Raw genomic sequence first — 144,179 nt, 5'->3', positions numbered from 1 at the left:
TGCATGGGGCTCTGATCCTTGCCCCCTGGCTCACTATGTTAGTAGAGAGTAACTTCCTTCCCCCAGTGAAAGGGTCTTGAATGAAACCTCCTTGCCTGTTTGTCTCCATCTGGTGCAGGTTTTCTTTGACAAGACTAAGGATGGGACAGTATCACATGTGTCAAATGATGACTTAGTTACTCTTCTATTCACAATGTGCCCTGTAAGGAGAATTCCTAATTTTCTTGTTGCATTTCTGCCTTTTCTTATGGTCTGCAGCGCTTTTTTTTTTTTAAATTACCCAGACTTGGGTCTTTCCACAGTATCACTTCATACATCAATCAAGTGACCACATATGTATGTCTGGTTCTGCACTCTTTTCTGTATTTCAAACATGGGGGACCATATGCCACACTATAGTATTCTTAGTTATTCAAAACTTGTAGGATGTGCTGTATGTTACTGGCAGTTTGTTCAATTGCTCTTCTTTCATTTTAATGTGAGTTTTAGAATTAACATGCAAATTTATATGAAGACTCATTTGCTGAATTCTTAATAAGTTTGCACTGAATGTATAGGTCAACTTGAGGAATTTTTACAGGCTTAAATACTCTACCTTCCAACTCATATAATTACTTTCAAGGATTTTAACTTGTCAGTGAAGTGTTTTAATTTTTCTGCATAGTTACACTAAAGGCATTTTTGTATGCTGTATCTTAGGCATTTGATGTTTTGATCTTAAATAATATTTAAACATTTTTATGTTATAATCACAATTAACAGAATATATAGATACGTCTTACAAATGGGCCTTATAAACATTGACTGCCTAGATCCCTTATTTTTATTTTTTCTAAATTTATTCATATTTTGATTCTGTTATGTATATGACCACACTACTTTGAAATAAGTTTTGTTTCATTTCTCTGTTTTCAATACACACACACATACACACACACACACACACACACACACACACACACACACACACGGGGACACACACACACACGGACACCTTTAGTGCCAGTGACTGAGATCTCCAGTACAATAGCAAAGAGACTTAACTGGAAAGGGGCTGGAGAGGTGGCTCAGTGGTTGTGAGCATGGGCTGCTCCTGCAGGGGGGACGGGTGCAGCACCCGCATGGCTGCTCAAAGCATGCTGTATCTGCAGTTCCAAGGGATCCAATACCCTCTCCTGGCCTCCACAGGCACTACATGTATGTGGTACACATGTATATATATATATATATATGAAACAGTAATAGACATAAAATAAACACACATTTAAAAGAGAAATAAAAAAGACATTTCTACCATTTTTTGAAATCAGAAATGTTAGCTAGTTCTACAGCCAGTGTATTTGCTCTTGTTTTGTCTTGGCTATTTTTATAGGAATCTGAACCGTGCTGAGGGGTTTCTGCCCTCACCTGCCTATCTGCTAAGAGGTTTTAATAACAATTAGTTGGAAGACAGATTTTTTTCTTGGTAAGAGCTTGTCTCTTGTCAGATTTCTTTTGATTTTGACTTATAAATGTTAAGATTGTAGCTGTAAGTCTGAAGGGTGTAGAAAGCCCATTCTCCTGGCTGACCTTGAACCCTACTCTTACATTCTTAATATTTTGAACCCCCTGGAAGTTGTACCCAGTCTCTTAACCATTTTGTTTCAGCTCTCCTCTGGTCTTTTTAGAACCATGGCTTACCACTCTTACCACTGAAAACATATCACTAGAGGGCAAGCATGTTGCCGACCTTATACACACGATAGTATGGTTTCCTCTTCTGGCATCTTGACTCCTTCAAACCTTAGTCACCCTGCTCATTCTGCAACATCTTGAGAAGAGTTTGAAATAAAGTGTAATTCCCTGGGAGTTTAAGACCTTAAGCAAATTCCACCACTGTATTTAATGGACAATTATAAATGTGTTCAATTCAAATGTCTTAACGGAACTCACACAGTAAATCCCCAGAGACCAAGGCTTTCTCCTTTTCTCAAGAATGTTATTATCCATTGTGAGCAGAGAAGCAATAAGGAAATGTATTATGTGCAAAACAGCATTGCAAGCATACATGAGGGGAGGGAGTCACCCTGCTGGGTATACCTGTTGAGATATGCAATTATTACAATTACATTTCTTTGTATGCTGGACAGTAACGGTTGCCTAGCTCAGTGGATGTCATGAGTATGCGACATAAACACCCCAAGAACTAATCCCAAATCTTACAAAAAATAAATTACGTGTTCATAAACAAACTGGCCAAGTAGAACTTAATGTTTGAGTGGTAAGAAATCTCTCAGACTGGTGAGACAGCCCAGTTGGTAAATAGACTTGTTATGCAAGTCTGGCAGCCTCAGTTGGATCCCCTAAACCTACAAAAGGGGGAAGAAAAGAACTGACTCCCCATAGTTGTCTTCTGGCCTCCACATGTGTGCCTCATCCCCTACATCATGATATGATATGCATATATGCACACACATACACACACACACACACACACACACACACACACACACACACACACACACACACACCAAAATCTAACAATGGTTATATAAGCATCAAAAGGGAAAAAAACCATTCATGTGTGGGCTGAAATTTTACATTTTGGGGAATATTGATTGGTTTTAAAATGGCCTTGTAAATTCTAGCACTTAAAAATTGGTGTTGGACTAAAAAACATATATATATATATATGAGCATACACACACACACACACACACACACACACACACACACACACACACACACACCCAAACCCTCAAAATAAAATGTTTCCTTGAATTAAATTAGAAGAAAAACAAGACTAGCACCAGCTTTCATATTTCTGTATGGGAAATGCCATTTTACTAATCTTTGCATTATCCTCACTTGACTCTCCAACTCATTCAAAACAATGAATCATTAGCACACATACACACCCCAAACTCCTAGAAATTTTACAAAAAAATTTAAACCTATGTTGTATGACTCTACTTAATTTTGGCCATTTTGCTACATTCCTTCAAATTTTCTGAACTACACAGGGAAAGAAGAAGAGAGGGGGAGAGGCAGCCGTAATGAAGAAGGGAGCCAATTGGAGAAGGAGTAGGGAGGGAAAATGGGAGCCCATGGGAGAAAGAGTGGGGAGGGAGAATGGGGAGCCAATGGGAGGAGTGGGAAGGGAGAATGGGGAACCAATGAGAGAAGGCATGGGGAGGGCAAATGAGGGATGAAAATTACTAAAATTCATTTTATAAAAATATGAAACTGTCAAAGAAAAGCTGGAAAATTTACTTAAATATGATCTGAAAGTTATTAGCTTGAGAAAGTAGGATTATTATTATTACTGTTGTCTCTTAGTCATTGTGTATTTTATTATAAATAACATCTTCATTTTGAAAAATTTCAATAAAGCACAAATAAAGAAAAATTGAAAACAAAACAACAAAAAACACAGCCTCTTTTCATGAGGATAGACTTTATTGATTTCAGCGCAAATCCATCAATTGGTAGACAAATGCTGTTTGTTCTTATCAGGCATCTTTCCCAGATGTCCAGCAGCTGTCTGCATCAGCTCTGTCAGGCCTCCATTTCTCCCCTCGTCCTTCTTCATCACTGCACTCCTACAAAGTCTAAGTTTCCCAGAGCACTGAGGCTTTCTGTGATCCGGCTCCATCTAGCACAGTCAGTCCACACCTGTGCTGTTTCTCCCAGCTGCCTGCACTGTTAGCCCTCCTCTCATCAACTCCAACACGCTGTTCAGGATCTGGTTATGTGACTTTCTTTGTGACAACCAGTAAGCCATCTACTGTTATTGTCATCCCTTCCATAGTGAGCTGTCCATACAGCAATGTAGTATTTATGATGAATATGCATTGAACATCCAGTATATCAGGGCTTTTGGCATTGTTGAACCTTTGGTAGTGGTACTAATTTCTTCATTGCTGGTTTGATGAGGAAACCGAGGTTTGGAAGAGAGCTACAACTCACTCGGGCAATGCTCCCATGAACTGCGTATCAGCGACTTAATGCAGACAGCTCAATTTCAGAGCTTCTGATTTTATTTACTAGGCAATTTGAGGAGGCAGCAAAACCAAAACTTTGTCTCACCAAATAACCTCAATCTGAGACCACCATCATGGTAGGTGCTATGTTAGGAAATGTTCCTGCATTTTTCGAGTAGATAATCTTCTCTGCATTTCTTTATCATGTTTGCACACGCATGGGATGGAGAGATCCACCAACTTGAGACCTACATGACATCATCTGGGCTCCTCCCTGAATCTGCAAGAAGGGGCCTTGTCTCAGATGCCCCTTGGATTGGGGCCTGGCTTCCCCTAGACCTTCTCTCCATATTTGCTTCTAGGAGTAGGATAGTTTCTGGTGACTCTTTGCATTCTACAGAAAATTTCATAGAAGATGTCCAACAAAATGAACAAGTATTTCTGGAAAAAATTAATTAGGAGAATTTAATTTAAATGGGAATAATGAAATATAGTGTCCATGACCCTAATCAATTTAGCCTCTCCATGTCCAAATAGCACTAAATTATAACCTAATAATGCTTTCTTGAGGTATAAAGAAGTAGAGTACCACTAATATTTAGTGTATCGGAACACTGGATGTAAAAATATCATTTAGGTTGGCTTTAGAAAAGAATCTTCCAGACCTTCTGGTTTATCCCTTGGTGTTGTTCCCGTTCCTTTGTTCTTCAATCCCACAGTTCACTAGTCTCCCCACTCTAGTATTGGACCACTCTTTTCTATTTTCTATTTTCATCGCTTGTTTTCTATTTTCTTCCAAGTAGCCATAAACCTCCCAGCTCCTGCCTCCATCTCCACCAGGGAGTTTCCACCAGGTTTCCATATAGGCCTCCAGGCATCTTCATTGCTAAGGAGTTCCATCATGATACACAGGTGAGATGTCAGGGGCCTATGAAGATTGTTCCAACAGGTGCATAGGTTAACATGTGTGCTATCTTCTCCATGAGTAAAGGATAGCTGAAAAAAGAGGCAGAGGCCAAATACAAAGGGAGCTCAAAAATAGCTGATCTCATGCTGGGGAGATGGCTCATGGGGTAATTGCAGTGTATGTAACTATCATGTCTGAGTACTTATCTGTTTATCTTTATCTGCCTATCAGATGTTTATCTAGCTTTCTATCATCTACCTATATATCTATACATGTATATATCTATGTTTTAATATATATGCCTTATATATCCATCTATGATCTCTCATCTACCTAATAATCATCTTTATATCTGCTATCTATCATCTATCTACTTTCCTATTATCTATCTATCTATCTATCTATCTATCTATCTATCTATCTATCTATCTATTTATCTATCTATCATCTATTGTCATACTTATCTACATTTCTATCACCTATCTATGTATCTATGTTTTAATATATCTGTATTTCTCTCTCTCTCTCTCTCTCTATACACACACACACACACACACACACACACACACACATATATTTTTTTTTTCTGGTACCTGAATGTATACATGAATACATGTATCTTTATATTATTGGTTTATTATATATCATCTTTATCTTTATATCATCTATATATATTAATATATGCATTGATCTATCATTTATCTATATATTAATATGTGTTATGTATCTGTCTATTATCATCTACCTATTTATGTATTTTTAATCTATGTATGCATCTATGTTACTGTCACCCATTTTTCTACCATCTATACTTATGAAAATTAACCTCAGCCGGTTTGGAAGATTCTGAGTCAGTGAAGGAATGATGAAGTACAACACAATTTGTTTTTCTCTGTGAATAGTTTAAAATCAAACGGAGAATTAAATGGATTTCTCCTCCTTTAGAACCATAGCAACAGAACTTCCCCGTGGCTCCGAAATATTTAAAAAGAACAATAGAAAAGAACTGAAATCCCAAGGGCTTGCACAGCGAGCACCATGCAGTTAAGAGCTGTTTCTGTGTCATTGTGCAGATCCCCCATGGCCCAGAAAAGAAACTTCTTAATTAGATTTCAATGGCGCTTGTTTGCCAAGGTGTGCTGTTATAGGATAGCTAGTGGCTGGGCGGCTAAGCATTTGTTCTAGCTCTTGTCTTCTCTCTGTGGTATTCTGCTGAGTTCTGATTCTCTCTTGTGACTTCGCAGCTTCTTCTGACAACAGGTTACGTCACTCTACCCCTGTCAAATGTGGACCATGATGGATGTCCAGGGATGAGGCCAAATTAGTTCAACAGGTGGCAAGGCACCCAGGGGAGAAGCCTGCTCCGTGCGGGTATGCTAATACATTCTCAAAGCATCATTATCATTCTGCAGTTCAAAAATAATTGAATTTGCATATCCCCGATGTTTAAGAATTGATTTCCTAAATGAGGAAATCTGGGGTATAATGACCATGTGCCTATGCTCCAATACACATTATTTCAGGATCCGGGGAATCTTCAGAGACTAAATTGCACAATCCTCTTTGCATAGATGGACTTTTTCATGTTATCTCAGGAAAGCTGTGGGCACTGTTTCCCCTCCTAATCAAATGGAATCATTCTCTGTTCTAAACATAGGATCAGAAGTGCCTTGGAGGCTGCTGGGAGGCTAAATAATTAGCTACCTGGATGCCTAGAGAGAAAGTGTAGAGGGTTTTAGAGACTCTGCACAAATGGACTGGGACATTATGCAAAATTAGTTTTGCTTAGACTTTAATTTATCTAATTTAATATAATTATGAGGAAAGCAAACTGTGGGCAGTTAGGAGCAAGAAATCAGGAGCATGCGCAGAGGAGGTTGGCATGGAAACTCAGACAGATGTAATGACAATCAGGTGCGACTGAACTTGGGGTCTTCTCTTTTTATTTTTACTTTAAAAATATTGTCTTTATTATCATATATTAATTATGCATAATGAGGAGTTTCATTATGACATTTTCATACATGTATATATTTTGATCATGTTCCCCTCCTGTTACTCTCTCTTGTCCCCCTCCATTAATCCTCAACCTCTTCCCAACTGGCCTTTTGTGTCTGTGTGTGTGTGTGTGTGTGTGTGTGTGTGTGTGTGTGTGTGTGTATGTGTGTGTTCCACTGAGTTTCACTAGGATTGTTTATAGGAGCATGTATGAGAATTTGATATTGTACATGTAGAACTTATCTCATGGCTACCTGGATGAGGTTTTAGTTCTGTCTTTGTTAATCATTGAATCAACTTTAAAAGATCAAAGTCTAGGGACTCAAGTTTATTAGCATGGAAAGTTAGTAGACTTATCCAGTGTTTTCAAATAAATCAACCTTTGATTCTTTTTTTTTTCTTTTCCATGACAGGGTTTCTCTGTATAGCTTTGGTGCCTGTCCTGGATCTCGCTCTGTAGCCCAGGCTGGCCTCTAACTCATAGAGATCCACTCGGCTCTGCCTCCCGAGTTCTGGGATTAAAGTCGTGTGCTACCACTGCCCTGTAAAAACATGTAGGCCAGGCTCCAACTCGTGATCCTCCTGCCTCTGCCTCCTTCAGCAAATCCTACTGGTGTGTGCCACCACAACTGGCCAACCTTTGATTTTTTTTTTTTTTTTTGGTTTTTTTCGAGACAGGGTTTCTCTGTGTAGTTTTGGTGCCTGTCCTGGATCTTGCTCTGTAGACCGGGCTGGCCTCGAACTCACAAAGATCCGCCTGGCTCTGCCTCCCGAATGCTGGGATTAAAGGCGTGCGCCGCCATCACCACCCGGCCAACCTTTGATTCTTAATGAATTTATTTGAAGGCTCCAGCTACATGCGGAAACTCACAAAAATGGAACCCTGAGGCAAGAAGACATGGGACAGAAGACAAATATGGAGGGACAGATATTGGGGAGGATATTATACACAACTCTTGCAGTTCCTCTCCAGTTCTGGTCCAACTGACTTAGTGGCAACAAAAAGCATACTGAGGTCTGATGACTTTACATTGATTTGAGAATCTAAATCATAGGTCTACATGTTATGCGAGATGAATTTTGAAGAGGATTGAAGATGATAAGAACTCAAGGAAATGATCTGGAGTTAACAGAAGGTGGGTATAATAATCTAAGCATTCAGGTTGGAGGCAGTGGAATGACATTTGAAAGAGCTTGGTGATTACTTTCCAGTTGTTCTTTACCCCAGTGAGATTGGGAATCTGTCCTCTCTCTTATGATCCACAGAACAGTGTACCAGAAATGTTGTCACCATGCTGACATCTAACTGAAGGGCTGATATTTAGCATTCATTTTATGAGCTGTACTGTGGTGGTATTGTGTTCCCCAAAATACTGTGCACCCTAATAAACTTATCTGGGGTCAGAGAACAGAACAGCCACTAGATATAGAGGCCAGAAAATAGTGGCACACACACCTTTAATCCTAGCATTCCAGAGGCAGAGATCTGCCTGGATTTCTGTGAGTTCAAGGACACACTGGAAACAGGTAGGCAAGGTTTAAACTCATGCCTTTAATCCCAGGAACTGATGGCAGAAAGCAGAAAGGTATTTAAGGTGTGAGGATGAGGAACTAGCCTGGTTAAGCTTTTAGGTTTTTGAGTAGCACAGTTCAGCTGAGAGGCATCCAGTCTGAGGAAACAGGATCACCTGAGGAATTGGCGAGGTGAAGAAGCTGTGGCTTGTTCTGCTTCTCTGATCTTCCAGCATTTACCTTAATATCTGGCTCCAGGTTTGTTTTTAGTAATATAAACTTTTAAGATTCATGCTACACTGTACTATTTTCCAAGGAGTTCAGATTGCCAGTTGGAAGGGAGGACCCATGGAAGAAGCCTGGCAGATTGGGAAAGGTGTGAAGGCTACAACTCCAAACTAAGCATGGAGGCTTCCAGAACCCAGGGAAGAAAGTGAAATCTGGGGAGTCACATAACTAATGCAATTTGTGGGGAACTCTCAGAGTGCTGAGCTCTCTGTCTGGAAATATCATAGTGTGCCACACTTAAAACATTCCCCCAAACAGCTCAACCTGTGGTGTTTCCTCAGTATTTAGTTAGATGGAAAAGGTGGCACAGGCAAGACATTACTAAAGCCTTCCTTGATCTTACTTCTTACCATAAGATACTCCCAACATTATCTCCACTGTCCTTCCACAGAACATCTAGAAAGAGGAGATAATTCTTCACCACTATGCTGGCCACTTGCTCTGCACTTTTCACTGTTAGCTTATGTCAGCCTGGCTTCTTCTGTTGCAGTTCCACTGAGGCAGGGGCTGGTGAGATGGCTGAGTGGATAAGGTTACCTGCCAGCAAGCCTGATGACCTGAGCTCGATCCCCAGGAGTTCTTATTGGAGCATTTTTATTTTCCTGCCAACCTGAAGGTCTCAGGCTTCACTTTTTCCCAGGTGATTGTGCCCATCCCTTTCAGTTGGGCACTCCTGACTGTCACCAAGTCTACCTATGACCTGAGGGAGGGCTGATCATGCCAGTCACAGAGGTTTGTTCTAAAATTTTCCATCACATCTGTGTTTGACTATCATAAAGACATTTCACAGTTAATCCTTCCAATCGACTGTTGATTTACTCTCAAAACCCATTCATCACATTTGCAGTTTTCTTCATATCTGTAGATGAACCCACATGCTCATTGTGTCAAACTAACATGCAGTCTGTGACACCACTTCTCTACTGGTCTATCTCCCTTTGCTGATGAATTTCCTATCCCTATCGTTCTCACAAAGCACAGCTGATCAATTGGCCATTCTTTTCAGTCCACTATCCAAAGCCTGTCAGGCTGATCCTTATAAAACACAATGCATTAAATGTGATTACTGTACTAAAAACCTTTTAATAGGCATCATTCATATTTTAAATAAATTTTCATCTTCCTGCTTTGATGTGCTTGTCTTTGGCCTGCTTTTGTCTCACTCTCATTATGAGTTCTGGAAACTTGTGTAGTTCCTTATCAATTATGTTGTGATCTCTGGTCTCAATTATTTTGCATTTTTAGCTTTTTTTTCTATCTAGATTATTCTTCCTTCTAATTCTCATTTAGATGTCAACTTGACTTCTCTACATCCATGGCAGAATATGTCAGAGTCATAATGTCTTATGTCTTGTCTAAGCTCTATGTATCTAAATATATTACATGAAAAATTCTCATTAGAACATTGGAAGTATATATGAAATCCCTTACAAATGACCAGAGATCATTCCTTGTTATACTCTGATGTGTTTTCCTTATTGGGCAATAGCTGAAAGTGCCACTTGCATTTCCAGAGATACACTTTACTTTGGACATGTGAACTGGAGCCCATTGACTCTCATATCCTCAGTCATTTAACTGTAACGACTCTCTGACAATTTCTATTCAGCTACATTTTGATTTCCTTTCTCTACATGGTTGAATACGAGGAACATGCTAGCTTTAGCAGGAAAACCTCTAGATCTCTGAATCATAGCCTGGAAGAGACCTGTAGAAAAGAACTACATGATAGCATTGGCTGATAGCTATGAACAGTGAGGAAAATATATAACTTGTGTGGGTTCTGCTGTGTGGTTGTGCCTGAGATTATGAAGATTTTTCCACCCCCCACCCAATGCTTCTTGCTCATGACATGAATTAGTGTGAAATTTCAATAAATTCTCTGAGATACGTGTGTCTACATATTAACATATTATATTCTGTTCTGTTTTGCATAACATAATATCTCACATAAATGCTTCCTTATCAGGTCTTCCTATTCATTCTCATTGAGCCTGTCACATTATTATCAATTTGAAACCTTTACATGTTTCCTGCTAAGCATTGACTTATTTTATTTGCTTGCTTTCATGAATTACAAGTAAAACTTCATCATGATAGATTCCTTGTCTATTGCATAGCAGGCCATGCCTGGCATATAGACCATGTTCAATAGGCATTTGTAGAATGAATGGATAGCTACAGGAGAGAAACCATATTTACAAATAGCACTCTTTCAAGTGAATGACGATTGGACTTGAAATCATTCTTTATTACCCCAAGTTGCTTACTTTACTAAGTAACATCTGAAAATGTCACCTATACTCTGAGAGGCACACATTACTTTGGATCTAGAATCAGAGCTTATTGATTCATTTAACATTAGTCACCAAACCATAAATGCCATCATGGCTATGTTGGGATAACTTGTGATTCTTTTGACTTTTATGTTTTCAATTAGCATACAAGGTATTAGATGTCATTATGGCATCATTGAATGTTGTGTCTTTGTAGATTCTCCTCCCCTGTTATCTCCTCTAATCCCTGCCTCCCACTCTGTTACCTATTCCCTAGTCTCCTTGTTACTTTCACATAACGTGTCTTTTATCTCCCCAACCGCCACTATCAAATTTTGCCTTTCTTTGGTCTCTTTTCTAGGTTCTTAGCTTTTACCTATATTTATGACATTGAATCATCTTGTCTTGCTGGTTATGTCTTCACTCATTTGACAGTTTTGATTACATCTTGATTTATACATTAATCCAAAGATTGGATAGGTCATAAGGGAATTTTTGTTTAATTTGCTTAATTAGGGAACTAGTCACATTTACTCCATTTTTAAGCCTTGTCATTTTTGTCTCCAGGTTCAATCTTGTCATTATTTAAGTCAAGAAACTGTTTGTTGTTAGTAATTTTTCTATGTTCATTTCTGTTACTGTGATAAAATACCCTCATGAAAAGCAATCCAGGAGAGAAAGGGTCCCTCCTAGCTCACAGTTCCTATCCCCACTCCAACATAGCAAGGAAATTGAGGCAGCAAGAACCTAAAATAGCTTGTTGCATCTTATCCAAAGTCAAGAGCAGAGCAAAACGAATGCATAGATAATCACTTGCTTGCGTGTACTCCAGTTTCTGCATTCTTATACAGTTCAGAACACCTTGTCTAGGGAATGGTGCTACCCATGGTTGACTAGGTCTTTCCACATCAATTAACTTAAGACAACCCCCACTAGACATAACCATTGACCAACCCAGTGTAGACAATCTCTTACTGAGACTCTCTTCTTAGGTGGTCCTAGGTTGTATTAAGTTGACAATTAAAGCCATCGTAATTATTGATTGACAGTATGCTCTATACATTACCTTCCTTTATCTCTCACATTGGGGGAGTAGGTTTTACAAATGACTACAGTTATCCTCCCTGCCAGCAGCCATGTCCTAGGTGATGTGGCTTTGTGGGCCCCCTGAAGAGGTGAAACCTATTGTTCCTCTTCTGAGTCAGATCATGTGACTTGCTTTGAGTAGTAGAATGTTGCAAAACTATGTTGTGAGAATTGTAAACATGAGCTCCAAGATGCCTCGTGTGTTTTTGATACTTTCCTAGTTTGGGGGTTAACAGTATGGTGTATTCTGATAGGACTTCCCAGGATATCTACTATTGGGGCACTTAGTAACCAACCAACCTAACAGTGGTTTATTGATATATGATGAATGCAACCAAGACCAAGAGAAGTACTCTGATGAACTTGACCCAGACAGATGATCTATAGCTATAATAAAGGGTTGTGCATTTGATATACTATGTTTTGGAGTGGTTTACTTATTAATTAGAAGTGAACCAATTTCCCAAGTTGTTGTGTATTGACTTTTGGCTTTCTCAACTCCTCTGTGCTCATCTTTTCTTCCTTCCTCCACTATGGTTATTGAAAAATAATATTATTTTAGAGTCATCCAATAGCACAAATATATGTTCCAAGTATCTCATTGAAAACAACCAATGAATAGAGAAATGTTCAAGTCTTGTTGATGCATTAAGCATAGCATGGTCCTGAAAACCTGACTAGGGTGAGGAGGGGATGAAGAAAGTACAGACGCACAGGCACACACATAATGTACTCTGTCACCAGGAGATGGCCTGATTTTAGAGTGTGGTGTTGTGTTTGGAACTCAGGTTTGACTATAGAGTCTAATAATAGCAGCCAGACAAGTAGTAGAAAGAAAAACCTTGTTATGTTTATGTTTCAGCCTATGGATAGTCAGCATCTTTGTTTGCCTCTGTGGTCATTTTCTTATAACCTCAGTAGGGGAAATAGGAAAGGAAGTGCATAAGAAGATTCCCTCCTGTAAGTTATGGTCCTCATCTGCATCAGTTCCTGCAGCTCATTTACAGGTGATACAATTAGAGCTATTGCTTCAAGTCTCCTCATCAGCATTCTTGTGACCCTGCTTCTTTCCAGGGACATGGCCATGTGGTCCTAAACACGTAAGTGTTGTTACTTCTGCAATGCAATCTTTCCTTCCAACTCAAGTGGAGAATGAGTTGTAGCATTAGAACTTCTCTCTGCCCAAAACACTTCCCTGCTCTAAACTCCTTCACATCCAGTCCACTCTGATCATGGCTACAAATCTGCAGCTATCCACTTTACTTTTGCTAGCATATTATGTAGAAACTTTCATGAATTGACTTTTTTTTTTACCTCTTAAGAAATTATTGAAAGGACTTCACAACCCCAGTATTATTGGCCAGGTTGGACAATCTTTCATTGTGGGGGACTTTGTGTATATAGAATGTTTGGCTATGCCCCACATCTTTATCACCAAATGCCTATGGCACACCTTTCCCATCTGTGACTAACCAATATGTCTCAAAATATAGCCAAATATCTCCACGGGGTCAGGGAAGCCCACAGAGTTCACACCCAGTTGATTGCTACAGGGTTATAGGTGGTTTGACGATGCACAATGATTTAGTTAAGATAGTCCTATTTTAAGCCTATTGTCCTGGCCTACTTTTTAAGCTACATGTTTGTCTGTATCATAAATTATACTCACTTTACTCATGAGGGACTCCCCATGAGATCAAAAGTACAGGTTGATAGCGGGATGGTTGTGTGCCAAGAGAAACAACTGTGTGTGAGCCATCTGTTCCTGCAAGTTTCAGCAAAGTCAGGAATTGTATGAGCCCAGGCCCCCAGGCCTCTTCAATCTGAATGAGGTGTGCTGCTGTGTGCACCTGACTTCACGGATAATATGATGCCTGTGGTGTCTCGGTTGGTTTGAATGGTCATGCGACAACAACCCAGGTCTAAGATGGTGAGGCAGGCAAGCACAGGGACATCTCAGCCACCCAGCACACTTTCCCCTTCACTTTTTTATTCTGCTTCTTCTTAGTAGTATCCCTGCTGTGGATAATAATTTGTGGTCATGCACCTCTTGATAGGAGAGATTAAAAAGTCCAGCTTAAACTGGTATTGGTGTCAGTAAAGGTCAATTTGTCCTTGAAATAACCTGACAGGAAAATAAAAGACCATTTTTCCTTGACTATTATTGTTACATACATGTTCATAAGTATATATGCATGCATATGAATGCACAAATATATAAAAATACAACGTGCTGGATCTGTTTTTGTTGTTTGTATGTCTATGGTTTCAGGGATTACTATTTTCCAGTGGACAAAAGATAAAGAGGCTTATCCCTAGGAGAGCTTGATTCTCCTTCTAGAAATCATTAGTTGCTTGTAGTTCTTTGTCTAGGATTGGGATCCTGCAAATTTTTTCCCCTTCCATGACAGTATATCTGTTTCTACTGCCATTGTTCTGGTCTTGTTTATGTAGTCATTTCTAAGACAACCTGTTTTATAGCCTAGTTCCTGGAATGCTGGCTTCTACAATCTTTCTAGTTCTTCTTCCAAGATGCTCCTGGAACCATAGATGAAGGATGATGTTGATGAATCCACTGGGGATGGGATTTCATGATCCAGCTGTAGTTTTCTGTGATGGTCTCTAGTTGATGTAAAGAGAGATAACATGAGACAGATTTTATATAGCTTTCATTGGGGTTGAAAAATACATTCTACTTTCAGTATAGAGTTAAGAGTTACTAGTACTTAAACTTGATTCACTAATGAAAGAATTTAGATACTCTGGCATTTTAATGCATAGTTGATCTGCTAGAGCTTAAGGATCTTAAATAAAATCCTTCTATTGATGCTAAATAAATAAGCAAATGAATAAACATCCTATTTGCCATCTCCTGTGTATGCATGATGAATTGTACATGTGCTTTAAGTTGTGGGATGTATGGCTAGCCCAGATAGCACAAAGATATATGTTTGGTTATCTGTCAATCAGAGTAAGAAACCATCCTATTTTACCCCTAGGGAGCATTCTTCCTTTGCCCAGACTTCTAAAAGGACCCAGAATCGAACTCAGGTTGCCAGGCTTCGCAGCAGGCAGTTTTGCTTACTGAGCCATCTCACTCGCTCTATTACTTTACAGAATCAGCAAGAAGGCTGGTGAAACAGCATTGGAAAGGAAGTAATTGGATGAGCTACTACCACAATCTCTAGCCTGGGAACCTCTACTCAGCAAGCCATACTGGAGCCTTTGCTCCTGGGCAGATGTCCCCACTGATAGAAGCACCACAGGATGATGTTTGCAGACTGCATGCACCGCTGAGTAATGCCAATTTGACTTTTAACTGCATATGGCAGTCTATGTGATCAATTTTTAGCTGGGCTTATGATTTTACAGCACCCCAGAGATTCATCTTTGGAGGTGAGAGCAGTGGGTAGATAAGATTTGGGCCACATATCTGCACTTCATGTGCTGATGGCAGGGAAGGGATGTGGGTTATATTTTCTTGACCTGATGACCTCAATTGGAGGGCTTTCTTTACACCCATCTGGAGAAACCGTCTGGGAAGCAAAATGACATGTATTCACAGCAGGAAACAGCGGGTCTCCTCTCTCCTCTTCCACCATGTAGAGTCCAACCCAGTTTCTTCTAAGGCCAGATGGAAATGGGAAGCACAGTTATCGAGCTTGGTGGCCATTTGTTACCTCTCCCTGCTTTGGGCTGTAGTGTCTTCGCTCCTCAGACTCCAGGAAGTGCCACAGTCTCAGACAGAGAAGAATGGCTTCCACACGCTGTTTGCTGACAGTTACATATTTACCATGCAGACAAATCTGATACTGCTGACTCCAAGCTCACACCTTGAGAGGAAATAGCTTCCCTTCTAGTTATCTAGTCTCCAAAGAAAATGACTGTCAAAAGCAGGCTTGGGATCAATGGTATGTACTGCCTGCATGGGGTTTGAACACTTGATTGGCCATACATCAACTCACTCTCAGCAGAATGTTTCTTCCAGAGGTTAACCCTAAAGGCAAGATGTGCATGCCTTATTTTATCTCTGATTATATACACCATTGAGGCATCTAAGGAGACAGCTCTAGCCTTAGTGAACCCAAGGGCTGATTGGCTTTAAGCATGTCTTATTTTATAATTGAATCAGAGTCAAAACAGTAGTTAAAATATACCCTTGGCTGTTGTCATGAAAACCATTACAGCAAATTAGCCCCAAATAGTTTTCTCTTGTTCCCAAGGATACAGCCACAATTGGAATTATCATCTAACCATCTTTGGTTTTATTCTGTAATTTTTTCCTAAACAAGATTTGGAAGAAAACAGTCAGGCTGTTTCTTTTCGAATGAGTCTAAGGAACATATCTGAACAGATAGTGGTCTTCTGAGAGTTTGCAAACCAAACCAGGACAGGTTATGTTGCAGTTTTTATAACTCTTCAGAAAAGCCAGGTCCTCTGAATTGCCGGGTCCTAAGACTCTTGTGCTTCTCATTTGAAATTGGGTTTCATTCCTCAAAGTGCTCTGTGACACTGTTTTAATTTCTTGGTGATAGTTAAAACCTGAATGGATCTAGGATTAACTAAGAGTCACGCAGCTGGGTGAGTCTGTGGTTTTTCCTGGAAGGATTTAGAGAGAGGGTGGAATCTTCCTTTGGTGGCCCAGATAGAAAGTGGTCCAGGGGAAAGCACTGCTGGATTCTGCCTGCTGGCCTTCACTCTTTGCTACTGTGTGCACCCACGGTGCTGCCTCTGCCATTGGCTCTATCTTTCACCGACATCAGAACCCAGCTTAAGTTGTTTAGCGTGGACTCTCAGTATCCTCTAGGTCTTCAGTGTCAGCTTAGGACTGCTGAGACATCCAGCCTCATGAACTGAACAGGTACCAGGGTCTCAGCCTCTCCAGTGTGCGGACAGTCACTGTTGAACTATCCAGCAGGTGTTGGGTAAGATAATCTAATAGATCCATTTGTCATAGATATTCATTCTACTGGTTCTGTTCCTCTAGAACTCTGGCTATTAAACTCCACAATAACCTTATGGGGATGTATGCTAGGCACTTATTCTGGTCCACTAAACATCTACTCCACCTTTTTATGGACATAGACATGTACTTCCTTTTAAAAAATGACCTTTACCTCCTCTTATTGTGTGCACTTAGATAGTAAATTAAGGTTTCCTCGCCCTAGTATGATACAAAATGAAGAACACCATTTAGAGTTAATTTTGGGGTCAATTCAAGATTTTAAATGGAACCTTAAAAATACTGAAAATTGTCAGTTCTTGGCTTTGTGGCAATGCTGTCTGAGGCTATGGTTCCTGCTGACTTGCCTACACTCTTGTATTTCCTGCGTTCCTTTGTTAGTTCTGAGAATTGTCCACTTTTTCTTCTCAGTTATAACTGAAAATAATATCAAGTGCTATCATTCTCTTTTGGGAAAATGGAGGCCCAATGAAATGAAATCTGTTGCCTAATGTTAATCAGTTAATGTTGGGACCTGGATTCAAGCTCAGAACTCCCTTGTTGCCCCTACTATTTCTTTTTTATTTAAATAATTAATGTCTTTGAGAATTTCATAAGTAGATCTGTATTTACATCATTTCCATTCCTCCTTCTGCTCCAGCTCCTCCCACTCCCTCTCTAATTCAAGATCTACACACACACACACACACACACACACACACACACACACACACACACACAGCCTGCTAAGTCCATTTGGTGTTACTCATGTATACATGTGTTTAGTGCTGACTACTTGGGGTTGGGTAACCTATCAGGAAACTCATCCCTGGAGAAAACTGATTCTTTTCTCAGCAGCCATTAGCTTTAGTTCTTCATCTAGGGATGTGATTTGTGAGACTTCACCCATCCACGTAGTCATGTCAGCTGGTATTGTCCTTGTAAAGGTCCTGTTTAGATGGCCTTTTGAGATTCCATGCAGCTTTCCTTTCGTGTGTAGAAAATACAAGCTCACTGCAGATGTCCTAGTCCTCTGACTCTTACACTCTCTCCGTCCTTCAATGTGCATTTTTTTCCCACCAGCTCTGCTCCAAATCAAGGACTGATTCCATTTTAATCAAAGGTTGGCTGCTGCAGAGAAAACCCGAATTGCTCCCATTTCCTCTTTGGGGGAATGTGGCAAGTCTTGGGTGATGTTCATTTTTGTTTTCTTGAACCCAGTAGGGGAAGTTGGCAATGATCGTCATGAACTGAGACCCACTTTTCTTCCATAACACACAAGTGTCTCTTTGTCTCTTCCCCTCAGTTTCCTTTAACATATTTTGCTTCTCCCCACGTCTTTACCCATGTAACCATCAGAAGAGAATGCAACATAAGGACATTTTAAATGCAGACCTGACAGCTGCTGAGGCTTTGGAGGAAGGCAGGGCTGGAGCTAAGTGGGAACATTCAACACTTTTACTTTTGCCTTCTTCTGCAGGGTTTTCTCTTTTCCCTCTTTTTAATTAAAAAAATTTGTTTTCATACAATATATTTGACCATGTTTTCCTCTCTCCCAATACCTCCCTCATACTCCTACCCACAAGGCTTTATGTACTTTGTCTGTCTATCTTTTACACACACACACACACACACACACACACACACACACACACACACACACACACACATCCAACAAACATGGAGTTCATTTTGTGTTGGCCAAGGACTCCTGGGCATAGCACCCATACTAAAGTATGGTTATCCACCCAGTAACACCTTATTGGAGAAAATGGATTCTTAGCTTGTTCCTGAGTTTCTTTTCCAGTTTCGGAAATTTTAAATTTATTGTGATTTTTGTTGCTAGCTTAGAGATGCAGGAATATAGCTGCTTTTGGAGGAGAACATCTCGCATCTCACATCCCTTGCTGTATCTAGTCCAACTTGGACTTCTGTCCTCCTGACAGCTGCTCTCTTCGGTTACACCAAGGGATGGAAGCAAAGGCATCAGAGAAAAACTAAGCCGGACTGGAGGCTCAGAAAGTCCTGCTTTTCCTCTGTTTCTTTCCCCTTTGTCCTTCTCTAGTCCTTAGCTCATCCTTGGCTCCCTGTTGCCCTAAACAAAACTTAGAGAGTGTTGCTATGGGTTAGGATTGTCTTAACATGGCTGAATTGTTGATTAAAACAAGTGCAAGTTTTTTTTAAACTTATATTCTTCTCTCATACATTACATCCTGACAGCAGTTTCCCCTCCATTCACCCTTCCCAGTCCCCCACCTCCCCTCTTCCACAGATTATTTCCTCTTCTGTTCCTCCTACCTATCCCCAACCCACCCCAAACAAAGAGCAGGCTTTCCAGGGATATCCTCTAAACATGGCCTAACAAGATACAATAAGATTGGACACAAGCCCTCATATCCAGGCTGGACATGGCAACTCAGAAGGAGGAAAAGGGTTCCAAGTCCAGTTGTCATTAGAGGGGTATCATCCAGCAGCTGACAGGAGCAGATGCAGGGACCCACAGCCCCAAACTAACTGTGAGTTTAAAAAACTCCCTTGTTAAAGTAGAACTGAGACATAACAACCTTAATAAGTGTTTTTGTGATTTTGGTTAGATGTGGCATCTGCATACATCTGGGGCACTAACCTGCAGTTAAGATAGTGGATTTAAATATGCCTGCAAAAGCATTTTCAAGGCCCTTAAAACAAGTTCCAAATATCCCATAACCAAGCTTTCTATCACCATGATTAATTTGAATTTTTTAAAGTAAATAAATAAAACATTTATACAAATTTAATCATATAATATGAACACTGTTAGTGAGGGACAAAGGGAGAAGTTATTTAGTGAGAAGATGGGCAATTCATCATAAACACATAACGATCTCAAGCATGCACATGTTCACCAGTGGCTCCAATAACACCAGCTAGAGATGGATTCACCCAAGAAGACCAAGAGGCCCACCCACAGTGCTTGCTGGAGCCCTAAGAAACCTCCCAATAATTAATAGAAGAACTAGACAGAAAACTCCGAGGGCTATCAATAACTGAAAAACACTATATACCAACTTCACCAGACTGACATTTGCAGAGTATTTCACATGACAAAAGCACAATGTATATTCTTCAATGTGCATATGGAAAATCCTCTAGATATCTAGAAAATGGTTCAGGTCAGTAAATAGGCATTTGAGATAATTTTTGTCTATATTCTTTTTATCATTAATGATTTCATCATGGATCAGTTCTATGAAAGACACAAACTACTGAAACACATCTAAGGAATAGATAATCTGACACAGACCTTGATGTTGTTTAGACCTAATTATTTTTAGTAAGAATACAAAATGGTAGCTTCCTTATGGCATTTCCATTTTGATGGTGATGCAAAATGGGACAGCTCCAGTGGAAAACAATTTCACATTTTTACAAAGGTAAAAAACATATTTACTACACAAAATATTTTGTTTATATACCATACAGAATTAAACACTTTCATTTGTGCAAAAACATCATGGATTTTCATTGTATAAATGAATGGCTATCACAGTATGCTTGAGAACCTCCTAAACTGAAGGTAACTCATTTCCTTGGTGGGTGGATAGCCAAATGACCTACTGAAAGAATGTTGCATAACAATTTTTAAACAATATTGTTTTAAATAATTTAAACAATGTAAATGAACCGTGTGCACATTGTGGTAAACAAAGAACTGTACTCAGAAAATTATATGCTATATAATTTATTAAATGACTAATGGCAAAGGCAGAGTCATCATGGGACAATAGGACAATGCTTCAGCTGACAGATAGCAAGGTGTAGAGAGGGAATGGTTTGAAGTGGACATTATGGGGAAAACTTGTGCTCTGCGCAAAATACTCTACCCTGAGGGCTGAGATGATTATGTAACTCTATATATTTGGGGAACACAGTATTTCACCACCACAATACCTAAGTGAGAAGAGGTGCTCCAGCAGGAGAAGAAGGGGAGAGAAAGGAGGGAAAAGAAAGAAAGGAGGGGTGAAAATGTCTGAAATGCATTATGTACATGTATGAAACTCAAACAATAAAACAAAATTTAAAACATATACATATGTAGTTAAAACTCAAATATTGCAGCAGATTTCTTTTTTTAAAACTTATTGTTTTTAGTTGTGTGGATGTGTGTATATGTGCATGGATGCAGGTGACCACAGAGGCCAGTAGAGGATGTCAGTGTCCCTGGAGCTGTAGTTACAGGTGGTTGTGAGCTGCCTGACATGTGTACTGAGAACTGAACGCTGGTCCTCTGTGAGAGTAGCCAACACTCTTACTGCTAAGCCATCTCTACAGACTCTACAGTAGATATCTTAAAAGAGAACTTTTTCTTTTGTCTTTTCGTATTTTCTTATGCTGAAGGCAGGCTTTCACCTTGTGAAACCTTAACGCAGTTTCCACCTAGTGAGCCAAGTAGAGCCAAGTATTACTTGTACATACTACGAGATTTTGCATCTCTTCTGATTACCCTCAGAAATAAGAGACAAGACCCATCAATGTGAGAATCTGAAAAACAATGTATCTTTGTTAGAGAAAGATTAACCTCCCAAGAAAAAACATGGATCACAATCACCCCTTTCAGGCTATGAGTCTAGGATGGCAAAAGAATGATAGTTTGCTCAGAGAGGCTAATTGTGCTCAGATACCAGACTCAGTGATGTACATTGCAACATAATTATCAGAATATCCAAGAATAGTGGGAGAAACTGGCTATGTAGGAGCTGCTGGCAAGAGAGCACTGAGGCTGTCAGTCCTTGCTTCTCAGTCCTGATGGGCCCATAATCTGCTTTCTGGACAGGGCTCTCTGCTTACGCATGCGTGTGTGTGTGTGTGTGTGTGTGTGTGTGTGTGTGTGTGTGTGTGTGTGTAGCTTTCAACAGGCTCAGTCCAGAAGCTAATATGCATGTTATTGCTCTGCTGGATTTCAGACCCCTTCTCATTAAGGGCACAATAGTGATTAAAAATTGTTCATCAAATATCAGGTTCCGTTGCCATGGAATCTTTCTCAGCTTCTATAATGGCAACCAGAGAGCCCAGAACCATTATTTAGATTAACTGGATTGATTTGGAATGGTAGAGTTGATGGAAAGTCAGGTCCATTGAGATGCATAGTAAGCTGAGCTGGCATCCTTCTCCTCTTGACTTTTCCCCACAAAAGGTAGTGACTACAAACACGAATGCTAAATTCTCTTTGCAAGCTGGCCAGTGCTGAGCTGTGCCTGTGCATGATGAGCTGTGCCCACTGTGAACAGTTCTGCCAGGAAAGGGAGCCAGATAAACCCAGTCTGATGCTACCAATGATGCCCTCTGAATACTGGCCAGAAAGTGTGGCATAGCCAGTAGCTGTGAACCAGCTCTGAGATGTTTTCTTTCCTAAAGTTCTAGAATGTTCCCCTTTGCTGGCTTCTGGGTTTCATGCATTTTATGACTGGGGCTCTTTCCTACCACATACCCTCTGTCCTACTCTGAAACCTACATGAAAATCCGATGTGATGTCAACATGATTTTCTGCTTTAATCCAGAGAAAGACTTCTTCCTTCTGCCCTTTGACTTGTTACTTTTCAGGAATGATGGCTGGCCTGGTTTATGATGGCTTTGTTCACATAGGCATGAATAAATGTTCCACTACAGATAGTATCCTATTTAGGGCAACTTGAATAGCTCCTGCAAATATGGTTCACAAGATGGAGACAAAGGAAGAAAAAAGTATATGAGACCTGGCACTGAGTGGGAGAGTGTCCTCTATGCCATTTCACTGACTCCCAAGTTGCTATAAAGAAGGTACAATGAGGAGCACCAGAGGCCTCCAGTAGAAGGAAATGCCTTCTTCTTTTTTTTTTTTTGTGATATATATTTTTTATTTTACAATACCATTCAGTTCTACATATCAGCCATGGGTTCCCCTATTCTCCCCCCTCCCACGCCCTCCCCTTACCCCCAGCTCACCCTCCATTCCCACCTCCTCCAGGACAAGTCCTCCCCCGAGGACTGTGATCAACTTGGTAGACTCAGTCCAGGGAGGTCCAGTCCCTTCCTCCCAGACTAAGCCAAGTGTCCCTGCATAAGTTCCTGGTTTCAAACAGCCAACTCATGGAATGAGCACAGGACTTGGTCCCACTGCCTAGATGCCTCCCAAACTGATCAAGCCAATCAACTGTCTCACCTATTCAGAGGGCCTGATCCAGCTGGGAGCCCCTTAGCCTTTGGTTCATAGTTCATGTGTTTCCATTCATTTGGCTATTTTTTTTCAATAATTGAGTAAAACTGAAATTGATTATATGCCACAGTCATCCTAGGGACCTCCATGCTATATATATAGCCTCTATGGTTCTATGGGTTGTGGTCTGATTGTTCATTTTATATCTAGAATCCACCAATGAGTGAGTACATACCATAACTGTCTTTCTGGGTTTGGGTTACCTCACTCAGGATAATTTTTTCTAGTTCCATCCATTTGCCTGCAAATTTCATGCTTTCATTGTTTTTCTCTGCTGAGTGGTACTCCATTGTGTATATGTACCACATTTTTTTCATCCATTCTTCCGTTGATGGGCATCTAGGTTGTTTCCAGGTTCTGGCTATTACAAATAGTGCTGCTATGAACATAGCTGAGCATGTATCTTTATGGTATGTATCAGCATTCTTTGGGTATATGCCCAAGAGTGGGATGGCTGGGTCTTGAGGTAGTTCGATTCCTAATTTTCTGAGAAACCGCCATACTGATTTCCACAGTGGTTGTACAAGTTTACATTCCCACCAACAGTGGAGGAGTGTTCCCTTTGCTCCACATCCTCTCCAACATTGGTTGTCATTGGTGTTTTTGATCTTAGCCATTCTAACAGGTGTAAGGTGGTATCTCAGAGTCGTTTTGATTTGCATTTCTCTGATGATTAAGGATGTTGAGCATTTCTTTAAATGTCTTTCAGCCATTTGTAGTTCTTGTTTTGTGAATTCTCTGTTTAGCTCTTTAGCCCATTTTTTAATTGGACTGTTCAGTGCTTTGATGTCTAGTTTCTTGAGTTCTTTATATATTGTGGAGATCAATCCTCTGTCAGATGTGGGGTTGGTGAAGATCTTTTCCCAATCTGTTGGGTGTCTTTTTGTCTTATTGACTGTGTCTTTTGCCCTGCAAAAGCTTCTCAGTTTCGAGAGGTCCCATTTATTAATGGTTGTGCTCAGGGTCTGTGCTGTCGGTGTTTTATTTAGGAAATGGTCTCCAGTGCCAATGCGTTCAAGAGTGCTTCCTATCTTCTTTTCTATTAAGTTTAGTGTAACTGGATTTATGTTTAGGTCTTTGATCCACTTGGACTTGAGTTTTGTGCATGGTGACAGATATGGATCTATTTGTAATCTTTTACATATTGACATCCAGTTATGCCAGCACCATTTGTTGAAGATACTTTCTTTTTTCCATTGTATAGTTTTGGCTCCTTTGTCAAAAACCAGGTGTTCATATGTGCATGGATTAATGTCAGGGTCTTCAATTCGATTCCATTGGTCCGTATGTCGGTTTTTATACCAGTACCAAGCTGTTTTTATTACTATAGCTCTATAGTAGAGTTTGAGGTCCGGGATGGTGATGCCTCCAAGGGTTGCTTTATCGTATAGGATTCTTTTAGCTATCCTGGGTCTTTTGTTTTTCCATATAAAGTTGAGTATTTTTCTTTCCAAGTCTGTGAAGAATTGTGTTGGGATTTTGATGGGGATTGCATTGAATCTGTAGATTGCTTTTGGTAAGATTGCCATTTTTACTATGTTAATCCTGCCTATCCATGAGCATGGGAGATCCTTCCATTTTCTGATATCTTCTTCAATTTCTTTCTTTAGAGATTTAAAGTTCTTATCAAAAAGGTCTTTCACTTGTTTAGTTAGTGTTATCCCAAGGTATTTTATATTATTTGTGGCTATTGTAAAGGGTGATGTTTCTCTGACTTCTTTCTCAGCCCTTTTATCATTTGTGTATAGGAGGGCTACTGATTTTTTTGAGTTGATCTTGTATCCTGCCACTTTACTGAAGGAGTTTATCAGCTGTAGAAGTTCCCTGGTAGAGTTTTTGGGGTCACTTATGTATACTATCATATCATCTGCAAATAGTGAAAGTTTGACTTCTTCCTTGCCAATTTGTATCCCTTTGATCTCCTTTTGTTGTCTTATTGCTCTAGCTAGAACTTCTAGTACTATATTGAATAAATATGGGGAGAGTGGACAGCCTTGTCTTGTTCCTGAATTTAGTGGTATCGCTTTGAGTTTCTCTCCATTTAATTTGATGTTTGCTGTTGGCTTGCTATAAATTGCTTTTATTATGTTTAGAAATGTTCCTTGTATTCCTATTCTTTCTAAGACCTTTATCATGAAGGGGTGTTGGATTTTGTCAAAGGCTTTTTCAGCATCTAGGGAGATGATCATGTGGTTTTTTTCTTTCAGTTTGTTTATATGGTGTATTACATTGACTGATTTCCGTATGTTGAACCATCCTTGCATCCCTGGGATGAATCCTACTTGGTCGTGATGGATGATTGTTTTGATGTATTCTTGGATTCGGTTTGCCAATATTTTGTTGAGTATTTTTGCATCAATGTTCATGAGGGAGATTGGTCTGTAGTTCTCTTTCTTTGTTGCATCTTTGTGTGGTTTGGGTATCAGGGTAATTGTAGCCTCATAAAAAGAGTTTGGTAGTGTTCCTTCTGTTTCTATTGTGTGGAACACTTTGAAGAGGATTGGTATTAGTTCTTCTTTGAAAGTCTGGTAGAATTCTGCACTAAAACCATCTGGTCCTGGGCTTTTTTTAGTTGGGAGACTTTTGATGACTGTTTCTATTTCTTTAGGGGTTATTGGTCTATTTAAATGGTTTATCTGGTCTTGATTTAATTTTGGTATTTGGTATTTATCCAGAAAATTGTCCAGGAAATGCCTTCTTTTTAAGAGAGATTTATTTTTATTTTATGTATGTATATGTGTGGGTGTCTGTGTGTATATATGTGAGAGATTTTACTGTCTACATCATGTTTTGTTGAAAATTACCCAATGAACAGATTAAATAGAAGATTAAAATGAAAATATCAGTGATAAAATAGAACTGAAGTCTATCATAATGACATTAAATGATAGCTTATTATAAATACTTATCATGCATTGCTATTCATAAATTCTATAAAAACATGGCAATTGTAATAAAATACATAAAATAGAAAACAGAATACTCAAAAAACATTTCTGTACAATGTCTTTTGCTGTCTAGAGTTTAGGGAAATGTTTATTCCCATGTATCACATCTGTTGATCTATAGCTTGGCACAGAAACTTCCATATCAAGTTACCTCATTACATAAATTTATTCATAGAGTATAATGGGAGAGCCAACCAGTATTATGAACAACAAGATTATTACCAGTGTGACTATGACAACACAATAATAGTATCAAATAAATAGTAATCAACAAGAAATTACAATAAATTAGTGTTTTATGATGAGATATTAGAGTTAGTGAAAAGTCTCCCTTATACCAACTATTTAAGATATCAGTGTATGCTTAAATATATATTCATCAATGAAGATGAACTACTTTATTGTATAATCAGATTTTTTCATGTGCATGTGTACCATATGTGTGCGTGTTCACAAGTGTGTGTGGGTCAGCATGTACATGTGTGCACTTGTATGTAGAGGACAGAAATTGAAACCTAGTTTCTTCTATTTCTTTCCACTTTGCTATCGAGACAGCATTTCTCACTGAATCTAGAACACACCAATTCTGGCTAGTCTAACTAGACAACTTGCCTTGTGTCTGCTTTTGTAAATTACATGCAAGGCTCCATGCCTGCTCAGCTTTTATGGTGGTTCTGGGAATCTGAACTCTGGTACTCTTGCTTGAAAAGCAAGTGCGTTATCCACTGAGCCACTTTTCCTGCCCACAGTTTGATAAAATTATATAGATAGGTTCTGAGAAGAAATACCTTTAATCAGTAGGAGGGTAAGCATTTTTCCCCTCTCTTTGCATGTTTTCAATGGAGCATCTTTTACTTAGTAGGAAAATTCATTGAACAAACAGCCTAGAGTTTCCAGTTGTCTCTGTGACCAGAGTCATCTGATGCTGTTCCTTAGTGATTGTTTCCTGCAGGAAACATGGGGACTGTTTTAGAAGGGCAGCTTTATTCTACTCTGAAGGGTCCCTGGTGGTATCTGTTCTCACAGAGAGAAAGTTTAAAGGTTTATTTCAGAAAAGCCTTTTGTCATCCATCCAGTTGGGCACTTAAATTGATTCTTGGCTTTATTTCCAGGATAGAGCAGACATTTTCCTCTGAGATTCCCCTAGTTTATACTCAGAAGCTGCTGGTCTGAGCAGATGGTCTTAGGGATATAGGCAGTAATTTGCTGCCCTGAGCTGATGCTCACTGAATATCTTCCTCTGCTGTACTCATGGCCTATCTTCCAAGCTGATCATGATCTCAGGTTATAGTGATCCCTTCCACATATCCACAGGCTCCCACAGTCATCTCCCCAAAATATCTCATATGCACTAAGTTGTATAGAACTAAGACAGAATACCTTTGCATATCTGTTGGAGATAATGTTCTGTTTTCAATAAAAGGACTTTTCTGTTTTCCATAAAATGAAAACATTCAAAGTTAGAAAAATTTATGCTTGAATTCCTTTGGTTTCTTTTTTGTTTGGTTTATTTTAGATTTGCTTATTGTATATATATATATATTTATATGAATGTCTTTCCTGCATGTATATCTGTGAACCATATGTATGCAGTACCCTCAGAAACAAGAGAGGGCCTCAGACTTCCTGAAACTGGAGTTATGGACAGTTGTGAGCTGCCATGTAGGTGCTGAGAATAGAACCTGGGTCTTCTGGAAGAGCAGTAGGCACTTATAATTGTTGACCAGTCTCTTTAGTGCTCAGCATTGTTTTCAATTACTTTACAGTAAAATTAATGTTTGATGTCCACCTGTTTCCTTTTGTTCTCATGATTTCCTTTGATCCATCTTGACCTTTCCTGATTCTCTTCTCTATTATCTTCATGATGAATCAGTTCAGTGAGGTCTTTGTTGATATGGTTGCTTTTCAAGACTGAAAGTTCTGTTTGTTTATATTTCATATCTGTGCTGGTTTAAATAAAAATGGCCCATATAGGTTCACTGGGAGTGGCACTAGGAGGTGTGGCCTTGTTAGAGGAAGTGGTCTCAGGGGCAGACTTTGAGGTTTCAGATGCTCAAGCCATGCTTGGTGTGGATCAAAATGTAGAACTCTCAGCTCCTTCTCTAGCACCATGTCTGCCTGCATGACACCATACTCCCCACCATGACAATAACGGACTAAACCTCTGAACTGTAAGTGATCCCCAGCTAAATGTGTTTTTTTTTTATAAGAGTTGCTATGGTCATGGTGTTTCTTCACAGCAATAAAACCCTAACACAATATCTTTTCTTCCCTGAGATTTTCAAAATTCTGTTTCCTTAGGGATTGATGACATTTACATAAGTATTTTTATAGTAGATGATCTGCTATAATAGATAGCACATGATCTTTGTCCAATAATCTAAGCATCTTAGTCATCTTCCTGTTGTCTGCAGGATGACTTTTCAAAATAGTTAAGGTTCTTTTTTAATTCTTCCTGTTCTTCCTACAAGCATTTTGAATCATATTCTAGACCCTTTGAGAATTACATCATGAAATTTAGTCTAATTTAAATTCTATAAAGAAAATTGTTTTGTATATGAAAATATTTTCATACATTCTTTGAGAAATTCATACATGTGTGCAATATATTTTAAGTGTATCCATTTCCCAGCACTCCACCTAACTTCTCCCAGAACCTTTACATCCCCCTCCCAATTCCACATTCTTTCTCTTAAAACAAACCAAAACAACAACAGCAAAAAAAAAAAAAAAAAAAAAACAAACAAAGGAACAAACAAAAAACACTGAGTCTAATTAGAGCTGTTCCTTTATGCTTTGGTGTTGGGCCATCCATTGATGAATAAGCGACTGATCAGGGATCACACATTTGATAAGCTGGCAACTTACCTAGTTGACTTCAAATCACAAATTTGGAACAATCTTCTGTAAGTGTAATGCCACTATTATATCCCTCTCTATAATGCCTACACAGAGCTCTTTGGATCTGTTCATATCTGTGCTCCTAGTTGCCACTTAACTAGGCTGCTCTATTAGTTGAATTTTAAACATCTTTGGGTTGTGTGTTTGTTTCTTGAGTGTGTGACAAGCACAGGAGAAAAGCAACTTAATGAAAAACGTTTTACTTGGGTTCATGATTTTAGAGATTTTAGTGCACTTAGCTAGGCTAGTTCCATTGTTTAAGTCTGAAGCAAGACAGTCCACTGTGGCATCAGGAAGGGATGTGGTGGGACTGAGAGACCTCATGGCAGCTAAGAAACAGAGAAAGATGCCCACAGGGAGGGTCCAAAGACAAGCTACCCCTTAAAACATGTCTGTGGCGACCTACTTCCTCTAACCATGCACCCACTTCCCAATACCAGCCTGATAATGCCAACAAAATCAATGATTGGATCCATTGGTTGGGGGCCAAGCCATCAACATATGAGCCTTTGGGACATCACATCAAATCTACACAGTTGGTTTTTTAAGAAGTCCTTCCTTACAGTGCAGTTTGGTGTGAGCACAAAAATTCTGAACAGCCTATTTTGCTTACCTAAATGCCTGCCTCGCCAGATCTTTCTGGGGGTTCCTAACTTGGTGACCTTCTTCTTCATTTGTCCAGCCATAAGTAGAAGCTAGAGTTAGAGCACTGTTAGGTATTCCCTGCGGCTATAGCTGCTTCTAGGACCAGGAAGCAAAAGGCTAGCGAGACAGAAAAGCACAGCAGCGGCCTGTCTCCTGGTGCTTAGATGCTCCTGTTGCAGAGGCTGTGTCCTTCCCTCATTGTCTTAGATGCTTTCTTTCCTATGCTCCCAGCCTTTTAGGCTTGAGGGTGGCACACACTATATGGTACAATAGTGCTTTGGCTGTGAGTCAGGTTCATATCTGGTAAACAGAATCACACAATGCCCTTGGTATTTGGATTTTTTTAAAGGGTATTCGTGGTGGTTTGAATAAGAATGGCCCCCATAACCACATATATTTACATGTTTATCCTCCAGTTGATGAGTCTTTTGGGTAGGATTAAGAGGTGTGGCCTTGTTGGAAGAGATTTTTGGCTTCGAGGTCTCAAAAGCCCATGCCAGGTCTAGTGTGTCTCTCTGCCTGCTGCCTGTGGATCAGGTTGCAAAGCTCTTAGTTTCTGCTCCAGTCCATGTCTGCTGCCTGCAGGCCACCATGCTCCCTACCATATTGATAATGGACTAGCCCTCTGAAACTACAAGCAAGCAATTGGGCCTGGTGTGGGTTTCTGAAAACCTCAGAGCCTATCCACAGTGACATACTTCTTCCAATAAGGCCACACCTCCTAATCCTTTCAAATAGTGACACTCCTTAGTGACCAAGCATTCAAATCTGTGAGCCTAGAGGGGGGGGCATTCTTATGCAAACATTCACAGAAACTAATACCTTTTGGGATCTGTATGACCAAAACTCTTGAGGGCACTATCTTTTCCTTATTTCATACTCTGACACAGAGGCAGAAGACCAATCTAATGGGCTTCTTACACACATCTCCTCTCTCAGAACTGCCTTTATTTAATTTAATTGAAAGATGGAAGTCAAAGATGGATAGAATTCTACAAAAGTCTTGTTAAGAGCTATGGGATAAATACTATCCTCGCCATTCAGGTTATCTGACAGATGTATATGGACTAAGGGATTTATCAAAAGGCTTCCAAACCAGCAAATACAAACAATGAGAGATTTCTTCAAATTATTCTTTTGTTTCCTTCATTTCCACACTGTTCTATGGTGTCCCTCCTGCATCCTAGGTCCTATGGTAAGGATATTCATCTCACGTGTTCTTACAGACCATGGAAGTAGATTTCTCCCAGGGATCAATAAGTCTGTTCAAATGTAAACATCTGTATATGCAGCAGACCTTTCAAATTTCATAGCATCTTTTCTTTTGTGAGATAATGGGATAATAAACAGTTACTAGGGATTTTTTGATAGAACAAATTAGAGAAGAGAAAAGGAAAATCAACTTAAGTGATTTCTTCTTCTAATACACTTTTAACCTGCACTTATATAAAAAGTCAACACAAAATCTAGTTTATCAGAGATTTAGGTCATAAGATAGGTATTCACATGCAATAGATTGCATGCAACATGGTGCAAATTTTGCATCTGTCATTCATCTTTGCTTTTCCTTATTAACTCTGTAACTTCTCAGAAGATGTAGCCTGGAGCTAGAGTGGTGTCTCAGTGATCAAGTACTCTTGCTGCTCCTGCAGAGGGCTCAAGTTCAATTCCCAGCACCCACATGGTGGCTCACAACCATCTGTAGCTACAGTTTCAGGGCATCCTCTTCTGACTTCCATAGGCACTAGGCATGCATATGGAACACAGGCATATATGCAGACATTCACATATATACAAAAAATAAAATTAAATAAATGCAAAAACAATGATAAAGCCTGTTTTGTGCTATGTAAATCCAGACTAGCTTTAGGACTTGTGTCACACAGAATGGGCTGGATGGAAAGTTGTGCCATGTCCAAGTCTAGGTCATGTGGCCTTGTGTGCTTTCAGTCTATCCCCCTAGGACCTTGTTGAAACACCATGAAAGGTCATAGGGGCTGGAGGTGAGTACTCCAAAACCAGGCCGGTGTCCATTGGATCTAGTCTGTGACTACAAATTCATGAGAGGCCCCAGGTAAAATAACCAGAACCAAGCCTGTATCTGTAGAATTGCCTATAAGCTCCCCTTACGTGTTATGTGGAGCTAATGAGTTTTCAATGCTTCATAGCTCAGGAAAATCTCACTGATATAAGAGATAAGATTAATGTTGTTTATTGGTATATCCATCCCTTCCCATGTACAGCACACACATGCACACAGAGATGGGGACAGAGAGAAAAAGAGGCAATAGATATACACACACACAGCTAGAGATAGATGGATGGATTGATAGATGGAAGAATGGATGGATAGATAGATAGATAGATAGATAGATAGAGACATAGATAGATAGATAGATAGATAGATAGATAGATAGATAGATAGATAGATAGATAGATAGATGGATAGAGATAGGTAGGTCTCAACTAAGCTGTGCTTAGAAGTCCCCTCTGTAGTCCCTGATAAATAAGTCCCTAGCTCCTTCAGAAACCTACCAGTGACTATTAGTGCCACTGTGGGGAGCACATTTGATGATCCACCCTCCACCCTTCCACCAGCCATCATTGTGATCAGAAGGCCACAGGACCCAGACCCCCATCTTTAGCATCCATTTTCCTTCTGAGAAAGAATGAAGTTAACTTACACCAAATGACTCTGTCGATACAGAGGAGAGAAATGAAGCCTGCCTTTGAGACTGCAGACACTGCTGTCTGGACTCTCATTTTATGTTCTCATCCCTAATTAGCTGTTTGGAACAGATTGTTTGCAATAAGCTCCCGAAAATTGAGTATGATTTACTCAAGGCAAACAAGGTTTGGTTGTTAACCTTTGAGTATTTAATGAGGCTACATCTTAAGGATGAACAACAGTAAACAAGCAGTCTTGTCAATAAGAATCAAGCCTATACCAGAGTCCAACATTACACTAAAGGCCAGTCTTAGGAGAAAAATAGCTTGTGCAGCATGAAGTGACAGTGGAGGAGTATTCTGGAAGAGCGTCACCTTAACTTCAGGTTTGGGGTATCTGTTGTCTGAAAGCCAATATAAAGCAAGTGGCATTCCCATTCTCCTGCAGAAGGTAATGAAAAACGGTAAGCTGAAGAAACACAAGAATAAAGGTTTCTGACCTTGAAACATGAGTTTGAGATGGGGTGGCAAGTGAGAGTTGATTCAAGTGCTTGTGCATGTGGGTGGACTCTTGCATTCTGAATCAAAGGAAGAACCTTTAGCCAATCCAACCTTGGCCACTCTTCATCTCACACTGAACCCTGCATGGGCACAGGGTTTCCTACACCTGGTAGACTCTGTTTTGTGTGGCCATATGTCCACTTTTTTTGCTGCTATGGTATCTTCTCTGCCTGGAATGACTCCCATGATGCCATCACCTGGCATATTTCTATTGCTCTTTAGATTTCCAGCCGACTTACCTCCTAACCAAGCTAGAGAGAACCTGCTGTTCAGGAACTCCTCTTAGGTATACTCTCTATCTAGGTTTCTCCGTGGACCTTGAGGTACTATGAGGCAGAATTTATATTTCTGTTCTTTGAAATCTAAAATCATGACTCTAAATTCAAATGAGGAATTGGGGTATTGGCACCCTATGAATCTGAGGATTTGTGTGTGTGTGTGTGTGTGTGTGTGTGTGTGTGTGTGTGTGTGTGTGTGTGCCAGAGCCTAGAAATTTGCACAGAAAGTATTTAGGCACTGATGCATGAGGATCAGAAAGATGATAGCTCTTAGGACATTTTTGAATGCTGATTACAAATTTAGTTTCCATGTTATCATTGGCTGACAGAGTGGGATTTTAGATTGGCTGAAAAGGCAATTGTTATTTCCCTTCTCCCCTAATACCTCTTTATATTGTGATTTTTAAGCTTCTCCCAACAAAACATCAAACCTGCCTTCACTCTTTTAATTGCAGCTGACCCCTGAACTTTTTGGGCCAACAGTACTTAATAGAAGTCATGCTATCCCAGGCCCCAACTTAAAGACCCCTTGAATCCTTTTGTTTGTCTCTTGGGACATCACTGGGATATTATGGGACATTTTGAGCCAGCATGCTGGAAGAGGAGAGGGCACATAGAAGCAGAGTCTTGCCTGGGACCAATTGAGCCTAGCTTGATCAAGCTGTTGATCACATGTGCCTGAACAAGTACAGAGGGCATCAGAGATACCATCCAGCCGAATTAAGCCCAAATTGTTCATTCACTGAGTTTTAAAATAAGCAAACATTGTTTTAAGACATCATGTTTGGAGATGACTCATGTTTATAAAAAACTAACTGATGTAAGTACAAAAACATTGATATGGTCCTACTATGGGCTGGTCCTGAAGGCTTAACTTCTTAACTATAAAAACAACCCCTTATTCCTATCCTCCTTTATCTCTGATTTTCTCTCTTCTTATTTTTGTTCTCAGAGGATATTTTGTCACTTAAATTCTTCTACCATTTCTTTCTGTAACTTTCAGTTTAATTTTTTTATAAAATTTCAAATTATTTATTTTTTCTATGTGTACATTGTCATTGAAGGCCTCAGATTAATAAGAACACAGTAGACAGATAATGTGATACACCTCCAATAAAGCCATACCTCCTAATAATTTCTAAACAGTTCTACCAACTTTGGATAAGGCATTTAAATATATGAATGTATGGGGGCCATTCTCAAGCAAACCACTGCACCTTCGGTTAATTATTTCATTGATAGTAGTTGGAAAATACACTTTTTATTATTTCAGCATTGTAAAGTTTATTGAACTTATTTCATGACTTATGGTATATCCTGTGTATAGTATATCATGGAGAATGTTTTATGAGTGCCTGAGGACCAATATTCTGCTGTTGTTGAGGGGAATGTTTTACAAGTTAGGTCTGATGAAGTATGATATAATGCAAAATCTGTATCTTATAGTAATAGTTCTTATCTTTTTTCTATCTGGAGGTTGTATTGATTATTAAAAGTGGGGCCATAAAGTCTCTAAATATTATTTTAGATTTGTCTATTACTCCTTCAGCTCTCCCCATCTAAGTGTCATACTTTGGGGTTCTTTTGATTGGTGTATGTATGCTTGAAAATTGTCCCATTTTCTTAATTAGTTGAGCAACATCGAGTGTATCTTTTGAGGTGAATTTGACCTCGTCTATTCTTATCTGACTTTGGTACAGCCATCCTCACTCTCTTAAATCTTTTCTGTTTTCACTTTCAACACATTTTTTACTTTGTTCTAAAAAATGCTTCCTGTAGGCAACTCATAGATGTATATTTTAAAAAGCCATATCACCAGTTTCTACCTTTTGTTTAGTGAGTTTAATATATTTCTTTTAAAAATAATTGCTGACAAGAAAAAAAGTCCCCCATCTTTGTTTGTTTTTCTATTTCTAGCAACAATTTTCCCCACTTTTCTTTCTCTGCTCTCCCTGAGTTTAGTTATATCTATGAAATTGTTTTGAATCTACTCTCTTCTTCTTTGGTATAAATTTTGCAATACATTTTTTTGTTTATGCTAATCGAGGGAGTTATGTTTCCTGTCCTATGCTTATAATAATCTAATTTGAATGACACCAATTTAACTTCATTAGCATGCAAAAACATGGGACCTGTCTAGCTCTACCCTCTCCCTTGTGATGTTGTTATGTCAAAAACAAATCCAAACACAGACTGTGCATTTTGTGTCCAATAATATTATAAATCATTATTTTATGTATTTGTCTTTAAAATGCGCTAGGGAATAAAAATGGAACCAAAGTATAATGGTACTTGATTTTAAAGAATTTTATTTTTAGTTTTAAAAATTGCATGTGTGTGGGGAATTTGTTCATGTGAGTGCAGCACCCACAGAGGTCAGGAGAGGGCATTAGAGCCCTTGGAGTTGTATTTTCAGATGGTTGTGGCCTGTCCCATATGGATGCTGGGAACTGAATATGGTTTTCTGTAACGGTCTCCATCTATTGCTGAGATGTTTCTTTGGTGAGGGTTGAGAACTACACTAATCTGTGGATACAAAGATAAGTATTTAGATTATAGTTAGGAATTATGCTGACTTAGTAAAGTGTCAGCTAGAAGTTCTCCTCTAGGATCCATGGAAAACTCGTTTAAACTTATGGAGGCTCCTCTGTATTCAGGTGTCATTTTGTTCTTGCTACTTTCAGGCATCTCTGCTTGATTTTGCTTTTCACATTCTGATTTAAGTATGCCTTGGTTTTGGTCTATGATATTATCATATGTTGAGTACCTTTAATTTGCAGATCCATGTGCTTTATCAAATTTGAGAAATTTATAGACATTACTGCAAATATTCTGAGTCTTTCTTTTTTTCTTTATGAATCTCCAAGTTGTATATGTTAAGTTTCATTATTTTTCACTTTTGATCTTCAGATTTGATCATGCCAGTTTTTTGCCTTTTGACTTACACCTCTGTTTTATTTTAAATAATAATTTTATTTATTTTTGAGAATTTTATATGTGCACAATGAAATGTGGTTATACCTTTCATCATATTCCCTACAAATATTCACAAACCTCCCCAATAAGGCACCCTCCAATATGAATATCCTTAAAAAATATGACCCAACAGGTACAATTAATGCTGCTTATACAGTTAAGGAGTGGGTTCTAACCAATGGAGAATGGGGAAACTCCCAGTGACCACATACTCAAAAAGAATGATTCTCCCTCTCCAACAGTCATCAACAGCCAACAGATCCCCAGGAAAAGATGGGCCCTGGAGAGCACCTCCCCAATCCATGCTGGAATGTTTACTGACATGATCTTGTGTAGATCTTGTGCAGTGAACTGCTGCTGCTCTGAGATAATTCACACAACAGCCAAGTGGAGTTGGGAACATTGCATTTCACAGTTTCCCTCCCCCCATCCTCCAGCTCTTGCATTCTTTCTGCCTCTTTTTCTGCTACATTCCCTGAGCCCTGGTGGAGGTAATATGGGTTGATAAAGATTTTAATTCCCCTTTCCTGATTCTTGATGCTCATTCTAACTTGTGAATCTCTCATTTCAAGTGTGTTTTCAGTTTCAGGGTTCTTTTCTTCCTTTATATTTACAAACATTCTCATTTATCCAGACATTATTTCCTACTCTGATTTAGTTATTTTTGCACACATTTAAGACACTTCATAAAATCTTCATTTGCTATATCAGTCGGTCTCTTGGTTCTTAATCAGTTCTTACCCTGTTAAGACTGGTCCTTCAATGAGTCATAGTCTCTGCTTCTTTGTATTTCTGTTGCTTTTTGTGCTTTTAACTGGACATTTGAACATTGTAATGTTGTAGCTTTAGAAGTCTCAGGCTACTTCTCCAATATCTTGCTATTTGGGGTTTTGGGGTGGCTTAAGTCTTTCCTTTGTTATTTTTTGACTTCATCAAAATATTTCTCACTGCTACAGATTGTGCATGCTTCACAAGTACTCAGCAACTGAGCTAAAGTATTGTACAACTGAGCTAAAGTACTTAGCAACTGTGCTATGTTTCCAGCTCTACAAAATTATCATTACAGGTACAAGCGATCACTGATGACTCTTTCTTAACCTAGTTTTAGAGTTTGACAGAGACAATCCTGAACATGAGAGTGTAAGCAAAGTAAAACACTTCTCCAAGTCCTTTTGTATCAGCTCCTTGCCAGAACATTCTTTCAGCGTTATTTAAGCTTGCTTGTGCATTAGCTAGAGGTGGGAACTTCGAGTCTTTAAAGTCTTTATTGACCATGTGAGATTGTGTAAAGTTATCTCATGGTCTTGGGCGGTCTTCATGGTTTTAAGCTTTCAGAACCACCTCTTCCATGCAACATCATTCTTACCTTTCCATCCATTCCACTGCTGGGTTGCTCACAAGCTTCACGATGTTTACAAGCAATGTCTACCACTTGTCCTTCCAGAGTGAAACCCATAGCAGCTGAATAAAGACATCTGTGACTGTCCAGGCAAATAGGCTATATCCTAGGCAAGTTCTAACACATACTCAACCATGGATGAGTAAGGGATGCCTTGCATCTCAGGAAGCATGTCCCAAAGCTCCACACTAGGACTGTGAGCTGCAGTCTTGGAGGTTGCTGCAGAGCTAGGGAGTGAGTTGGGGGAGAGAATATGAAGACATCACAGAACTTTCCTAGCATTTTAGACTGGCCTTGGGCTTTATTCAGCACTTAATGTGCTATTGTAACCGCCCGGCTGCATTCTAAAGTTATAACACATTCAGTGTTGATATTTTCTGATTGATTCCCATGTTTCTATGGAGAATTAGGAGCTTGAGCTTCCTGCCCTAACATTCATCAGTGATGTAGTGGGGCCATTTCCCCTTTATTTGTGTAATTATTGTTATTCTACGGAGTTAAGAAAAAATAATGGATTTCAGTTTGATTTCTCTGTTGTATGCCTCTTCTTACATTCTTTTAGGCACTTTGATGGATTTTTAAAATGTCTTACTGATTTGTAGGATTTTTTTCGGGTTGTTTTCATTTAACTTACTTGTTATGTATGTTACAAGTACTTTCTCCCATCTACTAATTCATTTTAACACTATGCCAGAAAGAATGGTGTGTTTTTTTGTAACTGATCAAGAACAGCCTGCTTTACAGGATTGGGAGTTTGTGCTTTGTTAAAAAGAACTTTCTCCTAAATATTTTCTAACATGCATCTAATTTTTGAGTAATTGCTTATTAAAAAGGGCTTATTATTAAATAACTAGTGTTTATATAAATGAGGTATTTGATCAAATTGCTTTAATGTCTCTATTTTTTTATTTGCTTTGTCTTCAGATTTTTTTCTTTTGTTTCTGCTTTAGTTCTTCCTGGATTCTACTGTTGCTTGCAAGGAATGGCTTGCTTCTTCACTGTGGACACGCTTACCTTGTGACATACTGGAGGGGCTAGTACAGACAGGAGCATGTGCTCTGCCTTTTCTGGATTTCACCACCACTTTGCCATTTTTTGGCTGTAGTCAGAAGTTTTTCTGTGCTCTCCTGGCACCAAGGTCCCACAGCAACTTAAAAAATTCCCGTGTCTTGCCTGGTCTTGCAACCACTCAGACCCAAGTAAACACACAGAGGCTTATATTAATTAAAACTGCTCAGCCATTAGCTCAGGCTTACTACTGACTAGCTCTTGCACTTAAACTCAGCCCATTTCTGTTAATCTATATGTTGCCACATTTTCTGTGGCTTTAGCTGTGTGCAATTACATGCTGCTCCCTGGACAGTGGGCTGGCATCTCCTGACTCAGCCTTCCTCTTCCCAGAATTCTCCTTGTCTGCTTATTCTGCCTATACTTCCTGCCTGGCTACTGGCCAATCAGTGTTTTATTAAACCAGTGTGCAAAAGCATTATCCCACAGTACTTGGCCTCTTTCTACACATGTCCTAATGGTTTCTCTCACCATAGTACAAAAGTGGTGCTAATATAACTCCACAAGAATCTCTGTGAGAGTCACTGGGGTTTGATAGATTGTATCCAGCTTCTTGTATCCTTCCCCTTTGATTTGGAGAATAACAGACACATCCCTCTTCATGCAGCTCTTTGCCTTGTGTACTGTGATCTGTAGTGTCCTATCATGCTGGATCTTTCTGTACTCCTCTCATGGACTTTTTATTTTTGATTCTCTGAAGAGAATATTTCTTGTTTATCGCTAACGATATAATTTCGTTTGCTCTGACAGAATTTTTTATGTCTTCCCCCGAGAAGGAAAAAGATATGGGCATGTGCTGTCAGAATGTTATGCTGATCTAATTTACTATGTACGTTTTTATTCTTACCACTCATTTTTATAATGGGATTTGAAGCTCCTTCAAAGATTGCAGTTGATAAAATATGATAAAAAGTACTTGAGGGAATGGGTAAATACAAATGAGTAAAAATGAAAGGAAAACAGCAAGAATTTAGTTTGGTACCCATGGGAATTCAGGGCTTTGCCAGACTTGGGGCTTAGACTTGATGAGAGACAGAAAAAGAGATTAAGGTTGCCCTGGAAGCTGACCTTCCACAGCTGAGGTGTGATTGATGGGGTTGGTTTGTGTGGAGTGAGTTTTCCTGAGAGATGTATACAAAGCTCTATTCACTCCAGATATGGTGCTGATTACAAATCATATCACAACTCCAACATAATCTGACTTGGTGCACAAGCTGAGTTTATTGGCATTAATTACAGGACGATAGGTGATGCAAAGGCAGCTGAACCTCTGAGAAGCCCACCCAATGTGGGTAATGATTCATGGAAGTTTTGTGCCTAGTGCTCCCTGCCCATCTTGCAGGCAGGTCCATCAGTGTGTCTCAGCTTAGCAGTGATCTACTGCTATACAACTGAGGAGATGCACCTTGTCAATCTTGTAGTTTTCTGAGCTCCCTCAGCCTTTGAATTTCCTTAGCTTACTGAGTCTTACTCATCTCCCTCATTCCTAAAGTAATATTTCAATTTAGAGGAAATATCTGCACAGGATTGTTGAATATTGAGCATAACCCAAGTGATAGTCTTAGAGTTTTTGGAATAATATAAATATCCTACAAGAGTGGTGATTATTGTCGCAAGAGCTTTACCTCACAAGGATGAAGTCATTGATAGCAGGTTTCTCAAAGGAGACTTTGGGAATCAATAGAAGTTTCTCTTCCAACTAAGAGTATGCAATGAGGTCTTTTATATCACCATATACTACTCTGCTGGCAAATAACATGCATGGCCATAAATGTGCAGGCATCTGTCAGTGTAGACACACTTGTCTCATAATGAGTACAGATAAACCTTTTGACATAGACCTGTTTGCCCTTTACAATAATAGATATGCTGAAAACATGTACCTTGCTTTCCTCAGATGAATTATGTGGTAATTTGAAAAAAAAATGCCCCCAAAGGGAGTGATACTATTAGGAGATGTGACCTTGTTGGAGGAAGTGTGTCACTGTGGAGACAGGCTTTGAGGTCTCATATATGCACAAGCCATGCCCAGTGTCTCAGTTCACTTCCTTTTGCCTTTGGATCAAGATGTAGAATTCTCAGCTCTCTCTCCAGCACCATGTCTACCTGTACACTGCCATATGCCCAGCTGGAATGTCCCACCATGATGATGGTGGACTAAACCACTAAATCTATAAGCTGCCACCTCAATTAAATGTTTCCTTTATAAGAGTTGCTGTGGTCATGGTATCTCTTCACAGCAATCAAAATCCTAATTAAGACAAACTCTATGTTCAAAATGATAAGACTTATTTTAAATACATAGGTATGGGTTGGTCCTGTTCAACAATGGCCAGAGAAGCTTCTACATGCAGTAGACAGCAGGAGGTACAGGGATGTACAACTGCTTTGAGTATTAATAATTACTGACTGTTTTTTGCTAAATCCTAAATTAGACATTTATACCATTCCCATACTTCATGGCTCAGGGCATATCCCTGAAGGAGGGAACAAGTGAATTCAAGACTCACAGAATGAAAAGGAGTATTGGGGGACACTGTCTTCTAGATGTGACATGACCATTGCACTCGTGGACTCACTCATTAACTCCACAAGAGCTGCATAGGCTTTAGCCAACAAGATCAACCTTCCAGTAGGCACCTCTCATCAGAAGCAGTGGGTTACATGTATACACAAAAGTAGAGCACAAGAAGGTGGGAAGAAGATGTGTTGGTGGATGTCTGGCATAGTTGGGGAACTTGAACATGGATATAATCAACATATATTTTGTACATTTATGAAGTGTCAATGAATAAATGAAAGCTTTCCAAAATAAATCAATAGGCAGGAAATGCATAATTTGGAGGTTGATACTTTATGGTTCATACACACGCTTCCACTTTGCAGCTACTCTATGGTGAAGATTCTTACATGACTTTTATTTTAGTTCTGAATCACACCTTGGCATTTCTAGCACATTTAGCCTCTCATTCCATGCTGATAATCCTATTGATTGTATCTGACAGATAACATTTGTTTACACATTGTATTCTATGTTCTCTAAGAGAAGGAAATATATTCAGATATCCTTCAGGTGATCTGGACAAAGGCCTGATTTTTACAATTTATTTTTTATGTCTGTCAGTACATCACATACATACAATGCCGGTAGAACAGAAGAGGGTGTCAGACCAGAGGGTGCCCTCTGAAACTGGGCAATAGGTGTTGTGAGCTGCCATGTGGGCACTGGAAACCAAACCTGGGTCCTTTGCAAGAGCAGCCAGTGCTCTTAACCACGGAGCCATCCATCCAGCCATGGGCAGGACTTTAATAACACCTGTGGTGAGGGATTTTCTTGCTAGATAATGACTGCTGATCACATCATCTTCCATAAACACTATAGTGAGATCATCCAGATGATTTTCTTTGCCCCAGGGCTTTTGACCAGGCCTCTTACGCAAGCAGTTGAATTTAGTTGGGCATAAGCACCAGAGGGCTGGGTGATAAAGAGAGAACAAGCAGAAAATCCACGAAGAACCTTAGAAAGGCGTGGGAAAATGCCACTATCAACTAAGGGATTAAACGACCCTTTGATTAGGAGTCATCAGTTGTAATTGGAGCTCTTTAGTTAGCCCCAGTATCACCCCTGAAAATGGAATTATTCTTTTATTTATTCATCTACAAGAGTGAGTAAAAGGAGAGGCTAATGTTTCCTTTAATGAGGTTAAGAAGAGTTAAGGGGGAAAAGAGAGGCTAAATGAAACCTTTGAAGTGGCTAATAACATAGATGTAATTCTGACCATATTCCTGTTCATTTATAGTGAAAATAACCCTGTTCAATCTCCAGTCTATTTTCAAGTGTGGCTGCGTGTTTTCAGGACTCAGTAGCTTTATCACTTATTATTTCCCCCCAAGTTCTAATCCACATCATATCCCTGAATTCTTTCTCAGTAAATGTCTATTCTGTTCTCGGCTTCTATAAATCCCACCACAGAATTGGGTTTGCGACAGATACTGCTTGAAGGAAGAAATGAGCTCAAAACTTGATTTAAGTTTCCTCAGGTAAAAACAAGGGTTTTTTGTTTGTTTGTTCTTCTTCCATAAAGACCTGTGTTGAGCAAGTGCCTACTCTTAGAGAAAGTAATTTGGACTTGAAAGTAATTGACCAGGTCTAACAGGAAGGGGCAGCAGCCCAGCCCTAAGAGGGGCGACTATTGATGAATAGTGTGAGGCTGTGAAGTAGGTTATGAAAGCTACTTACTGAATCATGGTGAGAGATCAATTTTTGGCTCAGCCCTTCTAGTACCAGTGCTTGGAAATGGATAGTTACTTCTTGAAGATGCTCCCTGCACAGGACTGATGACTCCTGTATCCACTCTGAATAGCGTGACAGGATGCAAGCAGCTCCTCTAGGAGTCAGAGATGTAGCCAGGAGTGTGGGATCTGGCAATAGAGATGTGATTCTTTGATAATTAATCACATGACTTATAAAATCAGGCCAGGATAACAACTGTGTCTCTGCCTTGTTGTGAAAGCCCCATGTGGTCCTGAAGGTCCCAGAAAAGTATTAGACAGCTAGCTGGAACACTGAAAACCCTAAAGTGGCATTTTGCCAGTATGATGTAAGAGAAAGAAACTGGGTTTGGGCCTCCATTTATGGAACCTATTAAGAATGAACAGAAACAGAAATACTGCATTCCTGCCCTGGCCATAGTCAGGCCCGCAGAACATCACAGATTCATACAACAATGTGGAACATCACAGATCCACACACTCTTGAAAAAACTCAAGTCAGAGAGAGAAAAAGAAGAGAGCAAGAATTCTTAAAACTTAGCATGGCTTGATGACACTCCTGACGATATCTCCACTCCAACAGCAGTGAAAAGAGAAAGCAGGTGCACAGGACAAGTACTCAGAAGCCTTGCCCGAATGCTCTCTACAAGAGGTATTTAGAGGGAAGATGCCAAGGAGGCCAATTATTTTGTCCAAGATAGTACAATTACACAAGAAAAAGCAAAGAATTATAAAAGTGAGAATGGAGGGCACTAAGTTTTGTTATTTGCAGAAGAGATAATTATAGACCATTGCAACTTATGAGAATTGTCTAGAAAACCATTAGAGATGAAAAAAGAGAGTTTGTAAAATTCTCTTGTTGCAAAACTTTTATCAAAATCATTAGTTTTCTTATATACTAACTGTAAACAGAAAATTTAATGGAGGAACCATCCCATTTACAGTGCCAAGAAAAAAAATCATTAAAAACCCGAAGAAGAAGTACAGAGAGTTTATGTGAAGAAAACTTTAAAACTCTTTTGAGGGTTATAAAAGCAAACTTGGAATAGTAGTCATAACTTATTCTTAGAAAGACTCAGTATCATAAAGCTGTTATTTTTCTAAATTAATCTATAAAGCCTGTGCCATCCAAATTAGAATACCAATGAGATGTTTTGGAGAAATGTTGGTGAAACATTTTCTGAGAAACACATATACAGAATTTCTATGATTCTGGCAAGTAACCATATACACTGGGTCCTCAGGATGTTTATTCACATAGTGAATGTATGGGATGTTGGTCTTTTATTCAGTGGAGAAAGTCTGAAAAATTGAAGCAGCATCTGGATAGGTGGCTCGGCAGTTAAGAGTGCTTGCTTCTCTTGCAAAGGTCCAGAGTTCAGGTCCCAGTTCCCATATTTGGTAGCTCACAAACCCCTGTAACTCCAGTTGCAAAGGAGCCTGTGACCCCTCCAGGCCACTGAGGGAACTGGTACACATGTGGCATATACACACAGAGAAAGAAACACACATACACAGTAAAAAAAACCCAAATCTTAAAAATAACAAAAAAGAAAAAAAATGAAGCAATGCTGGGGTAATTGGATTGGTGTTTGTAAAATGAAATATCCATTAAGCTTTCTCTAGTATCTTGAGTGTCAATATGAAGGGAGATATTGAGTGTGCAATGTGAAATACAAATCTGTAGAAATATTATGAGAAAACAGAGATGATAAGAAAGTTACTGAATTTATGAGAAAAATGTTGGTAAGGTCAGATAATTTATTTTCTATTGCTATGATAAACTCCATGATCAAGAGCAACTTAGTGGGGGAAAAAGGGTTTATTTGGCTTATACTTCCAAGTCTATTACTGAGGGAAGTCAGGGCAGGAACTCAAGCAGAAACTATGGAGGAATGTTGCTTACTTGCTTACTGCCTCACTCACAAGCTCATGCTCAGATAGTTCAGCTGCCTAGGGATGCTGCCCATGGTGGCCTGGGCCTTCCCATATCAATCCATGATCAGAGCAATTCCAAGATATGGTCACAAGCCAATCTGATCTGGGCAGTTCCCCAAATATGACTCCCCAAGATGACTCTGGGCTGTATTAAGTTGACAGTTAAAGTTTATTACTACAGGTAGCTATATTATTGAAAATTAGAACATGAGGGGTGAGACTATTACCCAGCAGTAGAGCACTTGTCTACTATGCACAAAGCACTGGGCTCACTCTTTAATAACATAACACAAACCAACATAACACTTTGTGTGTGTATGACAAAACAGGATGGCATGCAAAAAGCAGACTCAATTAGACAAGTTGCATAAGCCACGGCAATCTGTTTACCACTCCTGTAAAATAATTGGTAAAGAATATTTCGTTATGTGAAGCATTTACAGAAAATAAGGTATTCAAAGTGTTACTAAACAGAAAGGCCTTCCTGTCACTGCATTTCAATGAAGAAAAGTCAGCTTAGATAGCATTTATAGCCATCTAATTTTCAAAAGTGAATATAAATGGTGCATTCATTTACATGGGAGCAATTTATTGACATTAAACATGATTTTTTAATGCATATATCCTTTTACTCAAAATTGTTCTTATTGGAAGGGTGGTCTAAGGCCATTCTTGCAAAACTAAAAAATAAAACTAAAAAAGATGGAATGTAGCTTTTAGTAGACTAAATAGCCACTGAAATGGAATCTGTGGGATGCTGATAAAATAAAACACATCCTGTCTAAAAAATAAAATTCTTTACAACTTTTTAAAAAGCATGATATCTTGGTATCTGCCATTAACAACAGATCTTTAAAAATATATTTTGACACAATAAAAGCATGGAGTAGTTGCACAGGTTGACTCTATATGGATAGATAAGCACTTTGTGTGTTTGTGTTACGTTATTGTATATTTTAATTTGAAAAAAACAAAAAAATGTGTTATTCCTTTGTATGTTTCTGCAGCTATATGAGACTAAATAAATGAAAATCTAACACCTTTGAATTATAGACTATTTATTTAGGTTGTTATTTTTTGAGACAGTGTCACTATGTAGCCCAGGCTGGCCTAGAATTCACAGTCTTTCTGTCTCTTCTTCCCCAGTGCTGAGCTAGGAATCACTATGCCCTTGATATTTTTAAAATTTTATTTACTAGTTCTTCAAGAATTTTGAACCAGGTATTTTGATCATACTGGGTCACTCCCTAAACTCCTCACAGATGCAGGACCCCTTTTCTATTGAAGCTTTGTATCTTCTTTAGCACACACACACACACACACACACACACACACACACACACACACACACACTCCAAACAATCAAAATTAAACCATGGAGCCCAATTTGTGCTGCCTGTATACTCTTGGGTGTGTGGCCTTCCACTGGAGTGTGGTTGACCCAGCAGGGGCACACCCTTAAAGGAAAGTGACTCTCCCTCTCCAAGCAGCTCTCAATTGCCAATACCTTCTCTTCTAGGGAGAGGGACCTCATGTCCCCTCCCCTCCCCAAGCTGGGATTTTTGTTATCTTGAGCTTCTGTTTATTTTTGAGGCATTCTTATGTTAATAGTAAGATTGAGGGAAAAAGTGAGAAGTAGAAAGTATGAACGTCATGTATTTCATGTCTCCAAATATGCAAAGTGACCCACCACCATGATTTTTTCAGGGTGATGCATTTATTAGAGTTAATGAACCAAATATCCTACATTCTTATCTGAGTTCAGAACTTACATTCAGACTTTCTTTTGGTGTTTTATGTTCCATATTGGATATAGTGTTTTCTAATCCATTTTCTCAGCTTGTGGCTTTTATTATTATTATTATTATTATTATTATTTGGACAGAATTTTCACAGAGTAGATGTCTTTTACTTATTTTTTCACCTTCTATATAATTTATTTTAATTTATATATATGAAAATTATTTACTAACAGAGTAATAAAGAAAGAGATACAAAGATACAGGTAGAGAGTATATATGTGTATATATGTGTTTCAATCAGGTTATACAATCTTCCTGAAATAATTATTATTTCTCTATAATAAAATGTTCAAATTCTTTCTAGCTTTTTGAAATACACAGCACATTATAGTATCTTTAGACACAAAAGCAGCAGGCACTTCCTACTTATTTCAAAACTGTTGCTTTATTTCAGAAAACAAATAAGGGTTGGGGAGAGGGCTCACTGGTTAAGAGGACTTACTGCTTTTGCAGAGGACCCGGGTTCAGTTCCTAGCACCCATATTGTAGCTCACAATCTCCTGTAAGTCTAGCTTTAGAGGATCCAATAGCTTCTGTGGTCTCTTGGAGAACCTACATGCATATGGTGCATGTAATCTCAGGCAGGTACATGCACATATATACATAAAAATAAATATCTTTAAAAGATCTAAGTAAAATCTTCTGCATAGCAAAGGTTACAACCAACAGATTGAGAAGACAAGAGAAGAGGAGAGAACCACCCCCTGGACATGAGGACAATATCCAGAATTCATAACCTGTTTTTAAAATCTCAATAGCAATAAATACATGCTTCTCAGGAGGAGACATGCAAATGGCCTGCAGGTATATAAATAAATGCTGTTCCACTAATTACCAGGAAATCCAAAATAAAATGCAACGAGATGTCACCTTACCCCAGCAAGAATGGCTGTTATCAAAACAACAAAACAAAACAAAAACCAAGGATAAGGAGAGCAAGAGATCATGTGGCTGAGAGAGACTTCTTGTACTCTGTTGGTGGCAAAGTAAATTAGTACAGTTGTTGTGGAAAACAGCATGGAAGCACCATACGAGTGAAAAAATAGAACTTCGCTTAGACCCATCCACCGCATTAGTTTTTGTATGTCCAAATGAGATGATATCAGGATTTTAAAGAGACAAGCAGCATTATTGGCAATGGCCCAGAAGTAGAAACAACTGAAGTATCCATCAACTAATGAGTGTATAAAGAAGATGTGACATACACACCAATGGATGGACCTTGAAATTGTTATGATAAGTAAAATCAGCCAGGTACAGAAAGACAGATGTCACACGTGAAGTGTAGTGCATAGACCTTGAGAATAGGATGATGGTTACAGAAGGCCAGGAAGGAAAATGGGAAGGAGAGGGTGGGGAAAGGCTGGCCAATGTGCCCTAAAAAACACTGAGCATGCTTTTGTTGTTTGCAAGAAGTCACTGCTAGGAGCTGGAGACACGGCTCAGCAGTCAAGAGTGCTTGGTTGCTCTTTCAGAGGACCCTGGTTCAATTCCCAGCATCAACCTCAGGTGGGTTACAACTGTCTGCAACTCCAGTTTCAAGGGATCTGATGCCCTCTGGCATCGACAAGCATCTGCACACAGGTGTGCACATATATACATAAATTCAAAATGCAAAATTATTTTGTTAAGTTTTGCTAAAGCTAACAACAGCTAGAATTTCCATGTTATGTTACATGCCAGAAACTTCATGTATATGTGCTTACATTTGGAGTTATTTCAGTGATGAGTATAATATAGATTATTGTGATAATTTTTTGTCATATAGGTTTTCAATTGTTCCATAAACAATTTTTCAAAATATTACATTTTCTCTGAGGATTTTCTCTTCCTCTTTCTTCTAAGACCAGTAGCTGTCCTGGCTGTGTCTGTTTGGGGGCTGCTTTCCTCTCTTAGTTTGAGCAGTGTTTTCTTTCTCTAGTAAATACCACATCATCTTATTATCAGAATGTCTTGAAATCAGGTAGCATCATTCTTCTTACTTAAAAAAAAATCAGTGTCATGTTTATTGTTGTATTTACTAGAGGTGCCTTAACAGAATGCCACAGACTGGGTGATTTAGGAAGCCATGGAGAGTTATTTTTGCAGAACTCTGGAGGCTGGAAGTCCAAGACAAAGATGCTGGTAGAGTTGATGCCCCCAGATCACCTCCTAGGGTTGTAGATGGTCATGTTTTTGTTGCTTCTTTGTGTGTTTTATTTATTCATGCACACACATCCATGGCATCTCTATGTATCTTATACAGCAGGGAGATTGGATCAGTGCCCATCTCAATACCTTGTTTTCATGAAATTATCTTGTTAAGGTTCCCACCTATAAATATTGTGACATTTTGATTGTACTGAGGCTATTTCTGAGGTGCTGAGGATTATGACTTCAAACACAAATGGGGGTGGGTAAAATCATAAAAACTATACTGAGTCTATCTTTCTATGTGAAATTTTACCATTGTAAAAACAACTTACTGGGTTCTTTTTAGTTGATATTGAGCAGAATGTCGAGTTCTAATTGTGAAGTGATATCCTGAGGACATTGTCTGTCTACTCAGGGTCACAGGATTTCGCTCCATGGTTCCATCCCTTTTTGATTTCTTGTTTTGGTTTTGATTGACAGATTTGAACTGTACATATTAACAAGGCCTTGGATAACATTTCCCCACATGCATACATCACTCATGGATCCAATCTAATTTCCCTCTACCACTCCACCCTTGTCTCAACCTCTATTTTATAGGCAGCTCAACTCTTTAGCTTTTATACACAAGAGAGAGCATGCTCTTCTTATCTTTCAGAGCCTGGCTTATTTTGCTTTAATATAATGACATCCAGTTCCATCAATTTTGCAGCAAATAATAGATTTTATTTTCCTCTGTGCATGAAGAGCACTCCATAGTGTGGTTCTCACATCTTTTTTTCCCCCCGGAGCTGAGGACCAAACCCAGGGCCTTGTGCTTGCCTATCACAGAGCTAAATAAATCCCCAATCCCGGCTCTCAAATCTTATGTATTCATTTACACACTGATGGTCACATAGACTGATTACATACTTAATTATGGTGAACTTGTCACAGCAAATTAAGGATCCGAATTTAAATCTTTGGCTGTGTACCCAGATATAGAGTACCTGACTGGCATATAGACCTATCTTCCATTGATTGTTTTTGTGTGTGTGTGTGTGTGTGGGGTGTTTGGTTTTTTTTAGAAACTTCCATTTTGTTCTTCATAATGTTTGCATTTTTTTATTCCCGTCAATGGTATATAAACGTCCCTGCACTGGTCCCAGGAGTTGGCTTAGGTGGTAGAGAGCTTGTTGTGTAAGCATGAGGAGATGAGTTCTAGTCCCACATTCACATAGAAAACCAGGTGTGCCTGTAATCTCAGGGCTTGAGACACAGAGACTGGCTTGCTATCCAGCTAGTTTAGTCACTAGGTGAGCTCTGGGGTCAGTGAGAAACACCCTCAAAAACTAAGGTGTAGAGAGATTGGCAAAGGTCCTGATGTGCCCTGCTCTTCCCATGCATGTACACCAATATATGTACACACTCACAGACAAACACAATGCATGCACACTTAAATAATACTCACAAGCACATACACACAATGCATGCACATGCACATATGCACACTCATAAGTATGCACACATTCACAAGCATGCTTACATTTATAAACATGTATACCTAATGTATACACACACATGCATACCCACTCATGTACACATTCACAAACCCATATAAAAATACATGCACACATATGTCTACTCACACATGTACAAACTCAAATATTCAAATACACATGCATGCTCTCTCTCACACACACACACAAACATGCATACACATATGCACTTCCACACAATTACACACAAATAATGATGCATACACACACATAATGGGGCTTTACTTTTTGGCCTCAGATGGAATGTAGCCTTCTGTCTCTTTAGTTTTGTGTGTTCATGACTGGAAGGCCATCAGCTGCAGAGAATGAGTGACCTCTGTGGTCAGTGACACAAATGAATCAGAGAAGTTGCTGTTGGAGGCCTAAGTCACCACAGGCATTTCCTGCTTCTCACTTGAGTGTGTCCCTTCTGTTACAGCAAGACTTGAGAGATCTTTATATTTGAAGTCTAGTAACTAATTGAAAAGTAGACCAAGTTTGACACAGAAGAGGTGATTAAAGTGTGTGCATCTGTGGGTAGGTGGGTACCCAATGCATTAGTAAGACAAGTTGGACTTGGGCTTGAAAAAAATAAATTCAAAAGCTAACTTTGTTACCTACGAGACTGAACAAAGAAGTGTGCTTTCATTGGCTTATGAAACCTGCTTCTCACAGTTTGTCACAGATGACTAAAATGAATGCCTGCCTGAATAAAAAGAGGAATTATTTATATGGCTAAAAATAATCCATAAGCTACAGAATTATTTCCTGGTGAAGAAAGACCTTGTGAATTATGGTTAATTTGGAGTGTCTTGCCTATATAACCCCTTCCTTACTCTTTGAAAGAATAAGAAATACAAAGAATATGGCAGATTTAGCAGTGGTCCCAAGCTACTGGACTGATAGATGGGGCTTTCTGAAATGCAGTTTCCTGCATTTTGAAGGTAATGCAAATCTAAAGGGAATTGTAGTGGGAACTTTTTCTAGTGAAGGGAGTTGTGGCCGTGGAGAGGTAGCCTGTCTCTACAGAGTTCAGAAAATAACACTGTTGCATCAGCCATGATGCCTGAGACATCAAGGTGCACAAAGACTCTGCCTAGGAGGCCAAGCTCAGAGGAGGCCATCCCCATGTCATTTGGCATAATGTGAATATACACTGAAGTCTCCCTTATGGAAATTGAGCCTGCATAAAGCACAGACATCTATGTGAGGTGTGTCAAAGACACTGAGGAAAAACAAAATAAAATGAGGTCTCCTCACCCCAAGAAACTTACAGTCCAGCTGGAAAGCTGTATGTCAACATTTCCCAAAGAGCAGATTGTAGAGGGAAGAGTTGGGTCTCCTGCCTTCCAAACCTCCAGCTCTGAGAGCCGTAGGAAGCTTAAGTATGAAAAAAACCAAAACAAACGGAGGGGCTGGAGACATTGCTCAGTGGCTCAGTGCATAGAGTATTTGCCATCAATGTGTAGGGGCCTTAATTTTAATCTCCAGAAAACCATTTTAAAAGCTGGGAGTGACCATACTTGTCTGCAGAACCAGTGTTCCCACTGCAGATTCGAGAATCCTTAGAATTTTCAGGCCAGCCAACTTGCCATACTCATCATACAGAGAGAGACCTCACCACAATCCATTCTGCAGGTGAAGACAGAGCTCTAAAGTTCTCTTCTGACCTACACATGTCTTCCATGCATGTGAGTCCCTGTACTCCACACGAAAATGCGCACACATGCACATGTGTATACACACACACACACACACACACACACACGATACACATGCACACATACAAGATAAAAACTAATAAAAATTCTATGAGTATTTTTGTCTAATTTTTAAATGCATTATGTTTATGGTTTTATTCACATGTGTTATACTAATATATCAGCAAATATCAATAACTTGTAGTAAACATAAATTGAGAAAAAGGGTTTGTTTGGGGAGAGGGTTGTTTTATCATAGAGGAACATGTTAAAAATCATCTTAGAAATCATTGCATAAAACTGGAGTCTGTCTTATAAATCCCAGTGCTTAGCAGAGGCCTTGAGCCAGTATAGAAGCCCAGGTAAAAGTAGATAGAATTTTGGAGGCAAAGGGCTGTTGAGGTTTCCTTCCAGAAATATCAGATAAAATCATCTCAAATCTGGTGCTACAAAATTATTTTCCCAGCAGAATTATATGAAAAGCAACACTTTCAAGATGTCAGCCAAATATGCTCTCCCTCACCTGCCTTTGTTTCCCAAACTGTAAGCAGCGCTAGGCAGTGGATCATGATTTTCTTGGGGTTTCAGTGACCTTTATGCCAATGATCTTGATTCCAAAGGCAAAAATTAATCAAAGGCTTTTTTTCTTTAAGTGAGATTGCAGGCTGCCAAGGCCTCCATAAAAACTCAGCTGTTTCCTGTTGAGATCTTTTCACAGAAGATGCATTGCCAGCACCCTCTTGCTGGTAAAGGCCACACAGTATTTGGAAGACTGTGTGTGATAACCCGGGAATGAAGTGAAAAACAAACAAAATCCAGATATCCAAATCACCCTGATCCTAATTGTATTCAATGTCTGAAAGACCTCTTTTTCTCTCTGTGTAACATACTCTCTGGGCCACTTATTTATTTTTTTCTGAGAATGCACATCCTCTTCTGTAGAGCATGTCGTGTGTGTGTGTGTGTGTGTGTGTGTGTGTGTGTGTGTGTGTGTGTGTCTGCGTGTTGGGGGGAGGTGTATAATGGAGCCTGTTTGACAATGGTGGCCAAAGATCGGTTGGGGTCTTCCTCTGGTGATCTCCATCTTATTTTTTAAATAAAGCATTCCATTTTATTTGTATTTCTGTGTATGTATGTCTATATGAAAGCATGCCCCTGTGTGCAGGTTCCCATGGAGGTCAGGGAGGGTATAGGAACCACTGGATTTGGAGTCATAGGTGGTTGTGAGGCTCCTGATGTGTGTGCTGGGAACCAAACTCAGGTAGGTCTTCTGAAAGAACAGAAGGTACTCCTACCCCCTCCGTCATCTCTCCAGCCCTCATCAGTTCAGCTACAGCAGCTGGCCAAGACCCACACAACAACTGGCAAATACAATCCTTTTTTTAAAAATCCCTTTTGTAATAAATAATTTTCATTTTCTTTGTGCATCCTCTGATGTATGTGTATTCCTCTTCTCTTGTGTGCAGGGCTGTCTGTGTGCGTGCGTGTGTGTGTGTGTGTGTGTGTGTGTGTGTGTGTGTGTGTATGTGTGTGTGTGTGTATGTGTGTGTGTGATGTGGGGTGTGTGTGTGTGTGTGTGTGTGTTTTGTGTGTGTGTGTGTAGGCCAAAATGCTAGCAGATTGATGAGCTGCAGAATTTACCCATTTCTACTTCCCTAGTGCAGGGATTACAAGCATGCATCATCAAACCTGACTTTTTTTTTTTACATGTGTTCCAGAAATCGACTCAGGCCCTCTTGCTTGTACAGCAAGTATTTCACTGATTGAGTGATCTCTTCAGTCCTTGGGCTCTTGTACTTTATCCATATCATCTTGTAAGTGAGTCAGAACAGAAGTTGATCTTGCCTGCAACTAAGTGGCCCCACTAGAAATACACATGCATGTTTGCAGATATCCTTAGATCAGAAAAATGATGTAGGAACTCTTCTCCCATGCCAAAAGAGTGAGCTCCCTCTGCTTTTAGTGGCTACCTGGTGTTCAGGAATGCTGGTATAGCTGAACTGCTTCTAAGTGCACATACCACATGACTGAATACTTTGTCATAAGTATGTCATAACTATGTTCTTCTTGTGATGGGACCAGTTTTGAGTCATATGCAAATCCATGTGTTGTGCGGTGGATAGGAATTGTATCTGATACTTCAGATAATGCCTCTCAGTTAGACTCTGTGTAACTTTTCTAAACGTATTTTGTATGTTTATAACTGCAGGCATGGGGGGTTGTGAATACATGCTATGTCTAAGCTTTGCACAGGTATTGCTGTAATAGATTTCAAACTCATTTTCTACCCCCTTGCCCCAAGTTTACATGTTCTTTACACTGTATCAAATGGTCTTAGATCTTAAAGTTTAAATCCATCAGCTGGGGAGATGGCTGAGTGGGTGAAGTGTAACTGTGCAAGGGCCTGGGTTTAGATCTCCGGCACCTACACAGCAAGCTAGCCTTGGCAACATGAGTCTGCAACCCTAGCCAATGGAAGAGGAGTTGGTGATAGACAAGTCCTGGGATTCGTACCTGCATCGATCTAGCCAATACTGAGAGACCTTGTCCCCCAATAAAGAAGAATTGATCAGTGTTCCATTGTCAATCTCAGGCCTCCACACATGCCTGCACAGGTAAATACACTCACAAACATGCATACATTCCCTTCCCCTACCCCATTTTAGTCCATTCAATCTTTTTGTACTTGAAAATAAACAGAAGTTGATCACTGTACTCTATCTAGGATCCAGGGTCAAAGGGATGTCTCAGCAGATAAAGGAGTTAGATTCCCAGTACCCACATGGTAGAAAGACAACTCCCACAGGACAGGCTGTCTTCTGGCATCCACATACATATATGTGGCACATGTGCACATGCCTGTGCATGCTCAGATACACATAAATAAGATGTGATTAAAAATCTTAGAGGAAGGATCCAAAATCTTCTCACAGTCTGTGGATACTGAGGCAGGGGTTTAACTTTCTTCTCAGTATTGTCTATCCTTTGTGTCAACCTCAAACACATCTTAGCAATTGCTATAAGTGCCCTGCTTATATTTCCTGATCCATTTCTACACACGGGAGGTAGATTCTAATCACAAGCATGTGTACCTTCTGCATAAGACATTTTCTCTCTAAGCAATAGGGATGTATAAGTAAATGGATCACTCAAGAAAGTCCAGGAAACTAAGCATCTTAGGAACCCACCCTAATCCAAGAACTGATGCTCTCATGTCCTGGTCAGAGGTGAGAAGTGATGGGTCATACCCAACCTATAAGAGTTTTCTACCAACATTAAGCTGCTATTGCTCATAGCACTAACTTGCTAGAAAATTAAAAAAAAATGTTGACATCTTTCCTTCTATTATGTCATTCCACACTTCTTGTTTGTATTTTCTATAATTCTCTCTTAGACATTGTTCTATTGCTGTTAAGAGACACAATGACCATGACAATGCTTGGAAGAGAAAGGATTTAACTGGGGGCTTGCTTACAGTTTCAGAGGTTTAGTCCATTATCATCATGGTGGAGAGCATGGCTGCAGGCAGGTGCTGAGAGCCACATTCTGATCTGTAGGCAGGAGAGCAACACTGGACCTCATGTGGACTTTTGGAAGCTCAAAGCCCACCCCCAGTGACTCACCTCCTCCAACAAAGCCTCCTGCAACATTTCCTAATCCTTTCAAACAGTTCCACTTCCTGATGACTAAGCATTCAGGTTTATGGGCAGGCATATGGGAGCCATTCTTCTTCAAACTACCACACTCTCCACTGCAAAATATCATGTTCACTCTTGCTCTTAGAGTTTGCTTGAACATGGATGGATACAGATTAATATGTCAAGTTGGTTTCTGTGTATTTCTGTCTTCTGAGAGCTGATCAGATCTCATTGTTTTGGTTCTTTCACAAATGTCCTGTCTTTAGAGAATGCCTCTGTTGCTGTAGGAAGGAGCAGCTGGTTCATGCCCTAGTGAGTAGAATTTAGCTTAGCAAGGCAATCACTATAATATCACTTTCTTGATTACTTATTCCTCTTGTCCCTCTGGTAGTCTAACTGCAACAAGAACTCTTTTATTATTGATTATGGCAGAATCATTAGGGTCCAGAACAGTCCAGGGAATACAGTGTGGCTCAATAAACAAATTTTGAATGAAATTTAGAAATAGCAACTACCAACTGCAAAGATTTAGTCAATGTCCTACATTATTTTGTTTTTTTTTCTTGTAAAATATTTTTGAGAATTAAACCCTTCAATATATGTAATATCTATTCAGATACATGCTTCTAAATTAATTTGAGATAAGGCCTCATTAGGTAGCCAGGCTGGCCTGGAACTCACAGTTCTTGAGCTTTACCAAGTCAGGTTCAGGGACTACAGTTATGTGCCACATGCCTTATTTAAATGAATATTTGCCTTGTTTTATATTTTTTAATTTAAAATTATGTATTTTTGACTGGGTTTTCTAAAATGTGGACACAGTCCTTTGGTCATATTGATATTTTTGACAAGGAATGACTGCAATATACCAAATTGCATGTTAGAACTCAGCAGCATACTTTTCGATGTTTTGATTTTTAGCCATCATTAGATACCTATGAGTGTTACCTCTACTTTAAATGTCAGAAAATAGAGGTGTTTTCTATTTTGCACTACCGAAGTTTGCACTTTATAATGCTACCTGTTTGCAAGTGACAAGTGACAACAGATTTGTATACACTATACATATAGAGCTCTTAAAAACTGAGCAATAAAAAACAAAGCACTCAAGTTAGAAATGAGAAAAATGTAAGATTAGGAGGTGGAGAGATGGCTCAGCAGTTAAGAGCACTGGCTGCTCTTCTGGAGGACCCAGGTTCTATTCCCAGCACCCACCTGGTGGTTAACAATGTCTGTAACTACAGTTCCAGAGAATTTATCATCTTCTTCAGAACTCTATGGGCACCCGACATTCACAGAGTGCAGACATATAAGAAGGAAGAACATCCAAAAGCATAAAGAAAAATAGCAATACATTGCATTTCAAAAAAATAGAAGGAAGATCCACCTTACCTGGACATGTGGGAAAAAATTAAACACATGAAGAGATGTCCAAAATCACTAATAGTTAAAGAAAGTCAAGCTAAAATCCAGTACAAGATCGCTACACACTGATAACCATAGCTAACAAAATACTGGCAAGGTCCAATATGAATGAAGATGCAGAGAAATTAGGTCATTCATATATGTCTACCAATAATGTGAATGTACTGAAAGATAGTTTGGCAATTTCTTATAAAACTAAATAAACAAACAACAACAACAACAACAATACACACACACACAACAGAGACAGAGAGACAGAGGGAGTGAAAGACAGACAGGCAGACACAGACACACAGACAGATAAATGAACACAGAACATAAAAACTTTTGGAGGTGATAGATATGTTTATAACCTGGATTCTGGTGATGAGGGTCATATATAAACATATGTGTACCTAAATGTATGTAGATTTTTGGCAAACAGTTATACCTCATGAAGCCAATAAATAACCACCTACAAAAGATAACTGTGCAGATTGCAAATGACAAGTACAGCTATGCTTCTGGGTACTTATAAAAAAATGATAACTTATGTGGATATCCAGATTTGTATACACTTGCTCACTCAACTTTAACAATGGTGTCACTAACCTGAAACAAATATGAAAACTTACTAGTAGGTGAGGATCACATACATGATCATGATTAATTCACAGCATGGGATGTGAGTCTCCAATGTACAGACGTGAATGCTTGGTGCCCACACATTGACAAATTTCAAAATATCACACACTACACTTTCATTATGCAACAAATCTTAGAGACAAAAGAAATTAGGTGTTGCCAGCATTAGGGATATGGGGAGGAGGGTGTGTGTAACTATAAGGGGGTTACATTAGGGTTGCTATGGTGATGGGGCGGTTATAGATCTAGACTGTCTTGGTGATTACACAGTTATACATATATCAAAAAATGGCACAGACTCATATACACATCAGTGTTGATGTAAAATTCCCATTTTGATACTGGACCATAATCATTTAAGAGTCAACTATTTAGAAAATAGAAAACATCCAGAGAAACCTGTTTCTTAGTAACTTTCTGTGAGTCTATTATTACTTCAAAAACAGTTTTAAGTGTCTCAGTTTGTTACTGTAATAGATGTTTTATGAGAGAATTCTTTATGTAGTTGATACCAGTGTGAGGAAGTTGGTTCCAATATCCTAAATATGAGAATCTAAAAATGAATATCATTTTGTACTTGTAAAGTAAACATTTTACATTTCATATGTCAGTGTTTGTGTACCTGCATCAATATTTCTATGATAATGTATGTGTAAAATCTCTACAATGTTCTAAGTACATAGTTATATCAGGACATAAATTGTTATTTTTACTTGACAACTTGTGTACCTATACTTTCACTTTTTATTAAAACTTTTTATCATTCATTTTACATACCAACCACAGGTCCCCGTCTCATCCCTCCTCCCGCTCCCCCCCAACCCACCTGTCATCCCCTCCTCCAGAAGGGTAAGTTCTCCCATGGGGGAACAGCAAAGCCTGGTACATTCAGTTGAGGCAGGACCAAGCCCCTCCCCACTGCATCAAGGGTGAGCAAGGTGTCTGACCATAGGTAATGGGATCCAGAAAGCCAGCTCATGCATCAGGGATGGATCCTGATCACACTGCCAGGGGCCCCTCAAACAGACCCAGCTACACAACTGTCTCCCATATGCAGAGGGTCTAGTCCAGGCCTGTATGCAGAGGATCTAGCAGGTTCCACAGGTGTCAATCTAAAGTTCGTGAGTTCCTATGAGTTCAGTTCAGTTGTTGCTATAGATTTCCCCATCATGATCTTGACACCCCTTGCTCTTCTAATCCTTCTTCCCTCTCTTTGACTGGACTGTCAGAGCTCAGCCTGGTTCTTGGTTGTGGATCTCTGCATCTGCTTCCATCAGTTACTGAATGAAGGCTCTATGATGATAGAGTATTCACCAATCTGATTACCAGGGTAGGCCAGTTCAGGCACTTTCACCACTGTTGCTAGTAGTCTAATCTGAGGTCATCGTTGTTGGATTGAAATAGAAAATAGCATCCTGAGTGAGGTAATCCAGACTCAGGAAGACAAACCTGGTATGTACTCACTCATAAGTGGATACTAGATGTAAAGCAAAGGATAACCAGACTACAACCCACAGATCCAGAGAAGCGAGGAAACAAGGAGGACCATAAGAGGGATGTATGGATCACCTTGGGGAGGGAAAACAGAGAAGATCTCCATGAGTAAGCTGGGGATCAGGGGAGTAATAGAGGGTAGGGGATGACAACATGAGGGAACAGGATGGTTGAGCTGGGGGAGGGACGGAGTGGGAGAGCAATGAAAGAGATATCTTGATAGAGGGAGACATTATGGGGTAAGGGAAAAATATGGTGCTAGAGAAATTCCCAGGAATCTACACTTTCATTTATAAGTATTATTGCATCTATTATCACAAATAATTCGATAAAGCCTAAAATATTTAAAATTTGTTTTAATTTTGCAAATGTAAGTAAATTTAGATGCCTAAAACTTTAATATTCTTTTAAGAAAATAGTAAATCTTTTATTAACAGTGTCTATAAAGTAAAGTTAGTCTCTTATTTATATTTTTTAATTACATATAACATAAATTTATGATCCCAACCATTTTAAATGTGCAGTTTACAGTTAATCCTCTTAAATTACTTCTGTTGTGTTAGGTATGACATTGACTCAAGAAGTGTCGTTAAGCATATCAGACTTGGTGCTCCAAAATGGACTTAACACATTTATAGAATTAAGGAATTTTCAAAGGGGACTTTTAGGTAGAAAGATGAAAATAGCAAGAGGAGATATTCTTCCATAGACAGAGATAAATTTTCATTATCTAAAACAGGAATTCACACAAATTCAAAAGAAACAATGATTGGTTTAGTTAAGAAGCAAGAGGACTCAGGAAAGAGAATAAAAAATAAGGATTATGACTAAGCATTGCCCTGCTGTTCTCTAGAAAATTTTACATCCTTAATCATTGTGTACACTATTTGCAAAATAAAAAAAACATTTTGTGCACAGATGTATTCAGACCATTGTTCATACAATGATATATCACAGGCATCAGCTGTCATTTGTAAGTGCAATTTATTTCCCTCCTTGTTCTTCATATATTTTTCCTTTGTAAATCACTATTTAGAAAATATCATGAGGGCTGGAAAAATTATTAAGAGGTAAGACAATTCAATGTACCAGTTTCCTGAGAAATTTTGTTCCGAACTAGCTCTTCATCTACGGACTTAAAACATTAACTCAGGGTGTGGCACTCACTTTCTTCCAGATGGGGTAAGAGTGAGGTGACATGCAGAGACCTACAAGGCTTATTGCCAACTTCAAAGTGCTGTCCTCTCTTGACTTCCTTTGTCTTGCTTGGTCTCCTTCTTTGGTCCTTGCTTGTTTGGTGCAGGCCAACTGAGTATGACTTGACAAGTCAGCCTGAAGGATAATGCTAGGACAAGGAAAATAAAAGCAGTGTCTTCTCAGCGCTGGTGGTCCACTTTAGCAACCACACCCACCTTTCCTTCTTGTTTCCATCCTTGATGTGAATTCGGAAATTTGAAGAGGGCCGGAGTGTACCTTGTACTTCTTTCCTGCCCATCAGTGCCTGTGTAATTACTTATTGCCAGGATTAAATGACAAGACAGTGACTTAAGTTAAAACGATTGAAACCAGGGTTACCTAAGAGGTTTCTGATGTCTGAACTCACTGTGTGAAATCTCTAGTATACATGTGTTTCTTATGAAGCGATGCTGGAATGATTTGGGGCTGTGTCCATGGATCCCCCATCCTTTAGCTCCTCTAGGCATCTTCATGTGGTACTCACAGAGACGCTCAAATATGCCTTTGCATCCCAATGACTGGAGCAAGTTCCATGTTGTACCAGACTAAATGGATGCCATGTCACAGTTCCAAAGGGTGTAGAATTGAGGGCACAGGTACAGCAAATGAGGACAAATGTAGCAACTGGTCAACAATAGAAGTTGTGATGCGTGATGATGGAAAATTTGGGGTGAGGGGCTGGGGAGATAGCAGATAGCAAGCATAAGGACCTGAGTTCCATCCCTTGGGACCATATGATAAAAAGACAGGTACAGTAGTATATGTGCTTTTAATTCCAGAGCTGGGAAAATGGGGACAGGTTGAGCCTTGATGCTTGCTGATAGCCAGTCCAATTAGTGAGCTACAGGTTCAGTGAAAGACTGTGCCTCAAAAAATCATTGTGGAGAGATTGAGGAAGGCACCCAGCATCAACCTGATTGCTGCACTCTCCATTCTCCCAGACATGCACTGACAAAAACACAGTGAAAACATAGAGATGTGGTTTGGGCAGGTTTTTTAATGGAGACTGCAGATGAAGCCCTCTTTAAAAGAGAGGTCTAGTTCAAAGAACCATAAGAGCATTCATAGAAAATTAGAAGGAAAGTTGCTCAGATTTTAAGCAGAAAAATTTGATAAGCGAGAAGTGTTCTACACTACAAGCTTAAGCAACAATTTCAAAATTCTGAGTCTGGGTCTGGGGAGACAGTTCATTAAAAAGTGCTTGGCTTACAAGCATGATGAACGGAGTTTGAGCCCCAGAGGAAATCTGGAGTCCACTGGTTTGCCTGTCTAATCAAATTCCCGGTGCCATGTCAGTCAGAAATCCAGTCTCAAAAAAAAAAAAAAAAAAATGAAGGCATTCCCCAAGGAACCATGCCTGAAGTTGATCTCTGGCCTTTACAAATGAACACACACACACACACACACACACACACACACACACACACACACACACAAAGCATGTACGTATACTCACGAAATAAATGAATAAATAAATAAAGTTCTGAGTAAATAAATAAAATTCTGATTCTGAATTTTGGAATCAAGAAAGGATACCATCATCACATATTCATTTTTTTAAAAAACAAAATAAGAAATTTTAACTTCTATTTTAATTTTCATTATGATTGAACACACAGTTTGGACTAATATTATTAAATTTCATTTTAAAAACAAATTCTGGGTTATAGCACTTATTATTATCATCATTTGTGTTCTTACAGGAGGAAATTGAGTTTCAGAAGAATTAAGTGGCTTGTCCTCAAATCACATATCTGAAGTGCTCAGCCCTGCTGCCGGAGGTGTTCATTCAGTGTTCATTTTTGTCATAGGGCTTGTCTGGAATTCAATTACTTCATTCAGATCCATCCATTTGACCTCTACATGCACATAAGTGTCGAGGCTGTTCCAATCCTGCAAGCAAAAAGCATAGCATACCTCTCCCTTATTTGTGCTTCTTTGATTGTTTTTTAACTTGGTTGATAAGGAAGATGCTGTTTTATTGGTAAATTTCTGTGTGCTTCTCTCCATAAGAGGGGATGGGGCATCTCTATCATTTTTTCTTTGTGGGATGCTCAGCAGAGTGCTTGAACCCTGCCATGTATGAAATCAGTGTCCAATTTGATCTCCTTCACAATAAAGATCTTGTGGAGGCAGGCAAGTGGGATAAGTTTAGGATTACTTTAAACAGTCAATTAAGGTATGCTATCCAATCTCTACCAAATATTTACTGCTTAAAAGGGATTAATATTGTGGTTAGTGGGATAGGTCAGTAGATAAGAGCAATGCCTACTCTTTCAGAAACTAGAATTTGGTTCTTAGCTCCTGCAGTTGGCAACCTTCTGCAACTTCAGTGTGTCTAATGCCCTCTTCTGGCTTCTTTGGGCACTGCACTCATGTGGTACACACACACACACACACACACACACACACACACACACACACACACACACACAGAAAGAGAGAGAGAGAGAGAGACAGAGAGAGAGAGAGAGACAGAGAGACAGAGAGAGAGAGAACTGCTTTATTTAATATAAAGCAAGTCAGTATTTTAACCCTAAATAATTCATCTCTGATATTTGAAGTTCAATGTTTTATTGTTTTGAAGGGTTATCACATAAAAATATATCACTTGATTCAGTATGAGGGTGGTGGCTAAGATTCTATGCAGCCCAGGATGGCCCCAATCTCTATGAAGTAAACAATACCCTTGAACTTCTGTCTTTCCTGTCTCTACCTTCTGTGTATTGGGATTTCAGGCATACCATCATGCCAAAATTATGTGGTACTTGTAGCTGGAGACTTTTCTCTCCGGGTCTCACCAAGTCCTGGCAGTCCCTTAGCCCACTTATAAAATAAGCACACAGACTCTTATGTTATTTAAACTGCTTTGCCATTAGTCAGGCCTATCATTGTCTAGCTCTTACTCTTATATTCAGCCCATTTCTATTTATCTATATTTGCCACGTGGCTTGTGGCTTACTGGTACCTTGCATCTTCCTTGTCCTGGCGGTGGCTGCAGGCAGTCTCTCTCTCTCTCTGCCTTCCTGTTCCCTCAATTCTCCTCTCTGTTAGTCCCACCTATACTTCCTGTCTGACTACTGGCCAATCAGTGTTTTATTTATACAGAGCGATATCCACAGCGGGTGCTGGGACCTGAACTCAAACACTTGCAACCACTCTACCTAATGAATCGCACCCTCAGCCTTTAAAATAAATTTAAGCTCTTCTTTCACAACAAATGCAAATTGTTTTGATGCATGGAAAAAATAAAATTGAAATATAACCGAACCTTCAGTTTTGTTTTGTCCAATGAGAGGAACTTCAGGACAGCATGAAAGACAACCTGCTACACAGCAGGGAGCATCCCCTCACATGCATATCTACTCATACACTCTCCTATTTAACCTAATTTTAATGTTTAAAATGTTCTACTTCTTATGCATGCAATTATATTGCCTTCTTGTAATTTGCACATCTCAAAAATTTTTAAATTAATCATGGCATGCATAAATAAACAATCATAAGATGAGTCTAAGGTAGATTAAAAGGACTGGTTTTAAAAATTCAAAGACATTGGAAGAGGAAGACAGGAGAAATGGACAGTTGTGAGGAGTTTAATGAGAGCTTATGTAATGGTGAAAAAGAGTATATAAGCAAGAAAAGATTGATGTATAGTATATACATATACAACATACCTGTATGTCCATATAGACTCTAGCCAGGGTGAATGTTAATCCCAGGTGGCTTTTGTGCTACAGTAGGATCAGAAAGTCACTTATCTTGTCTGTGGTGGTATTGTGTTCCCCAAAATATTGTACACCCTAACAAACTTATCTGGGGTCAGAGAACAGAACACCCACTAGATATAGAGGCCAGAAAATGGTGGCACACACACCTTTAATCCTATCACTTGGGAGGCAGAGATCCATCTGGATCTCTGTGAATTCAAGGCCACACTGGAAACAGTCAGGCGTGGTAACATGAGCCTTTAATCCTAGGAAGTAATGGCAGAAAGCAGAGAGGTATATTAAGCGTGAAAACCAGGAACTATGCTGGTTAAGCATTCAGACTTTTGAGAAGTTCACCTGTGATCCATTTGGACAAGGACTCTGAGGCTTCCAGTCTGAGGAAACAGGATCAGCTGAGGAATTGGCGAGGTGAGAAAGCTGTGGCTTGTTCTGCTTCTCTGATATTCCTGCATTCACCCCAATTCCTGGCTCCAGGTTCATTTTTATTAATAAGACCTTTTAAATTTCATGCTACACGTGTCTATGTCTCACTTTGATCCTCAGAAATATTTGGGTTCTGTAGCTACCTCAAGGCTGCAGAATAGGATAAGATGTATTAATACAATGGAGTACTTAATGTTCTGCTTAACCTAACAAAGGACTTTATTAAATATTAGTTCTTAATGATTTTAAAACATTTTGTGTGTGTACATGTATGTATGCAAGTATGCATGTCTGTCTGTCTGTGTGTATGTATGAGTGCGTGCATGCGTGCGTGTGTGTGTGTGTGTGTGTGTGTGTGTGTGTGTGTGTGTGTGAGTGATATGAGTGCACGTGTTAGATCCTCTGGAGATGGAGTTGCAAACAGTTGTAAGCCCCAATGTTGGTGCTGGGAACCAAACTCCATTTCTCTGCAAGAGCAGTCAAGTGTTCTTGACCACTGAGCCACCTCTCTAGCCCTTACTTTAAATGTTATTTGAAAAATGTCAGGTGACTATAGTATCATTTAGTTTACCAACAGTGTATAAGATATAAACTTTGACATTTACAATCCCAGAAAGAAAAAACTATCCATTTATATTTGAATTAATTTTGAGTAGTATACATTTTAAAGATATTTATTGATTTAATTTTATATAGGTGTTTTTCATGTTTGTTTAACATTTTATTCCCTTTTTAATTTATCCTATTTAAAGCAACAAAACTGGTGTTACAAATGTTTTTTAGGTTTTGCTCATTTCATTTCTCACACTACTAGATTTATTAATACAAGTGTGTTGATTATTTCTGAGTTTTTATGTACAGTTTATGATTATATCATTATTGAACATTTATCTGTTATTTTTAATTTTGATAATTTGTGTTCACAGTTTTGGTCAATGTGAGTTTTTATTTATGTGTATTAGACATTGAAAAGCAATATAAAAATATAATTTATATAAAATACGTTTGAATATTTACATAAACATGACCCTACCATTCCATATTTAGGAACATTATCTAGATAAGCTGAACTTGGATATTAATAGACAAGTTTGAGGAATTTCTTAAAAGTATATTTTGTTTGTGGTGTGGAGAATGGAATCCAAGTCTTGACACATGCTAAGCAAGTTAACTACCCATAGCTACATCTCTTTTTCCCCCAAGTATTATTTTACAAAGAACAACAGCTGAAGAAAGCTACATGTCTGTCTATAACAGAATGATTAAAATGTGGTGCGGCTAATGACGATGGGCACTAAAACCCCATGAAAAGGAATAAATCAGAGTATAATAGGCACAGATACTATCTTGAATGCAAGTTAGATGCGGTGCCACAATTCATTGTTTTGATTCCTGAAAAATGAGCATTAAATGTGTACTATAAAATTATACAGGAATTCATAAGTATGCTAAGCCCTTGGAGGTAGGAGCAGACTTGTTTCCCAGGGAGGGAAATGATGTGATCCAGGAAGCACAAAGGAAACTTTCAGGTTGGGTTAGTTCTTTAGCATTCTGGTGAGACAGAAGTGTTCACCCCGTTTTTCTGTGGAAGCTTTCCTCTGAACTCGCATCATTCTTTTCTATAATGGTCATCCAATTGTAATCTTCAGCAACTCAGACTTGATAGTTAGCCCTTTGTATTTAAAATTTATTTTCATTATTTGTTAGTGTAAATACTTTTTTTCAATAAGAAAGATTCATTTGTTCTCATTAATCCACAACTGAGCATTACAAAAATGTATCACAGATCCATTTTGAGAGAAGTTAAGTTATTTTTGGCTTCCAGGTTTTCTTTTGATGAACATAGTATAAAACTTAGATTATAAATAGAATAATTTCCTGGGAAAGACTGGAGAATCTGGTTCAAAGACTAGGTAGCTTGGAAAGGAAGGAAGAAATTCTAGAAAAAGGAAGGAGAGTGATGACAGAATTAGGAAAATTCCTTGTAGTTGGCTGACTCCAATTTTTGTGCAGTTAGGGGCAGGGTCCTTTACAGGTAGAAAGAAAAATTATCCTTGATAAAAAATGTGATTATGGAAGCACTTGTAGAATTGGGAGGATTCTGACCAAGTGGTTGTTAAAAAAATAATCACATGGTAACGGAGAGGATGGCATCTGTGATGCTTAGCTTTAATTGCCAATTTTATATAACTTAGAATTACTAGGGAAGAGAGTCTCAATGAGGGGTTGTCTATATTCAGTTGGCTTGTGGGCAGGTTTATGAGGGGTTGTCCTAATTTAGTTAGTTGATATGGGAAGACCCAAGCCACTGTGGGCAGCACCATTCCTGAGGCAGGGGGGTCTGAACTATAGCAGAGTGGCACAATCCAGCTGAGAGCAAGCAATGATGTAAATGAGAGTGCATGCCTCCATTTCTCTCTGCTCTTGACTGTGAATGTGCTGTGACCCACGACTTCTGGCCTGCGACTTCCCTGCAGTGATGGACTGTAGCCTGGAATTGTTAGCTAAAATAACAAATTTGTTGAAATAAATTTGTTATTGAAAGAAATAACCCCCTTTCTCCCTTGAGTTGCTTTTGGTCAGGATATTTTATCACAGCAACAGAAATAAATTTAGAAACCCTCTTTTTATATTCTTACAATTATTTTACTTAAATGGATTCAGGGTGGGTCCAATTGAATATTTGCAAGAATATAAACTGACACGCGATGGAGTAGGAAATATGAGAAGGGACCAGGATGCTAGTAAGACCATAGTTAGCTATGTTGTGAAGTGCATTCTGGGTAAGGAAACACAAGTGCTAACACCTCAATTTCATTTTCTCTCTGCTGATGGAGAGAATGAGGCAACCAAAATGTAATACAGAGTGAGGCAAAGGTCATAGGAATTCCATACACAATATTATGGGAACAAAATTTAGAAGGAATTAATGTTTGTCATGTGATAAGAGCAGGGAGGGTAACATGGATGTATTTTACATTGGTCTCTCTCTTTCCCTTTTCCCCTTTTCCCTTTTCTCCCTTTTCCCCTCCCCCCTCTCCTTTCTCTCTGTTGCATGTGTGTATACACATGTGTTGGTGCACTAATCCATGTGTGTGCATGAAAGTTAGAAGAGAAATTACATGCTCCACTCTATCACTCTTTGTCTTACTTCCTTCAGGTAGGGTCTCACAGAGCCCAGAGCTTTATGTGTGGGGATAGGCTTACTGGTCAGCAAGCTCCAGTAATCCTGCATTTTTTACCCACTGCAGCATTGGAATGGCACACACATGTAGCCAGACCCAGATTTTACATAGGTGCTGGGTACCCAAACTCAGATCTTCATTTTTGTGAGAGTGATCTTACCCACTGAGCCATCTCCCCAGCATGATGGTCTTTAAAGTGTTGATGGAGAGTTATAGTTGGGACCACTCTCATATTGAAATACAGGCATTAAGACAGAAAACAAGAAATGTAATTGTATTCATGATCAACATGCAAAATGAATAAAAATAAAGCCAGATAAAGGTGGGAAGGCTTTTGGACACCAGTGTTGGCAACTGGTGAGGTGGACTGGTTGCTCAGTGATCATGCCAGGTGGACCATGCTCCTCATGAATGTCTTCCTGCATCAATGTTGATGTCTCTTCCTTTCACAGAATCAACCTGAAATACATACTCTACTTGCTCTGGAGAACACTACAAGTTGTAATAGGACTTAATAGGAGCTATTTTGAAAAGTGGTCAACTGATCTTCAAAGAGTGACTGACAAGTACGGAGGGGAGCACCAAAGCGTACCTCTGGAGCTGCTTTAACTCAGAACCTTAGACTGTTAACAGTGAAAGGAAGGTAACTCATGACCCAACACAACTTCCTCACTTTCGAGTTGTGTTAGGGCTCAGGGAATTGCTCAAGAGCTCTCTCACGTTGTTAGTGGTGCACCTAATGCTCAAGTCTAGAGTAGGTGCTACCATTACACGACATTTTACTTCGGTTCTGGAGGAAGTATCACCTTGAGGACAGGACTGCATGTAATTTGGTGGCCACTTGGTGTCCAGGGCATTCCTAGATTTTCTACCTTCATTCTCTTATTCTAATAACAACCACTTAAAGAGGATTTTATAATTACATTTTTTTTTTAAAGAATGGAAGATTATGTGCAGTAGCTAAAGAGTCCAGGGTACCACTACTCATTCCCATATCCCTCCTCCTCCAGAAAAAGATGAGCATATTGAAAATCTACTATTTCTTCATCTCTTTGGTGCACTCTTATATGAGTACACTCAATAAATATACACTGAAACAAGGAATAGCATTCATTCAATTACCAAACTTCATGTTATTTTTACTCTAATATAGATTTCTGAAATTTATTTTTTTCTCCTAAATATTTTTAGATATTTACCTGAATATGTATGTGAATTCTACATCTTCTATTTCTTTCTTTAAAGAAACTTTATTTTATAGAACAGATTTAAGTTACCAGCAAAAATGATGAGAAAGTGAAGGATTTTCATAAATGCCCACAGAAGCTGAATGCCATCCTGTTCTGTAACAGTTTCTGCCAAGATTGAAACATTCAATCTTCCTGAAAAGATTGCCATCCTCCTTAAGCAGGATGGCAAACAACTTGAAATAGCTGCAAGAAGTCCCTGAAAGTGACCAGATTCACTAGATCCCTCCCTGCCAGAGTCAGCAATACAAGCTGAGAGTGCCTCTCACAGACTTGAGCTGCAAAGAAGACTCTGAGACCAGACCAGCTGCCTGGCAGTGGAGCTGCCTGGGAGAGGCTTAGATCAGAGTCATTTGGAAAGGACACTTTACTACCTGTTGAGTTGCCTGCAGGCTCTACCATGTAATCCACATTTTCCAGCTTTTGTGAGTTGTCACTCATGTTGGTGTGGGCTTTGGTGATGCAACTGTCTTTGAATCATTTCTGTTCCTGTAAGTAACCACTCACCCATATTCCTGTAAGTAACCCCAATAAAAACTCATTTGTTCACCAAGTCGGACTTTGGTGGTATCTGTCAAGGGTTCCCCATCTTGGGAGAGTACAAGTGTATGTTGCATCTCCCAAGGAAAAGTTTTGTCACACCACACACCTAGATCCAGCAGAATCCTACCACAGAAAGGTGCCATTTTATGATTGACATTATTGTTAGCTGGTGTCCACATTTCACATTCATATACAATTCACTTTGGATTCTACACATCTGTAGCATCAAATAAAAGTCTAATGTCATGACATCCACCAGCATGGTGTTACATAGAGTCATTTGTTTACCATATGAGTATCCATAGCTGGATGTATATGCCCTCCATGTATTGGCTATTTTTGTATCTATTTGATACCAGTTAGAGTCACTGGAAAGAAGGAAGCCTCAATAGAGAAAATACCTCTATAACACTGAGAAGTTGCCGAGTGATGGTGGCATATGCCTTTAATCCCAGCACTTAGGAGGCAGATCCAGGCGGATCTCTGTGAGTTTGAGGCCAGCCTGGTCTACAGAGTGAGATCCAGGACAGTCACCAAAACTACACAGAGAAACTCTGTCTTGAAAAACCAAAACTTGAGTGGTTGACAAGCATCTAGGGCATTAATTAGTAATTGATGTGGGAGGGCCCAGACCATTGTGGGATGGGCCTCGCCTTGCCTGTGCACCTGGGTACTATAAGAAAGCAGGCTGAACAATCCAGTAAGCAGCACCCCTCCATGGCTTCTGCATCAGCTCATGACTCCAAGTTCCGTCCCTGTTTGAGTTTCTACCTTGGCTTCCCTCAGTGGACTGTGATTTAGGATATATAAGCCAAATACATATCCTAAATCACAGGTTGCTTTTGGTCATGATGTTTCATCACAGAAATAGCAACTCTAACTAGACACCCTTTCTCTCTTCCCCTGGGTCCCTGTCAATCACTGATCCTTTTAAAGCCTCCCCATTTATACCTTTCCAGATTTCCATATTGTTGGAATCATAGAATGGTTTTTCATATTGGCTTCTTTCACTTGACAACATATATTTAGTATTTTTTCTGTATCATTTGACAGCTTACTAATTCATTTCTTTTTAATGCTAACAGTTCAGTTTTCAGATTGGCAATGGTTTATCCCTTTACTTAAAGGAAATCTCCATTGCTTCCAACTTTGAGTCATTATGAATAAAAGTTGTCCAAAGTAGTCATGAGACAAGTTTTATATAGACACGTTTCCTGATTCAGTCCTGTATGGTGTAGTAAGGGTAAAAATATGTTGCAATTGCCAAACTGTTTTCCAAGTGACCATATTTCGTTCTTGGTAATCATGGCTTACAAAGTTATTATGTGAATATATATATATATATATATATATATATATATATATATATATATATAATATGTGTGTGTGTGTGTGTGTGTGTGTGTGTGTGTGTGTGTGTGTGTGTGGTGATGGACAGTTAAAGGGTCTCTAGTCTGATTTGTAGTATTGTTTACTCTTTAATACATTGGGAATTTCTAAGGTGATTTCACTTTAAAAATACTCATTTTAAGTGTTATGCACAGATATGAGTATTTATTAGGAGATGAGGGTGCAGGTGCCCGCAGAGGTCAGAGGCATTGGATCCTCCAGGAGCTGGAGTGGTTGTGAGTTTCCTGTCATAGGTGCCGGGAACAGAACTTGGTTTCTCTGCCAAGAGCAACATGTGCTGCTAATCTCTGAGCCATCTCTTCAGCCCCTAAGGTCATTTCTTGTTTTCAGTAATGCACATGCCCAACTAAAAAGTTATTTATTCAGTTGATGTCAATGGTAATCTGTGTTTATTTTCTCTCTTGTTTAACGCCACGGGATGTCAGGTACATGAAAATAATGCCTTATGTTGCTTTCTAAAAGTGTTTTACTGTGTTGATATATTGTGCATCTCAATATATTGTGTACCCTAATAAATTTATCTGGGAATCAGAGGACAGAGCCAGCCACTAGATTAGACATAGAGGCCTAACAGTAAGGGCACACACCTTTAATTCTATCACTCGGGAGGCAGAAATCCGTTTGGATTTCTGTGAGTTCAAGGCCACACTGGGAACAGAGCCAGGCATGGCAGCACACACCTTTAATCCCAACAATTGGGATCTCATGTTTTTGCTTGGGAAGCACACATACCTTTAATCCCAGGAAGTGACATGGCTGAGTGGAGAACGGTATATAAGGTGTGAGGAGACAGGAACTAAGCAGCTCAAAAGTTCAACTGAGACCCTCAGGAGTGAGGACTCAGAGGCTTTCAGTCTGAGGATTTGTGGAAACAGGATTGGCCGAGGAGTTGGTGAGGTGAGGTTGGCTGTGGCTTGTTCTCTTTCTCTGATCTTTCAGCTTTCACCCCAATATTTGGCTCCAGGTTTTTTTTTTATTAATAAGACTGTTTAGCAATTTATGTTACATTTACTTTATTTACTTCTTTCCATGTGGCTCTAGAACGATATCAGCACAATGTACCAAAAGTTCAATTCTATATTCATAGTTTGTACGTATCTAGTCGATAAAAGCTCACCATGGATTCTCACGCCTCTTCTACTGAGAGTTTATGTACCTTTATATTCTGTGTGTTTATTATAGTTTTGCAATAACATTTTATTGCTGTGGTAGTACATTTCTGCTCTCGCCCCACCTGCACCCCACAATATCTCTGTTACCTATGTTCCTTTTCTTCTACAAGAGCATTTTAACTTGAGATGCTGGGTTCTCATGAAAACTGTGCAGTTTTGAATGGAATTGATGTGTGAAACTTTATGTTTTATGGCACTTTTCTTCCCGTGTAAACAGGGGATTTTTTCTTTTGTTTGTGTTTGTTATTATAACATCATACAACTTTCTCTACATGATTTTTATATAAAGAAATGTACTCAGTCATTGATTTCTTTTATCTTTATTATTTTTCAGAGTTCTTTATTTTTATTCTCTCTTTTTCAGAAATAGGAATAGAAATGGTTTATTAAGAAACGGAAAGTAGTCCTGAGAATGTAAATGGGGGAGGGAGCATAAAGGACGCTTGTGTTCCAGCAACCCATCATGATTTTATGAAACATCTATACAGAGCCTACTTTCCCCACATTTGCATATCAGTTACTGCACTGTGGGCTTTTATTGAGCATGTTCTGTTGTATGAAGCTGAGGTTGGGAAGAGCTTCTAGCATCGTTTTCTGCTACCTGGATGAGCATACCATGCTCTCTTTTTCTTTCACTCCATGGAGACCCCTGACTTCTTTGGTGAGCTTATGAATTAAAAGTTTAAATCAATTAGTTTCAGCATCTCTTATTTTTTAGCTAATGAATTAGGTATTAAATGTAGCTAGAGTTTTCCTGCCTGGCCCACAGTCAGGACAAATCTCTCTCACTTGCCAGTCCCACAGCCACTCAGACCCAACCAAGTAAACACAGAGACTTATATTGCTTACAAACTGTATGGCTGTGGCAGGCTTCTTGCTAACTGTTCTTATAGCTTAAATTAATCCATTTCCATAAATCTATACCTTGCCACATGGCTCGTGGCTTACGGGCATCTTCACATGCTGCTTGTCCTGGGCGGCAGCTGGCAGTGACTCCTTCTGTCTTCCTGTTCTTTTTTTTTTTCCTCTTCTCTGTTAGTTCCGCCTATACTTCCTGCCTAGCCACGGGCCAATCAGTGTTTTTATTTATTGACCAATCAGAGCAACACATTTGCCATACAGAACATCCCACAACAGTTAAAGACCTAGCCTGTGGAATCATTGAGTTTTTCTATTTACCTGCGAGTTGGAAATTTTGTTATTCAGTCCCTCATTTTTCAATTGTAAATAGTTGCAAACTTACATTGTGATCTCATGTATAAGCCAGAATTTATCTAGGCAAGGTATCTAAAAACACCCACACATATCACTTTCTTTTTTCTTCCTGTGTTTATTGGTAAATCTTGCAATTCTTCTTTAATTTTATTCCAGTTATAAATTTTGTCCAACATACACCATTTACCAACAAACTTTGAAAACCATTTCAGAACTTAGTACATGGTCAATAATTACAAATTTTAGTTATGTACTTACAAATCAAGTGTGTATGTAATGGCATGGGGTGGAGAAGAACAGATGGTGTACAATATTGCTTTAGGGCATTTTGTATATTATCCCCAATTTCATTATTTCATTTTTTGCGGTGATATTTCATGTAGCTCAGGTTGGCCTCAAACTCACTTCACAGTCAAGGATTATCCTGAATTTTTGATCATCTTGACTCCTGGAGTGCTGGAATTATAAGGATATCTCTTCACACCTGATTTATGCATTACTAGTTATTAAATATAGGGCCTCATGCATGCAAGGGATGCAGTCTACCAACTGAGCTGCATCCTCTTCCAGAAACAGTTTCGTTTTGTAGTTGTGTTTGGTTGTTGATATTGTTCTGAAACAGTGTCTCATGTAGTCCACATTGGCTTTGAGCTCTCTATAGAGCTGAGGTTGGCCTTGAACTCTTTATATTCCTGTCTCCACCTTCTAAGTGTTGAGATTAGAGGACTCACCTTTCCTATTGTTTTGTTTGCTTAATATATCATGATTAGAGTGGCATATTGAAATAACACAATATGACTAGAGAACAGTTAATAAATTTCCCTATATACCCCCACTTACACTTGATAAAATTTGCTTAGTGCTGAGTTATTAGTTCAGGATGTTTCCCATGGTGGAAAGTTTCTGGATGACTCAGGACTCATCTTCACAGGCAGTCATGTTTACACACTTGCACTGTTAATTGTCTAATGCTGCATTGTTTCACAAGGGTAGGTTAATGTGATAGTTACTATTGTCAACTTGACAGGATCTAGAATCAACTAGGAGATGAATCGTTGATCAACATCTCCTATGTTCATCACTTTTCTATCACAGATTACTGAGATAAACAACTTAAAAAAAGAAATATTGATTTTGGAGCACAGGTTTCAGAGGGGTCAATACACGATCCTGTTGCCCCATTGTTTATGGACCTGGGGCAACACAGAATATAACTACAGGGGGATGTGATGAAACAGAGATCATCACTTCAATATGACAAGGAATCAGTGGGGCACGGAAGAAGAAGGGTGGGGAAGGCCCTCACCACACCTTTATGAGTATGCTCCCCATAACCTAGCTTTCTCCAACTAGGCCCCACATCTTAACTGCTCCACCTTCTGTCAGCCACACCTAGCAGCTGGCAACCAAGTCTTTGGCTTATGAAATTTTAAAGGACAGTAACATCCCAACCACAACACACAGTTAAACTAATATTTTTAATTAAAATAATTTTTACATTTACTCATTTATCTGTGTATGTGTGATTGAGTGTGCCATATCACATGTGTGAATAACAGAAGACAGCACACAGTAATTGGTTCTTTCCTTCTCCCTGTGGATTCCAGGGACTGGGCTCAGGTTGTCTGGCTTGGGGGAGAAGTGCCTTTACTCACTCAGCTATCTTGTGGGCCCCCAGAAAAGTTTTGTATGCTTTCAAAGGTAAGTATGGCATTTTAGTTTCTTAGATGCACAATCTCTTTTTGAAATAGCATTTACTATATGCCTTTGGTCAGAAATTTCAGATTTCTCTGAATCTGATGAGATTTTGAAATAATGACACTGTACAGTGCCGTGTAATTTTCTGATTTTTGTGTTATTGTATTAAATTTATACATATTATAAATCCAAGTGAATATTGTATACTTATTAGTTTATATACTTTGTCATTGTATTAAACTTAAGAGAGGAAAAAAGAACAAGTTACATTTATTAAAAAACCATTTGATTTCCGATTTCTGGTTTTCTTTGCTTTCTTCTACAGAACAGAGTTATTTTGAAGCATTTCCTGACACTAATGCAGCATTTCTTACACTTTCCTTGGTTTGCTATCAACAATAAATATATAGATAGCACTTTAGGGTATACAGAGCCACCAGTATAAATGTATGACTTTCTTTTCTGAGACCAGGTGCCACTAAGTAGTCCTAGATAGCCAGAACCTCAATATGTAGTCAGAGTTGGCCTCAAATTAAGGATCCTTTGGCCTCAGGATAACATGTACATTCTCAAATTTATGTGTGTGTGTGTGTGTGTGTGTGTGTGTGTGTGTGTGTGTGTATAACTACTTTTTAAATAAAGAAAGAAAATAATAGCCGGTGACCACAAAAGAAAGAGATGATAGTTGTAAGGCAAGAAGGAAGCTCTGTGGATGGACTGCTGTGCACTGTCCTCTCTGTAGGTGAGTGGATGGACTGCAGTGCACTGTCCTCTTTGTAGGTGAGTGGATGAACAGTGCACTGTCCTCTCTGTAGGTGAGCGGATGGACTGCAGTGCACTGTCCTCTCTGTAGGTGAGTGGATGAACAGTGCACTGTCCTCTCTGTAGGTGAGCAGATGGACTGCAGTGCACTGTCCTCTCTGTAGGTCAGTGGATGGACTGCAGTGCACTGTCCTCTCTGTAGGTCAGTGGATGGACAGTGCACTGTCCTCTCTGTAGGTGAGCAGATGGACTGCAGTGCACTGTCCTCTCTGTAGGTGAGTGGATGGACTGCAGTGCACTGTCCTCTCTGTAGGTGAGTTTAGCATAAGAACTACCAACTTCTCTTAGGTTTTCTTCAGAGAAAATACATTGTATAACGTTGTAGCTGCCTTGCTGAACAAGTGAAGCTCCTGGCTCCTAAATCCTTCTTACTCATTTCACAGGTAAAGTCAAGCACTTAATTTATGTTCATTTATACTAGCATGCTATTAGTTTTCTCCATGAAAACAACTGCCATCTTGAGTGACTATAGGAGTGTTTGAAGGAAATCGGGCAAGCATGCTTAAGACCCAAAGGGAATTTACCTTTGCCAGAAGAACAGACATTGCTTGCTTCAATTGTTATACATTGAAGGCACACAAGATGAGAAGACTAGATTTCTTGAATAGACTACTCATTATTTTTTGAAAGAAAATCATTTCCATGAAAACAGAAATGTAAAGGTATGAGTTACAAGTATACATTAAGTTATTAGGAACTTACATAAGTGTTTCAACAGGACATTGTGTTTCCATACATGGCCATCCTGACCTCAGTATTTTAACATCATGAAAATTTGAACCCCAGAAATTAGACACTATGGGAATTTTGATTTTACCTCTGTCCTAATTTTATTTCTGTTGCTATGATTGAATACTCTGATCAAAAGCAACTTAGGGGAGAAAGGGCTTATTTTTGGCTTATAATTCCATGAGGGGGAATATAGCCCATCATGGTGGGGGAGACATGGAAGAAGGAGTGGGAAGAGTCTGGCAGGTGGGAAGAAGAGAAGTCACATTTCATCCACACACAGGATGCACAGAAAGATGACAGGAAGTGGGGCTGTAATATGCAACCTCAATGTCTATCCCCAAAGATGCACTTCCTCCTGGGAAGTTCCTCCTCTTAAAGGTTCCATGACCTTTCCACAAAGTACCACAAACTGGGGAACATCCATGAGGCTATGGGGTTATTTCTTATTCAAAACTCAGTTTTCATGAGACCAAGCAATGTTTATCACTAAACAATTCTGGCGATGACTCCAGCTCCTCCCTGCTTGTATCCAGCTCCTGTACAGCTAAGCAAGTCACTTATTATTTCTACTAAGGTCAGTCAAAGTCTTTTCTTACACTGAAAACCAGACCCTCTTGGTGGCTTTCATATGTCAATGGAATAGAGCACAAGCAACCAAGTGTCAGCTCCATGTTTAGCGTTTCTTGATACTGGACTCCTGCAATGCCCATGCCAGCACATCCACGGGACCATACTGAGAAGGGGAGGATGGTGACCCATCACAAACAGGCAGTCAATGACCAGACACTTAAGAACCTAACCTACACCCTTCCTCTACTCTCTGTTCTGAGTCCTGTGTCTTTTAGCCATGCTGAAGTTGGCCAAATCTGGCCCAGACCCAAATAACTTCCAGCAAACCCAAAAATTAATACATTTAAAACTGTTAACATGTTAAATCACTGAGTGACTTAATGAGTACTTAATGATTCTGAGTTTAAACTACCCTGCTTTGAAGAAGTTTAGCTGTGCCACTTGCTCTGAACTGGATAGAAGTCGAGATAAATTATATTTTCAATGAACAATACAGACTTGTTATAAAATTCATGCTAAATGAGCTATCTAAATTATCATTCTCTTCTTCTCCAGGGAAACTAAAATCTGAACTTGAAGGTCAGTCTGGTCACATTTCCAGTGCCAATGATGTCTCATAACACCATGCTAAGGCTTATATCTTTTATTTAATTTATTGGTTCATATCAAGAGTCACTAAATACCTACAAAATTTATAATTCATGTGCCAGTTACTTTTATTTTAAAATGAGGCTCATTCTGGTTTAAAAATTATGTATTCATTAAAATGAAAAAATGCACAAAAGTCTAAAGAAGATATTTTTTTAAAGGAATCTATAATCTCATCAACCTAGAAAGAATAATTTGGCATTTCAGCTGAGTTAGAGTTCTCCTAAGTGGTTTTGCAAATTCAGACATGGTCTAACTGACCTCCTGCAGACAGAAATATACTCTATATGCAAATCCAGAAACCTCTGACTATGGTCTGAAATATAGATATGTGTGCCACACACATGCCTTTTCACGGGGCTATTTGTAGACTATTGGGCATGTGCACTAATAGTGAAAACTGTATCATCTGACTGGGGTTTTGAATATTAAAAGTAATTTCCTATTTTTTTAAGTAATAAAAATGTTAGATTTTCTTTTACATAATTTGGAATAAAATAAATTCAACAGTAATGTTATTTTTCCATGCATAGTGTATACAAGGACCAGTATCAAGCTCTTTGCATTTGTAATGGCCCCTTTCCTTCCATGTAGCAACTTGAAATAGAAATAGAGTTTGCCTTTTATTTTATAGGTGGGGAAAATGAAACCCAAGGAGGCTGAGTCATGTGTCAAAGTGGCATTGTTAGTAAATGTAGGAACAGGGAACTTGCTCCAACACGACATGTCACCAGCTATACTTTGGAAGCTGCTCTGTACAGGGCATTCAAATCTCATCACAGCTGGGCTGTGCGGCTTTGAACTGGATTGTGATTCTATGCATTTGAGAGTATGAGTTGGATGTGTTTCGTGCCTTGTGGAGTTTAGTGGGGCAAGGCTTCTGTTGTATGCCCAGTGCATGAACCGAGTCTTTTGCTTCTAACCACAGACTCAGAATTTCATTTCTTTCCCATGCAACAACCGTGCTTTGATGCTTCACCTTAGGGAGAGAGGATAACTCTGCTCTATAGCCCGAGGGTCAGAAGGAAGTAGTAGAAATAATATTGGATATTTAAACGTATAGACTGAGGTGTAATTTTTAATTTCCGCCAGTGCAATGAAGTATAGGCATGTGCATTCCTAGAGATCAAACCAAGCATGTAGATGAGCTCTGTTTGAGCCCGCATGTCAGTTCTCACAGCATTATGCTAAGAACAGCCATAAACCAGTTAGTGAGAGCCTAACAGATTGCTTGCCTTTACCATTTAGCATTTACCATTGACCTACTTGAGGTAAAATAAGCAAAAAGAGGAAAAGGATAAAAGGAAAGAGGAAGAAAAGACAAAAGACAGAACAGATAACCAGGCTGGGGAGAAACAGAGAGTCAAAGAAACAGAGAGGCCGAGTTGCACCATCACACGTAAAAACTCTGGAGATCTCATTTAATAACCCAGCAGCCTATAACAGCTGAGATCCCCTTGAGGGAGGGAGCCTCAGGAGCAAGGATCTGCCCTCCTTAAAGGGGCCCCTCTCTATGACCCAGCTCAGCCCTCACATGGACTACAATTTTTTTGTTTACTATCTTACAGTTACTGGGAATATCAGTATTCACTCATGTACAGCACTTTTATTCCAATCTCTTCTCTTTTTTTTTCTTTCTTTCTTGTTTTATTGTCCTGTTTGTTTGTTTTTTTTTACATCATAAAATCAATGTACTTTTCCCATTTGTGCCTTATATTTAGAGGTTCATTTACATGTGGAAATGGCTGTTTCTTCTCTGAAATAAGTTACTGTGCTTTGAGTAGATATTATGGTTTTTTTATTTTCAGTTAACTTTTCCTTCACTTGGAAATTATGTTGTAAACTATATGATGTAGAAAGCTAGGTTAATTTTATTTCTAAGTGGATAAATGTTTGATCAATAATAATTATACATAATTCATTTTCTTTATCCTTTGGTAAAAGTTATATGCCAAATCAAAATTATACAAATAACTATTTCTAAACTTTGAATTTTGACTGTTTTTCTGCTATTCTGAGTTTTTGTTTTACTTTCCTTTTTTTTCACAGCTAGGACCAAACTCAAGGCCTTGTGATTAGTGAGCAAGTGCCTCACCCCCACGCTATTTCCCCATCCAAGCTAACTCTGTTGCTTCGTTTCTCTTTTTAAAAAGATTTTCATTTATTTTTACTTTATTTGTGTGAGTATTTTACCCAAGTGCATGTATGAGTACCATGTATGTACCTGATGTCCATAGATGTCAGAAGAGTGCATTGATGCCCTGGAGCTAGGTTTCTAGGTAGTGGTGAACCTCCCTGTGGATGCTGGGAACTGTACCTAGTTCTCTGAAAGAGCAGCCAGTACTCTTAACCACCAAGCTATTGCCCCAGGCCCACCACTCTGTTTCTATATAAAGTGAATACTGCTTCATTACTGAAACTCTGTGGTCCACGAAAATAATCCATATTGCAACATTATCACTATTGTAAGGCATACTCCGCCCTTCCTAAGTGTGAGTGTGACTGTATTTGGAGATGGGCTTTTCATAGAGTTAATTAAGTTTAAAATTAGTCCGCGAGGGTGGGATTAAAGCCCACATGACATAGAAGAAGAGAAGATTTAGACACAGACAGAGAGAGACCATGTGAAGACTCAGGGAAAAAAATGACCATTGGCAAGTTGTTGTCACAGGATCAGAAGAAGGAGCAACTCCTGAGACCACAGCCTGCAGACTCACAACTGTCATATGCTGCTGCACAATCCAAGTCCTCTACAGTGCTGCATTATAACGCCTCTGAAAATTATAACAGCCACGATTATTGTCTTACCCAGCAATATCCTAGAAAGTCATTTTTAATACTCGATCTGAGATCACTGTGTTGCATTGGAGTTTAAAAAATAGTTTTCTTTTTAATCTATTGGCTTCAGATTTTGTTCACTACATTATTATGTTAGTTTAACACTGGATTTTATTAATTTAAAAATACTTGGGATGTTATTCTTAGTTTTTCAATGAGGATTTTAATGTGTTCTCTGAATAAAAGAGGGGAGGTAGAATCGCTAGTAAGCCAAGGGTAGCAAAAGGAAGTGGTCTGGCAGGGTAGACACAGGTGTGAAGGCCAGGGATGCTGTCACGGCAGCTCCCAGATGAGCTTGTGCAGCAAGCAAAGCAGACCTGTGCTTTACGAACCATGTGATACTGTGCTACGCACATCTTAACCAGCAGCTCCAGAGTGAGCCTGGACATTGAGTGATTTTCCTAGCACTGCATGAACAAACACTATTCACCTTGGATAGGAAACTCAGCATCACCAAAAATACCACCCCATCATGGGTGATCCTCATGCGGACTCCATCCCTGTGGCTCTCTGCCTAGCTTGTAGGCAGTTCCACTAATGAGAGCCTCCTCTATCCAACAGTTTTCTACCGCTCATATAACCATGGAGAGGGGATTCTTGAGTCCTGAGACCTTTTTGCACTTGCCGAGTTTTGTAAGTTGAACCAGCTTCTCCCTCTGAGAGGGAATGTTGATGTTCTGAGACAGCTTCACAATACATGCTTCCAGGCAGCCATCTCTGGGCCTTATACTGAGAGGTAGGAGCCCAGAGTTACCAGAACCTTTCACACTTTTCTTCAGTCTGGTCATGTTCTGATAGGGACATGTTTTGAATCCTACCCATACCCATAATTCCACTCTCCACTGCTTCCTGGTAGGGTCCCCCAGTATTTTTTAAACTGCTCGGCTGTTCGTTCTCTTCCCAGTTCATGTCATAATTAGTAACTCTTTTACGTTTTCTGACCATATAAAACTATTTTGTAACCCAAGCAGTGTTGGTTTTCACACCCTGGCCTTCTCACAGCACCATTCCACCTGCCAGTGTTCTCGATGAAGCCAGAAATCGCTTTCTGTTTATGTTCAATAAACCTGGATTACACTTAAGAGAGCCTGGCACCCACTTCTGCATTTAAAAGAGGGTTACTTGTTTGAGAGAGAGGTCTGTATATTATGTTGTTCTCCTAGGAAAATGTCAAAGTGCTTGGAAAATGAAAAATGTTGCACTTTTCAGTAGAAATAAAGAATATTACTATGTCTTCCACTGTGAAATTTTTAGCTTTCATGCTACAGTTAAAATTATTATTGCATGTGATTTTCTTAACAACTTAGTGATCTCTCATTAAAAGTTGCTTAAGAAATTTATGGAGCTAGCACAGTGGAAAGCAAAGAATTGCAGATTTTTTTGCATAGAAGTAAGGATACCCTTGATGTTGATAGCTGTTGGCACATATCATCAACATGTAACATCTGTGTTAACAGTGTTCATTGAAGAATACAGTGAGAATAATAAGTGTCCAATATTGTAATTCATTGTTGCTTTAATTTTCTTATTTTTTCACAAGAAAGAGAAAATCTTGGAACAAAAATGTTTCATCAAAAAGAGGTTGTTACTAAAAACAACAACAAACAAAGAACTTTTAAACAACTCAGGCCTAAATTATCCAATCCCAAGTATTCAGCCCTATACAACACACAGCATCACAAAATGGGCTCACTAGGTTGTGTATATGGGGGGTGTGTTTCTCTGTGTGCAGCCATAATGATTAAAGAAAAGTTCATGACGCCTTGCACAGCCTTGGTGCACTGGGGAGGGGCTTGGACCTGCCTAGGCTCAGTGTCCCAGACTCTGCTGACTCCCCTTGGGAGACCTTGATTTGGGGGATGTGGGGATGTGGGGTGGCTTGGGAGGGAAGGCTGGAGGGTGGGAGGAGGGAGGAGGGGAGATCTGGGGGTGGTATGTAGAGTGAGTAGAAAATTTCTTAATAAAGGAAAATGAAAAGAAAAAAAGAGAAAATGTCATGAATTTGAGAGAGAATTGGGAAAACATGGGAGGAGTTGGAAGGGCAGAGTTAGTGAGATGCAGGTACAGTCCTCACACAGTATGCCATCTAAAAACAAAACAAAACAAAAACCACTCCGACTGGTTTACCAAGGACTAAACTGTGTGTCAGATCTCCTATCACCTTTGCCTCAAACTGAGCAAATATGATTGTGACAGCTAGGTCAAGCACAGTTGTAGTTAAATGAAATCATTCAGAACCTTGCTTTCTTTCTTTTGTCCTTCCTTCCTTCCTTCCTTCCTTCCTTCCTTCCTTCCTTCCTTCCTTCCTTCCTTCCTTCCTTCCTTCCTTCCTTCCTTCCTTCCTTTTTTCTTCCTTTCTTTTTAGTTAGATCATACTCTTTATCAGAACTAGAGCTAAGATTCTCAAAGAGAAGTGTCCCAGCCCATGGAGTTTGGGTTGAAAGATGAGTCAGAATTACTGATGGGATCCACGAAAGGGTATGGAAGGAGAAGGCACAGCAGGGTAGCATGTCTGTGTTTCGTGAATTATTCCATTAACACACATGGATGACACATTCTGGATGTGTGAGTGAGGGTGAGGAGATGGGTGGCTCCTTTTGACTATAGTTCTGCCTCACTGAGGTCAAATCCAACTGAACCTTTCCTTTGCATTGTGATTTGTTAACAGTCTGTTTATCCTGTGTACAAATCCCCTTCTCCTATCATCCATCCATTTTTCCACATGTAAGTTCTGTTCTTTCTAATTCCTCTTTCATGGGTGGAGCAGCTGTATAAATCTCAGGTTCTGTGTGAAATGAAAACAGGGAACTTCTTGTTACACAGCCGTTAAGAATGACAAGACAGTGCTAGCAGAGAGTTATGCCAAATGCAGGGCTCTCTGAATACAGCAGGGCAGCTGTGTTGGAGAAGGGAGCCTAGTCCTCTTTCTGGCTATGTCTTTCAGTCCTAATTGTATCGAGTGGGTTCCAAGTCTCTAATAATTAGTGAAGAAGCCTGAGGATGATTTAGCCTGGACTATGAACTCAGGGTCTCTGTTCTCACAGAACTTATAAATCCAAAAGTGATGGTGTTTGGAAAGGGTGGCTTTGGGAAGATGATTAACTTTAGATAGTATCATTCAGGGTAGGACTGGCTTCCAGGATGATATTAGTGAAGAAGAGCAACTCTTCCTTCCTCCTTCCCACCCCCTTCTGTCTTTCCCTACAGGTAGATACAGTACCCTGACCTTAGTCTGGAATCCCTCTCCAGAACTTGGTGAAAGTGTGTAGTCTATGACTCCTGTGTGGTCTATGCATGGGGAGGATAGTTTTCTCTCCCATAGAGCTATCTTCTAAGACCCCAAGCAAATGTCTGAAACTGCTGTCAGCACCACACCCCATATAGCCCACATATTTTACTATACAAACCCACCTGTGATAAACACTGATCTTTTTATTTTAAGAATGCATATTAGGGATTTCATTTTGGCACATTAAATCTTCAAGTATTGCTGCTTTTGTACTTCTGGGTAATTATTAGGTAACTTAAGAATTACCTGAACATAAGGTGCCAATCAATCTTAACTGTGATAGCTACTGTGTACCTAATGAACAGATCGTGTATACAGCATGGATTCACTGGACACAGAGATGATTCATGACTCAGGCAGGAGAGAGCAGGACAGTATGAGGCTTTGTCATGATATTCAAAATGACATGCTTTAAAAATATATGAATTATAAATTTATGGAAATTCCATTTAATATTTTGAAGCTACAGCTGATAATGGGTAATGGAAACTATGGAAAGGAAAATTGCAGATAGAGAAGGATGGCCATTCTTTTTTAAACAGCCTTTCTTGACAAAGAAATTAATTCAGAGAGTTAGGTGCTGAAAAAAAAAGCCTAAAAATGTGGAAGCCACTCTGGAACTAGGAAACAGGTACAGATGAGAGCAGCCGAGAGGTGCCTCCTGGAAGGACTAAAAAAACTTATTTAAGGTAATTGGTTTTGGTTTTGAGCACAGGAAAAAAAAAGAAAAAGAAACAAGCTTCAGAGAAAGCTTACATCTGCCCAGAGAATACCCACCTTCATAAACTGTCATGAAAAAGACGTTGACGACAATAAGGGCAATAGAGCTTGTTTGGATGAGCTCTCATGTGGAAACAAGGAACGCAGCATCAGAAACTGGTACGAGGAAATCCTTGTTGTAAAACTGCAAAGACAGCCTGGTGAGAGAGCTCAGAGCTAAAGGCACTAGCCACCAAACCTGAGGACCCGAGGTCGATGCCCAAGTTCCACACAGCGGAAGGAGAGAACTGATTCTGCAGGTTGTCCCCTGACCCTCATTCATAAGCAATGCACACACACACACACACACACACACACACACACACACACACACACACACACACACACACACACAGTAAGGCAAAAGAATTAAGATAGCAAAGAACTGAACTGAGTTTGTGTTCTAGTGGACTAATGGAAAGTGGACATAGTAGGCAATGAAGCAGTCATTGATCTGAGACTTCTAGTCAACACATTCAAGAACTGACTGGTTAATCACATAGGAAACTGTCAGACAAATGGAAGCAGCATTTAAATATCTGGAAAAAGTTCTCATGTTAAGGAGAAAGGGGAGGAAGGTAAGGAAAGATGGGGAGAGAGAGAGAGAGAGAGAGAGAGAGAGAGAGAGAGAGAGAGAGAGAGAGAGAGAGAGAGAGAGAGGTCATTGTTAAAGTGTGGCTCAACAGTTCAGTGCTATGAACTTGAACAATAACGTATTTTGGTACCATGCAGACCCCATTATCCTTTCTTACCAGTTGACTCCCATATAACCCCCTTTCTTCTCAACATGTCACATTCCTACTTCATGCCTTGTATTTCTGTGACCTGCTGAGCTTAATTAGAGTTGCCTACATGAGTGTAAGATGGGGGTTACTTACTGGAAAATGGGGATGGGGGTTACTTACTGGGCAACAAATCAGTGGGTACACAAATGAGGAAAAAAAGAGAGACTCATCTTCACCTTATAGTCATTAACTGCCAATGAGTCCTCCAGGAGGGGTGGGTCATCATAAGACCTTCCTCCATCCACAATGAAATACTGAAAGGCCCAATCTCATTCAGGGGTTGTGCAGTCAACCACATCTGCTGTGAGTTCTTGAATGCATTGACCATGTCATGTCCAGAAGGTGATGCTTTTGTGGCACCCTCTGTAAGCCCCAACTCTTACTTTCTTTCCACCCCATCTTCCATGTTGTCCTTGAGTCCCAGAAGAGGTGATATAAATGTCGCATTTGGGGCCTAACACTTCTGCCATCACTTATTCTTGGTACTTTGACCACTTAGGAATCTCTGCATTGACTGCTGTCACTGGCAACAAGCAGTCAGAGAGCAACACTAATCTGTGGGTATAACCATGCACTATATAGTCCTCCCCATTCTTTGGACCTTACACACACACTCTCTCTCTCCTCTTCTTGGATGTTCCTTGGACCTTGGAGGAGGTGACATAGATGTCCCTTGTGTAAGTCTAAACACCAATCGCTTCTCCAGTTATGGGTTTTTGAATTAATCTCTCCCTACTGCAATTCTCTGATCATGACTCAGAGCATCACTCATCTGTTAGTGTAAGCGTCTATATTTAGAAGGGAATTTGACAACACATCCAATTAGAAAACAACTGTACTACACCGCCTTAAGTGCCTATGACAAAGTTGGTATTTTAAGCCATCTCAATAGAAACCTGTAGTATATATTAGAATCAACCATGATGGTACATGGACCCATGAAAAATAAATTTGTATTGTTTCAGCTGTCCAATTTATGACATTGTGTTATGGAAACTCAAGCTGACTAAGAATTTGTGTCTTTTTGTTTTGGTCATTGATTTTAAGGGAATGGAGAAAATGTTGCAGATAACAGCTTTCAGGACCTTGCATGATCTCTTATCAAACCCATTGCTGGAGAGAAACACTTTTCAAAGAACATCACAAGTTGAGTGTGTTTGGTTCACTCTATGAGGACATTTTGGCTTTTATAAGCTTCATACTATTTGCTGTGCTAATGTTTGCATTTTTGTGACTATTATGGTTCTGGAGTCCCCGAATTATGTCAGTTTTGAGAATCTCACAAGCAACACTGAGGAAGAATTTTCAGCTGCACATTAAAATAAGTGTCATGTCCTTTGACATGGAGATTCAAATCCCTTTCTTCAGCCATTTAATTTAATATGCACATTGATCTCTGGGCAGCATTTGCTTCTAACTGGAACATTTCAATGTGGTGTGCCAGTGTACCTCCAATTAATACTGCATATTAATTTTGATTAGACAGAAGGGGGCTCTGTGTGTCTTGACTTCCTGCCAGCATAATCTAATAGGAACTGTAGGGATGGGAAATAAATATTATTTTAAAACTATGATGAAAAATGCATTACTTATCATTTGTTTTAAAAGTGAGTTATGTTTTAGTTAAGTGATTACAAACAGCTTCAGCAGATACAGGGGCCAGGAAAGGGCACCTAGTTCACATTGTAGCCCTTTTGTGATCTTGCACAATGCAAGTTCTTCATTTCACCCCTATCAGTCTCACTGCTGGAGCCTGAATGCCTTGAAATCCTCAAGTATATATTGAATGGAACTCTATCAGCGTATTTTAGCTAGATGCTGGAAATAACGAATATTAAATTAGTTCATAAAGAGGAGTCCCATCAAATGGGACAGGCACCCTTATGAGAAGAGGAAAAGAGATGGGGCATCCTCTCCTTAAGTAGCTACATAAGAGAGGAAAATGGGGAATCAAAAAGAAAGGAAGATGATCAGTTTTGAAGTCAACCTGATGGCATTTAAAGTCACCACAGGAAAAATATGTTGGGTATGTCCGTGAAGTGAGTTTCTAGGTTGGGTTAACTAGGGAGAAAGACATGCCCTTACCTGGGGCAGCACCATTCCTGGTCGAAATAAAAAGTGCAAGTACGCTGACCACGGCATTCATCTCTCTGCTTCCTCAGTGCAGAGACAATGTGACAGCTGCTTCAAGCTCCTGCCATCCTACATTCCCTCCTTTGATGACAGTGACCTCAGACCACGGGCTAAAACAAACCTTTCCCTCTTAGGTTGCTTTGTCTGGTGTTCTGTCAGAACGGTGACAGGTAACTGATCATAAGGTCTCACCAGAAGCCAACCTTAGCATTCTGATAACCTTGGACCTCCCATGCCTCAGAACCTCGAGAAATAAATTTCTATTATTTCAATTACCAAGTCTATGGCATTTTGTGGTACAACTCATTCAGATGAATTTATCTGTTTTTGAAATTTCTGCATTTGAAAATTACTTTTCTCTCCTTTACAAGCAAAAGTTGTAGAAATTTTGTGTGCAAAAGTTGAAACCACTGAAGTGAATATCTTTTTCTTAAGCCTTAACATGCATTGACTGAAAACCCCAAACCAGAGCAGGGAGACATTCTCAACCACTCATTGGTACAGCTCTCATTTGTTCTTCATGATAAAATTACCCTCAACTTCTCACTCCACTGTGTATTGATGGATGACTCTGCTTCATGGTCATATTGGATCTTTTAATACTTATTAATAAATTATTTAACTTATTTTTATGCTGAAATAGCTTTTTAAAACATCTTACTTTTTCATGTAAACCCCTAATACACACACACACCCACACCCCCCCACACACACACACACTCACACCATCTTTATGGTTTACGTAAACACCTATTACAGGATTCAGCATAGGGATATATGTAATGTACATTTGTATAATAAAGTAAATATACAAGCAAAATCTCCCCAACCTCTCACATTTCTAATCATATAACATCCACAAAATAATATAGAGTCAATAATATGATAGGATCCATTGAACATGAATAGTTTGCCGAGGTTACTGTGACAGATGTGCTAGCTTCCTATGGGTCCTTTTATGTCCAGTTTCATTGTGCACAGGACATGACTAGTGAATTTCTGACTATTAACTTGCTAATATCAGAATACCTTCTGTATGCTTTACACATGTCCAAATAACTAGTTCTTATTGTTTAATTAATATTGGCTTCATTTCAAATCATCTAGCCTGCCAAGTAAAATCCATGTCATTCAAGACATCAAGTTTTCCTCTTCCTAAAAATATTTGTAGTTTTCTGGAGACACTTGAAATAAACATCAGTTCTAGAACATTCTGCCTCTGTCTTTTCTCCACCCAACTGCCTCTCTGTCTCTTTCTCTTATGTGGAAAACACTCAGTCTCCTGTCAGGGGAAATGATGTACTCCATGAAGACAGAGCAGGTTTTTGTAGATTATAGGCACTGGCACATCAACATGAAGCTATCTCACTTTTCTTTTTTATTATAACTGTCATGTATGATGAATTCTAGGTATCTTCTCTTGCTGGCATGGAATGAATGCTTAGTCTTACGTGGGTCTCCCCTCCATACTCTGAAAATATAGCACTTTTAGTTCCATTTCAGATCAGAGATGTGGCCTTAACTCTTTTTGTATGTGCTTGTATGCATGTTGTATGTGTGCAGGTATGTGGAGGTGAATGTTCACATGTGTGTTTATACATGTGGAAGTCAGAGGAAAATCTTGAGTATCCTTCTTTAGACACTGCCCATCTTATGTTTTTGAGACAAGATCTCTGTGGGTGTTTGTTATCTTAGTTGTCAACTTTACTAGGTCTAGTATCACCTCTAGGAGACTTGTCTCTGGCCATGTTTGTGGGATTAATTTTGATTCAGTTCATTGATGTGGAAAGACCCACCCTCTGTAGATTCTACCCTTTCCTAAGCTGGGGTCCTAGACTATATAAAAAGGAGAAAATAAACTGTTCACAAACATTCATATCTCTCTGCTTCCTGATATGCATACAGTGTGACTAACTAGCCCAAGCTCCGGTCCCCATAACTTACAACCATGAAGACTAGAACCCTAACTGTGAGCCACAACAAGCCTCTTCTCCTGTAGGTTGTTTTTGTCAGGGCATCTTACCACAGCAACAGGAAAGAAACTAATACATTATCTCAGAGGCATAAAACATACCAAGAAAGCTAAGCTGGCTGCCAGCAAGACCCCAGGTTCTGCCTGTCTGTGCCTCTCCAGCAGTGGGTTGACAAGTGTGTTCCATCACAACTGACGTTTTTTAAAAACTGAGGATACCGGGCCTCAAACTCAGGTGCTCATGCCTGTAAGGTAAGCAAGTTTTTTTCTTAAACTTAAACTGTCTCTCCAGCCTATAAAACTTTGACAAGGATGATGCTGAAGCTAGGATTGGATGGTACTGAAAGATTTTCCCTATCTGTAATCTCTTTCTCCAAATAGAGTTGTAGAAAAATAATCACAGCACAGATCTGTTTTATACATTACTCCTTTGTCATCCTCAGATAGGCATGGTTGGTTGAGTACAGTCATCCCCATTTAATAGATAAGGATGAACTCAGGGTAGCATGCTGTGTTTACCTAGGTAGGAAAGGTGAGGACAGGGATTCATATGTGGGTCTTTCTGGCATCCCTTTAAGCCAAATACACATAAGAGGTATTTCCAAAGTCTAAAGTAAAATAAAGTATTACTGATGTACTGGGTGTGGTAATACTTATATTTTTAATATATTTTTTGAATATTGATGGGTATACCTTCCTTTGTTAAGTCTTGTCTTAAAAATGGAAGAGTTTTAATGGGTTGTGATCATAAATTAGCCATTAATACTTATTTCATGCTGTTAGCTCCTGTGTTTCTCAGAAGTAATGTAGGGGATGGCATATACCTTTTACAGATGATGTAAGAGCAACTTGGAGATACTCATCCATTTCGTCAAATGCCAGATCATATAGTGTTAAGTGACAATGTTTGGACCCAGCCTGGTCAGATTCCAGAGCCATCAGCTACCATATATGGGGCTGAAGGCCTGGGGAACTAAAGAGTTGCTAGTGCTCAGGCCAATTTTGAAGGCCCACAACAGCAGGAGCAGCACAGATATTCTTACCAGTGAGAAGTGAAGACAGGCAGGCAAAGCTACCCTGCTCTCCCATACACCTCTTTAGGACTCCCACAGGACTGCCCACTCTGGGGAAGAGTTTTCTTCTCTCAGTTATTCCTTCCCCAAAATGCCCTCATAGACTCACCCATAGGAGGGACTTGCTTGATTCTAGCCAGTTAAATTGGCAATCAAGATCAACTGTCATACTAGACAGGCTAGCCACATATAGCTATGAGCTGTGTTATTGAACACGAAGATGTAAAATATTTCTATTATTTCCAAATGTTCCCCTAGTGGTGAATTCCTAGAAGAGATAGCTCTCAATGAACCTCTTAGGAGACTGTGGTCATGGTCATGATGTGCTCATCTCCTCAGCTGCATATCTCAATGCATTGCCTCGCCAGAGGTGCTACTGCTTACTAGAAGACCACATGTAACTTTGCCCAGTCCCATCACACTTTGGCACATGGTTTGCTCTTTACAATGAAACATGAGCATAACTGATGTGCTTGGCTACTGAGAGGAAGCTCCCAGGCTTCATGGACCTCATCATGATATCCTTCCCCTGTCCTGAGACCAGCAGTATTGGAAACAGTTGCTTCTGGGTCACTGAATACAAGAGGCAGAGAAGAAGGCTGAAAACACTCATAATCAGCATGTAACTTACAGAAAAATGACCTTTCAGTATTATGGTTCTTACTCTAAGTGTCATTTATCCATCACCTTATGACTTAAGTCACCTGATACAAACATGGCTTCATTTTCATATTCTAGAAGCAGAAGGTACCCAGTTATTTTCATCAGTGGTGTTTTGCACAGGGCTTTGCTGGAAGCCAACGTCACAAGAACAGACTGTAACGGTGATAGGACTGACAGGTTCACATAGCATCCAGAGAACAAAAGGGTTGCCCCTGGGTGACCTGGCTAACCTGTGTAGTAGACAAGAGCGGGTGTCTGTGGAGCTCATTCTATTATGGAGGGCTGTAATCTGAGTGGTTTTATCCCTTGGGTGTGAATAGCCCTTAGATGAAGAGTCCTCTATGTGGAAGGACTTGCTTCCTGCAGTCAAGTGATGCTCCCCATTTATACTAATACCCTCTTTGATGTTGGAGAGAATTCTCTTTTTTATTTTAAGAATATTTTCATTCTGTTCAAACTCTACCTTTATATTTTTTTTTCAGTTTTAGTAGAACGATATTAAATATGAATACAGAGCATGGGATAAAATTGGCAGTGAATTAATGAGTTCTCCCACCTAAGGAGATGTGGGAGATGAAGAGGGCTCAGGTTCTCTGTTTGATGTTTTATTATCTTATTTTTAGTTTTATTTTTATATTACATAGTGAGTCTTATGCTAGAAAAAAAGCAGGTATAATGGGATCACTTTCATTTCATGCTGTATTCTTGCTACTGATGATAACTAAGGTAATGTTCAAATCATGCAAGTACTCTGTGGAGGGTTAGAGATAGCTTTATATCTCCTGAGTGTTATGGGTAGTAGAATTTTGAGATGATTAATGATATACCTCCCCACAGATAAAGTTGGGAGTTAACCTACTCAAATGAACGAACTGTTGCCTAGTTCATTCTGACTGACATAAGATGTCATTTCATAGATAATAACAGCTGTGACAATTATGGCAGTGACTCCTTCTACCTCATACTGCTTTACTGACTACAAAAACAAGTGCTGTTTCTAGATATTTCAGTGTATCCAACTTGTGGGTGAATTTTGACAAAACAATCTACACAGCTTTAAAAATGTATACAGTATTAGCCCATTCATAAAGAAAAATATCTAAGTCTTTACTTAATAATTATAAATGGGGCTGGAGAAATGACTCAGCGCATTAAAGGCTAGGCTCACAACAAAAAATACAATAATTATAAATGCCCCTTACTGTACACTGGAACACCTCTGCATGTATTGTTGAACTCATAGTAGTGTTAATTTGAACATTCTTATTAGGTGGCATGCTAATGTTATTCCCAGAGAAACCACTAAAAAAAATTCACAAGTTCCACATGTAGTAAGAGAAAAAGTATAAAATCAAATGGTGTCCTAGAAAAATGTCCAGTGTAGGGGAAAGCAGTACTGTGGGAATTGAGTATGACAAGTATTAGATACAATAAAACAGACAGCCAAAATGGCAGAAGTAGCTCTAACCTTATTAGAATGTTTTCAATAAGAGTAGATAGATCAAACAGTTCATAAAACATGGAAATTGAAAGGCAGAGACAAACCCACGATTCAAATATACACTGCATACAAGAGACCCATTTTTGTGGAAAGACAGCTGAACAGTAGGAGTTGGAGGTTTCAACTTCTTTTTTGATAATTATTTTCTATCGATTGAGAATTTCATATGTGCATATAATGTGCTTTTATCAAGCCACATTCCCACCCTCTCCTCCAATTCTTGCCCTTTCCCTGTCCCCACTATTCCCTTCCAATCTCTTATCTCCTTTCTTTAAGACTCACTGAGTTCACTTAGTGTTGTCCATGTGTGTGGATATTGGGCCACCTACTAGAGCATGAATAGTTTCTCAGGGGCCATGTCCCTGAAGAAAATGACTCCCAGCAAAGATCGATTGCCAATAGCTCCTCAGCTAAGGGTGGTACTTTGTTAGCCCCTCCCTGCTCCATGTAGAGAGTTTGTCTGACTTGGTCTTGCATAGGTCCTGTGCACATTGTCACAGCTGCTCTGAATTCATAGGTACAGCTCCCTTGCTGTGTCCAGAACCCCCTGTTTTGCTATAATCATTCATCACCTACACCTCAGAGAATCTTTCTTCTTGCTGGTCCAGGATGATGATCTCTATCCCCTGGGAGGAGGGGGTGGATTGTAATGGGGAAAGACAAGGAGGTAGGACAAGTGAGCACAAATCAACAGGGGAATAGAAGGCTCAGACAGCACAGAGAATCAACTATAGCTGCCAGGTACCAGCGAGGATTACACATTTGTCTATGAGAGGAGAGAAGCAGCTGCTCATTCTTTCAAATGCACATAGAATGCATAAAGTCGTCTCTAAGACAGTCCATGGGACAGGCTGTGAAAGAACCTCAACTAACAGGAAACAATTTGAATTTAAAAAATCTAAAATAATTTTTTCACCACAATGGCGTTAAATTAAATAAATAATAGAAAAAAAGAGATTTGAAGACACACACACACACACACATACACACACACACACCTACTAATGAATTCATTACATATGTTATTTGAATGGCTAGCAAGCTCTTAATTTGTTTTGAACACCTCTTTATTTGGATATTCTTCATACACATGCATAAATAATATATATTTTAATTTTTGGCTTGGTTTACTAATCACCTCAGACCAGGAGGTATGTATTTAACACACAAAGAAGCATTTGTACAAGTTTGGTTTTCCTGGGATTTCAATGGTCTCTCCTCTGGCTAATGTTCTACTTAATGTTGATCATTAGCTGTAACAACTGGATGCCAATTGTTCTTCTAACAGTCAGAGGTGGAAGGGAAGAAAACTCACCCACAAGAGCCGGGTGGTGTCAGCATGGTTTTCAGCTGAGGGGAAGAGGGATAAAACAAAGGATTTAGTCATGATTTAACAGTATTAGTGTAAGTATGACTGAAATAGAGTATTTTAGACTCTAATGAAACTAATATATTTGGGGCAGAGAGAAGGGGTTTAGGACTCATCTTTCCCCCAAAGGAAGGTGTAGACTCTGCCTCCCTGCAGACCAGTGACTGCTGGTGGCCCTGAGTGAACAAGGAGCAATGCAGCTGATTCAGCTCTCTCTCTCTCTTTCTCATTGCTATTAATGATGGGATCTTACAGTCTGTGGTGACTGTTTCCCTTTGAGTCGACACTTCTGGATTATTCTTTGATCCTCTAATATTACTCTGTAAATGTAAAGGAATTCAAATTAGAAGGGAAAGGAACTGAATTCTTTCTGTGACCTTTTAAACAATCAAGTGTCCCTAAGTTTCCTGTCAGTCCTTATTCGAAGAAGAATCCTGCTGTCTCCTGGCAGTCACTTATCTGCCACATTTCCCAGGACATGCCATTGTCTTTTCTCCAAATGGAAGACACAGAGTTGGTCCTGGGGAGCTACTTCATGCTGCTTTCATTTCTCCTCTTTTAGATTCCTTAGAAATAAAACAGGAATTTCACTTTAAGATGGAAATAAAATATATCCTAAAACTAAAAATAAGGAAAAGGCAACATGCATACACACTCACACACATACACACATGTACACAGACACACATAAACACACACACAAACACAAACACACACGCACACAGACATATAGACATAGACACACAGAAGAAGACATTTATACACACATAGATAACCCACCCCACCACTGATGCATCCACATGTATGTACAAAAACACACATAGTCACACAAACAAGGATACAGGGACACACACAGAAACACAACCCACCCCTATACAGACACATGTGCACACATGCACAAATACACATAGACATGCAAACAGATACACAGACTAATAACTGACAGAAGCACATGCTCCTACAGAGGCACATATACATGCATGGGCACGCACACATATGAACATGCAAACACAGAAAAAACACTTATCTACATTTATACATAGATACAGTCAAGTACACACACATAAATAGACACACAGAAACACAAACACAGACATACACACATGGACACACAGACACTCCCTCCACATACACGTACAGGGAAACACACATACACAGACACAGAGAAGCACGTGTATGTTGTATCCATGGTGCCTGTCTTGTCTCACTCAGCTGACCTGGTCTCCCCAGGTTTTCTGTCCGCTCTTCCACAGCCCTTTGTTTCCACACCCTCTGGTCTTGCAAAGGTTCACACTGTTGAGTGTCTGGATTGTGTCACTTTTCGTAAGTGATTTCTGACCATGCTTAGTGCCCTACACTTTAAGAACTGTGGTCTTTACTTAGCAGGACACAGAAGGGCAGTGCAGGAGCCTTAGACTCCTGGCAGAAGATAGAGCTACCACTGGATTTAAATCCAGGCTGGACTGGAGCTCAGCAGCTTGCCTGTGCCCTCTGTTACATGGCATACTCTCTACCAGCCGCTCTGAGGAGGTGACTGCCCACCTGAGGAATGTACTAATGAAACCTGCTTCCTCGGGGAAATCTGCTTTTCGAGTTGCTGGTGTGTTCCTAAAACTTCTGCACAACAGGATTGGTTTTCCGTATTCTTCAACTATATCAAATATGTCTAGAGACAACTGTGCTTTGGTTGGTCTTTTAATTTATATTTATTTTATTTTATGGACATGTGTGGTTTTCCTGCACATATGTCAGTGTACTACCTGTGTGCCTGGTACCTGCAGAGGCCAGAAGATGACACCAGGTCCTTGAAACTGGAGTTATAGATGGTTGTGAGTCACCATGTGAGTGCTGGAATCCATTTTGGGTCCTCTGCAAGAGCAGCTAGTGATCTTAGCCACTGAGCCATCTCTCCAGCCCCAAGGTTGGCATTTTCTGAAAAGATTCTGAGACAAACTTTGTGCACATGTATTTTACAGTAAATTCCACTAAAAGATATACCTCTAAAGAGCTAAGGAACACAGGGAAGGCAGAGGGAGAAGGTAGACAATAGTTCTCAGTTAATGATGTAAGAAAAACAAGCACTCAGGAAGCAGAGACAGGTGGATCTCTGTGAGCTTGAGGCCAGGCTGGTTTACAGAGTGAATTCCAGGACATGCAGGGCTACACAGTGAAACCTTGTCTTAAACAACCACAAAAAAAAAGAAAAAAGAAAAAAGAAAGAAAAAGAAAATGCATTGCATTTTATACTTAGGAAAGCTACATTTCTTAAATGGGATTGAGTTTAGTGAAGTAAACAAATATCATGGTGCAGTTCATGTCTTATACAAGCAATGGGAGAAGTAGAAAGGAGAATAAAAATTGTGTATAGGTTTAGAATCAAAGGCACTTTGCTTGTTTTGGCATCACATGCTGGGCTACCTTGGAACATAAGGGTAGAGGGGATTGAGAGATTAAATGCTAGAAGACCTAGAAATGCCTAGTCTAAAAGAATATTGTTATTTAGGAAATTGCATTCTTCAGTTAAGTGGTAAAGATTAGGACAGAATGATAGTGACAGAACTCAATAATGCTTTGGAGAGTTTTAGCTGTCAGTAGTGTGCCCATTATACTTTCTGAAATGAAATCCTCCAGCGGCTGGAGGATTACAAGTTTGAGGCCATAGGGAAGACCCTATGTTCAAAAAATGAAAATGGAAAGTGACAAAGGAAGTGGGGAAGAGAGTGATGAAGGTAAGGATGGGTAGGGAGAGGAAGGGAGAGAGTGTGTGTAGGCAGACTATTCTGTCCCTCCAGCCACTTCTCAAATATCCACAGAGAGACTTATTTGTAGCTTGAGTTTTCCTGGTCCTGCCTGGCCCATGGTCAGGACAATTCTCTCTCACCTGCCAGTCCTGCAGCTGCTCAAACCCAACCAAGTAAACACAGAGACATTACTTATAAATTTTATGGCCATGGCAGGCTTCTTGCTAACTGTTCTTATATCTTAAATCAACCCATTTCTATTAATCTATAAGTTGCCACGTGGATCATGGCTTACCAGTATCTTAACATCTTCTCATGGCAGCGGCTGGCAGTGTCTCATGATGTTCACCATGCCAGTTTCTTTGGCTTTGTATAGAGTGAATGGATGCTTCTTAATTGCTTTGAATCTTGGTGAAGCCAAGTGGATGATTTTTGTCAGTGTTGTGTAAGTAGAATTACTCTATGAGTGAGAGAGGCAAGGAGAGTATACCATTTCCACATTCTCTTTGATCTCTTAATTGCATGGCTAAATAATGTCAGGATGACCTTAAGGCCACATTTAGAAGACCCTTGAATGACTGTATCTTCTAGTCATTCACATAGGCCACACTGGACAGGAATGAAGACAAGACTGCATAGTTTTGTGTGGATATTTGTGCTAAGATTTTGAGACTATTGTTAATGGTTGTCATTGTGTGTTTTATTTATTTGGTTTATTTGTTTGAGACAGAATCTTACTATGCAGTTAGCTTAGCACTCCAAACTTCCTGACTACCACTCCCACAGTGTTAGGGTTACAGGTGTGTGCTAGCACACCCAGCTGGGATTCTTTCATTTCCAGTAATTTCTTTTAAAGCAGATGGTTATCCTAGGTAAAAACAGCTGTTCATCAGATTTGCTGCTTGAGATGAAATATAGATGAATAATGTCTCTTGCCAAATTTGGGAGCATGATAAAATGGCTTTTTTGGGGGGCACAGGAGACAGTTTTCAACTTAATTGATTAATTTTTATATGTCAGTATTTTATCAAAAGTCTATGTAAATTAGAGTTCTGGGTATGATTTTGGAACTCAGAGGGAAAGACATGACTAGACTCATGGGAGTTGTTAACACAGATTCACACTGAAATCATGAGAATGATTGATAATACCCTCGTGTCTGAGTTTCCATGAAGAGAGACTGTCCATAACCTACACCTTGTAACATGAACACGGAAGAGAATGAAGAAAATAAAATAACAATGACCTCTGAAGTGATGAAGAAACAGCAGGGATAGAAGGAGACTCACTGAATTCATTGCATTTCTCCATGCTGTGACAAAATATCTGACAGATACAGCTTGCAGGAGAAGGACTCTACTTTGGCTCACAGTTCACAGATGCAGTCCAGCATGGCAGGATAGCCTTAGCATCAGATGCTTGAAGGATAAGGGGTCTATTCTTGCTCACAGTTCAAAGGTGCAGTCCAGCATGGCAGGACAGCCTCAGCAGCAGATGCTTGAGCAGCTGGCCACCTTGTGTCCACTGTTAGGAATTAAGAGAGATGAGTGCTTGTACTCAGTTTGCTTTCTTCTTTATATTCAGTCTGAGACCCCAAATCATGGGATGGTGTAGTAGTTTGAATGTAAATGTCCCCCATAAGCTCATAGGAAGGGGTATTATTAGAAGGTGTAGCTTTGTTGGAAGAAGTGTATCATTGTGGAGGTGGGCTTTGAGGTATCCTATATGCTCAAGACATGCCCACTGGCTCAGCCCCTGTTGCCTGCATTTCAAAGATGTAAGACTCTCAGGTCCCTTGCCAGTACTATGTCTGCCTGCATGCCACCATGTCCCACCATGATGATAATGGACTAAACCTCTGAAACAGTAAGCCACCCAATTAAATGTTTTCCTTTATAAGAGTTGCTGTGGTGATGGTGTTTCTTTACAGCAATAGAAACTCTAAGATAGAAGTTGGTACCAGGGACTGGGGTATTGCTGTGATAGGTCTGACAATGCTTTTGTTTGAAGAAATATGGATCTTGGAACTGTGGACTAGAAAAGTAGTTGAACACTTTAAGTGCTCCTTAATGGGCCATATTAGTAGGAACATGGAAGACAGTGGTGCTGAGTATGATTTGATGAACTATGGGGGCCTGGATCAAAATGTTTCAGAGAAGAATATTAAGATGTGGCCTAGAATATTAATATGTGGTTCTTGTGATATTTTGGTAAAGAAGTGGCTGCTTTTTGCCCTTGTCCAAAGAGTCTGCCTGAGGCTAAAGTGAAGAATTTTGGATTAACTACATTGGCATAGGAAATCTCAAAATAGCCTCAGTGTTGACTCTGTTGTGTGGTTATTACTGGTTACTCTTTTACAGATTTATAATGAAAAGGAGCAAGCTGATCAAATAAAGATAGAAAATGTACAATTTGAGGAGAAAAGGAGCACTAGGAGGTAGAAAGGATCCAAGTCCTGTGTTCAAGGAGAAAAACAGATTATGAAATGGAATAAAGGGAGTGGTGACTTCAGGGTAAGATCCCAACCAGATAAGTTTCCAACTTGTGAAAAGGAATTAAGAAGAGCTTAGAGCTGGGTGTGGTGGTGTGCATCTTTAAACCCATCACTCAGAAGGCAGAGGCTGGCAGATCTCTGAGTTTGAGGACAGTCTGGTCTACAGATCCAGTTTCAGGATAGCTGAGCATAGGTAGTGAAGGAAACCATTGAAACCACAGAAAGCTGATAAAGATGTAATTGAATGAGGGGGCCATGTTCCAGCCCCAGCAAGCAGCAGAACTTGGTAGCTTTAGCCATGTGGTTCTGGTGTTAGAGTCAAGGACAGAAGAAAGGGATTATGGAATGGTCTTCTGAGACTAAGAAAGATGCTGAGGCCAGTTATGTCTCGGGTATCCCTGAATGGACATCCACAGAGGTAATTGTATGATGCTGTGAAAGAGAAGCCTGAATTGCCTTAGAGATCCCAAGGTTTTGAAGATGCCAGAGTCATGGGATACCTGCTAACAGGGAGTAGAGTAGAATCAGCCCAAGAGAAAGAAGTGTGTTGCAGTCAACAAGGCTAAGTTATTGGAGTTGGAGATGTGAAGAGAGTTTTGACCTCAGACATGGAGATGTAAAGTTTGGAGTTTGCCCAGCTGGTTTTTGGTCTTGCTTTGGTCAGTATTTCCTTACTAGGCTCCCTTCCCTATGTTTTGGAACAATAATGTATATCCTGTGCCAGTATATGTTGGAAGTATGTGATCTGTTTTTGATTTTGATTTTTTAAGTGATTACAGTTAAAAGATTGTATAAATCACAGAAGAAAATTTGAATTTTAAAATACTGTTGAAAGTGTGATAGACTATGGAGATTTTGAAGTTGGACCAAATGCATTTTGCATTATGATATGGTTACAAGCTTATGTGAGTGGAATGTAGTAATTTGAATGTAATTGACCTCCATAAATTCATAGGGAGGGGCACTATTAGGAGGTGTGGCTTTGTTGGAGTGTGTATGGCCTTGTTGGAGAAAGTGTGTCACTGTGGAGGCAGGTATGAGGTCTTATATATATGCTCAAGCCATGCCCAGTGTCTCAGTTCACTTCCTGTTGTCTGCAGGTCAAAGATGTAGCACTCTTTGCACCTTCTCCAGTATCATGTCTGGCTGCATGCTGCCATGTCCCACCATGGTAATAATGGACTAATCCTCAGAAACTTTAAGCCACTCAATTAAGTATTTTCCTTTATAAGAGTTGCCATGGCCATGGTATCTCTTCACAACAGTAGACACCCTAACTAAGACACTCACTTATTAGGATGGACCTTACCATCTCAATTAACCTAATCTGGAAAATCCCTCACAGACTTGCCCAGAGACATTTTCTCCTCCATGTTTCCAGAGGCATCTCCTGGTTATGTGTGGGGGGGTCCTCTTTCCCTCTTAGCCTGTTGGCCACCAGGTCGAGAGGGCAAAGAGGCACATGGGCGAAAGCTTTGGTGGCCCATGAACGTGAATGGAAACAGCCCTCTGGGAGACAGATTTTGGTGAATCAGCCTAATTTTATTCCAGAGTATAATGAATATATAGGATTTGGGAGCCTAGGAACAAACCCTAGTTGTAGTAAATGGCAGGCTCCTATCACAAGGCTTAGTATGTGGCAGTCCAGTCCTATAGCAGGCCCCTAGCATAAGTCTTCTCAGCAGGGATCTGTGGCAAGAGTTAAGCTAAAGATGAATCAGGCACCTGGTTTTAGAGACAGATTTTGAGATAAGGTCATTTCTACAGGCCCGGGACATTCTCCAGATAAGGGCAGGTAGAGACAGGAAGTTCTGCTGAAAGGAGGGACCTCCATTTTGCTAAGCTTATTGAGATAAGCACCTAGTCCATGGGGAGGCTGCTACCACTGACAAGCCAGCAATGTTTTCCAATGCCTGGTGATGATTCTAGATCTTGTCAAAATGCCAATCAATATCTATAATCACACCTACAATAATGAGATGTCTCATAGAGTAAAGGGGGTTGGGGCAGCCCAAAGGATCCAGCAGTTAACAAAATCATTGCAGAAGGTTAAAGATCTTTGACTTTCTTGCTAGGAGATTGTGTGAATCATGACTATATGCTCTATTTATCTTCATAGGTTCCACTAATGTTTGATTACTAATAATGCCCCTTTCATTTGCAAGCACAACTTGCTTTAGATGATGAGCTATGTGGTCATTTTAGTCATCACAATACGTAATGAGAATGGTTCCACTGTGACGAAACCCATTATCTATAGAGTGAGACCTTCATTTTCCATAGATGAAGCAGTGGGATGGAGGATCATCTTCCAAAACTTAGTGACAGGGGGAATTGAGGTGATTAGTTGAGGTTCTAAGGGAGGGATTTCTGTTTGCTTGTGGTTGGTTTTCTTCTTTGAGTTAGGGGGAAAAAACCCTTCTTTTGTGCTAAGAAGGAAAGAAAAGTGTCCAGAAGAAATGTGGTCATGAAGAGCTTCTCCATTTTTTCTATAATACAAAATTAGTCAAGAGTAACTCTCTTATCTGCTATTAAGTATCTCGTTCTGCCACTCAAAGTCACAAAGGCCAGTTTTAAGTTGAATCTTTGGAGATATTTCTTGAGAGGCATGGAGTAAAAGCAACTCCATTCATGGTCCACAGGCTGTCTTTGTCCCCATCTTCTATGTGTATTTAAATGTTTTGCTGATATTTTTGTGGGCTGTCAAATCATGGTCTGGGAATGTAATACTGTTAATTTAGTCTTTGAAGTACAAACAAGAATGTGCTTATTAACCAATGCATCTTCTTTTTTGGGTACTCTGCTTGATGCTCAGTGTTTTGCTTCATATTAATACCCAGAAGTCTGTGAATCTTCACAGTTCACAGTATGGAATTAAAGAACCCATTAACAGGCTGGAAAGAAGACCCAGTGTGTGCTACCTACCTATCCCTTCATTTGTAAGTTACGTCACTAAATAAACCTCCCTTTTAACTATGTGGAGTGGCCTTAATAATTTCACCAATAGGTAGAGACAGGAGAAACCCTGAAAATTTGTGGAGCAACCAGCCTGATGTGTGCAGCAGGACACAAGAGACCCCGTCTCAAACCAGACAGAAAGTAAAGACCAACATCTGAGGTTGTCCTATGACCTGTAAGCCACACATGAACACCACACACATATGCATGAATACACAGGCAGATATGCATGAGTATACACACAGGAATACACGTGAATACACACACATACATGTTTTTAAAAGAAAGAAAGAAAATTAGAGGCTGGAGAGATGTCTCAGCAGTTAAGAGCACGTACTGCTCTTACAGAAGATAAAGCTCAGTTCCTCATACCCACAATGCACACCACAACCATATGTAACTCTCAGGATCTAAAATCCTCTTCTGGCCTCTGTAGGTGCTGCACTCAATGTACATATATTCCCCACTTCCCCACTCACGTAAATACAAGGAAAAGAAATGTTTATGAAAGAAAATAATCAGCTGTCCATTCTTTAGTGCTGAATAGTCAGGACTATCTTTATATGCAAAAGAGTCAGAGTAAAAACAGTAAGACGAAACCAGGCTCACCACAATTAGCATTCTTTCCTATTTAAACATCTGAGGAGATGCAACCTTCATTTTCACTCCATCATACATCTCTGATTGAATATTTTGTTTAGCAGAAGACTTTATTACAAAAGGTCTATTTTTAATGAAAAAAGCCTTTTTATTATGAAGAAAAAAATGAAACTACTCTGAAACAAATTAGGTTTTTTTGTTTGTTTGTAAAGGAATACAGCTTGTGTTGGTGATGAGCTCATGAGCCAAGCCTGAACTGGCTCACTGATTCTTGAAAAATAGCAATCCCAGAGACTTAGCCACAAAGTTGAAGTCCACATCTCATTATAAAGATGGACTTGGTTCCTCTAAAGATCTGTTTCACTACACTTAATACTTTTAGCCCAAGAGAAGTCACTTGTCAGAGGAATGTCAACAATAACAGTGATTTCTCTAAAGTAGTAATATTCAATATAAATGACTATAGCTCATTCCCTTTATGAGAATGACTACCATCTTGAAAATACTTTAGCTTAACTATGTGTCTAATTTACTTAAACTGTACTTGAATTGGACTTTGCAAACTCCGTTTCCTCATGTTTCTGAAAATTTAGACATATTAGAGAATATTGATGTATCTCCTCATAGAGACAAGGGAAGCTAAGCTTCAGGAAGGATGGGAAGCATCATTAGAGTAATATGTTAAATGGGAAGCATCATTAGAGTAATATGTTAAATAACACTAAATAACAGATCAAGGAGAGTTTGCCTTAATTGTACTGAGAGAACACACAGATGGGAGAACCTAGGCTATGACTAAGACAAAAGTCTGACTGTCCTGGAGAGCTGGGGACAGGCTGGAGAATGCTGTAGTGGAGCATCGTGTTCCAGGGGAGGAGGGAAGAGCTATGCTTAATGCCAGGCTTTATTGAGAGGTGTGCTTTCACTTCTAGAATTTTCATGTAAGCCACAATAGCTGTGTCTGTGCCTAGGGGGCTTGGATGTGGCCAGTGTCTGCATCTTTCAGTCTCATCTGTTCATAGAACAGCTGCACCCAGACTCCAGAGAAATCTTCTATTTCTCTTTATAGATGATCAATACTATAAATTGCATTTCTATGAGTACTTTAGATTCATGTGCCTCTGAACTGCAACCATTATGACTTATGACTTATGATCTATTTCTCATAATTTGGTTTCTTTAATTATCTCTTCCAAATTTATTATATTTGCTTATTTATTTATTCGTGTGTGTGTGTGTGTGTGTGTGTGTGTGTGTGTGTGTGTGTGTGTAGTGTGTGTTGTGGTCAGAGAACAAATTGTGGCAATCTCTCCATTTACCATGTGGGTGCATACTTGTATGCGTACAGGTGTATGTAGAGGCCAGAAATAAATGCTTCCTCCATTACTCCGCACCTTCATTTTGAGGCAGGTTCTCTCACTGAACTTGGAGTTCACTGATTTTGCTATGCTGGCTGACCAGGCAGCTTTAGAGACCATCCTGTGTCAGCTGCCCTAGTATTGGAATTGCAGAATAAGCCTGTGGTCTGATCAAGGGCAGGCGTGAGTACAAACCAGCCTGGAGAGTAAGGTCAGTAGAAAGGTCATTGTAACTTAATCTTCTCTGCCAGGTAGTCTGGTCTCTCCCTGGTTAGACATTAGAAGATAGCGGCAAGCCCATTTCTTTAATTTAATGGTATTATGGTTAGTTATTGAGCATGCCAACAATAGCTTGTAGGCATTGGCTCTATAACACAAATGCAATCAAGCTAATCCCTGAGATAGGTCTGGGTTATGAGGGCAAATACTCCACCATGGTGGGATGTGAGTGGCAGCTCTCTTCAGCCCAAAGCCCACAGAGGAAGTCTGGTAGAGATGAAGGGCACAGTTGTTTTCCATCATGCTTTATGAGTGTGAGATATATACCATCCCATGAGAACCATACTTACAGTGTCCGTACTTGGTCTAATGCTCTGAAGCTGCCATATTGAAATTCATAGGGCTTTTGAACAAATGCTCTTGCATTTCCATTTTTTTGGGGGGTAGGGCATGTGAATTAAAGAGTCTGTAGATTGTCTTTAATAAGAGAGCCTGTAGCTTGCCCCTAAAAACTAGTAACAAATCAGTGTTTCTTTGGGCTTGGAGTGAGTAGAAGCTCGTGGGTACTCCTTTGGCCTTCATTTGGAGTATGTTTTCTTACTAAGAATGAACTTGAAGTAAGAACTGAACCAGGGATAACCCTTCTGGAGAGAACAATGCAGAAAGAAGGAGAGCAATGCTCAGGAGGACAGCCAGGCCACACTTGGCTTCTGTTCTTTGAGAAATAAGACCAGGCATCATTTTGGAATCACAAGGGGAGACTATCTTGGCTCCCCAGATGAGCCTTTTAGCATACAAAGGCAGAGAGAAAATCCAGCCATCCTCTTCAGTGTTTTAGATCCAATTCCCATGGAGGACTTCAGCAACCCAATGAAGGAGAAAACTTTGCCCAAAATCTCCCACCTGGACAGACACATATATCCTCAGCATCAGGAGAATGCCTCCCCCCGACCTCATAGTTGTATTTATAACTCAAAGAACTCAGTCTGCTTAGTATTTTATATTCTGATTGTTAAGATTAACATTCCTTCTTGAAGGTAGATTAATTAGATGCCTTGAGGGAAGAAAGAATGTGCTTGAATCTCTCCCCTGGAGGCCAGAAGTCAGTTTTTCAGAGATACATAATTATTTTAAAGCTCTAATTGTTGGTGATGAAAAAATTTTATAAATGACTGCATTTTTTCTCCTCCCACTTAGAGTCACAGAAGATGGGCAAGACCCCTCCCCTTGTCCATTAAGGGCTAGAGGTCTTAAGGTCACCAAAGGAAAATAGCCACTATATCAGGTCATTGGCAGGTTTCAGCTGGTAGGCTGGGGAAATGTGACACTGAATCATTCTAAGAAGCACCTCCTCGGTGGGTCTCTCTACAACTGCAGGTATAGTTCATCTTCTTAGAGGTCTGCTAAATGTAGCTTCACATAGCTTTCTCCGTCCGAGTGTTGCTTGAGCTATTATCATCCATTTTTCAATAAAGCTGTGGGTGAAAGTGCCATTGATTCTTTTTTCACCAGGAAGGAATATTAGCTTTTTATCCTCATCATATTATCTCCCAGCTTGACTGATAAAACTGTCACACGAAGGGAAAGGTCAGGAATTATCGAGTGGGTGTTCATTTAATTCATCTCCTCACCCCCTCCTTCCAACAAATGTATTGGGGATGTAACAGAGAATTTGTGTTTATGCGATGAGAATAGACGAGAGATAAATGGGCCACGTCCTCTCGTGGATTAATCACTTCCGTGTGTAGCCTGGAGACACCCGAGAGTTCTCAAGTGTCTTCATTTATAACATGCAGTTCACCTCATTTCATTTCCTCACTTTGATAGAAAGAGCTCTCCAATGACAGTCAAAATAGCGTGAGGTTGCTTTCAGGGTTAAAAATTCCCAGACATGGGAGGGCGCAGGCGCCTAGGAAGAGACTGAGGGCTCCTGTGACAGAAGAAAGATGTTGCTGTTCTTAATACTCAGTGTACTCAGTGAGGTCATAATTACTGGGAATCACTTCTAATTATATTTTCTTTCCCATGCAATGTTAATTAATGCAGTGATGAGGAAGGATCCAAACAGAAAGGTATGTTAGACCCTTGGTAGGAAAGTAAACCTTCAGCAGGGGTAACAGAGAGAATCAGCTGAAGCCAACGGCCTCACATTCTCTAGTGCTTCTGTGACTGTTACTTTTCCCTCCATCCTTCAGATGGTCTGATGAGTTGGCTAATGTGGTACCTTTCTGAAAGTGTCTCTCATTCTCTAACCCAGGACACAGTCTTACCCAACACTGGGGAGAAAGCCTCTCCTTAGGCACCACGATCTAGATTATGAGTCTCCAACTGGCCCCCTCATAGAAACAATTTATGCGAAAGTGACTTCTCTATTCAATTCACTATTATACATAAAAAGAGGTGGAAGAGAGGTAATTACTCTAAGAAGTGTCATGGTGTCTCAGGTTAAAAGCTTAGAACTCACCCTCGTCTTCCGCCATTGACTTTCATTTTGGTCAGTAAAATGTCACCATTTAGATACATACACTATATGTCTCTTTGGGTTTCTCATCCACTAGCTTTGTTGTTGTTGTTGTTGTTGGTGTTGGTGGTGGTGGTGGTGGTGGTGGTGGTGTGTGTGTGTGTGTGTGTGTTTGCACACTTGAGTGCATGCCATTTCCCTAGACCAGACTACTACCACATCTGATCTGAACTAATTTAAATGGCTTTCTTACTGTTTTTTTCTTTCTCTAGTCTGGTGCCCTTTTTCTATGAATTGCTTACTTCATCAAGACTGTAGTCCTTTATGATCCAAGCTGTTATGCCCTCATTGTAAATGTAAGTATTACAATTAAAATATCCGTGACTTTTCATCATATGTTAAACTTTCCACAATGCTAACATTTCACTTCTCTCCACTTAATTAGCCTCTTGGGTTCACTTTCACTGATTCCTCTGCTTGTGCCTGTCCTAGGACCAGTGGAATCATTCTAAAGGTGTTTCTTCACTCTTTCAGCTGGCTTAGTCCTTTCCTGTTTTTCCATTGAATTCTTCCCCCTTTACTCCTCCTCTTCCTCCTCCTCACTCCCCCTTCTCCCTTTCTCCCCTGCCTTCCCCTTCTTCTCCTCCCCTCCTCTCCCTCTCTCCTCCTCTTCTTCTAGATAAGGTGTCTCCTTTATGTAGCTCGGTCCTGGAACCTGCTGTGCAGACCCAGCTGGGCTCAGAGAACTGCCTGCCTCTGGCTAGCTCCCAAGTGCTGGGATTAAAGATGTGTACCCCCAGTCTCTCTTCTCTTTTTCATCTTTGCTTATCTTCACAACTTAACAAGTTGTTATTATTATGATTATCAAATTACATTGGATGTGTTTTATGCATGTCCTTTTCTAAGGCACCTCGTCTGGATGGGAACGACTTTCTGTATCAACTTTGTATTCTGTGACTGGGACGGTGTGTGGTGTAGAATACGCACAGATGTATCACAAAGTGATGAACATTTGATGAGAGCAGTCATGTATGCTTTGTCTCGTACAGTCCACAAAAGACATCCAATGATATCAATCTTTCTTTCCCTCTTTTTTCATTTCTAAAGGTCAGAATTCAGACCCTATAGCAAATCTCCGTTCTCACAGTTCCCACAAGAGCCAGCACCCCTCCCATCCACTTTTGATTTCCTAGGAACTAGTCTTTCCAGGGAACAAGACTCTAAAGGGCCCTGAACAGGGAAGGGATTGGACCAGAACTCGTAACCCTATTGGATCACACTCTGACTAGGACTGTTGTTCTTTTGGGGACTTCTCCAACTCCTGCCTTAGCTAAGGCCCACTAGGGGATGCCAGTTGACCTTGGACCATTTCTTTGGAGTACAACACCCCTCCCTCCAGATTCTCTCACAGGGAACCCTAAAAGAATAGGTTTCTGGGCTTGGTGGAACTTTATTTCAGATCCTGTTGCTTCATTGAATAATAAACCCTTTTCCTGAAGGTAGATCCACCCCTGACTCTCTAGTGGACCCTCTTCTTCCCTAAAACTTAACAGCTAAGGGTGTGTGTGTGTGTGTGTGTGTGTGTGTGTGTGTGTGTGTGTGTAGGTGCATATGTGTGTGAGTGTGTATGTGTGTGTGACTTTCTGTACTTCTATGTAATGTAAATGCTGTAAAAACAACCTTGGAAAATGTATGCTCCAGTGAAACTGAATAACAGATAATTTCTATGACAAACCACAGCCCAGTTGGCCCATGGAAGGCAGCAGAAGTCAAGGAAATGACCCCGAAGAGTCAAAGCCATGTGTGTCTCCATCCACATCCTCTGCCTTGCACTTGGATGAGCCCACTGGAACCCATGAAAAGAACCTTATTCACACTGCTTTCTGTTTCTGGGGTGGTTCCCCCACCCCCTCCAGCCAGCTGCTTCCAGTTAGAACTCTTGGGAAAGCCTCCTGGTCACACAGAGATGTTGTCACCTCCCTGTCTCCATGCTTCCTCCCCTCCAAACCCTCCTGTGGTCTGTGACATAAGTTTTCTCCCTATTGTGATTTAGGGATTCCTGAGATGAGACCTTGAGGGTCAGCTAGCCCTGTGCTTCAGTGCTCTGTACAATGCAGCTATTCAGTAATACTTGCAAGAGTTAGCATCATGGATATACCACTGAAGGAGGGCTCTCCCAATTATTTTCTTCCATTTCTGTTTGTGTATGGGTGTTGTATGCATATTCGTATGTGTTTCTGCATGTGTGTGCATGCACATTTTTACTTATGTATGAGTGCATGTGCATGAGTATGCACATGCATGTGGAGGTCCTATACTAATGCTAGGAAATCATCCCTGATTGACCTTCCACTTTATTCACTGAGACAGAATGTCAGTCAAACTCAGAGATCTTGCCTTGCTCCAGGGATTTCCTGATCTCGCTTGCAAGGCTGGGATTACAGGCGTGCTGCTAACCACACCTGCCATTCACCTGGAATTCTGGGCATCTGAACTCCTGTCCTGATGTTTATGTGGCGAATGCCTAATTGCTGAGCTATCACAACCTCCTCCCCCAAATTTAGTAAGTGTTCTTTATAGACTGTGTCTCCCTAGCTACCCCAGACTACTCCAGAAATCACTTGCGTTCTGTGCTCTGAACAGTCTTTTGCTTGTTGTTCTGTAAAAATTGGAGGCAGAATCAGAGAATATCATCAATATTTGGCCTCACCTCTGCCAACCCAAGAGAAAGAAGACATGAAAGGATTAATCAGGAAGAACTCGGAGACATAAGCCCTCACCACAGATCTCCCTATCTACCTGCAAGCCTTTCCATCCTCCTCCTCTTCCTGTCCTCTCATTAAAATCTGCAAAGATTACGGGAAGTTAAACAGCACTTGGCTGACACTCCACTTTCACCTTTTGTAAAAGATCCCCAAGTTCTAATTATCTATTGCCCTCATGTGGGTCAGAGTTCACCTGTCTGCTGGGAACAGCCTGTCCACTAATCTCTTAGACACCCCCAACACCAGGCTTTCTTCTTGTTTTCAGAGTGCTGTAGCACTTAAGAAAACTTCTCTGGCTTAAAAGGTTTACAATGCGTCAAGATGGCAGGCTAAAAATAACTGAAATGCCCCTGCCGTCCCAGTTATTAAATGATGGCCTGGCAGTTAAAACCTGCAGGCAGTGCCTCAGGCAGACCGAGCCCAGCACCTCATCATTATCCCTCCTGGAAACCCTGGGCTGGCTGAATCTGCAGCCATTAGCTAGAATGGAAAGGTTTTGACCTGTCATTTAAGCAAGAAAAGTCAAACAAACCAAGTTCTTCATTACAGGGACTTTTTTTTTAACTGTTAGGAGAAATCATGGCCTCTTTCATTTGTCAAGGAGTGGAGGGGGGGGGGAGCACATCGCAGCTTCCCTGGCTTTTGCGTCCTCCCCCTACTTTGCAGCAGTCTTTTTGAGGAACAGCATAGCAGCACCTGGTGTCATAGCTGTCGCTGCTGTGGCAGGGACCACTGAAGTGGGACAACCTCTCTTGTCAGGGAGGAGGTCAGTCCTGGTGTGTGTGTGTGTGTGTGTGTGTGTGTGTGTGTGTGTGTGTGTGTGTGTGTTCCTGTGTTTGCAAGTGCATAGGTGTTTGCAGGTAAGTGTAAAGGCCAGAGGTTCACTTCAGCTATCGTTCCTCTGGATGATTTCCACTTTAGCTTTTGACACAGAGCCTCCCTTTGTTTTACTAAATTTTCTTATACAGTATATTTTGATCATATTTTTCCATTCTTCCAACTCCTTCCATATCCTCCCTACATTCCTACTCAACTTTATTCTCTCTCTCCCTCTCTCTCTCTCTCTTTGTCTGTCTGTCTCTCTCTCTTCTCCTTCCCCCCTCTTTTCAAAAAAGCAAGAAAAATATCTCAAAAACATGAAAATGATAATCAAAACAAACAGGCAAAAGACTAATAAGATGAACAAAATAAATGCCAAAACAAAGTAAAATTAAACAAAAAGTCCACAAAAATACCATTGTGTTTGTCTTGTGTTGGACAACTACTCCTACCTAGTTATGAAGTCTTAGAGAAAACCGACTTCCCTTTTCCAGCAGGTAATAATTACAGATAGTCAGAGTTGGAACCTCGTGTCCACTTCTCCCTCTCAGTGCTGGGACCCCACCTAGCTTGAAACTGTTCAGGTCTTGTGCATGCTGCTATAGTCTCTGTGAGTTCATATGTGCACCAGGCTATTAGTCCTGAAAGACACTCTGTCCTTGGAGTCATCCATCATCTGTGGTTCCTAGAATCTTTTTTTCTGCCTCCTCTTCTGCATAGATCTCTGAGCTTTGAGAGGAGGAGGTTGATGAAGACATCCCATATAACGACACATCACTATACTTATAGACCAGTGCCTTGCTCAACCTATGTCAGAGGAGCTTCTTCTTGCAGTAGTGGGAATTAACCCAGAGACCCACAAGTGGACAATGTGTAGAGAGTAACAGTCTCTTAATGGCCTGGAACTCAACAAGTAGGCTAGGCTGCCTGACCATCAAGCCCCAGGGATCCACTTACCTCTGCCTTCTTTGCCCTGGGATTTCAGGCTCATCACCATGCCTGTTTTTTTTTTTTTAATATAGGTTCTGGGTATGGAACTTGGGTCCTCTTGCTGTCACAACAAATGATTTACTAAATGCTTAATTAACTGAACCATTCCCACAGCTCTATTTACTAGAGAAGTATAGCTAATAGTCTATACCTCATGGCTGGACTGTGCAAAGAGTCGGTCAGATAACATATGTGCAAATATATAAGTGCCTGAGAGACAGAAAGTATTATATTTCTCTTACTACCACAACACTATTTCTTATAGTTGTACTCACATTGTAATTTATTTGCATACATTCCTTCTGACTGTCCTATGGACACCCCGAGGAGACCAAGCCATCTTCAGCTCTAAACACAATGGAATCACATGTGGGTCATAAGAAGACCTAACTCAACACAGAGGCCACTTGACAGGAATATTCTTGTCCAAAATTAGACTCTGGCCTCCTGTGTCTTATCAAATTTTCCTAGGTGTGGGAGCGGTACTTGACCAGTTGGGTGAGATTTCTGGTTGGGGAATTTGCCCAGTGATAGAATTTGACAAAGAAAAATGAGACAGAGACAGAGAGAGATATATAGAGTTTGAATATTATACCTAAGAAGCTTGTTAGCCATAATCTAAGTGTTGTGGAGCCAAACTTTCTAGAGAGTCTGGGAGAGTCTAGTGGAAACTCGTCTACATCAATAACTCCTTTTAACCCTCAGAAAATGAGATGGAAGTTATCCTGAGGAGCAACCTCTGAAGCTGACCTCTGGTCTCCACACTCTCCCGTAGACATGTGCATCTATAAACTCATGAACACACATGTATCCATAAAGTTTTCATTCTTTTGGGGGCAGTGCTTCTTACTACATCGTTCAGGCCAGGCTCTAACTCCGGATCCTCCATCTGCTGATGCTGGGATTATAAGAATGTGCCATCATGCCCAAATAATTCTAGTTTCTTCTTTCTACGTGTACAAGGGAACCTACTTCATGACACAGAATGTGCTAGATGATTAATGTTCAGGATCTACTCTCTTTACACATTCTCCTTTAACGTCACACTGAAAACTGAAAGGGGAAGGGTTCTCCAAGGTCACAGAAACAAAGAGAAGGGCCCGGTGGCTTCTTGGAAGGATCTACAAGTAACCTCTCTCATCTTGACAACCAGCCTTGCTTGGAGACTCGAAACTCCTGGGTTTCAGTAAAAGCAGTGGGTGCCATAGTAGACATAACCAAATCCAATTACAGTTAAATTCTGTGTTAGTTTGCTCAGTTTTGAAGAACAGTTTTAGATTTCTTATTTTGGTCAAGAATAACAAATTTGGTCAATGGAATAACAGAGATTAGATTTACTATTTTGTGCAAAACAACCAACAAATGACAAAATATATATTTTCAAGTTTCTAGATATTAAGCAATAGAAGAAGTGATCGAAAGGGACAAAATAATAATTCTCAGCAAACCAAAAATATGAGGAAACTTCCCTCAATATGAAGAAGATACCTTCAAAAATTCACATCTATCATTGTACTTTATAGTGCAAAACACAAAATTTCCTCCAAGAGCAGGTTCAAGACAAGGCCATCTGCTCTTAAGATTCTCATTCAATATTATACTACAGGTCCTAACCAGTGTGATGTACTGTCACTCTTTAACAAAAGAAAATGAAGAACGAAAGGTGTCATAATGAGGAAGTAAGAAAGAAAACTCTAAATTGTATTGTTATTATTTTATTTCTCCTGTGTGTGTGTGTGCATGTTGTGTGAAAATTTCCTGAGGAGACAGAACACAAACTAAACACATACCTACTTACTCCAGATAGTGAACCCATAGATAATAATTCTACCAAAGTCCAATTTGGTGAACTAATGAGTTCTTTAGGGAGGAACTTACAGTAACCTGGGGGAGGGGACTTCTCAATCGTACAAATTTCAGTTTTTCTAAGCCGTGTGAAGTTTGTTTATTCTTGAGTTTCATGAACCTCCCCACCCTAAGCTCTTCTGGAGGGACTGTTTCAATTCAGAGGAATAGATTCTGCCACAGTATGTGTATGAGTGTGGGCCAAGATGGCATTGTGCTGGTGTGGAGGTTGGAAGACAAATTTTAGGAGTCACTTCTCTCCTTCCATCATGAATTCCAGAAATCAAACTCAAGGCATCAGACTTTCAATGCAAGCACTTTGACACACTGAAATGTCTTACCTGCCCTCAAACTGTCTTTATTTGCATATAACATGATGCCTATGTAGAGAAACCAACAGAATACATCGAAGAACTATAATGAAATGGATAAATGCAAAAATATTACAAGATGCAAGACCCATGTAAAGATGGTATTATGTGCACTAAAAATTCGTAATGTAATTCAAATATGAATAGTATCATTTACAATGACATCACAAACATCGGGTACTTAAGCATAAATCCTACAAAAAAATATGAATGGCTTAGATGTTGAAAGCTAGAAAACATGACCACACTAAAATAAATCATAGAAGATAGAAAAACTGACAGGTTTGATTGTTTCCTCCAACTGTGCTTATTGTCCAAGCACCTGAGGCATGGTGTCCAGACTGTTGCTGATGTTAGAAAATCTCATGTTGCTGTTCACTTCCTGGAGAACCTGGAGTAGCAAGTGCAGAATCTGTGGTACTCAGTGTCCACTTCATCTCTTCATCTTCTCAGGTACTTTGTGATGAGCTTCTCTAAAGCATCACTATGGAGATTCTCATTACACATAGGAGGGATCATTTCCATGGGTGGCACACACTAGCATCAGTCTTCCTCTTAAGTTCAGACTTACCTCTTCCTTTACATCTTATTTTTTTGTCACTTTAACAGCATTTGAATGTCCTCTATGTGATCTGATCTGTTCTAGTCTGGCATGCGCTGCATACATCATCTTACTTAATGCATGTGCTATGATATCCCATGCTGGAAGCTTTGCTCCAGATGGGTTCGATGACCTGGGACGCATGTGTGAAGTCGGTGCCAAGAAGAGACTGTGACCACCTGTTGTTCAAACAAGTGGCCCCAGATAGCCTGGACATTTTTATTTATACAGTTTTGATGGTTTGCATGAAAAGTTTTGCAGTTTGCTTCTTTGAGTTTCTAAACATGGCTACAATAATTGCCACTTTGTTCCTTACTTTTTCCCCCTTCTGTCTCCCAACTCTCCCACTAGGAGCCATTACCATTTTGATCTATATCTCTACTGTTAGAAACCTAAGCAGCCTTGCAAGCTACAAAGGAACGTTTCTAACTAGGCACACATACAGGTAGAGCCTAGTTGGCACACATGCAGTTATAGCATCATACAGGGCAAGAGATAGTTTTGTCTCTTGTGGTTAATATTTACATCTGGTAAGGTCTGGGTTCTCATGATCAACTCACCAGCCAAAGGTGGATCAATCCATTCTACATTTTTTATTTCTCTCCTCCACTGACATACCACGGTTTTCCATTTATCCTATAGGCAACATAACTTGGAAACTTACTCTTAATAGTTGGCACTGTATGTTCCTTGTCCTTATGTCCATTTCCCTTAACTTCTTGGGATGTTGGCACCGTTATTAGAAATGAGAGTACTGTGGGTTTATATGATTCTACTTCATTCCTTGTTCCTTGAATGTTTCCATTAATTCTTAATGTCATCTATTTAATAACTTTTCTTCAAAACTCTTATGGTTAAAATCATTCTTTCTAGGACACTTATGCAAATATGTAATATTAAACTTCATGATCTACTGTGACTCATTCAGGCAAGCATGGGGAAAGCAAGGAGAGCAGGCAGCACACACACACTCCCGGGGTCATGCCCAGAATCATGCAGAGAACTGTCCACAGGTTCTTGCCAAGTGGGTCAGGCTCTCCAGCATCTTGTCACAAGGAGAGCCAGTCATGCTATTCTCAGGGCTTGTCCCCTGAAGAAGTCACACTATTACATCTTTTTACATTTTTATTAGTTTATTTATTTTATGTATATGGGTATTTGCTGCATGTATGTCTGTGTACCATGTGAGCTCAGTGCTTATAGGGGCCAAAAATGGTGTTGGATCCCATGTAAGCTGCAGATGCAGACAGTTGTGAGCTGCCATGTGGTGCTGGGAATTGAACCTGGCTCCTCTAGAAGATCAACCAGTGCTCCTAACCACTGAGCATCACTCCAATCCAGTACATCTGTTTTATAAGTGGAAACAAACAAACAAAAACTCAGACGTTCCATGTTTGATGTGTGTGTGTGTGTGTGTGTGTATCTACCTGCCTTTTTTTTTCATCTGTGTGTATGTATGTTTCTTTCTGTCTGTGTGTATGTTTGTGATGCTAGGATGGACCTCAGGGCATTTTGCATTCTAGGCAAGCAGTCTACCACTGACTTTCATCTCAGCCTTTGTGTGGGCTGTATTGACAAAGAAACTCCTTAACACATTAAGAGGAGTAGTTTTCCTTATCTAGTTTATCTGTGGTTAATTAAAAATAAGGAAGACAGTCATTACTATTTTCTGAAATCCTTCTAGAAGGTGTATTCTCTCAGGCACTTGGATTATAAAAATGCCCCTAAAATGGATTAAATATAATGATGCTCTGTGAGACAAAAGTAGGCCTTGAACAAAGCATTATATTAACGTCTCAAAAATATTTTGCTCCTTGAACAAAGTGAAAGTAACCAAACAGACTAGGTCACAGCTACAAAACAAGTGCTTGTCCCTGGAACATTTTGACATTCTATCTGATTCTATAGTTTATTCAACAGTCTCAAATGTGCCTCAGAGGATGAGAGATATAATAGTATTTGGCTTTCCAAATACACAATGGGACACTGACTGGACAAAGAGCTTCACCCTTTGCAGAAACCCAACTTAACCTGGAATATAATAATTTCCTCCTTCAATAATCTAAATTAACATTGTGAACAGAAAATAAGTGCTAATTGTTGAAATTCATTCAATGTAATTTTCTCACACTGAAAATTGCACTTCTTAGAAAGCAGCCATTGTCCTTATAATCAAGTATATTTGAATCAATCAATCAAGCCATAGAATGAATGCTGCCATGGCTTTAAATTATTTGTTTGGAAAAGTGAAGTGTTCATTTCAACACTGATTGTCTGAACATTTCATGAAAACTGTAAAGTCACTTTCTGAGGCCGGGGTGGAGAACTCTACTGGGGGACATGCTAACTGTAAGAGGGATGCAAACTTAGACTCAGCCGTTGTCCTATAACCTGTGGAACATAAGTGCTACAAGCTGGGCACTGTGGGGTTCTGGAGGGTGACTTCGATCTAGGATGGATAGAATCAGAGAGGTTCTGTGGGAAAAAGGAGACTGGCCTTGACAAGAAAAAAAGGGAGTAGAAGACATATGATGTAAAGGATGGAAGGTAGGCAACACAGTCTTTGCAATCATTTTCTGGCATCTGTGGCTTTGATTATATTAGTCATTCTGTCTGATTATAAGGAAGGTCTCTGACATTTAAAACTGACTTTTTTTTTTTTGGTTTTTCTGAGATAGGGTTTCTCTGTGTAGCTTTGGAGCCTGTCTTGGAACTTGCTTTGTAGACCAGGCTGGCCTCAAACTCACAGAGATCCACCTGGCTCTGCCTCCTAAGTGCTGGGATTAAAGGCATGTGCCACTACCGCCCAGCAAAACCAAACGCTTTTAAAGGAAGTTCACAAGTTAACATGACACTGCCAGCTAGCTCACAGCCTGGATGGTAAATCAAAATGAATGGATGCACACAGAATGTCTATCACTTGAACGGGTAAATGTAGTTAGAAAATGACAAAGGGTTTTCCCCTAATAACACGGTCTATATCATAGCATAGCCTGTAGCTCATCATTTTGTGTCATGCTCTGGGAAAATTTCCACGTCTCATAAAAACAGCCATGCATTCATACTTGTGGGTGGTATGAGGTAATATTACTCTTGTTTGGAATTACCTTAGACTAATTTGACATCTTTTTATAAATCTTTCAATTAACCATACACAATTTAAGCTTTGTCTAGACAAACCATCTCCACTTCACTCCATTCCTTGCCACCACCTTGCTGTAGACCTTAACTGCTTTATATGATAGATACTTGTACACAGTCTCACATTAAGCCACCAACCTCACACTCTCTTCTCCAGATTCTGTGTATTATAAACCTACTGGGAACTTCCTCTCTGACACTTCTTTGCCAATTTCTCTAAAGCAAAGGCTCACAAAGTAGAGTGCATCTAGGGGCCTGGAGAGCATGTGAAACCTGCATTAGAAGCTAGGACCTGGGTTTTCCTGCTCACTGCAGTGTTTAGCCAAGCTCAAGAATCAGGGCTCTACACATTGCTATCTTGTTCTTCATTCTATTGTGGATTCTCTGCCTATTAATGCAAGTGATAGTATCTGAAGCTTTCACGGACTACTTACCAAGTTTTGTGTATTCTTGCTTCGTGGTTTTCTCTCATCAGAGTGTACTAGCCCATACACACTCCTGTTTCAGCTAAGAGTACTCCTCTAATCTTTTTTGTTGTTGTTGTTGCTTCTGTATTTGGGTAGAAAAATGATTTGGAGAGAAAACTCAAGCAACAAGGCTGAAAAGGCACATAAAGGCTCTACAGGGAATGTATAAACCTTGCAAAATATCTTGAAGTTTGTCATAAAAAAAGCCATGGGGATTCACAGGAGTATTTTGAGGAGGAAAATACTCATAATTAAATAGAAAATTTTGAAAATTAACCCCAGGTGCTATGTGAACCTGTGCAAAAGCATGTATAATTAAAAGGGGATGTATAATTAAATGGTCTATCCTTGAAAGAATAGTTCCTGTGGAAAGTGATTTCAAGTCAGTGTGAGGTTTTGATTGATATAATTTCTATGCATTGTAACCTGGAGGAGCATGGGAAGATCATTTGTCTACAGTTCTTTTCCTCAGGTGGTTAGTGGTGCCAATAACAGTTTTAGCTCTCTATCATTACTGATGTATCCAAGATCCTGTAAGACACAGAATTAGATTCCCCTGTGGGGACCCCTGTGGTCATTCTCCCAATGTCCACTTTTTATATTAAATATTAAAGCTTTCAGATCTTGATTCAATAGCTCTTAGGTGAAGGTTGTCTGTTTTCCTTCTGTTACTATGACAAATAACATGACCAGAAGCAACTTAGGGGAGGAAATGGTTTATTTGGATTACCATTCTGGGTGACAGTGCACCATTGAGAGGCGTTGAGGCACAAAGTCAGCACAGGGACTTGAAGGCAACCTGCTTGCTCTTTACAGAGCATCACGTTTGACCAAGGGACTCACTTAGAGTCAAGGAGGTGTGGCAGAAACACTGGAGGATGCTGACTCCTAGATAACTGCCAGATGGTTTATCCTCAGCTACCTTTCTTCTGTAATTCAGGGCTACCTTCCAGGGAATGGTGCTGCCCACAGAAGGGCTGGACCCTTCTATGTCAATTAACAACCAGCCCTTCTCCAGACATTCCCATAAGCCAAGATGATGTGGGAAATCTCTCAGTTGAGACTCCCTTCTCAGGTGACTCTAGGCAGTGTCAAGTTGACAACTAAAGCTAACTTAGGGCAGAAGTTTTTGTACATTTGCCATGGTACAGAGTACAGCAAAGTTGGGACACAGCTACTGTCAATCTCTCTTCTTACAGTGGGGAGTTCAACCAGCTATAATTTCTTCCAACCCTTTCTCTCTTAAGACCTCTACTATGCATGTGTTCAAATTGTCCTCAGCATGCATCCTGGCTCCCTCAACTGTGGTAATTTTTTTCTATTGAATTTTCACATATGTTTTCTCACATTTTATCCTGCAATGGTAAATCTTTATTGACAACTTGATATGATAATAGAGTGATCTGGGAGACAAACCTCGGAGAGTGTCTGTGAGGAAGTTTCTAGATTGGGTTGAGATGGGAAGATTCACCTTAAATGTTGGCAGCATCATTCTGTGGGATAGGGTCCTGCTTACTTAGGACTCTTCTATACTTAACTTCCAATTGTATGTCATTGATCGGAACATAATGTCTGGCCAGTGAGCACTGGAAATGTGCTTTATACCCACCCAGCCCTGGGGTTACAAGGGTACAAACAAACTACTCTTGTTTTCTGTGAAGAGCACCAAAGCAAGCTGGAGAGGAAAGGGCTGGTTTCATTTTACAGCTTACATTGCATCAGGAATGGAAGTCAGGGCAGGAACTCCAGGCAGGAACCTAGAGGCAGGAACTGGAGCAGAAACCGTGGAGGAACATCGCTAACTGGCTTGCCCTCAGGCTCACATTCATACCTCTTTTTATATAGCCCAGGATCTCATACCATTCACACTGGGTTGGACCCACCCACATTTATCAATATTTGAGAAAATGTTCCATAGACTTGCCCTCAGGCCAGGCTGAGGAAGGCATTTTCTCAGTTGAAGTTCCTGCTCCCCAGATGACCCTAGTTTGTGTCAAGTTGACAGAAAACTAAAGAGCACACACGTGGTCTGGGGATCAAACAGATCCTTATGCCCGAGTGGCATGCACAGTAATAACTGATCTGTCTCTCCAGTTCCATAATAAGAATTCTTATCCAAACTTGACCTGAAGCCATTCATGTGGAGGCAGCTTCCTGGCTCAAAGCCACCCCCTCCACATGCTCAGGTGTTATGGTTCTAGAGCCTGAAGTGTAAATGGGGGTTCCCCCAGTCTCTGTCCTGCAGTGGCTGAGGGAGCAGCTGTTGTTGACTCAGGCCTATCCGGGTGCTCTGAGTGCCAGGAGGCCAGAGATAGAGCCAACATCCTTGCCTTGAACATATTTTTTTTTTTTGCATAAAATCATTGTTGGTTTTTGCTGTCTACAATTGCATCCAAAATAAGGAACATATTAATAAATATAATTAATCATGCTCATGTGTCTTAAGAGAATAGAACATGTGATTATCTCTGCAATTTTTGTAAAATATTCTTAAGAAAATTCATGTGTATGCATAACAAGCATAGAAAAGGAAAATAAAATGAACATAAATTGTATGCTTAACCAGCGTGTATAGCGTTTTATATGCTGTTAATAAGTAATAGATGTATTTATATAAGAAAAACATGAAATTTTGCAAAAGTTCACATCACACATACACCACACATTTAAAGTGAATAAAAAGCCATTGTATTTGCAGGCAAATTATCATTGCTCAATTTTATTACTTGGAAGTTATGAATTTTCTGAGAGTAAAAATACACATTTTTAGAGTTTTATTTGTGTGTGTGTGTGTGTGTGTGTGTGAGAGAGAGAGAGAGAGAGAGAGAGAGAGAGAGAGAGAGAGAGAGAGAGAGAGAGAGAGAGAGAGAATATAGTGAAGAGGGTGTTGAATCCCCTGGAACTGATGTTCCAGGCAGGTGTGAGCCTCCCTTGTGGGTACTAGGAATTAGACTGGGCCTTCTTCAGGAGTGGTAAGGATTCTTCACCACTCAGCCATCCTCAGCCATCTCTCCAGGCCCTAGACATAGTTTTTAAAAGTTGGATTTCCACCTTGCTTTGCACACACCATAAAATTTCAGCTAAATAAAATTTCATCTAAAAATAATCTAGAAAATATTAAAATTAAGAGTGGCTGAACTTATAGCTCATACTGAAGTAGACTCAGGCTTCATCAACTTTAAATGAAATAATAATAAATGTACTCACATAGAAATTCAGAACATTGTATATATATAACAGGACAAATAGGTGAAAATTCAAAGAACAACTATATAGCATATTTTATTTACTAACTGTTGTAATAGTATCAAAATTCTTAGCAGGACACATATGATACATAACATATTAGCTAAAATCATAACATAATGAACAAATGATACAGCATATTAAATGCATTATGACTAGATAAAAACAATGAATTCATCAGATTCAAAGTTCAGACACTGCAGTGCACTTCTGTACAGTTGGGACAGTCACTTGGACTAGAAACTGCACTTCTATTGAAGATTTACTTTACACATGATCATTTATATTTTTATGCACTTAGCATAAAATGTGATGTTTTTACGGGCAAATTTTGATAGGAAAGCTTATAAAATTTAAATTTTAAATCTACCGATAGAAAAATATGAGTATATATTTCTAAAGATATTGTAAAGATAGTTATTCTTTGTCATTTATTATATTGGAGAAATTCTTAAATTTCATAGTATTGGTATTAAATGGGTATAAATTCTTTCTTTTCTAAGGGAAATATCAGTGCTCTTGGACTAGCCAGTTTTAGTTTCTTGCACCCTTGGAAAAGTAGGCCAAATTATTTGAACTGGAAATACAGTAGATCTGTGCTTATGAAAACAAAGACAAGAAGCCAAGCATCGATCTTTAAAGAATGTCCTTAGATGCCTTTGAAGATCTACCTGCTGTGCCCGGATTAGCTCCCATACTGAGATGCTGAAGGAGGTCTGCATGGCTGGTGTTGAGACATCTTTAGTGTTGGTTATTAAGTGTAGTAACAAGGATTAGGAAACATTTCACACCATAATCTGTTATGTAAATATAAATGCTTATTTATAAATGCATATTTACTGGTATAGAGATGTCCTAATTTGCTTTCTATCGTTGTGATGAACACCATTACCAAAAGTAATTTGGGGAGTAGAGGGCTTATTTCACCTCCGAGTCCATGGGTATGAAGGGCAGTTGGAGCAGGAACTGAAGCAAGGGCCTTGGAGGAGTGCTGTTTACTGGCTAGCTCCACATGGCCTGCTCAGTGCTTTCTTAAACTTCTTAGGACCACCTGCCCAGGGGTGGCACCCCCCCCTACAATGGACTGGGCCCTCTCTCATCGATCGTTAATTAAGAATGTGTCCTGCTTGCTTGCCTGCAGGCCAGTTTTACACAGGCATCTTCTCAATTCATGGGAAGAAGTCCTTCTTCCGAAATGACTCCAGTTTGTGTCAAGTTGACAAAAACTAACCAGTGCGATGATAAAGAATTATCTTGACTGAGTCATGTGGTCCTGTTTTCTTGGTGCCTTTAGCCTGGGGAATTCAAAATGTGGGGAAGCACATTTAGTGTCACTAGTTTTCTTTTGCATATGACTTGAATTTTTATAAATTTGTCCTTGAAATGCTATTAGAAAATATAAGCCTGTGTGGTAGTTTGAATGTTATTGGCTCCCATAAGCTCATAGGGAGTGGCACTAGGAGGCAAGGCGTTGTTGGAGTAAGTATGGCCGTGTCAGAGGAAGTATGTCACTGCGGGAGTAGGTTTTGGGGTCTCATATATGCCCACACCATACCCAGTGCCCCAGTCCACTTTCTGTTGCCTTCAGATCAAGATGTAGCCAGCACCATGTCTTCCTGTATGCCACCATGCTCCTGGCCATGATGATAATGGACTGAACCTCTGAAACTGTAAGCAAGTCACCCCAATTAAATGTTTTCCTTATAAGAGATGCCATGGTCTTTGTGTCTCTTCACAGCAATAGAAACCCTAACTAAGGCAGCATGTAACCATCTTGGCTAGTGTAAAGATCTAAAGAGACATCTGTGCCTCTCCCTTTGGTTATCAGACTATTCAGACAATAGTTGCCAAAGAATTGAAATTTCCTCAGGAATCTCATGCTCTTGAAAAGGAAAATTTTGGAACTTGTGCAAGCAAGAGAAGGAATTTGCCTTCAGGAAACATTGTTTTATATGTTTTTGACAATGACGACCCAGGAGAGACTGGAGCTGGCCCAATCATGCCATGTGATGGGCAGGGTCACACCTTGACCAGAGCTGCTTACCTATGGATACTTCTTGCCCTCTGTTTAAACCTAACCAGAAGATGGACCCAGAGGTCATCAGATTCCTTTGTTTCTCTTCCCAGTGTGGTACCACTGACTGAGCCTCCTTTCTCTGCTTTTCCCCATGACTTATTTCTTGTAGTTGGGCTATAGAGGATGGGCAGGTAAACATGGTTTGTTAGGGCTGCCAGGACCCGGGCCTGGAGACTTAGATATGGGGTTACAGAATGACAGATATTTTTGCCTTCTTTTCAATCCCATGCATTATTCTTTGAGGGAGTTAATAAGTGTGTACTGAGGATTATTAAAAACACTTAAGCTTTCTTGGAATTTTCTAGGTGGCCAAGAGCCGGGTCTCCGTGAGTTCCCTTTCTAACCTATAGTGACATGAATCACACACAGCCTCCACTTTGTGTGTGAACAGCAGCATGTGCCAATACCGCCCACAAGTTGCAGGGAGGGGAATCTCAGCTTGAATGTGCTGATCTCATATTGTTCTTCTCACACCCTCCTCTCTTCTGTTAGCCACAAGAAGCGCACGTGCACATTTCCTTTGAACAATACACTTCTGACCTTAGAGGTAGTCTACTTGCAACTATGATGGATGCTCAGTCTTGCTCCATGAATAAAAATGGAAGCTGTTATACTGAACTGACACCGCATCAATTAAAAGCGGTAATCCATCATTATCACATGCATGGGTGTGTGCTGTCTCTTCCCTAATGACTAGCAGTGCTTAAGTGCCAGGAGATGAACCTGACATTTGATGCTGATTCAATCAGAAAGAGAAGACCTTCTGTCATGGCTTATGATCATTTTGTTAAGATTTGAAGCACCATTTCCCCAAAAAATGGAAATGTGGGGATAATCTTAGCAAAAGTAGTCAGCATCCATTTGCTTTGGCAATCAGATGTTTTTCTCTGCCTCTTTTTTGTATCAGTTCTCTCTATGTCTACAGTGTCATGGTCTTTGAAAGAGGCAGTTAGCCTAACTCAGTTTACAGTAGTTTAAAGGCTCCTGGGTGTTGGATGAAGGAAATACAGATATGCTGTAATTTTAACCAATATAATTCTGTGGGAAGGGTATTTGAACTTGATCAGATTATTCAGACAGTCTTACCAATTAGCCCAGGATAGCTTGGAATTTACAGCTATCCTCCTGCTGCCGAGTTCTTCCCACGTCCTGGCATTTTAAGTGTGAGCTACCATGCCTAGCTCTGTAGGATTCTGTTGTTCTTTCTCAAAGGAGGCTTATGAAAGGTGAGGAGAGAGAGAGTGAGCTGGAGAAAAAGGCAGTGAGGGGCAGAGGGCTTCAACTCCAGAGGCCACTTCAAATTTTGGGCTTCAGCAGTGCTGTGGTCCCCATGTGCACATTGGACAACTTGGGTGAGGACCATGGTGGGATGGGGGCTGACGATGTGTCTGCTGCTCTGTCACCTATACCCCTAATCTCAGGTGCATCTTCTCCTCACACAACCATGCTTCACTTTCCAGTGCTCACAGGCCAAGGCACTTACTGCTTGGAGGAGGAGGGGTCAGGAATGGTTCTCAGAACCAAGAAGTTCCTTTTCAGTGAGCTCCCTCTTTTATTTTCCCTGCTCAAGACCCACAAATCCTGCAGCTGCCAGACCACCTTGACCACTCAGGCCCTCTATATGGAGGTCATTCCTGCTCCTTTTTCGCCCCCTGGCCCTTTGATTGCTTTTACCCTCAAACCTCACATGGAATGTCCTGAAACCCAAGTCTGTAGGAAGGCTTCCTCCACGAGAGGACTTAGGTCCCTTACGGCAGCTTCCTCTCTCTTTTTATCTTAAGTTAATTGGTTTACTTGACTCTGTAGCTTTGCCTTATGAGTCACAAGACACCACTTAATGGTAATATATGTGATGTCCTTGGGATGCTTTAGTTCAGCTTCTCAGTGGTGATTAACAATGAAAGGACCACTCTAGTCTGCATCCTTCTTAACCAGCAGGAGCCCCACTTCTCCTTGAGCTTGCTACAACATCCTTGAATGCACACTTGCCCATTGGATTGATGTGTGAGTTTCTCCAACTTACCCACCTGGAGGCATTAGTCCTTACTAAGGGTGCATTTGTCCATTAGTGTGATTGGCAGAATGTTGATTTCTCTTTGGGGTTATAAAAGTTACATAAGAAACTTCCTATGCAAAGCGTGTTCTTTCCAGGAGCTAGGTTTTCTGAGCTGTTGAGTCAAGTTGAGGTTTGTATGAGAGAGTTTGTGCCACTGTCATCGGAATGTTAGTGACTTTTTCCTTGTGTTGAATGTGATGCTGACCATGGGAACCTCTGTTCTGCTCAGAACACTTAAGGAAACTTTTTAAATATACGTGGTTTGTGTTTTGCTCTACCACACAGACATGAACACGCCTGCATATACACACATGCCCATGTACATACACATATACCCATGCACACACATAGATACACAGGCGTGCAGACACTCATGTGTGCACAGACACTTGCATAATATATACTTACTCATATGCCCATATACTTGCATATGCATACAGTCACACATATATGTACACACACACACACACACACACACACACACACACACACACATTTTAATGTCAATTTATTGCCATCAGTAACAAGGGCCTTGAAATAAACCCGGCCTTTCTTTTGACTAGCTCAAGTCTCCTTTATTCTCATGGTTTCTCATCACCATTTCTTTACTGGAAAAAGACCTAGAGTGCCTCTCCCACCTCTGAGACAACCAGGAAGAAAATGAAAGCCAAGGTGTCGAGGGTTAGTAACATAATTTCTTTTAAGACTCTCTAAATACACATCCAAGTGGCCTCCAGAATCTAAGAGGAACATGTTTACTGGGGTTCAAGTGAGAAATGTCTCCCATAGGGTCAAGTATTTGAACACTTAGTCTCTAGTTGGTGTTCTTGTTTGCAGGAGGTCATGGAACCTTTAGGAAGTGGAGTCTTGCTAGAGGAATTATGTCTCTGGTAGTGCTGGGGGGCTTTGAAGGTTCATAGGCTCACCTCACTTCCAGTTCACTCTCTGTTTCCAGGAGTGTTGATGACATTTGATCAGCAAGCTTTCTGCTCTGACTTCCTGTTTCCATGGCATTCTCTTCATTATGGGACCTCTTTTTAGAGCCCTGAGTTGAAATAGAACTTTTTCTTTGCTGCCTTTAACCAGAGTGCATCCTAGGGGCTGAGGATGGCTTTGGTGGTAAAGCATTTCCGTAATAGCGAGAACTGGGTTGGATCCCAAGAACCCATGTAAAAGCCAGGTGGACATGATAGAGACAGGACCCTTGAAGCAAGTTGGTTAGCTAGAGCTGAGTATGGGAAGAGGCCCTGCCTCAGTATATCATGTGGAGAGCATTAGGGAAGATATCAGCCTCAGGCTTCTATGAACGTACACACGAGCGAGCCCCCTGACAAGAACATGCCTACATACATATGTGTACAGCCCACTCACATACACACAATCGAAACAAACACACGTTCTGCTAAAGTTGGAGATAGGTAGATTTTTATGCTCAGTTTTTCATCTCCCAAATCGTCTCCCCTTTCTCCTTCTTGTCACCTGGTCTCTGCTAGTCCCTGGTCCCCAACTTCCACTCTGTCATTGAAGAATGGCATCACCAAAGCATCACACTTTTGCAGAGCAGAATTCGGGCTTGCTACAGAGGAAGGAGCCCAGCAGCTCTGCAGAGAGAATCTAATTAGGTAGACGGGATTTGAAAAGCTGGAGTTTTTCTAGGACACCTGGCTCACCCTTCTGTGTAATGGAAGTTGTCACTAGCCTTTTGCTGGCAGCTGAGCCATCAGGATGTGGGTGTCACTTCTCATCTGAATTAAATGCTGCCTACAGCATGACGTCTCTGGCAAACAGACACTGTTGGGCGCTCAGCGGAAGGACTTTTAGCTGAGGTTCTTTTCTCCTCAGTTGGAGGGGCTCTGACTTTGCAGAGGAATGTCATCTTAGGAGAAGGAAAAACGTTCCTAAACTCCAAGTCATTCGATGGTCGGTTGAGCAGAAGGAGCTCCACTTTTGGCCACACTAAGGCAGACAGGGAGAGGGGTAAAAGGAGGATGGACCTTGGATCTTCAACTTGTGGTGGCATTAACTCTCAATCTCACCCATGGCTAAGCAAGTGTTATATAAGCTCATCAGTGCACTCAGAAATACGTACTGGATGCCTACTGAATGGACATTCTTATAGGGATGAGAATAAGTACTTACCAAGAGGCAAAGTCCTCATGACACTTGCTTATCAAGGAAAAAAAATAGCAATTTGTAACTGCCTGTTATGTGGTCATAATGTTATGGAATGGTCTGTGGATGATGGTTGACGGTGGGAACCTGCAGAACTAAATGCAAAGTAATGAATTTGTTAAAAATTAAATGAGCTAATGAATAATATTTATTACTATGTTTCTGACAGGACAATGGACTATGTCTTCATTAAAATCAGAACAACAATAAGAACTAATAGTTTGATTTTGTATACATTCAAACTGAGGCAGTTTCTTATGTCACACTAGCTAGTTAGGTATGAAAGCACTTAGGGAATTCTAGTACGAGCCTCTGGCTCAGAGCTGACATCTAAATAATGATGTTGCTATTGATAAAAGTTTGTATATCACAACACTGCTGGCCTCCTATGATGGCTACATGAAGTGAATATCATATACATTTAACCAGTACTGCATAAGAACTATAGTGGAAGCAAGATACATGCAGGGAAATACCTAATGTTATCTTTGCTTTTCTCTAGGTTTCTATCTAGACTGTGAAGTTCTGTCACAGGAAAATGGTGGGTTCTGGAATTACATCCATGTGTTGCTTTAAGTTAAAGTTAAGTTAAAGTTTGACTTTAAGTGATTTGGAGGGAGGCAAACGGATCACAGTGGTAATCAGATTTCCCGTGGTCAGGAATGACATCTGAGCTTGGGCAAAGTCTGGAGAGGGAGAAGTATGGAGGGGGCTATTGGGAACAGAAAAAGGCCAAAGCAGATGGGGTGGATTGTTTGCAAAAATTAATGAAGCTTTAGCAAAAAAATTGGAAACAATCCAGGTGTCCATCAACAGGATAATGACCAAACAAATGATAGCATGTTTCCCCAATGGGATGGTATTCAGTGATCAAGAGGAAGACCCATGGGCACACGGAGCAGCATGGATGAATCCCAGATGTGTTGTACTGAATGATAGACCCCATAAACAGAAAAGTGCCCATTGCCTGGTTCCATCTGTATCAACTCAAAATACAGGCGTGGTAATGTCCCGGGCTAGAAACCAGAAAAATGAACCACTGGTTGGTCACAGATGGGGATAACTGGAAATGGCCATAAAGAAACATTGTAAACCAGACTTGTGGCACACACCCAGGCCTTGGGAGGTGTAGGTAGGAAGATCAGAAGTTCAAAGTCACACTTAGCTACATAGAGAGTATAAGGTCAGCCTGTGTTAATTGACTTTGTCCCAAACAGAACAAAAGAAAAAAGAAATAAAAGTTAAGGAGCATTCAGGGATATTGAACTCCTTAAATCTTTGATCTCCATGGTGTGTGTGTGTGTGTGTGTGTGTGTGTGTGTGTGTGTGTGTGTGTGTTTACAAAATGCCTTCTTAACTTTGTTCCTTAGTTTTCTCATTTGACTGTATGCAAATTAGGCTAGAATAGATTAAGTGGTACCAGGGGAAAGATTGAAGTTCAGGTCATATGACTGAAACATCATATATAATATATATTACAGATATATCTCTTTTGCTATTTTAACTAAGAATCTACAAATGCTAAATGTGTGATAACTTGCTTTGTTTGTTTGAGACAGAGTCTCACTCTGTAGTCCTGGCTGGCCTTTAGCTCACAGAGATCTACCTACTTCTGTCTCCTGAGTGCTGGGATTAAAAACCCAACTACTTGGCTTGTTTTTCACCTAACAGTGTGTATACTGAAGATTTTCCTGTTAGAATGTGTAACTGATCCCCGTGTGATTTTAATGGCAAGACATTCTTCAACATAAGAATGTCTCTGCTTATTGACAGTTACCTTGCTTATATTTTCCCTATTACAAAAATAGCTGCATAGAACACCATCTGGGTGCACACGTCTATTGTTCTTGGGATAGTACTAAATAATAGATTTTCCTGATTATAGTTAAAATTGTAATATAGCTCTGTGGTAGAATGAATACCCCCCCCCATGGGCATAGTTGCTTGAATACTTGCTACCTAGTTGGTAGCAATTTTGGGGAGTTTGTGGAACTCTTGAGAGGCATAACCTTGCTGGAAGAAGTATGTCACTGGGGGAGGGGAGGCTTTGAGGGAGTTCATAGCCTTCCCCCACTTCCAGTTCAGTCTCTCTACTTAATTCTTGTTTGATAATGTAATCTCCCAGCTTTCTGCTCCAGGGGCATGCTCCCATCATGGATTATCTTTCTGGAACCATAAGCCAAAATAAACTCCTCCATAAGTGGCTTTTGGTCATGGTATTGCATCATGGCAATTAAAAGTAACTGATATAAGTATTTACTGTTTCCTTCTAGTGCTGTTCAGCTAACTGCTACACATGGAGCTATATTGAAATGCTTTCTGCTTCACAAATGCTATATTATGTAAGTTTTCTGTGAGTGGTTCCCACCAAAGAACTGGAAGGCAGAGGTGATGGGCCGCTAAAGGGGGCTATTGTGTGCATCCTTGAATATCTGTGTACTCAAAGAAGCAGAACCAAGTGAGAGGCAAGGTCAACAGAATGAAAAGATGAGGGCCACTGTCCAGCAAGGTGAAATCTGCTTTAGTGTTTTTCTTTTACCACAAATGGGTAATCTGTAAAGAATGGGTCTTAAAAAAGTTAAAAAAAAAAAAAAAACAAGATTTTCTTGTGGTATTCTTGACCCCTCTGGTTCCTACAATCCTTCCTCCCACCTCTTTCACAGGATTCTCTGAACTCTACCTAATGTTTAGCTGCTGGTCTCTGGTTTGTTTCCATCAGTTGCTAGGTGAAACCTCTGTGATGACAATTAGGAGGCACAAATCTATGGATATAACAGTATATTACCTCAAGAAAACCCACAGAATCAACTAACCTGAGCTCATGGGGGTTCACAGAGGCTGAAGTGACAGCCACGGAGCCTGTATGGGTCTGACCTCGATCCTCTGCATATACGTTATGGTTGTGTAGCAGGGTCTTTTGTACAGGATGCCTAACAGTGGGAGCAGGGGTGGCTCTGAACCTTTTGCCTGCTTTTGGGACCCTTTTTCTCCCACTGGGTCACCTCATCCAGCCTTAATATGAGGGGAAGTGTCTAGTTTTACTGCAACTTGATATGCCATGTTTGGTTGATATCCATGGGAGGTCTTCCCTTCTGAAGGGAAACAGAGGAGGGGGTCGGGGGGGAGGGGAGATGGGCAGAGGAACCAGAGGAGAGGAGGGAGGGGAAACTGTGGTCAGGATGTAATATATGAGAGAAGAATAAAAATAATTTTAAAAGATTTCCCCGAAGTTGGGGAGATGTCAGTCAGTGGAATGCTTGCCTTGCAAACAGGAGGGACTTGAGCCCAACTCCCAGAACCCACCCTAAGTATGCCAGACTTAGACTTGGTGGTGTGCAGATGCAATCCCAGAGCTGTGGAGGTTGAGGGAGGCAGATCCCTGGGGATCGTGGCCTAAGTGGAGACTTCCAGACCAGTGAGAGATTCTTTCTCAAAAGCAAGGTGGATAGTTTTTGAAAAACAGCACCTGAGTTATATTTTCTGTCTCTGTCTGTCTGTCTGACACACACACACACACACACACACACACACACACACACACACACCATACACACACACACACATACACACACACACACACACACACCACACTACACATACCACATATCTATCCCCCCCCCCCCGCCACACACACACAGACTTACCTACCTCACTTAACAATCAACATTCATTACTGTTAGTTTGGGGCGTTTGCTCCTTGTCCCTCTGTGTCCTGGGGTCTTAGGGCAATCCAGGAGTTCCCCAAGGAGGAATTTTCCCAAGTAATTCTATTTGCACCTGTCATGGTCCCTTGAGTTTGAGGATGTGCTGAGTTCTGCCTCTTACTGTTCTGTTTCACTAACATTTTTTTCCTTGGTATTTTACATCAAGTATTGCTCTAAATATTGCCTCCTAGCCCCAGGCTTCCCAAAGAGAGTGAATCCAACTGCCTGGGAGGCTGCGCTCCCAGGGGGATCCAGGCTGCCAATCACTCAGCAAGCAGAGATCTTCTAGACTATTCTTCAGAGGTGGGATGCAGAGAACACAACCTACAATCCAAACAACAGTCTCTATAGACTTCTGTCTTCTCTTCCAGTATTCCAAAAAAGTTTTAAAAACCATTTAAACAAACTTTAAATATTGAAAAGACAATATGTAGGTCATAGAACACTGAAGAAACAAAATGTTTATGGATATATAAGCTATGAAACACTCAGGTGTAATTAAACATGGACACACACACAATCTCTATATGAATTGTAGATATACCAATTTATTTATTTAAATATTGTTATTTGCTATTATTTGTCCACAATGCTAATAAATGCTATTATTTGTCCAAAGATGAGCTAGAAGACAGTCTAAAGAACTCACCCTGCCTGCTTTCCACTCAATTCCTGTTTCACATGTATGAATGCTTCTAATTTGTTCACAACTGTTATTTCACCTGTATGGAGTGCTAGCTGTCACTGCCTCACCTGCCTCTCAGGCACTCTGCTACACACGCAGTGAATCTTCCCATTGTTTACTTAGTGGTGATAGTATTTCCATTGTTAATGAGTAAACAGACTCAAGGGAGCTACAGGTCAGTTACATCCTGTATACATTACTACCCCTCTCCTTTCTGGGCTCTATCTCCTACCTGCTCCTAAAAGTGGCCCACAGTGTAATTTTAACTTTTGTTCATCTGCTCTGCTCATCACCAATTTGTTCATCACACTTCCATCTTCGTTGAAACTCCTCCATTTCCTCATCTTACAGTTCACAGAGAGCATGCAGAGGCACACCTCTCTTTCTCCTTCAGCTGTTCATCTGGGTGGTGGAGTGGCTGACCACACAGCTTGGGAAATTGATATAGAGACTTGGAGCAGATGCTCTACCAAGGAAGCCATTCTGGACTATTGAAGGCCAGGCTTGGGGCTCACAGGAATCTTATCTTCCTCCTCTTCCTGCTCTTCCTCTTCCTCTTCCTCTTCCTCTTCCTCTTCCTCTTCCTCTTCCTCTTCCTCTTCCTCTTCCTCTTCCTCTTCCTCTTCTTCTTCTTCTTCTTCTTCTTCTTCTTCTTCTTCTTCTTCTTCTTCTTTGGCTCTTTGCTCCTCCTCCTCCATTTTCTTCTCTACCTGTCTCCTCCTCTTCTTCATTTATTCTTTCACCCTTATTGTGGTTGCTCTCCTTCTCCTTTACAGTCTTAATATTTTTCCCTCTTCCTTCTCTTGCCTGTTCTCCTTCTCCCACTTCCTCCACCTCTGCCTCCTCCTCCTCCCTGTACTCCTCTTCTTTCCTGTCCTCCTTCTCTTCTTCCCTTCTCCTCCTCCTCTCCCTCCCTCCTCCTTCTCCTTCTCTTTCTCCTCCTCCCTGTCCCCCTCCTCCCCTCCTCCTTCTCTTGCTTCTCTTCCTCCTCCTCCTTCAGAATTCGTGTCCTTGGATATCCTTAGAGGAAAAGAGCTATTTCCTGAGTGGGGAGGCACTGCTATTGTTCTGGGTGGTGGATCAGCATTGACCTCTCCAAACGTGTCCTCTGACTCTTCCTTCAGTTACCTTCTAAGACTATCTCCCATTGGCTGCCTTCAGGGCATTTCATGCAATTTTGTGTTCATACACATGAAAACACATGCATATATCTATGTAACTTTAATTCACATAAATACAATCATTGATTGTATTTTGTTTTATGAAATTTGCATTTTAATCTTCATAATGCATGACCAGATCTTTCATGATGACCATTGAATTGTATTGGGAATTGGCCAGGTCCAAAACATGACAACAAAGTCAACCATTAAGGATTAGACTATTAGGTTGTATTTTATTTAGTGTTATTAATTCAAATAGGGGCTTGAGAGATGAATCGGACTTTAAGGCACTTGCTTTTTTTGTAGAAGACCTAGATTTAGTTCTCATTACCCACATGGCAGCTGTCTGTAACTCCAGTTCCAGTGGGAACTGATGCCCTCTTCTGTCATTTGTGGGCACTGCATGCAAGTGGTGCATATACATGCGAAGAGACAAACCACCCACACAAATATAATAAAAATAAACATATCTTAAAATATAAAATACATTTGACTTACAAAAAAGATTCACTGTGTGTTTAATACTAGAAAAACCACAATATAAGGTAATTAAAAAAGGCCAAATTAAAGGAATTAGCAAATATTTTCCAGACAAATAGAAACATTAAAAGAAATTAGTGATTGCAATCCCAGCACTATCCTGTATGTCCCTGGTGGGAAATAAACTGTGCTGTGTCCACTTTGAATCCTTGATATTGTAATGATACTGTGTTTACAGAAGAGATATTCTTATTCTTAGATTTACACACTGAAGAACACTCAGAGATAAAGGATTTACCCTCAAGTGTTCAGGGGTTAGCGGGAATGATTTAGTGAAACTGTATAAAACATGGTCCACTGCCAAATGCAGGTGTGTGTGAGTTATTTGAATTTAATTGCAACTTTTCCTTAAGTTTCAAATATTAACCAAATAAAAAGGTTTAAAAGAGAACATAAATAAGTTAAATGTATGAAAAGTGCCTTACAGCATCTCCTATCACAGGCATGTGAGAAAATGTTTTACTTATTCTGTGGCACACACCCTCCCCCCAGGCTACCAATAAAGGGTACAGTTCTGGCTAGATAGGTTGTTACTCATATAGATGACCCACTGAAAGCAAGGGGAAATAAATTTCCAAGCTGATTCCGGGGGCTGGGTAGTTTCAAGAAAGGCTTCTTAACGTCTCTAAGGATTTTTATCCATCCGGGAACAACTTGAAAAGAAGTCATGGTTTGAAACTCTTTTAGGATAAGGTAGAGAGTCACATTTTAATATTTGATAACTTTTCATATTTTCCACTTCTGTAACTGATCTCAGTGTCTCAGCTCTCGAATGACTGGCTGTTATTCCTCATTAGCTATGCACCATAAATTTATTCATCACTAACAGACAGGGAGGCATTTATATTTATTTCATTTTTCTTTATTCTCAACTGCATCACAGCATCCTTTTAAAAATTCATCGTCCCACCAGGAAATACAGAAAAGTACACACATAGAGTTTAATAACTTATTGTTAAATGTAGCCCAATACTGAGAAGCCCAGGTGCATCATTGTGGTCCCTTCCAAAAACATTCCTCCCTCCAAACTCCCCAAACTTTATCAGTGTTTTGGCACCAAATGCCATATGTGACTTTTTCTATTTAAACTTAAGTGGAATGATCCGTAGTCTTCTTTGTGTTTGACGTATTTGATTCAGTCTTATTTGGTGTTTAATTTACATTTAAAATAATTCTTCTTAGGCTAGTCTCTCTCTCTCTCTCTCTCTCTCTCTCTCTCTCTCTCTCTCTCTCTCTCTCTCTCTCTCTCTCTCTCTCCTTGCCCCTGCTAGGGCTGAAACTCAGTGTAAAGAAATGGCTGGCCACACACTCATGTTAGTATCCCTGCCTCAGCTTCTCAAGTATGGTGACTACACACATGAGCCACTTAGCCAAGCTGATTGATCTTTCAACATTTAGTTGAAGGTTATTTAAATTTTCCATGATTGTATAATCTTCCATCACTATTATCCTTTAGAATGATGGGTCTTGCGTGGTTACTAGTTGGCTGCTGTTAAGATTAATAATTCTGTAAGTAGTCACATATATGATATACATACAGACATAGTCAGGTATGTGATATCCACACAGGCATAGTCACATACATGATAAACACACAGGCATAATCACATATGTGATATACATATAGGCATAGGTATGCTTGTGTTACATTCAAATACTGTCATTGTTGGAAAATGCTGCATTATTTCACACATCTACCAAAGTTTAATTATTAAAATTCCGTTTTTAGACATTTTGGTGGTTGTGAATTTGCATCTTGTTTAGTTTTCCATTTCTCAGGTACTAATACAACTTCATATGATTAGTGTGTATATTTACCCCCTGTTTGTGAGAAGAACCTTTTAAAATCATATATTCTAATTAGATTGCCTCACCAGTTTGTAATTGATTTTTTCCACATCTTTCTTTATTAGTTTGTTTGTTTATTTGCTTGTTTATTTATTATTTATTCCTGGGGAGAGGGAGCAGGGCTGTGTGCCGCAGCAGGCCTGCAGAGGTCAGAGAAAACCTCGCAGGAGTTTGCTCCCCGCTTCCACCATAAAGGTCCCACGTATCAAGTTCGTGTCACCAGGGTTGGCTGCGGGCAGCTCTACCCTTCCAGCTCTCTCACTGACCCATGAGATTGATTTTTAAAGTAAAATCTCTTCTAGATTTGCAAGTGTTCTTTGAAGCAAGGCAGGATCCTCATGGAGATTTTCCGGGTCACAGTCCCCAGAAGGCGTTACTTAGTAACGAAAAACTCTTTTTGCTGTATTCCGTGTTTAGTTTGCTCCTTGTTTGAAGTAGAATACAACTCCATGTGTTGCACATGTCGGGGTGGGAGACAATGTTCAGTCGTCAGAAGCCTGTCCCCTCCTTTCACACGGTGCTGTCTGGGGATCAAACTTGATTGCCAGGCTTGGTAGATGACACCTTTACCAGCTGAGCCACCTTTCTGGCCTGTGATATCTCTCTCTCTCTCTCTCTCTCTCTCTCTCTCTCTCTCTCTCTCTCTCTCTCTCTCTCTCTCCCTCTCTCCCTCCCTCCTCTCTCCATTTTCATGTGTCCATATGTGGTGGGCATATGGAAGTGTGCTCACATGTGTGCCTGTGCACGTGGAGGCCTGAAGCTGATGTGGCTCTCCAAGTCCGAGCCAGGCTCTCCCGTATGGCCAAGCTCTCCCGTATGGCCAGGCTCACTTGGCAGCTGGCTCTGGAGACCAGCTGTCTCTACTTTCCCAGGTGGGCTCACAAGTGGGCTCCATCTTCACCTGGTACTTTACATGGATTCTGAGGATCTGAACTCAGGTCCCCACACTTGGCAGCAAGCACCTTAACCACACTGTGCCCCCTTCCCAGCCTTGTCGAGGATATCATGAGTCTTCAGCTTTTGACACCCACAGTTACACTTTTCCCAGACCCAAGTCTCTGTCTTCATGCTCTCCACAATGCACACTATTGCTTTACCCAACAATGGTGGTTACAGCACTGTCTTTCGAGGTTGGTTCCTGCTAGACTCTCCCCTTTACAGATGTTTATCTTCCCTTTGTTGTTAATATCAAGACTACGGGGCAATACTTTAAATTATTTAAAACTCCCTTCCTTACTTCTAATATGCCCGACTTTTGATGTATACTGCAGTTACTGTGTATAATTCCACCATTCTTTACTCAAAATTTTATGTATGAAAGATCTTTCTCCTTCTGTTTACTGGCTTAGGTGAGTATAGGTTATAGTATTCAACAGACTACTATCTACTACAGTTCTAATATTCTCATTCAATGTTCAAACTAGCCATTTCTCCACGAGGCTCTAGTTACCTTAGCTGCTATAAGGTAGATATACCTTACATATTATGTAATTATTTTCATATGCACACATATACACAAAAAAGCATATTGTATTGCATATTATACAATTATGTATGTTGTATATACATATATTTCTACATGAATCCAACACTTTGGAAACCACAGGTGTCATTTCTGTTGCTGTGACAATGCTCTGACAAAAAGCAATGTGGTGTATGAAAGGGTTCATCTGGCTACAGTCCAGGTACAACCTGATGGAAGTCAAATGTGGGCCTCAAGCAGCTAGTCACATGACTCCCACAGTCCAGAGCGGAGAGAATTGAATACACTCCATGCTGCTGCAGCTTGCTTGATGCTTCTGCTCAACTAGCTTTCTTCACTCTGAATGAATTCAGGGTCCAGCCCAAGAAACGGTGTCACCCACATTCAGGGTGGCTCTTCACACTTCAACTCACAGCCAAGACAGTCCCCCACAGACATGCCTACAGGCCAGCCTGAACTCGACAATTCCTCAGTTGAGGCTCTCTTTTAGGTTGTGGCAAGCTGACAATCAAAACTGCCCAGGACAATGAGTACACATAAATAGCTGTAGCTGCCAGGAGGATTATAGCATTTATTTGAGTCTCTGGGTCTCCATATTTGTACCTTCCTTCTCTGGCATAGGAACCCTGGCTTCTGAACACGCTGTTTTGCCTGCTCAACTCCTGCATATGTAAGAAATTCCCCATGTTCTTGGCTGTATCCCCTCTCAGAAGCCCTCAGCCCACTAACTCTGGCTTGAAGAACCACTGGCCAGATCTGGACAAGCTCCAGCTACTGCCACCTGCTTTTCTGCTCTGCTGTTTTGTGTTTGGGTGAAAAGTTGAGAGGAAGGAAGCAGACACGATGACGCTGGTGAGTTTAGAATAAGAATTTGTACTATTTTGATCAGTTATCAGGTCAGTCATTTTACAAACATGGTGTTTCTGGTGAGTAGTTTTAATCCTTAAGGAGAAGTTGAGAGATAGAGTCCTGCACCTTCCATGACCGGTTTGAGTCTTCGTGCACTCTGTCACCTACACCTGAGAACCATCCTAAGCACGTCACTCAACTAAGGTCTGTGGTTTATTTGGCACTCTCAACATTTGTGCCCTGTGGCCATGAGCCGGTTCCGGATCCCTCTTAGGAGACCATATGACAGTCAGTCACTATGTTTCTTGGGATTGTCTGGACTGTGATAGAGTTTGAAGGTTGTAATGGCCCCAAAGAACACTCATTGTGCACTTTTTAGAAAGTCTTACATTTTGGCTTCAGGTCATGTTTGTATCAGAGCTGGAGTTAGACCATGGATTTGGGGAAGAAGATTACAGAACAATGTGCCAGTCTTACCCTGTCCTGTCCCATCCCATTTCATCCTGTCCCATCTTGCCCCATTCCATTCTATCCCACCTCATCCTGTCCCATCGAAACCTATCCTATTCTACTCTATCTGGTCCATCCTATTCTATTCTATCCCTTCCCATCCCATCCTGTCCCATCACATCAAATCTGTTCCCACTCTATCTTATCCTATTCTGTTCTTCCTAGTCTTGTCCTGTTCTATCCCATCACAGCCCATGCTGCTCCTTCTCATCTCAATTTCACCCCACAGCACGCCATCCCACCCCATCCCATCCCATGCCACCCCACCTCATCCCATCCAATCCCTTCCCATCCTGTTCTATCCCACCCCACCCCACCCTACCACACTCCACCCCATCCCATCCCACCTCACCCCATCCTTCCCCACCCCACCCCACCTTATACCACCCCACCCTACCTCACCCCATTCCACCCCACCCTACCCCATCCAATCCCATCCCATTCTATCTCACTCCACACCATCCCACCCCACCTTATCCCACCTCACCCCATCTCACCCCACCCCATCCCACCCCACCCCACCCCATCCCACCCCATCCCATCCCATCCCACCCGACCTTATACCACCCCACCCTACCTCACCCCATCCCACCCCACCCTACCCCATCCAATCCCATCCCATTCTATCCCACTCCACACCATCCTACCCCACCTAACCCCACCCCATCCCACCCCACCCCATCCCACCCCACCCCATTCCATCCCATCCTATCTGGTCCCATCCTATCCTATCTCATTCTTTTGTATCCATCCCTATCCTGTCCTGCCTTGTCCCATCCCATGCCTCACCACAAAACTCCATCCACATAATCTGATCACATTCCATCCCACCTATAGCCTCCTACTGACAAGACTTGTCATTGGTGATTTGGGGTCAGCTGACCAAGGATATGTTTGCCATGTTTCTCCTGAACAGTTGCTTTCTGCTTATTGTCAGCCTGTGTTTTGTGATGCTAACCACCACATCACAGTGTACTCTTAGAGGCAAGAGGATGTACTGAACTGGGATGAGTGGATGGTATCTGAATTATCCATAAGTGTTCAGTGGGGTCTGTTCCTCATTCTTCCCCCACAACAGGTGATCTTAGACATGCTTTATTTTTGTTATTTTTACCATATGCACTGCCTTCAGTTTTCTGGTTACTTTGCTTGCTTTTTCTCACTGTGTTTTGATATGTTGTGTTCTGCAAAGTTTCAGCAAGTATACAGTCAAAGGAATTTTACCTGTGGTGATGGTGTTCAGCCTGGCATATAAGATCACACCCATCACTCTGCCTGACCCTCCTGAACATTTCAAGCCTATACCCTCATGAGTAAAACTGCATATTTAAGCATGAATATTTAACCATGCATTTTCAGGGAATTCGTTTAATCTCTTTTTAGAATTCACAGAAAAGCATTCAAAAATAGAGGTGCCATGGTGAGGGGGGGAACTAGCCTGCCATACTACTGAAGATGAAACACTTTGTCACACATCATGTTTCACAGTGTTCAAGTGTCATTCCGAGTCTCTTTCTCCTGACCACCTTTTGCTGTTAAAAATTTCCCTCTCAGCTGTGGAGACTGCAGTTTCACGTGAAGCATATGGAACCCCAGTGCCTATTCATGTTTGATTTCAGCACCTTTCTTCCCTTAGGTCTCTTGATGTTTGCATTCTTCAGACCCCTGTGATGCATTAAAATCTTGTTGATTATTTCTCAGTCAAGTTTCTCTACATGTTTTTTATTGTAATACTTTCATGATAGACTGTCTCCCCTAAGCCCCAGGAATAGAACTTTTGAGTATTTGCAAGTCCGCCAAGCTTAGTTATCTGGTGCATAAATGAGCATCAGTTTGGAAACCACTCTCCATAAGGAGTCTTTACAACAAGCAAACCATGTCTGCCCTGAGAAATTACATGCATGTGGAAAAGACAGAGAAGATCGATCCAGAACAAAATAGCTTTGATGAGGGACCACTCTGCAGTCTAATAATAGCTGGCAAGTCTCCATATTTCTGCAGACCGGAAGACCACCAGTAACCTAGGCTTAAATTATCACCTACTTTAATAATGGTGACATTGAGTCGCCTAGAAAAAGCAACATTTAAAAATCATTCACCACTTTCAGGGTGAAAAGACTTTATAAATTAATGTAAGAGCATTTTTGAAATGATGTAGAATGTGATGCTACTTTAAAATGGTGAGATAAAAATCCTAATCTCTGCCAATTACTGAGCTTCTCGTGGGTGAGGCACTGCTGCTGCTTTCCAGAAACGCTTCTGATGGTAGCCCTCATTCTCTCCACCAAGCTACGAGGTAAGCATTGTGAGCTTTGCTTTGTGATATGTTCGTTACAACTGCTCAGTCCATCGGGAGATGATCAGAGGGCACAGTGCTTGCTGTGTGAGCATAAGGACTAGAGTTTGGGTCTCCAGAACTCATTTAACAAGCAGAGTGAGTGTGTGGCTCACATGCACTCCCAATGTTAGGGAGGTGGAGACAGGGAATCTCTGGAGAAAGCTGGTTGGCTCCACCAACCCAAATGCTGAGTTCCCAGTTCCTCAAGAGGCTCTGCCTCAACCTCAGGCTTACACCCACATGCACACATATACATGTATATGTACCTTTCAATGCAGGTACCCACACATAGGTGAACACACACACACACACACACACACACACACACACACACCAAGAAAGAAAGCTGTACAGTAAGATCCATAAGTGGCTGGATTAAAATTCTATGTTTCTCTCTATTTTACTACATTGCTGTCATCTTCCACCTGAGGAAATCTCTTATCATGTATATGTGGTGTGTGTGTGTGTGTGTGTGTGTGTGTGTGTGTGTGTGCTCGTTCTCAGAGCATCCCAGGTAGTAAAATCCTCCTCCCAGTCTTTGCCTCACCATATTTAATGGCTCAGGGAAAGGTGACATGTCATTGTCTCCTTTGTCTCTGCTTATGACCTTCCCAGGAAGACAAAGCCTCTATCTGGAAATGTTTGTAATGCGGCTATTTTGGCAAACATGGCAAATTTGTGACATTGCAACCTACCAAGGGAGATAAAGGTGTTGGTGGGGGACTGAGAAGTGGAGGGTGTAAAGAAGGGGGGATATAGGTGAGGGGGATATGAAGCATTGGGGGTGGATGCTGGGTCACAAATTGACAGAAACAGTAACAAGCAGGGGAGATAAGTTTTCCAATATGATAATCCCATCTGGACAGTTGACAAAGAACAAATGCTCCTGACTCCCCGTGGAAATGATCATTTTAAAAGTGGACCAGGGAGCTTCAGATAATTAGTTAGTCCTTTTAAATATTTATGAGTTCCAGTGTGCTACATACATTTTAAAAGACAGTTGACAACTGGAGCATATATCATCTTGTTCCCTTTACCAGCTAAAAATAGGTAATGTAAAAACAAGACTTTCCATTTGGTGTCCACGAAATAAACGACTGTAAAATACTAATTTCCGGGTGTGACGGTGGGGATGTTCAGGGAAGTTTTTTCTCTTAAACTTTCAGATGAATGACTGGTTCACTATTTCTGCTTGAAAAGTGGCCATGGGCACTTCCTTATTTGTAACCAGGCTTGGAATGGGGTTTGGGGGAGCCTGAAGTTATGGCTGCTTCTCTCCTCCGCCCTACTACCCAGCCCCGGGCTGGCAGAAGCTTAAATAAGTGCCATCCATGCCATGGAGGAGTGATTTGAAGAACTGATTCTAAAATGAGAGTCAGGTTGGCATCAAAGGGGCAGAACGTTGGCTGGAGCCTGAGAAGCCAGGCCAGAAGGAAACAACTGAGAAACAGAGACCTACAGTTCCTCTGTATAGTGGGGCCAGAAGGATTAATGGGATAAGGACCACCCTCTTCGTACATTCTTGTTTACACTCATGGAGGTAGAATGCCTCATGGATATGGTCAGTGCCTCCTTTACATCCACACTTTGTGCTGGTGTATCCATCCCCCAGCCTCAGTATCCACCCCCCCCCCCATCAATGAGGCTTCCAGAGACTTCTCTTGGTCTAAAAGGCAGGGAGTGCCTGGTTTCATAGGCTGTAGACGAATTGCTAAACAGTCTTATTAAATAAGAAACACAGAGCCAAATGCAGGGGTGCAAGCCGTAGAGAGCAGAGCAATAGCCGCCAACTAACCTTAGCTCACCGCATCGCTGAGCTTCCCAAGAGAACCTCTTCCTAACTTGTGCCTTTATTGCCTTCCTGTTCTGCTTTCTCATTGGCTCTAAGCACAGCCACATCACTTCCTCATCACTGCCTGTCTATATAGACCTCCAGGTCTCCGTGGTTGGTACTGGGATTAAAGGTGTGTGTCACCACATTGGCTGTGTCCTTGAACACACAGAGACTCTACCTGCCATGTGATCAGATTAAGGGCATGTGCTACCCCCACCTGACTTCTGTTTATGGCTGACTATGACCTCTGATCTCTAGGAAAACTTTTATTTATTAACATATAAATAAAACATCACATTTCAGCACAAATAAAATATCACCACAATAGGCTATCCACTGTTTGAGCTTGGTACAATTGGCTAGATTCCTCTCTTCCCAGTGGGTCTGACTCCAGTGTATGTATGGCTCCAGCTCCAGAGCTCCCTGCCCACCAAGCTGAGATCCGCTTTCCTTGGAGACCATGTCCCTGCTCAGATCTTCCCTAGCCCATTATGATGCTGACCTTCTTATGTGTCTCACCTATGACTGCTCCCTCAGTAGTAGCTCAGTAATAGTCATTTTAATGAGAATGCCTACCTGAGGGTTGTCCTCTAGGGAACCATAATGTCAAAGAGGGAAGCACATTTGTTCAACTAGCCAGATGGAAAGACTGCATTTCTAAAAAGAGTTGTGGGTGGTTTCCCTCAGTCCATGCTAAGTGCCATTCATGTCTTTGACCTTTGCTAATTAGATGTATGACGAGCCATTGGATCCCAGCACGCATTCAAATTTGAGCTGTTCTCCATGTTCACAATGCAGTATGTCCCAGCCATGTCTCTTGGGAAACCTGTCTTTTTGTCCTGTCCTTTCTCTTAGCCCTGGGTGATCCCATGTCTCTTTCATTTAGTGGTCCATGTAGCTTTCTGTTGTTGTTACGCTCTGATGTATAGTCTAGTTGGATCAAAATTTATTGAGAGACCCATAAAACTCTACTTTTCTCAGCTTCAGGGATAAGGCAGGATAATAGTCTATACCTGCTAGACTACCTCTGAGGGACAATTACTTTGTACCTCCTTCTGCCTTTGAGGGCAACATATCTGCTACTCATAGCCTCCTTCACACTGCCTGGGGGTGGCAGGTAGGCAGGTGCAATAGCTGAGTCTCAAGGAGACAGAGCTGATAGAATGTATATATTTTATAAAAGAACAGTTGTTAGAATGGCTTACATGATAGGCTGTGTAGTTCAACAGCAGCTGACACTATGCTAGAAAGGCTAAGCTAAGCACCTGGTAGCTTCTTAGTGTGGGACTTTGGAAGCCTCAGCAGTCCCAATCTTGCATCAATGGCCTGGAAGATCCCTGCAGAGTTACTAGTCTACAGTCAGAATTGAAAGACTGAGTATCCTGAGTTCCAATGGCATAGCCTGGTGGTGGTGGTGGCAGTGGCTGCCATGACAGGAAGGATGCACTCACCAACAAGATGCAAAGGCAGAAATGACTTCTTGAAATACTTCCCAAGACATGTCTCCAAGTTGATCCCACACCCCATTAAGATGACAAAATTGGCCATCACACCTGGTGTTAAGGGCCATGACACGATCCGCCTACAAGTAGCTTCCCTAAACATCTGCCTCCAGGGAGGTGTAATGACAGGAAACAGCAC

This window comes from Peromyscus maniculatus, chromosome 7 (assembly GCF_049852395.1).
Source record: "Peromyscus maniculatus bairdii isolate BWxNUB_F1_BW_parent chromosome 7, HU_Pman_BW_mat_3.1, whole genome shotgun sequence".
Classification (NCBI taxonomy): Eukaryota; Metazoa; Chordata; class Mammalia; order Rodentia; family Cricetidae; genus Peromyscus; species Peromyscus maniculatus.
This window is presented reverse-complemented; position numbering follows the sequence as displayed.